Raw genomic sequence first — 121,896 nt, forward strand, 5'->3', positions numbered from 1 at the left:
GATTCTGCTTCCCTCCTGGAGCCTGATTGGTCTTTTCCTGCAAGCCAATCAGTTGTTGCATTCTAGGAACCTACTTGCCTATTGTTCTAGGATCCAAGCTTAGAACATAACATTCTCCTTCCTCCGTGTCCCCAATTCTTAAATAGGCTTTATTTCAAAAGAGGGTGGGGGGTAGAGAGGGCTTAGTCTTCCAAACAACCCTTTATCCATTAGTTAGTAGACAAGCTTCCCAGTGCAAGGAGAGGAAAGCAGACCTCTGAGCCCAGCCTGGCCCCCCACCAAATTCTGCCCTCATGCCTTGAGGCCCCAGATGGGCGGAGGAAGGCCTGGGGGGCAGCTGCTGGCTGGGACTTTGATTGGGGCAGGGTGGGGGCACAAGGAGAGGGAGACAGGAAGACCGGCCAGGGGGTGGCACTGGGGGGATTTATTCACATTGGTTATCTGCCAAAAAACCACCACCCCCGGCTGTGAGGAGGGTGGCGCCTCCTCCATGAATTCCTCTTCCACTCCCAGCCACTCCGCTGAAACCTTTGCTAAAATCCTGCTCTCCTCCCTCCTCTCCGTCTCAGAGGCTGGGCTTTCTGTCTCATCTCAAGAACCGCCAAAGCGCCCGCAGTTGCCTCTTATCTCCCACCCAAACCGTCCACATCAATCCTAAGTGTCTCCTGTTCTGATTTCCATTTTTTGTCTTCTTTTCCAGCTTTTCAGACTTCTCCCTTCCTTTCATGGAGACATCTAGTGCTTCTGTTTTCTTTGTCAGTGTCTCTGCTTTCGTGGGCAAATTTGTCACCATTTAATGATTTTTAGCGATTCGGGCTAATATCTTCTCCAAATTTAACACAGGCCTGGTGTTAACTGTTTTTGAACTGGCATATTCAAAATCTCCCTCTCCCTTGTTCTCAAAGCAGGCTATTTTCCAGCAGCAGCTTATCAGTTTGTCAAGGTCACAGAATAACTCTTTCCCAAGAGATCCTGTTTCCTGCATTTTTCCAGCCCTCCCTCTTCCTTCCAGCCTGATACCCAACACACATAAGATGTTTAAGATAAAATCCAATTTCTCAAATTAAGATTTGCATTAAACAAATAAACCAAATAATTACTTTAAGAGAGGAACCATAAAACAAAAAAAGAAATAATGTGTTCAAGAGGACCTAGCAATTTAGGTGTCCAGATAAGAATAGTTGTCTTGCAGGAATCCAATTCTCTTTAAGTGGCTCAGAGTAGAATAAATATTTTCCTTCAAAGAGAAACTTACTTGTCCAAACCTGTCTTGATTTTAGCTTTTCCAGCCAGCTCTAAGTACTTTTAAGAGCTCCAATTCTATTTTTTAAAAGAACTTTAAAAATGCGACCAGACTTTCATAAATCCCTCCGAACACACTCTTGGCACTGAAATAGTTTCTACCCTGTGTGAATTCTCTGATGGGAAATGAGATTGTTGCTTTGACTGAAGCTCTTTCCACATTCCAGGCACTGCTAGGGTTTCTCCCTTGTATGAATCCTTTGATGGGAAGTGAGTTCAAAGCTCGTCCTGAAGCTCTTTCCACATTCCACGCACTGATAGGGTTTCTCCCCTGTATGAATTCTTTGATGGGAAGTGAGATTGGAGCTGTTCCTGAAACTTTTTCCACATTCCAAGCACTGATATGGTTTCTCCCCTGTATGAATTCTACGATGGGAAGTGAGGTCGTAGCTTTGACGGAAGCTCTTTCCACACTCCAAGCAGTGATAGGGTTTCTCCCCTGTATGAATCCTTTGATGGGAAGTGAGTTGGGAGCTCTGACTGAAGCTCTTTCCACATTCCAAGCACCGATAGGGTTTTTCCCCTGTATGAATCCTTTGATGGAAAGTGAGATGGGAACTCTGATTGAAGCTCTTTCCACATTCCACGCAGTGATATGGTTTCTCTCCTGTATGAATTCTACGATGGGAAGTGAGATCGTGGCTGTGACTGAAGCTCTTTCCACACTCCAAGCAGTGATAAGGTTTCTCCCCTGTATGAATTCTACGATGGGAAGTGAAACCGCGGTTTTGACTGAAGCTCTTTCCACACTCCAAGCAGTGATAAGGTTTCTCCCCTGTATGACTTCTACGATGGGAAGCGAGACTTTCTTTCCAGGTGAAGCTCTTTCCACATTCCACGCACTGATAGGGTTTCTCCCCTGTATGAATTCTACGATGGGAGTTGAGAGAGGAGCTTTCAGTGAAGCTCTTTCCACATTCCACGCACTGAAAGGGTTTCTCCCCTGTATGAATCCTTTTATGGGAAGTGAGCTTGGCCCTCTGACTGAAGCTCTTTCCACATTCCACGCACTGATAGGGTTTCTCCCCTGTATGAATCCTTTGATGGGAGGTGAGAGAGGAGCTTTCAGTGAAGCTCTTTCCACATTCCATGCACTGAAAGGGTTTCTCCCCTGTATGAATCCTTTGATGGGAAGTGAGCTTGCCCCTCTGACTGAAGCTTTTTCCACATTCCAAGCACTGATAGGGTTTCTCCCCTGTATGAATTCTACGATGGGAAGTGAGATCATGGCTGTGACTGAAACTCTTTCCACACTCCAAGCAGTGATATTGTTTCTTCTCAAGGGGATTTCTTTGATGGGAAGTGGAATGGGAGCTCTGACTGACGCTCTCTCCACAGTCTGAATCCTGATATGGCTCCTCCACTGTGTGGATTTCGTTGCGGTCTCCCTTGTTCTTCATTTCCAATTCATCCCCACCTGAAACTAAGAGGCAAACGGATTAGAGTCTCGGGAAGAAGTGCAGCCCTAAATTATGAAACAATGCTAATTAATGCTTGGGACAGAGAAAGAACTGAAGGGATTTAGATGTTATAATATTCCTTTTGTTATGTATAGTTTCGTATACAAATCAAGTTGAATATTAGATGTTTTCTCTCTCAGGTTTTTAAAAGTACAGCTTAACCCAGTAACATCATTTTGTTCAAATTTAAATATGGATCTGTACTATCTTCATAAATAAAATAAAATAAAATAAAATTATTTTAAAGGTGGCCAAAGCGGGAAAATTCCCTGTTCAAAACTAAGATATATAGTAGTATCTCGGGTTACGTACGCTTCAGTTTACATACGCTTCAGATTACAGACTCTTCTAACCCAGAAATAATGCTTCAGTTTAAGAACTTTGCTTCAGGATAAGAACAGAAATCATGCCGCGGTGGCGCGGCGGCAGCAGCAGCAGGAGACCCCATTAGCTAAAGTGGTGCTTCAGGTTAAAAACAGTTTCATGTTAAGAAAGGACCTCCGGAACGAATTAAGTACTTAACCCGAGGTACCACTGTATTCAATATGCTAAGTTGTTCAATACGCAGTAATAAATCTAAACAAATTTTAAGAGCGGACATCCAGAAAGAATTAAGTTCTTAACCCGAAGTACCACTGTACTTAAATGTTACATTTTTGTGAGAAGTTACAGGGGACGAGGCAGGGGGCCTTCTCGGTAGGGGCACCCACCCTGTGGAACGCCCTCCCATCAGATGTCAAGGAAATAACTATGCAACTTTTAGAGGACTTCTGGAGGCACCTCTGTATCGGGAAGTTTTTAATGTTTGATTATGTCTTTCTATTTGTTGGCTGGGGCCACACCGTCAGATGGGCAGGGTAAAAATAATATTATCATTATCGTTACTACAGGGTTCATTGCCTGAGATTCAAAAAGCCTGGCTCTTTTCTGGGATGGAGTTTGTTTGGTTCAGTCGTGGAATCCGTGCCATCTCCAATGTCAAGTGACTCTTTGGTCAACCAGAGAGAGACAGAAGCAAGAACAAAAGCAGGAAACTTGACTGAAGCTACCTCAACATCCCAAATCACTCTGAATCCTACATTTAAGAAGGCCTGGGCAGTTCAGACAGCCTGATTGTGGTTTTAAATGGCAGAACTGGAGGAAGAATATGCACAGGGAAAACAATCAATAGCCATCCATCCAAGGTTTGCTGTGGGAGTGTTAACATCCCAGGTGCTGTGGGTGGCGCTGTTGAGCCCCATCGAAATATCAGAGGTTTGTCACATAGAGAGATGTCTTGAATTACAAAGCAGATAGGATGACCCAATAGGGAGCCTTACCGAGAGAGTCCAAGATCCCACGATTCTCCTCCATGACTTCCTGATGGAGAGCTCTCTGGTCAGGATCCAGCAACGCCCACTCCTCGTCCGTGAAATGGACAGCCACATCTTCAAAGAACACTGGACCCTAACAGAACAGGAAAAAGGCTGTCCTCTTAGAGAACATTCATGTGGCTCTGTTCTTTTCTACAGCGGCCAGACCCCTCTCTGCCTTCCTCATCCCTCTCTCCTGCTGCAGCTTCTGCCTCGGAGTCTGGGCTGCTCTCTGCCACAGACTCCCTCTGCTCCCTGAGCCCTCTTCCCTCTCCAGCTTCAGACCCCTCCTCCTCCTCCTCCTCCTCCCAGTCGGCTCCCTCTTCTCTGGCTCCTCCCACCATTCCTCTGCATCCAAGCAGTCCTTCCCCACAAGGCTCCTTCCCCCTACCTGATCTGGGTCCACAGCCGCTGCCTCCCCTCCACCACCATGAAAAGATGAAGGAGCAGGTCTTGGTGGCATCATTCCGTCACCTGGGAGAGACCAAGGTAAGTGGAAACCGTGAGCGCCTGCTTCTCTCAGAGGTGAAACAGTGCATCTCTAAGTACAGATGGGGCTTGTCCAAGTCTCTGCTCTGCTTTAATGGAGGCAGCGGGAGATCGTTGGCAAAGGAAAAACAAGGATGACTGAGGGTAATTCTCCTTGCAAGTTTCCCCCAGGGAAGGGGGGAACGGGCTTCACTCCCAGTTTGTCTCGGTACCAGGTTCCGGCTCCGGCATGGATTGCGTGAGGCAGGGAGGCGCTGAGTGCAAAAGCCCTTCGCCTGCCAAAAACCCTCCTTCACTGCCATTAAGAAGCAGAGGTTCTCCTGTCAATCAGAGCTCAATTTGGACTAATGTACAGGTTTTGCTGGAAGACATGAGATCATAAACTGCGGAATTGAACCAGCTGCAAGGTCTTTAAGGTTTGAATTTGAGAGAAGACTTCATTTGGTGCCAAAGATGGTGGGGGAGGGGAGCCTATGGCTTCTTTACACGAAGTTTTCTTTTCTACATTAATGACTTGGCAGCCCGCCATTGAATACTAGTTCAAAATATATATGGACAGGTGAGCAGGGATGAAACTGGATTGCAGATATGGAATATAACATCAAATGGAACTGTGTGTGTAAAACCAAAAAGGAAAAAGGGAGGGAAGCTCTATTTTGCAAAAGGTTTACGATGGAAAATTAGAGCTGACTCTTCCCCATCCTTTATTATATACAGACTGAACTGATTAATGCTAAAAGGACTTGGAATTTAATTTAATTGGATAAATGCACATTTATCTTTGGCCAGACAGAGGGATGTAAGGAATCTGAAAGGTGTGTAGGAGCTGATAAGGTTCATTACTGAGTCATTTGCAGTTTGACCGATCCCTTTCCTTCCCAGGCAGAGAAGAAAAATGGCGAAAACTGATTATTTATTGGGACAGTGTGATTTTTGCAGCTGCTGTTACAGTTGCCAAACAACGAAGCACAGGACAGAGCGATGGAGAATTTCTGAAACCTCAATGGGATATTAGCTCCGTCCAAGGAATGATGGAGAACAGCAACAACCAGGAAACGATAGACAGAACATTTTACAAGGACGGGGAAAAACATCACGAACAGAAAGATTGCCACACATGGGAAGAGTAAGGATATCGCTGGAGTGCCTCACTTGTAGTTTTATATATTATTTGATGTTTCAATACGAATGGAAGTCATTAATATTGCAGTTGTTGTATAAAGGATTGTTATCTTGACAGGAGTGTAATTGAAATTAATAAGATTTTGGAATGCAGCAATCAAGAAAATCATCAAACCATCGGTTTTAGCATGCGGGGGCCACCTATATTATATAATTTGATATCTTAAACTTTGGTATTACTAATTGTATTGTAATTTCGCATTGTTAGAATGAGGCTATTATTGGACTGTAAACTAATCAAATTACTATCGTAAACGTCTCCCCTGCTGAGTACATTTGGACATTTGTACCCATTTCATATAATAGTTGTGCAAAAATACATCTCCCCCCGCCCCTGAGCTCCAGGTGTCTTCCCCCAAAAGAAAGAAATCACCTACAGGTTTCAAAACCAAGAGAATGTGACAAAACGGGGGCGAAAACACTCCTTTCTCCTTACCCAGAGGCCTCACTCTGGCGTCCAACGGAGTCTTCTCTGCCTCAGAAGAATCAAGACCCATTTCTGCCAAAAGATCCTTCCTCTGAAAGAGCAACAAGGATTCAAAACAGAGAATGGGGAGAAGGGTTAGAGAAGGAATGGCAGAGGAAAGCGCCTTCGGGGACAGAGGTGAAAGCTGCTTCCTGCTTCTGCTAGACTGGTGTCTGGGACTGGCTGCCAGGACCATGAAACATTGGTCCTCAAGGATCTTCACTGGCTCCCAGAACGTTTCCCAGCACAATTCAAAGGGTTGGCCTCAAAGGCCCAGTATACGCAGAGGAGCGTCTCCATGAACTGAGGTCCAGTTCCGAGGGTCTTCTGCTGATTCCCTCCCTGTGATAAGTGAAGTTACAGGGAACCAGGCAGAAGACCTTCTCCACAGTGGCCCCCACCCTGGGGAATGCCCTCCCATCAGGTGATAAGGAGATAAGAAAATGCATAACTTTTAGAAGACATCTGATGTCTTCTTATGCTTTTATATGTTCCAAAAAAGGATGGGCCTTTAGGAAATGATTTGGGAATACTCTCCCTCCTCTTTGGAGCCCCTTGGGAGTATCCAGAGGAAAGTCTCTCTCACCTGCTGCTCTGCCTGCTTCCTCTCCTCTGCCTGACTCAGGAGGAAACCTTCGGCCAGGGCCACCGCCTGGGAACTGGTCTCCGCTCCACATTCCCTCACCCAGCTCTCCATCTCCGCTGGAAGGACAGCCAGGAACTGCTCCAAGATCACCAGGTCCAGCATCTCCGCTTTTGTGTTCTTTTCTGGCTTCAACCATTGATGGCAAAGGTGGTAGAGTCGGCTGCAAACCTCTCGGGGTCCTTTGGCCTCCTGGTAGCAGAACTGCCTGAGCTGCTGGCTCTGCACCTCTGAGCAAAGGGTGTCCTCCTCACCTGGGTTCTTCTGCACGGAGTTTTCCCAGAATTCCCCACCGCTCCCCGTTTCCATGGCATGGCCTCTTCCTGCTTCAGGGCCAGCTGAGTCTTGCTCATCCATCTGGGCTCTCCGGAAGTCTCCAAGAGATCGGAAGGAGCCGCTTGTTCCTCTGCCAAGTTCTGTGTGTCCTAATGCAAGCTGCAGAAAATCCTACGAATCAAACACACGATTCTATTATAAGATCAATACACAGCCTAGAGAAGAAGAATGTTCCCTGAGGAAGCGTGGGGAGAGGAGGAGGAAGAAGAAGTCATAACTGTGAATGACAAGTGAGTGTAATCTGGAGCCAAGGTAACAGTGGGGGTCCCTCCCAACCCCACTTCATAGTCCAGAGCTTCGCCCCAAGCCAGCCATATCTGCTTGGGTGGCTTGGTGAGCAGCAGGGCCCATGTCTAGCTCCAGCCACCGTCCCTTGGGGACTTCCTGCTCTGGATCCGAGGGGACGGTGGCCAGGCCCTCTGGGTGGAACTGCCCTGGAAGACGCCTCGGAAACTGGACTTTCCGTCAAATAAAGAATTAGGAAGGGGAAATGGCCGACATACAGAGATTTATGAATAGAGAGGGAAGGGAAGCTTCCTGGTGTTTCCCTCCTAATATACTTCTCTCTCATAATAATGCCCCTCCTAATATACTTCTGCCTCACAATTATGTCCCTCTTAATTCACTTCTCCCTCATAATAATGTCCCTCTTAATATCCTTCTCCCTCATAATAATGTCCCTCTTAATCTCCTTCTTCCTCATAATAATGTCCCTCTTAATCTCCTTCTCCCTCATGTCCCTCTTAATATACTTCTCCCTTATAATAATGTCCCTCTTAATCTCCTTCTCCCTCATAATAATGTCCCTCTTAATATACTTCTCCCTCATAATAATATCCCTCTTAATATACTTCTCCCCCATGTCCCTCTTAATATACTTCTCCCTCATAATTATGTCCCTCTTAATATACTTCTTCCTCATAATAATGTCCCTCTTAATACACTTCTCCCTCATGTCCCTCTTAATCTCCTTCTCCCTCATAATAATGTCCCTCTTAATATACTTCTCCCTCATAATAATGTCCCTCCTAATATACTTCTCCCTCATGTCCCTCTTAATTCACTTCTCCCTCACAATCATGTCCCTCTTAATTCACTTCTCCCTCACAATAATGTCCCCCTTAATATCCTTCTCCCTCATAATAATGTCCCTCTTAATACACTTCTCCCTCTTAATAATGTCCCTCTTAATCTCCTTCTCCCTCATGTCCCTCCGAATGTCCTTCTCCCTCCTCACTGTCTTCCCGTCCCGCCTCCCTGGCCTGAGGTCCCTCTGCCTCCCTCCCGGACCCCCCAGCCTCTCTTCCCTCCCCTTCCCGCCTCCCGGGGCAGGGAGTTCCCCAGGCTTCCCCCGAGAGGAGACCCACCACACTCCGGCAGGCGAAGGCCAGGCCGGAAGGGACGTCAGAGGGGAGGAGGAGGAGGAGGAGGAGGGGGAGCGGCCCGCCTTCCTTTCCTGTCCTCTCTAGGAAGCCAGCTCGGCGCCCCTTAACCCTTCTCTCTCCCTGCCGAGGAGCTGCTCCTCCCGGGGGGGGGGGCAGGGAGGAACCCGGGCCTGGGCGCGTGTGCGTGTGAAGGGGGAACCCGTGTCCGGGAGGAGGAGCACGTCTCTCTGCCCGGGGCTGCGAAGGGGCGTCTGGGCGGGGGGAGGGGGTCTTGGGGGGGCAGATGGGGGACCCGGGGGTGTCTCTTCTGGGGGGGGCGAGTCTCTCTTGGGGGCTGCGCGGCAGAGAGCCCTGTCCCAGCAAGAGGGGGTCCTTCCTTGCCTGGTTGAAGGAGCTGTGAAGACACGCTGATTCCAGAGGATGAGGAGCGTCAAACACACCGTTTAATCCACACGCGTCTGGCACCCGGGGTTGGCAACCCAAGTCTAAATCCAATTCCCACATTTATGAAACGGAGGTATTTTGCGGGGGTTGGGCACCCACAAACCTATAACAATGTCACCGGAGGGGGAATAAAAGGCTTCCCAGGAAAATCCCCTCGGCTGCTCCTGTGCTGCTTCCAAGGCGACGTCACTAACAGAGAAGAACAGGGGATATTTATGGCTGAAATACAGACCCCAAGCAGCAGGTGGGACAACACAGAGTGGCCCCCCCAGCCACGTCTCCCCCCCCCCCCCGGATCCCCTCTTGCTGGGACAGGGCTCTCTGCCCCGCAGCCCCCAAGAGAGACTCGCCCCCCCCGAGAAGAGACACCCCGGGTCCCCCATCTGCCCCCCCAAGACCCCCCTCTCCCCCGCCCAGACGCCCCTTCCCAGCCCCGGGCAGAGAGGCGGGCTCCTCCTCCCGGACACGGGTTCCCCCTTCACACTCTCCGCAGGGAGAGGGAAGGGTTAAGGGGCGCCGAGCTGGCTTCCTAGAGAGGACAGGAAAGGAAGGTGTGCCGCTCCTCCTCCTCCCCTCTGACGTCCCTTCCGGCCTGGCCTTCGCCTGCCGGGCTGTGGTGGGTCTCCTCTCGGGGGAAGCCTGGGGAACTCCCTGCCCCGGGATATTAGCAGGGAAATACCACGAAGCTTCCCTTCTCTCCCTATTCATAAATCTCTGTATGTCGGCCATTTCCCCTTCCTAATTCTTTATTTGACGGAAAGTCCAGTTTCCGAGGCGTCTTCCAGGGCAGTTCCACCCAGAGGGCCTGGCCAGCGTCCCCTCGGATCCAGAGCAGGAAGTCCCCAAGGGACGGTGGCTGGAGCTAGACATGGGCCCTGCTGCTCACCAAGCCACCCAAGGAGATATGGCTGGCTTGGGGCGAAGCTCTGGACTATGAAGTGGGGTGGGGAGGGACCCCCACTGTTACCTTGGCTACAGATTACACTCACTTGTCATTCACAGTTATGACTTCTTCTTCCTCCTCCTCTCCCCACGCTTCCTCAGGGAACATTCTTCTTCTCTAGGCTGTGCTTTGATATTATAATAGAAGTATGTGTTTGATTCATAGGATTTTCTGCACCTCGCATTAGGACACACAGAACTTGGCAGAGGACCAAGGGGCTCCTTCCGATCTCTTGGAGACTTCCCGGGAGCCCAGATGGATGAGCAAGACTCAGCTGGCCCTGAAGCAGGAAGAGGCCATGCCATGGAAACGGGGAGCGGTGGGGAATTCTGGGAAAACTCCGTGCAGAAGAACCCAGGTGAGGAGGACACCCTTTGCTCAGAGGTGCAGAGCCAGCAGCTCAGGCAGTTCTGCTACCAGGAGGCCAAAGGACCCCGAGAGGTTTGCAGCCGACTCTACCACCTTTGCCATCAATGGTTGAAGCCAGAAAAGAACACAAAAGCGGAGATGCTGGACCTGGTGATCTTGGAGCAGTTCCTGGCTGTCCTTCCAGCGGAGATGGAGAGCTGGGTGAGGGAATGTGGAGCGGAGACCAGTTCCCAGGCGGTGGCCCTGGCCGAAGGTTTCCTCCTGAGTCAGGCAGAGGAGAGGAAGCAGGCAGAGCAGCAGGTGAGAGAGACTTTCCTCTGGATACTTTTTTGGAAAGCATTTTATTATTATTATTATTATTATTATTAATGACACCCATGTGGCTGGGTGCCTTCCAGCACATATAAAAGCATAAGTTGACATCAGATGTCTTCTAAAAGTTATGCATTTTCTTATTTCCTTATCACCTGATGGGAGGGCATTCCCCAGGGTGGGGGCCACTGTGGAGAAGGTCTTCTGCCTGGTTCCCTGTAACTTCACTTATCACAGGGAGGGAATCAGCAGAAGACCCTCGGAACTGGACCTCAGTTCATGGAGACGCTCCTCTGCGTATACTGGGCCTTTGAGGCCGTTTAGGGCTTTGAATTGTGCTGGGAAACGTTCTGGGAGCCAGTGAAGATCCCTGAGGACCAATGTTTCATGGTCCTGGCAGCCAGTCCCAGACACCAGTCTAGCAGAAGCAGGAAGCAGCTTTCACCTCTGTCCCCGAAGGCGCTTTCCTCTGCCATTCCTTTTCTAACCCTTCTCCCCATTCTCTGTTTTGAATCCTTGTTGCTCTTTCAGAGGAAGGATCTTTTGGCAGAAATGGGTCTTGATTCTTCTGAGGCAGAGAAGACTCCGTTGGACGCCAGAGTGAGGCCTCTGGGTAAGGAGGAAGGAGTGTTTTCGCCCCCGTTTTGTCACATTCTCTTGGTTTTGAAACTAATCTCTGAGTTCTTTACATCTTTTGGGGGAGGAGACCTGGAGCCCAGAGCTCAGAGGGGGGGAGATGTATTTTTGCACAACTATTATATGAAAAGGGTACAAATGCCCAAATGTACTCAGCAGGGGAGACGTTTATGATAGTAATTTGATTAGTTTACAATTACAGTCCAATGATAGCCTCATTATAACAATGCGAAATTACAATACAATTACTAATACCAATCTTTAAGATACCAAATTATATAATATAGGTGCCCCTCCCCGCATGCTAAAACCGATGGTTTGATGATTTTCTTGATTTCTGCATTCCAAAATCTTATTAATTTCAATTACACTCCTGTCAAGATAACAATCCTTTATACAACAACTGCAATATTAATGACTTCCATTCGTATTGAAACATCAAATAATATATAAAACTACAAGTGAGGCACTCCAGCGATATCCTTATTCTTCCCGTGTGTGGCAATCTTCCTGTTCGGGATGTTTTTCCCCGTCCTTGTAAAATATTCTGTCTATCTTTTCCTGGTTGTTGCTGTTCTCCATTATTCCTTGGACGCAGCCAATATCCCATTGTGTTTTTTTATTTTTTATAATAATATTTATTAGATTTTCCACAAATACAGAAATTACAACAACAAAAGAATCGAACACAACAAAATAAAAAGAGGAAAAAAAGGGGAAAAGACAAAAACCCAAAAATGCATAAAAAAGAAAACAGAGAAAAAACCAACACCCTCCCTCCCCCCTCCCACCAACAGAAAAAAACAAACAAAAAAACCCCCCAAAAACATTCAAAAAGAATAAATTTCCATTTTCTAAATTCCATTTTTCAATAACTTATTTCCTCGGCCTCCTCCCACCTCCCTTTTTGTATTCCTGTTGTTAATCAGGTCAGCAAATTCTTTCCATCTTTCACTGCTTACTCGCTTATTTACCTTAATCCATTTAAACCTTATTCTCTTGTCAGCATCACACTATAAGTAAGCATCTAAAAAAAAAATATAAAAAAAATTATCCAATCTCCAATTCACTAGATAAGGAGAAAAAAAAGAAAAGAAAAACCTTAAATCTTATATTCTTAAATCCTAATATCATATACCCTTATATCCTAATATCTTAAATCTTTATGTTATTTCCACTAAAGCCAAATAAAACCATTTCATCATCTCCCAAAGGTTCTTAATCATTCCATATTATTCCAAATACTATTTTTTTATAGGTTCCCAATTTTTCCCACCATCTCCTCCCGCTGGTTTCGGAATCTGCCAGTCTTTTTTACAGGTTTTATCAGTCTTTCCTGTCAACGAATCAATTCCCTCAACCCGGTTCCCTTATGTCCGAGGCTCTCAAGTCATCTCCCTGGACTGCCTGCAAGTTTCTTTTCCGGCCTGAAATTGAATCCCAAAGAGCTTCTTTCCCGACGTCTCCTTTAATCCTCTTTAGCACGCTTGCCCAAACTTCATATTTCAGTTCATAAACCAAAAAGTATTCCACAGCGTACTCCACAGTCTCTTTGGGGTTGCAAAGATCCATCCCTCCAAACTTTCCTGCAGTGCCTCCCTCCGACATATTTATCATCCATCCTGCATCACTCAGCCCACAGGTGACACTGCCTTTCCAAGTCTGTTCTTCAGCCTAAGTGACCTCAATCTTAATTTTATCTCCATCAATTTGAGGCTCTGTTACTGAGGCTTCCACATAAAATTCCTCTTGCAGAAACAGAACCGGTTTTGGTTGCTTCATCCTTTTCTCCAATGCTTGACTTTGTGAAGTTAATTCCATTTCTCGAACCACACCTGTTAAATTGTTCCCATTCTGTACCAAAGTCAATACATTTTCCTTCAGATCAGAGATGCCTTGTTCAAGAATGCTAACTTTGTTTATAACTTGATCCAACAGAGCTGTTATTCTTTCAGCCATATTCCCAGGCTTATTTTTCCCAGTATTGTCTACTGCCCTTTAAGGTCACTTCACAGTCTCTTATCTGCAGTCACGGAATTTTCCATCCAATGTAACAGTCCCAATTTCCAAACATGCAACAGTTAGCAACAGTTAGCAACAAATTACTTTAGTTATTTTCCATTCACTTCAGTTACAAAAATTGCCATTCAGCTCCGTTTTTCTTTCAAAAACCACAAAAACCACAAATCCATGCCTAAAAATGTATTTCTCTGATCCTCCTTCCATAAAAGTATAGTCCATTCCTCCGTTGTTGTTATTTTTAAGTTATAAAAACTTTTTTTTGTTTGTTTGACAGCCCGATCCCAAGGCTTGAGACGGCAATAGATTGTCAACTTTTACTGTCCTGCAGGGCTCAATAATCCATCAAAAGCATCTCCCCCTCTTCCCCTGCTTCCGAGGGGGGGGGTTCAGGAAACTTAAATGATAAAAATTTATACTTTACGAAACACTTTTCAAAGACTCCAGCTTGTAGCGGCTTTGCTTTGATCTTGCTACAGAACGGAAGGTGGGCTTCTTGTTTATACCTTCACATTCAAGTGCCAAATTCAGATAATTTTATAGTTCAATTCTGTTTACTTACGAAGTTTATTTGAGTCCAAATATCCACAGGAAAAGTTGGCGCTTCCTGGCAACAGCTGTGCGGCTTCACTCCCTGAAAACAGCGATCGATTCGATGTGCCGCGCCACTCACCCCACGTCGCTCTGGAGCCCCGAAACCGGGGTCTCCCTGCGAGTAGGGGAGGCACTAAAGGCATGTGCCGAACCCCAATCCCACGGTCTTCCTCTGACCGTGGTTTTTAACGGGTCTCCGCCTCGCCGTGGCGGTCAGACCCTTCTTTCCAGGGAGCGGTCTCCTCCGAGAGAGAGGAAATCCGCCATTAGCCAGGTGCGCCAACCCGGAAGCCCGGAGCCAATATCCCATTCTGGTTTCAGAAATTCTCCATCACTCTGTCCTGTGCTTCGTTGTTTGGCAACTTTAACAGCAGCTGCAAAAATCACACTGTCCCAATAAATAATCAGTTTTCGCCATTTTTCTTCTCTGCCTGGGAAGGAGAGGGATCTGTCAGAATTGCAAATGACTCAGTAATGAACCTTATCAGCTCCTACACACCTTTCAGATTCCTTACATCCCTCTGTCTGGCCTAAGATAAATGCGCTTTTATCCAATTAAATTAAATTCCAAGTCCTTTTAGCATTATTCAGTTCAGTCTGTATATAATAAAGGATGGGGAAGAGTCAGCTCTAATTTTCCATCGTAAACCTTTTGCAAAATAGAGCTTCCCTCCCTTTTTCCTTTTTGGTTTTACACACACAGTTCCATTTGATGTTATATTCCATATCTGCAATCCAGTTTCATCCCTGCTCACCTGTCCATATATATTTTGAACTAGTATTCAATGGCGGACTGCCAAATCATTAGTGTAGAGAAGAAAACTTCGTATAAAGAAGCCATAGGCTCCCCTCCCCCACCATCTTTTGCACCAAATGAAGTCTTCTCTCAAATTCAAACCTTAAAGACCTTGCACCTGTTTCAATTCCGCAGTTTATGATCTCCTCTCTTCCAGCAATGCCTGTACATTAGTCCAAATTGAGCTCTGATTGACAGGAGAACCTCTGCTTCTTAATGGCGGTGAAGGAGGGTTTTTGGCAGGCGAAGGGCTTTTGCACTCAGCGCCTCCCTGCCTCCCGCAATCCATGCCGGAGCCGGAACCTGGTACCGAGACAAACTTGGGAGTGAAGCCCGTTCCCCCCTTCCCTGGGGGAAACTTGCAAGGAGAATTACCCTCAGTCATCCTTGTTTTTCCTTTGCCAACGATCTCCCGCTGCCTCCATTAAAGCAGAGCGGAACCGGAAGCTAGCAGGGGAGCCTTGGACAAGCCCCATCCGTACTTAGAGATGCACTGTTTCACCTCTGAGAGAAGCAGGCGCTCACGGTTTCCACTTGGTCTCTCCCAGGTGACGGAATGATGCCACCAAGACCTGCTCCTTCATCTTTTCATGGTGGTGGAGGGGAGGCAGCGGCTGTGGACCCAGATCAGGTAGGGGGAAGGAGCCTTGTGGGGAAGGACTGCTTGGATGCAGACTGGCTGGATGCAGAGGAATGGTGGGAGGAGCCAAAGAAGAGGGAGCCGACTGGGAGGAGGTGGAGGGGTCTGAAGCTGGAGAGGGAAGAGGGCCCAGGCAGCAGAGGGAGTCTGTGGCAGAGAGCAGCCCAGACTCCGAGGCAGAAGCTGCAGCAGGAGAGAGGGATGAGGAAGGCAGAGAGGGGTCTGGCCGCTGTAGAAAAGAACAGAGCCACCTGAATGTTCTCTAAGAGGACAGCCTTTTTCCTGTTCTGTTAGGGTCCAGTGTTCTTTGAAGATGTGGCTGTCCATTTCACGGACGAGGAGTGGGCGTTGCTGGATCCTGACCAGAGAGCTCTCCATCAGGAAGTCATGGAGGAGAATCGTGGGATCTTGGACTCTCTCGGTAAGGCTCCCTATTGGATCATCCTATCTGTTTTGTAATTCAAGACATCTCTCTGTGACGAACCTCTGATATTTCGATGGGGCTTAACAGCGCCACCCACAGCACCTGGGACGTTAACACTCCCACAGGAAACCTTGGATGGATGGCTATTTTCCCTGTGAATATTCTTCCTCCAGTTCTGCCGTTTAAAACCATGATCAGGCTGTCTGAACTGCCCAGGCCTTCTTAAATGTAGGATTCAGAGTGATTTGGGATGTTGAAGTAGCTTCAGTCAAGTTCCCTGCTTTTGTTCTTGCTTCTGTCTCTCTCTGGTTGACCAAAGAGTCGCTTGACATTGGAGATGGCACAGATTCCACGACTGAACCAAACAAACTCCATCCCAAAACAGAGCCAGGCTTTTTGAATCTCAGGCAGTGAACCCTGTAGTAACAATAATGATAATTTTATTATTTTTACCCTGCCCATCTGACTGGGTGGCCCCAGCCACTCTGGGCAACTTCCAACAAACAGAAAAACATAATAAAACATCAAACATTAAAAACTTCCCAATACAGAGGTGCCTCCAGAAGTCCTCTAAAAGTTGCATAGTTATTTCCTTGACATCTGATGGGAGGGCGTTCCACAGGGTGGGTGCCCCTACCGAGAAGGCCCCCTGCCTCGTCCCCTGTAACTTGTCACAAAAATGTAACATTTAAGTGCAGTGGTACTTCGGGTTAAGAACTTATTTCTTTCTGGATGTCCGCTCTTAAAATTTGTTTAGATTTATTACTGCATATTGTACAACTTAGCATATTGAATACAGTGGTTCCTCGGGTGAAGTACTTAATTTATTCCTGAGGTCCGTTCTTAACCTGAAACTGTTTTTAACCTGAAGCACCACTTTAGCTAATGGGGTCTCCTGCTGCTGCCGCCGCGCCGCCGGGGCATGATTTCTGTTCTTATTTCTGGGTTAGAAGAGTCTGTAACCTGAAGCGTATGTAACCCGAGTTACCACTGTATATCTTAATTTTGAACAGGGAACTTTCCTACTTTGGCCACCTTTAAAATATTAATGAAAGCACATTTTATTTATGAAGATAGTACAGATCCATATTTAAATTTGAACAAAATGACGTTACCGGGTTAAGCTGTACTTTTAAAAACTAGAGAGAGAAAACATCTAATATTCAACTTGATTTGTATACGAAACTATACATAACAAAAGGAATATTATAACATCTAAATCCCATCAGTTCTTTCTCTGTCACAAGCATTAATTAGCATTGTTTCATAATTTGGGGCTGCACTTCTTCCCGAGACTCTAATCCGTTTGCCTCTTAGTTTCAGGTGGGGATGAATTGGAAATGAAGAACAAGGGAGACCGCAACGAAATCCACACAGTGGAGGAGCCATATCAGGATTCAGTCTGTGGAGAGAGCTTCAGTCAGAGCTCCCATTCCACTTCCCATCAAAGAAATCCCCTTGAGAAGAAACAATATGACTGCTTGGAGTGTGGAAAGAGTTTCAGTCACAGCCACGATCTCACTTCCCATCGTAGAATTCATACAGGGGAGAAACCCTATCAGTGCGTGGAATGTGGAAAGAGCTTCAGTCAGAGCTCCCAACTCACTTCCCATCAAAGGATTCATACAGGGGAGAAACCCTATCACTGCTTAGAGTGTGGAAAGAGCTTCCGTCAGAGCTCCCAACTCACTTCCCATCAAAGGATTCATACAGGGGAGAAACCCTATCACTGCTTGGAGTGTGGAAAGAGCTTCCGTCAAAGCTACGACCTCACTTCCCATCGTAGAATTCATACAGGGGAGAAACCATATCAGTGCTTGGAATGTGGAAAAAGTTTCAGGAAGAGCTCTGATCTCACTTCCCATCGTAGAATTCATACAGGGGAGAAACCCTATCAGTGCGTGAAATGTGGAAAGAGCTTCAATCAAAGGGCCATGCTCACTTCCCATCAAAGGATTCATACAGGGGAGAAACCCTATCAGTGCGTGGAATGTGGAAAGAGCTTCATTGACAGACGCTATCTCATTGCCCACCAGAGAATTCATACAGGGGAGAAACCCTATCAGTGTGTGGAATGTGGAAAGAGCTTTACTCGGAGTGCCAATCTCACTTCCCATCAAAGAATTCATACAGGGGAGAAACCCTATCAGTGCCTGGAATGTGGAAAGAGATTCAGTAATTGCTCAGATCTCACTTCCCATCAAAGGATTCATACAGGGGAGAAACCCTATCAGTGCGTGGAATGCGGAAAGAGCTTCAGTCAGAGGGCCAAGCTCACTTCCCATCAAAGGATTCATACAGGGGAGAAACCCTATCAGTGCGTGGAATGCGGAAAGAGCTTCAATCAGAGGGACAAGCTCACTTCCCATCAAAGGATTCATACAGGGGAGAAACCCTTTCAGTGCATAGAATGTGGAAAGAGCTTCACTGAAAGCTCCTCTCTCACCTCCCATCAAAGAATTCATACAGGGGAGAAACCCTTTCAGTGCATGGAATGTGGAAAGAGCTTCACCTGGAAAGAAAGTCTCACTTCCCATCGTAGAATTCATACAGGGGAGAAACCATATCACTGCTTGGAGTGTGGAAAGAGCTTCAGTCAAAACCGCGGTTTCACTTCCCATCGTAGAATTCATACAGGGGAGAAACCTTATCACTGCTTGGAGTGTGGAAAGAGCTTCAGTCACAGCCACGATCTCACTTCCCATCGTAGAATTCATACAGGGGAGAAACCTTATCAGTGCGTGGAATGTGGAAAGAGTTTCAATCGGAGTTCCCATCTCACTTCCCATCAAAGGATTCATACAGGGGAGAAACCCTATCAGTGCATGGAATGTGGAAAGAGCTTCAGTCAAAGCAACAATCTCATTTCCCATCAGAGAATTCACACAGGGTAGAAACTATTTCAGTGCCAAGGGTGTGATCGGAGGGATTTATGAAAGTCTGGTCTCATTTTTAAAGTTCTTTTAAAAAAATAGAATTGGAGCTCTTAAAAGGACTGGCTGGAAAAGCTAAAATCAAGACAGGTTTGGACAAGTTCGTTTCTCTTTGAAGGAAAATATTTATTCTACTCTGAGCCCCTTAAAGAGAATTGGATTCCTGCAAGACAACCACTCTTATCTGGACACCTAGATTGCTATGTCCTCTTGGACACATTATTTCTTTTTTCTGTTTTATGGTTCCTCTCTTAAAGTAATTATTTGGTTTATTTGTTTAATTCGAATCTTAATTTAAGAAATTGGATTTTATGTTAAACATCTTATGTGTGTTGGGTATCAGACTGGAAGGAAGAGGGAGGGCTGGAAAAATACAGGAAACAGGATCTCTTGGGAAAGAGTTATTCTGTGACCTTGACAAACTGATAAGGTTCTGTTGGAAAATAGGCTGCTTTGAGAACAAGGGAGAGGGAGATTTAGAATATGCCAGTTCAAAAACAGTTAACACCAGGCCTGTGTTAAATTTGGAGAAGATAGTAGTCCCAATTGCTAAAAATCATTAAATGGTGACAAATTTGACCACTAAAGCAGAGACACTGACAAAGAAAACAGAAGCACTAGATATCTCCATGAAAGGAAGGGAAGAGAAGTCTGAAAAGCTGGAAAAGAAGACAAAAAATGAAAATCAGAACAGGAGACGCTTAGGATTGATGTGGACGGTTTAGGTGGGAGATAAGAGGCAACTGCGGGCGCTTTGGCGGTTCTTGAGATGAGACAGAAAGCCCAGCCTCTGAGACGGAGAGGAGGGAGGAGAGAAGGATTTTAGCAAAGGTTTGAGCGGAGTGCCTGGGAGTGGAAGAGGAATTCATGGAGGAGGTGCCACCCTCCTCACAGCCGGGGGTGGTGGTTTTGGGGTAGAAAACCAATGTGAATAAATCCCCCCAGTGCCACCCCCTGGCCGGTCTTCCTGTCTCCCTCTCCTTGTGCCCCCACCCTGCCCCAATCAAAGTCCCAGCCAGCAGCTGCCCCCCAGGCCTTCCTCCGCCCATCTTGGGGCCTCAAGGCAGGCGGGCAGAATTTGGTGGGGTGGCTGAGCCAGGCTGGGCTCAGAGGTCTGCTTTCCTCTCCTTACACTGGGAAGCTTGTCTACTAACTAATGGATAAAGGGTTGTTTGGAAGACTAAGCCCTCTCTACCCCCCCACCCTGTTTTGAAATAAAGCCTATTTAAGAATTGAGGACACGGAGGAAGGAGAATGTTATGTTCTAAGCTTGGATCCTAGAACAATAGGCAAGTAGGTTCCTAGAATGCAACAACTGATTGGCTTGCAGGATATGACCAATCAGGCTCCAGGAGGGAAGCAGAATCTGTTCAGATATTTCCGTTCCTCCTTAAAAAAGGGAACAGGCTGTTGTGCGTCACATGCCTGTTTACTTCCTGCTCACTGGGAGTTTCCGTTTTGTATATAGCTTTTGTTCTGGCTGTTTTCCTCGCCATGGATGCAAGCAGTCATGTTTTCCTTTGTTCTGACCAACGTTGAATAAAGCTGTAAATATGCTCTCCTGGGTGAATCCTCCGTTGCGGAAACTCTGCGAGAAGGGCGTGCATGAGTCTTGGAATGCGTCTGAGGCTCGTGCCGCTAATTGACTGATGCGGATACAACGGGAGACCGGAGGTCATCCGGAGAAAACGTAGAGGCCTGATGCGTCTGTCTCCCTGGCAGTATCCCAACAGAATCAGCCAATCAGACGGGACTCATTGTGTAAATAATGTATATAAAAGCCTGAGGTTTGGGGGGCAATTAAATCACTGTTTTACAAACTGCAATAAAGAGCATGAAATCACTACAGGGCTCCGAATATATTTCAATGGCAATGAAGGTGGGATCCTGTTGAGCTGTCTGCCGCACAACATACACAGCCGCCACAGGCAACACAGAATTGCACCGGTCATCCTGGCTACATCTCCAGGACCCAAGGACCCAGAATGGCGACAGACAACCGCTTCATGCCGTTCAGCCCAGCCTCAGGAGACTGGGAAGGATGCGCCACCTGCTTCTAGTTCCTCCTGGAGGCAAAGGACATCATGAGACACAGTGCGCTGGTCCCGGGGGGGTTACCGTGAGGCGTGGTCAAAGTCCGGTCCTGGGCTGAGGGTCTGGAGACTGCCCACCAAGGGGGAAGCAGGGTCCAAAGCAAGAAGCCGGGCGTGGTTGGGAACTCCGGAGAAACAGGTCTGGGTGCTGGCAGAAACAGGTTTCCAACGTCGTTGCTCTCGCAACCTGGGCTGACTGGCCTTTATCTCCTCTGAGGCTGAAGGGGCACTTCTCGCAACAACCCTCGGTTGTAGCGTGTTGAAATGCCTTCTAGGCAAAGCGGCAGGTCTCCGGAGAAACCATAACCGGGAATGTGACCTCCCTCTGCCAGGCTGCCCGGCTCTGCAATGTCACAGAGCTGGAGAACATGCTCCACGACTGTCTCATGAGCGGCCTGAGGGACGAGAAGCTGCAGTGGTGCCTCTACGCCAAGAAGGACCTGACGTTACAGGCTGCCCTAGAGGAGGCTTTAGCAACTGAAGCTGCTGAAAGGTTAGCGCAAGGATTCCAGTCAAACATGTCGTCCCAACCCGGGATCCACCACGAGGACCTCACCGACGACTCAGAATCCGACCGGGAGGACGTGCACTGAGTGGAACAGCGCACATAAGCTGCACGCCCACCATGACAGCCTCGTCCGGAAGACGGGAACTGTGCAAGTTGTGGGGAGAGCCACGAGCAGAGGACTTGCCAACGCAGAATGCCGACAATGCAGAAAAGTGGGACACATCGCCTGGGTGTGCCATGGCTGCCGTACCCAAAGCCTCGAACCAGATGGCCGACCCAAGAGTCCCAAGGTAACTCGACGAAGATCACAGACTGGCAGGTATACCAGTTGCCTCATTCTAAGGCGGAAAAAATTTACATCAAGGCACAGATAGAGGCAGCCCTGTGCCGCCTGGAGCTTGATACAGGCTCACTCCTGTCCATAATTTTGGCATGGACATTAAGGAATTGTGTCTCAGTGGCGGCTCCAAGTTTGACCAGCCCCTTTCACCCTCGGATGTGTGTCGGGAGGGTGTCTTTTCAGTGCACACACTTTTTCAGGACACACACGCCTGTTTGTTGGCATCAGGCTGCAAGAAGCTCAGGGGAAGTGGCAGGTTGGGGCACCTAGGAGAACATCCTACACCCAAAGACGCCCCATGTGGTTATCGGACAGACTAAGAGCCCTGGAGCTGGAGGAAGGAGACCTGGGCCCAGTTCCCCCCATGGCTAGGAGCTTTGGAGGGAGGTGGGGAAGATGGGGAGTGAGAGGAGCTGGTTCTGGGTGGAAACATCCACTCTGAGGAAAAGATCACCAGCTAGAGAAAGGAGGCTCTGAGCTTAGTGGGAAGGACAGTGTGTGGTGTCCTGGGAGAGTAAATCAGGCCAGGAATGAACTGGGAGGCTGAGCCAGGAGGAGGAGGAGCTGGAAAGAGACCGGCTGCTGAGGTCTCATCCCAGTCAGGAGGGGAGAGATCCTTCTAGAAAGAGAAGACTCCCAAACCAGAGATCCCTTGGGTCTTTTGCTTGGAGTACCTCGGGAGTAGGGTAACTGGCAGAAAGTGCCACCTTGTTAAGAGCCAAAGTCTTAACTGTGAAACAACTGAGAAAACCTTGAAGGGAAATAACGTTGTAAACTGAAATATCCTACGTTTTATCCACTCGTGTCATAAACGTCCTTGTTAAATAAAATCGTTAATGTTTATTTGAAGAAATCCTGCCTGAGACTCCCAATTAGTAAGTTTTACCTCACGCAAGTCCCCCACAAGATTGTTGGTTTGCAAGCCCCCTCCACAGAGGCTGGCCCCTCTCCCTGTCCTCGGAGCTTGCATACCAGTAACCTCCTCTGGCTGACGTCCAGACAGACCAGGGAGATTTTGATAGGCGACATTTTCCCAAGCGTGGGTAAATGCACACCCCCTCCTCCTGCTTCTTCCCTAGCAGGGAAAAGGAGACAGACAGAAACGTCTCTTTTACATTCTTTTTATTTCTGTCTACAGCACTAGAGAAAAACACGTCCTTTCAGTTCAGTTCTTCCAGCAAGTCTGACAATCTTCCTGTACAAACGCAAACGGAAGGTTCCAAATGACACTCTTCTCAGAGCTCTGAGAAGGCTGTGAACTTCCTGGGAAATTCTTTCCCACAGATAGCCGCATCATGTGATGTCAACAATCTGGCTTTCGGCAGCTGCAATGATCTCATATTCCCCCACAAGATAATCTGAGGTAGTTGGAGGGCATTTGTGGGAATTGTGTTCTGTGAGGTGGGTGCACTATATTTAAGAGAGAGAACGGGCCCAAGGCTGCCAGGGGGAAAAGAGCCCTTGCGTCGTCGCATATTAATTGAGGGCAGAGGTGGGATAGGAAGTTAAAACCCACACAGATCCTATTTAGTTCTGAGCGGACTGGCAGACTCAAACATTCATGAGGAAAACTGGATGCTGCACTTACGCCCACAAATATGTGGAATTTTGAGTGAAATATTCTCAGATCTCAGAGAGGATGAAACCTCTGATTCCCTCAGATTTAAAGAGAGAGTGAAAGTGCGCTTTGGACTGACTGCAGAACAAAGCCAAAAAGCCTTTCGTGAAATTAAAAGGAAACCAGGAGAGACTTATGCCCAACTGGGCAGCCGAATTGACAAAGCTCTGGACAGATGGGAGGAAAGTTAGATGAGCTCAAACAGCTGATCAGTTAGAGCAATGTTTTCAAGAGGTTCCTGCTCATTTAGGCTGAAAACAGTAACTGAAGTCTCTACCTTGGGAGATGAAATCAAAGGAGACTTAGGGGGAGCAGCAATACTCTGTCCCTTCAAGAAAGGGTAATAATTGGAAACCCAGGGAGGAAGTGGGGTCTCAAAACGACCACCCTGAAGGGCGGGCCCAAGGGTGCCGGGGGGAAAGAGCCGCGATACGAAGTAAAAACCCACAGAGAAACGTACCCAGAGACACAGAACAACCAGTTTAATAAAGGAGTGAAGTTCTTTGATTAAAAAGAGAAAAAATTCCTGTCAGAAAATGGCCAGCAAGCGCCAAGCCAAAGAGACTCAGGATGACCCAGCTGCTGCGTCTGAGGAGAATCCTAATATATTGAATTAGAGATGATGAGGCTAAGATTGGAATTGTCTAAGGTGGAAGCAGAGAAAGAAAGAGAACAGGCCAGAATGGCAGCTGCCCTTCATCCAGCAGAGATACAGGCAGAGAGAGAGATGAGCCCAAGAAGAAAGAGACAGGGAGGCCAAGATGGCCCATGAAAAAGACTTGATTCCTTTAAAAATGGAGGAGATTAAGGCGAGGGCAGAACTGCCGCAAGCAATGTTGGGGGGTGGAGATTTTGCCTCAGAAAATGTAAAGTATGTACAGTGGTACCTCGGGTTACAGACTCCGCTAACCCAGAAATAGTACCTCAGTTAAGAACTTTGCTTCAGGATGAGAACAGAAATTGATCTCCAGCAGCAGCGGGAGGCCCCATTAGCTAAAGTGGTACCTCCGGTTAAGAACAGTTTCAGGTTACGAACGGACCTCCAGAACGAATTAAGTACTTAACCCGAGGTACCACTGTAAAAGCTGATGGTGTGCAGGCCTAATTCTGGATCCAGGCGTCCTTCCTGGCCTGGTTGAAGGAGCTGTGAAGACACGCTGATTCCAGAGGATGAGGAGCGTCAAACACACCGTTTAATCCACACGCGTCTGGCACCCGGGGTTGGCAACCCAAGTCTAAATCCAATTCCCACATTTATGAAACGGAGGTATTTTGCGGGGGTTGGGCACCCACAAACCTATAACAATGTCACCGGAGGGGGAATAAAAGGCTTCCCGGGAAAATCCCCTCGGCTGCTCCTGTGCTGCTTCCAAGGCGACGTCACTAACAGAGAAGAACATGGGATATTTATGGCTGAAATACAGACCCCAAGCAGCAGGTGGGACAACACAGAGTGGCCCCCCCAGCCACGTCTCCCCCCCCCGGACCCCCTCTTGCTGGGACAGGGCTCTCTGCCCCGCAGCCCCCAAGAGAGACTCGCCCCCCCCGAGAAGAGACACCCCGGGTCCCCCATCTGCCCCCCCAAGACCCCCCTCTCCCCCGCCCAGACGCCCCTTCCCAGCCCCGGGCAGAGAGACGGGCTCCTCCTCCCGGACACGGGTTCCCCCTTCACACGCACACGCGCCCAGTCCCGGGCTCCTCGGCAGGGAGAGAGAAGGGTTAAGGGGCGCCGAGCTGGCTTCCTAGAGAGGACAGGAAAGGAAGGCGGGCCGCTCCGCCTCCTCCTCCCTCTGACGTCCCTTCCGGCCTGGCCTTCGCCTGCCGGGCTGTGGTGGGTCTCCTCTCGGGGGAAGCCTGGGGAACTCCCTGCCCCGGGAGGCGGGAAGGGGAGGGAAGAGAGGCTGGGGGGTCCGGGAGGGAGGCAGAGGGACCTCAGGCCAGGGAGGCGGGACTGGAAGACAGTGAGGAGGGAGAAGGACATTCGGAGGGACATGAGGGGAGAAGGAGATTAAGAGGGACATGAGGGAGAAGGAGATTAAGAGGGACATGAGGGAGAAGGAGATTAAGAGGGACATTATTATGAGGGAGAAGTGAATTAAGAGGGACATTATTAAGAGGGAGAATGCTATTAAGAGGGACATTATTAAGAGGGAGAAGGAGATTAAGAGGGACATGAGGGAGAAGGAGATTAAGAGGGACATGAGGGAGAAGTATATTAGGAGGGAAACACCAGGAAGCTTCCCTTCTCTCTCTATTCATAAATCTCTGTATGTTGGGCGTTTTCCCTCCATAATTCTGTTTTTGATGGAAAGTCCAGTTTCCGAGGCGTCTTCCAGGGCAGTTCCACCCAGATCCAGAGCAGGAAGCCCCAAGGGACGGTGCCTGGAGCTAGACATGGGCCCTGCTGCTCAGCAAGCCACCCAAGGAGATATGGCTGGGTTGGGGCGAAGCTCTGGACTATGAAGTGGGGTTGGGAGGGACCCCCACTACTGCCCTGGCTCCAGATTACACTCTCTTGTCATTCACCGTTATGACTTCTCACTCCCCCTCCCCGCCCCCGACAGCTTGGAGTCTGAGCTGTGGTGCAATCCAGCCCTGGTTCCTAGCAAGACTCAGCCACGCTTCCTCAGGAAACATTCTTCTCCTCTTCATCTTACAATAGAATAGTGTGTTTGATTCATACGATTTTCTGCACCTCGCATTAGGACACACAGAACTAGGCAGAGGAACAAGCGGCTCCTTCCGATCTCTTGGAGACTTCCGGAGAGCCCAGATGGATGAGCAAGACTCAGCTGGCCCTGAAGCAGGAAGAGGCCATGCCATGGAAACGGGGAGCAGTGGGGGATTCTGGGAAAACTCTGTGAGGAAGAACCCAAGTCAGGAGGACACCCCTTGCTCAGAGGTGCAGAGCCAGCAGCTCAGGCAGTTCTGCTACCAGGAGGCCAAAGGACCCCGAGAGGTTTGCAGCCAATTCTACCACCTTGACCATCAGTGGCTGAAGCCAGAAAGGCACACAAAAGCTCAGATGTTGGACCTGGTGATCTTGGAGCAGTTCCTGGCTGTCCTTCCTCTGGAGATGGAGAGCTGGGTGAGGGAATGCAGAGCGGAGACCAGTTCCCAGGCGGTGGCCCTGGCCGAAGGTTTCCTCCTGAGTCAGGCAGAGGAGAGGAAGCAGCCAGAGCAGCAGGTGAGAGAGACTTTCCTCTGGATACTCCCAAGGGGCTCCAAAGAGGAGGGAGAGGATTCCCAAATCATTTCCTAATGGCCCATCCTTTTTTGGAAAGGATATTATTATTATTATTATTATTATTATTATTATTATTATGTGTATGTGAAGCCGGTCTTTGGGTGGGTGTTTGATTTTCGTTGTTGTGTATACTGTGTATATACGGACAATGACAAATAAATTTCTATTCTATTCTATTCTATTATTATTATTATTAATGACACCCATGTGGTTGGGTGCCATCCAGCACATATAAAAGCATAAGAAGACATCAGATGTCTTCTAAAGTTATGCATTTTCTTATCTCCTTATCAGCTGATGGGAGGGCATTCCCCAGGGTGGGGGCCACTGTGGAGAAGGTCTTCTTCCTGGTTCCCTGTAACTTCACTTATCACAGTGAGGGAATCAGCAGAAGACCCTCGGAACTGGACCTCAGTTCATGGAGACGCTCCTCTGGGTATAGTGGGCCTTTGAGGCCGTTTAGGGCTTTGAATTGTGCTGGGAAACGTTCTGGGAGCCAGTGAAAATCCTAGAGGACCAATGTTTCATGGTCCTGGCAGCCAACCCCAGACACCAGTCTAGCAGAAGCAGGAAGCAGCTTTCACCTCTGTCCCCGAAGGCGCTTTCCTCTGCCATCCCTTTTCTAACCCTTCTCCCCATTCTCTGTTTTGAATCCTTGTTGCTCTTTCAGAGGAAGGATCTTTTGGCAGAAATGGGTCTTGATTCTTCTGAGGCAGAGAAGACTCCGCTGGACGCCAGAGTGAGGCCTCTGGGTAAGGAGGAAGGAGTGTTTTCTCCCCCGTTTTGTCACATTCTCTTGGTTTTGAAACTAATCTGTGAGTTCTTTACATCTTTTGGGGGAGGACACCTGGAGCTCAGAGGCGTGGAACTCTATTTTTGCACAACTAATTGGTACAAATGTCCAAATATACTCAGCAGGGGAGACGTTTACTGCAGTTGGTTTAATTCCGCAGTTTATGATCTCCTCTCTTCCAGCAACGCGTGTACATTAGTCCAAATACAGCTCTGATTGACAGGAGAACCTCTGCTTCTTAATGGCGGCAAAGGAGGGTTTTCGGCAGGCGAAGGGCTTTTGCACTGAGCGCCTCCCTGCCTCTCGCAATCCATGCCGGAGCCGGAACCTGGTACCGAGACAAACTGGGAGTGAAGCCCCCCCCCCCCCGTCCCTGGGGGAAACTTGCAAGGAGAATTACCCTCAGTCATCCTTGTTTTTCCTTTGCCAACGATCTCCCGCTGCCTCCATTAAAGCAGAGCAGAGACTTGGACAAGCCCCATCTGTACTTAGAGATGCACTGTTTCACCTCTGAGAGAAGCAGGCGCTCACGGTTTCCACTTACCTTGGTCTCTCCCAGGTGACGGAATGATGCCACCAAGACCTGCTCCTTCATCTTTTCATGGTGGTGGAGGGGAGGCAGCGGCTGTGGACCCAGATCAGGTAGGGGGAAGGAGCCTTGTGGGGAAGGACTGCTTGGATGCAGAGGAATGGTGGGAGGAGCCAGAGAAGAGGGAGCCGACTGGGAGGAGGAGGGGTCTGAAGCTGGAGAGGGAAGAGGGCTCAGGGAGCAGAGGGAGTCTGTGGCAGAGAGCAGCTCAGACTCCGAGGCAGAAGCTGCAGCAGGAGAGAGGGATGAGGAAGGCAGAGAGGGGTCTGGCCGCTGTAGAAAAGAACAGAGCCACCTGAATGTTCTCTAAGAGGACAGCCTTTTTCCTGTTCTGTTAGGGTCCAGTCTGCTTTGAGGATGTGGCTGTCCATTTCACAGACGAGGAGTGGGCGTTGCTGGATCCTGACCAGAGAGCTCTCCATAAGGAAGTCATGGAGGAGAATCGTGGGATCTTGGACTCTCTCGGTAAGGCTTCCTATTGGATCATCCTATCTGTTTTGTAATTCAAGACATCTCTCTATGTGACGAACCTCTGATATTTCGATGGGGCTCAACAGCGCCACCCACAGCACCTGGGATGTTAACACTCCCACAGCAAACCTTGGATGGATGGCTCTTGATTGTTTTCCCTGTGAATATTCTTCCTCCAGTTCTGCCGTTTAAAACCACGATCAGGCTGTCTGAACTGCCCAGGCCTTCTTAAATGTAGGATTCAGAGTGATTTGGGATGTTGAAGTAGCTTCAGTCAAGTTCCCTGCTTTTGTTCTTGCTTCTGTCTCTCTCTGGTTGACCAAAGAGTCACTTGACATTGGAGATGGCACAGATTCCACGACTGAACCAAACAAACTCCATCCCAAAACAGAGCCAGGCTTTTTGAGTCTCAGGCAGTGAACCCTGTAGTAACAATAATGATAATTTTATGATTTTTACCCTGCCCATCTGACTGGGTGGCCCCAGCCACTCTGGGCAACTTCCAACAAACAGAAAACATAATAAAACATCAAACATTAAAAACGTCCCAATACAGAGGTGCCTCCAGAAGTCCTCTAAAAGTTGCATAGTTATTTCCTTGACATCTGATGGGAGGGCGTTCCACAGGGTGGGTGCCCCTACCGAGAAGGCCCCCTGCCTCGCCCCCTGTAACTTCTCATAATAATGTAATATTGAAGTACAGTGGTACTTCGGGTTAAGAACTTAATTCGTCCTGGAGGTCTGTTCTTAACCTGAAACTGTTCTTAACCTGAAGCACCACTTTAGCTCATGGGGCCTCCTGCTGCCGCTGTTAGTGGAGTCTGTAACCTGAAGCGTATGTAGCCTGAAGCGTATGTAACCCGAGGTAACACTGTATATCTTAATTTTGGACAGGGAACTTTCCCGCTTTGGCCACCTTTTAAATACCGTATTTTTTGCTCCATAGGACACACTTTTCCCGTCTTAAAAACGAAGGGGGAAAGTCTGTGCATCCTATGGAGCGAATACAGGGGGGGAGGCAAGCAGGAAAAGCCCCCAAGAGCCACACATAAGCTTCGCACGGCTCTTGGGGGCTTTTCCCCAGGAGGGAGAAGGGCTTTTTCCTCCCTTCTGGGGAAAAGCCTTGCGCAACCTCTCCAGCCGGGGGGAGGCTGCGCAAGGCTATAGAGGAAGCCAGGGCAGCGAGTGTGATCCATTCCGCTCGCTGCCCTGGCTTCCTCTTTAGCCTTGCGCGCCTCTCCAGCTGTGGGAGGCTGTGCGAGGCTAAAGAAGCCAACTTTTTAAAAATCTCTCTATCTCTACCTCTTTTTCTTTTTCCATCCTTTCTCCACCCCCTTCTTTTCCTCTGGATCAGTGTTTTTATCTAACGGTTTAGTTTGAAGGGGGGGGGGATATTATAAAAAAGGAAACTTTGCAGCTTTTATTTTAGTATACAATAAAAACAGATTAAACAAAACAAAAAAGAAGGAAATAGCATAGAAAAGGGAAAGAGGTACAAGGCCATTTACCAGAGGTAGATCTTAACCCTTGGCTCACCTGAGAGCTTCTCTGGGCAGGTATTCCCTCAACTTAAGTGGGGTGGGGGAAGAGTGGCAGGTAGGGGGGTACTTACCTAGACAGTGAAGCCACATGTCTCTCCAATGAAAATTGGGAGTGGGCATTGTGTGAAGTGGCTGTGGATCTCTGCCGCAGAATTGTAGGACTGTATAGAGTTGGGAGGGCCACCCGAGGGTCATCTAGCCCAGCCCCCTCACAATGTAGGAATCACAGCTAAAGAACGCCAGGCAGATGGTCCCCCAACGGCTGCTTAAAAGCCTCCAGTGGTGGAGACCCCCAACACCTTCCGTGGTCATAGAATTGCGGGGTTGGAAGGGAACCCCAGGAGTCATCTAGTCCAGCCCCGGTGGACAGCGGGCGCGATCCATCCCATTGCGCAAGGCTAAAGATGCTGCGCAAGGCTAAAGAGGAGGCCAAGGCAGTGAGCAGGATGGATCGCGTTTGCTGCCTTGTCTTCTTCTTTAGCCGCACTAGAGAGGTTTAGCTCCTTGCTGGAGAGGTTGCGCGGCTATGGATCCCGCTTGCTGTCTTGGTTTCTTTGCTCTTTTGGGCTGGGGGGGGGGCCGGGCTTCCCCCGCAGCCCTGAGAAGCTCTGGGAGAAGCGGACAGGCTGTGCGCATCCTGTCCGTGGCTCTTTGGGACGGGGGGGGAATATCTCCCCCCTTGATTTCCCCCTCTAAAAACTAGTTGTGTCCTGTGGTCCGGTGCGTCCAATTGAGCGAAAAATACGGTAATAATAAAAGCACATTTTGTTTATGAAGATAGTACAGATCCATATTTAAATTTGAACAAAATGGCATTACCAGGTTGTACTTTTAAAAACTGGAAAACATAATATTCAACTTGATTTGTATACGAAACTAGACATTTTTACATAACAAAAGGAACATTATAACATCTAACTCCCTTCAGTTCTTCCTCTGTCCCAAGCATTAATTAGCATTGTTCCATAATTTGGGGCTGCACTTCTTCCCGAGACTCTAATCCGTTTGCCTCCTTGTTACAGGTGGTGATGAATTGGAAATGATGAACGAGGGAGACCACAACGAAATCCACACAGTGGAGGAGCCATGTCAAGATTCAGACTGTGGAGAGAGCTTCAGTCAGAGCTCCCACTCCATTTCCCATCAAAGAAATCCGCTTGAGAAGAAACACTATCAGTGCTTGGAATGTGGAAAGAACTTCACTGCTAGCTCCTCTCTCACCTCCCATCAAAGAATTCATACAGGGGAGAAACCCTTTCAGTGTGTGGAATGTGGAAAGAGCTTCACTCGGAGTGCCAATCTCACTTCCCATCAAAAGATTCATACAGGGGAGAAACCCTATCAGTGCGTGGAATGTGGAAAAAGCTTCAGGACGAGCTTTGAACTCACTTCCCATAAAAGGATTCATACAGGGGAGAAACCCTATCACTGCTTGGAGTGTGGAAAGAGCTTCACTGATAGCTCCTCTCTCACTTCCCATCAAAGAATTCATACAGGGGAGAAACCCTTTCAGTGCGTAGAATGTGGAAAGAGCTTCACTCGGAGTGCCAATCTCACTTCCCATCAAAAGATTCATACAGGGGAGAAACCCTATCAGTGCGTGGAATGTGGAAAAAGCTTCAGGACGAGCTTTGAACTCACTTCCCATAAAAGGATTCATACAGGGGAGAAACCCTATCAGTGCGTGGAATGTGGAAAGAGCTTCAGCCACAGGTACAATCTCACTTCCCATCGTAGAATTCATACAGGGGAGAAACCATATCACTGCTTGGATTGTGGAAAGAGCATCAGTCGCAGCCACGATCTGACTTGCCATCGTAGAATTCATACAAGGGAAAAACCATATCACTGCTTGGAGTGTGGAAAAAGCTTCCGGATGCGCTCTGAACTCACTTCCCATCAAAGGATTCATACAGGGGAGAAACATTTTCAGTGCGTGGAATGTGGAAAGAGCTTCATTAGAAAGCACAGTTTCACTTTACATCAAAGAATTCATACAGGGGAGAAACCCTTTCAGTGCGTGGAATGTGGAAAGAGCTTCAGTCGGAGTGCCCATCTCACTTTACATCAAAGAATTCATACAGGGGAGAAACCCTTTCAGTGCTTGGAATGTGGAAAGAGCTTCAGTCAAAAAAGCAGTTTCACTTCCCATCAAAGAATTCATACAGGGGAGAAACCCTTTCAGTGTGTGGAATGTGGAAAGAGCTTCAGTCGGAGTGCCGAACTCACTTCGCATCAAAGGATTCATACAGGGGAAAAACCCTATCAGTGCGTGGAATGTGGAAAGAGCTTCACCTGGAAAATAAGCTTCACTTCCCATCAAAGAATTCATACAGGGGAAAATCCCTATCAGTGCCTGCAATGTGGAAAGAGTTTCACCAGGAAAGAAAGTCTCACAGCCCATCAAAAAATCCATACAGGGGAGAAACCCTATCAGTGCCTGGAATGTGGAAAGAGCTTCAGTCAAAGCAACAATCTCATTTCCCATCAGAGAATTCACACAGGGTAGAAGCTATTTCAGTGCCAAGGGTGTGATCGGAGGGATTTATGAAAGTCTGGTCTCATTTTTAAAGTTCTTTTAAAAAAATAGAATTGGAGCTCTTAAAAGGACTGGCTGGAAAAGCTAAAATCAAGACAGGTTTGGACAAGTTCGTTCCTCTTTGAAGGAAACTATTTCTTCTACTCTGAGCCCCTTAAAGAGAATTGGATTCCTGCAAGACAACCACTCTTATCTGGACACCTAAATTGCTATGTCTTCTTGGACACATTCTTTTTTTCTGTTTTATGGTTCCTCTCTTAAAGTAATTATTTGGTTTATTTGTTTAATTCGAATCTTAATTTGAGAAATTGGATTTTATGTTAGACATCTTCTGTGTGTTGGGTATCAGGCTGGAAGGAAGAGGGAGGGCTGGAAAAATGCAGGAAACAGGATCTCTTGGGAAAGAGTTATTCTGTGACCTTGACAAACTGATAAGGTGCTGCTGGAAAATAGGCTGCTTTGAGAACAAGGGAGAGGGAGATTTTGAATATGGCCGTTCAAAAACAGTTTACACCAGGCCTGTGTTAAATTTGGAGAAGCTATTAGCCCAACTTGATAAAAATCATTAAATGGTGACAAATTTGACCACTAAAGTAGAGACACTGACAAAGAAAACAGAAGCACTAGATATCTCCATGAAAGGAAGGGAGAAGTCTGAAAAGCTGGAAGACAAAAAATGAAAATCAGAACAGGAGACGCTTAGGATTGATGTGGACGGTTTGGGTGGAAGATAAGAGGAATTGCGGGCGCTTTGGCGGTTCTTGAGATGAGACAGAAAGCCCTGCCTCACAATATGGTTCTTGAATGCCCTGTGGACCTTGGCCTTATCATACCAGAGATAAGCATGCCAACCAAATACATTGTTAAAACCTTCCAAATCCAGAACATTGGTGTTTTCAAGAAGCATCCATTCTTTCAGCCAGCAAAATGTGGCTGATTCATAATAGCGTTTAAGGTCTGGCAGGGCAAATCCACCTCTTTCTTTAGCATCTATTAATAACTTAAATTTTATTCGAGGCTTCTTGCTCTGCCAGACGAATTTAGAGATATCTCTCTGCCACTTCTTGAAACTATCCATTTTATCCACGATTTGCAATGTTTGGAATAAGAAAAGCATCCTTGGCAATAGTTTCATCTTTATAACAGCAATTCGGCCTAGCAATGATAATTTCAAATTTGACCATATTTCTAAATCCTTTTTCACTTCAGACCAGCATTTTTCATAATTATCTCTAAATAAGTTGACATTCTTAGAGGTCATGTTAACCCCTAAATATTTCACTTTCTTAACCAATAATAGTCCTGTCTCCTTCTGGAACTTATCTCTCTCCGTTGCAGTTAAGTTTTTTTCCAATACTTTTGTTTTCATTTTATTTAACTTAAAACCTGCTACCTGACCAAAATCTTGGATTAATTCCAATGCTCTTTTGGTACTAGTCTCCGGCTCCTGTAAAGTTAATACCAAGTCATCAGCAAATGCTTTTAATTTGTACTGTTTAGCCCCCACCTGTATCCCTTCAATCTGCTGGTCCCTTCTTATCATATTTAGCAAAATCTCCAGGACCGATATAAAGAGCAATGGAGAGATTGGGCACCCTTCTCGCGTTCCTTTCTCAATCTTAAATTCCTCCGTCACCACATTGTTCACAATTAATTTGGCCTTCTGTTCTGTATAAATTGCACCTATACCATTTCCAAATCTTTCACCAACCCCCATCCCCTGTAAATTCTTTTTCATAAAACTCCAAGAAATGTTGTCAAAGGCTTTCTCCGCATCCACAAATATCAGAACTGCTTTAGTATTTATGTTCTCCTGTAATTTTTCAATAATATTAATTATGTTCCTCGTGTTGTCCTTCAAATGTCTGCCTGGGAGAAAGCCCGCTTGATCTTTATGAATTACTTCTGCTAGTACCTTTTTTAGTCTTTTAGCCAATATATCTGCAAAAATTTTGTAATCCACATTAAGCAGTGATATGGGGCGGTAATTCTTAAGTTGTGTCATAAGTGTAATATAAGTCTCTTTCCACGACTCCGGTGCCTTTTCCCCCTCCAATATTTCATTATAGACTTCTTTTAAAGGTTGTATTAACCATTCTTTCAAAGTTCTGTAGTATCTTGAAGTCAGTCCATCCGGTCCTGGAGATTTGCCCAACTGCATATTCTGTGTGGCCCCTTCTACTTCCTGCTCTGTAATTTTATGATTCAACATTAACTTGTTTTCCTGAGAGATTTTTTGTAGTCCATTTACTTCCAAAAATCTATCAATGTCCATTCCTTTCTGTTTCTCCTGTGTATACAATTGCTTGAAATACTTCTGGAAAGCATCTTCTGATTTCCACCGGATTCTGTATATTCTTTCCATCCACTTCCAAATTCGTGACTGTGTTTAATTTCTGTCTTTTTTTCAACTGCCATGCCAAGAGTTTCCCACACTTATTTGCCGATTCAAATGTCTTTTGTCTCATCTGTCTAATCTTCCACTGTATTTCCTCGTTCATCAATTTCATATATTGTACTTGGTATAACTTTATCTCTTTCAGAATCTCTTGCAACTTTGGTTTCACTCTCAATTTTTTCTCTCCTTCCTTTATTTTTTCCAGGATTTTATCTTTTTTCTCATTTTGTGTTCTTTTCTTAATTACATTCTGTTGTATCAAAAAACCTCTCATAACCGCCTTGCTTGCATCCCAAATAACTCTTTTTTCCACTGTAGTATTCATATTTATCTCAAAGTAGTCTCTCAGAGTTTTTTGGGCCTTCTTGGTGAATTCCTCACTTCGAAACAGGGCATCATTCATTCTCCATCTGAAGGAACCAGCTGGCGTCAGTTTCATTTCCATCTTAACCGCATTGTGATCAGAACAGGTTTTGGGGCTGATTTCTACCTTGTTTGTCTTAGGTACCAGACTTCTGGTTGCCCAGATTTGGTCAATTCTCGTCCATGTCATCTTAGCCTCAGAAAAGAAAGTTCCCTCTCTTCCTAAAGGATTCTTAGTTCTCCAAATGTCCACTAAATCCATATTTTCAGTCATGTCAAAAAAAGTTTTTGGTAGTCTGCCGTCATTAGTAACTACCTGTCTCTGTGCCTTGTCCATATTTGTAGACACTACTCCGTTCATATCTCCCATCAAGATCATATTATATTCCATATAGTCCATAAGAGTCTCATGTAACTTCTTAAAAAATTCCGATTTTCCTTCATTTGGCGCATAAATACCTATTATCAAAAATTTCTCTCCTTGTGAGTTTATTTCAATTGCAACAATTCTTCCTTGTTCATCTTTAAACATAAATTTTGGTGATAGGCTCTCTTTTGCGATAAATTCTTGGCCCAATCTTTTATTAATTAGTAACTTCCTGTGTAGCCTTGTCACGTGTGTTTCTTGTAAACAAATCAAGTCCAAATGTTCCTTTTTAAGTAAATGAAAAATCCTTTTCTCAGGAGAATTTGCGCCATTAATGTTCCAACTCAATATTAGTAGTGCCATTATGTAGTTTTTTTCTCCTTGCCTCTGACTGCCCCAAGTGCTTGCTCTTCTTCCGTCGGTGTTGTGTTCGCCGGGCCTACTTTTTCAAGTTCTTTCTGCAGATCTTCCTCGTGTTTATTCAAAAATTTATCTGTCTTCTGATCTTATTTTTATCTTCCTTTAAAGGTAAAGGAGAGACCTTGGGGGAATCCCCACCTAAAAATGATTTGATTCCTTCTCAACAAGGCAGCCAATCCAACGTAGTTGGACCTAAGGTCCAGAAGATGTTTCAGAATGTCTTTAAAAATTTCCACTCTTGACTGCTCTGTCACCAAAGATTTCTTGTAATGCTGACTCAAAATTATGTCTCTTTCCTCTTTGGTTCTTAGGGTAATCAGACAATCTCTTATTCTGTTCTTCTCTTTCCTCCCTCCTCTTCTAAGCCTGAAGGCTCTCATGATTCTGAAATCCTCTTGGTTTCAGTTCCCAAAATTCTACAAATTGTTGCGTGAGAAAGTCTGCCAAGTTATCTTTCTCGACCTCGGGTATCACTCTGATCCTTAAATTAACCTGTTTGTCCTTGAGCTCTAACATAGAAAATTTTAATTTATGGTCCTCCAGTTGTCTCGCCAGGTCTGGGACACTTTCTGCCTCCAATTGGTCCAGTTTAGCTTCCACAACTGCAACTTTTTCCCTTGCCTCGTCTGCCGTTTGCCGTGTCAAATTAGATTCTTTAATCAGCTGTACAATAGATTCTGCGTTACTATTGGCTTTCTGTTCCAAACTGATCAATCTTTCTGTATTCTCATCAATTTTCTTAATTGTGTTGTCCACCTTTTGATAGGTAGCATCAACTTTCTTGCTAAGTTGTTCCAAAGAGTCATTAATTTTTTTAAAAGCATTAGCCACACCTTCATCTGAAGCCATTTCTTTTACTTTGGGTTGAGGCAAGGCAGATGGAGTTGTTGATCCAGATACTGAAGCTCCCAGACCTTGTCGTTGATGTGCTTATTTTCCCTTTCCCATCTGCCATAACAATTCCCCAGCTCAAGGTTAGATCTCACAGTCCCAAAGTCATAACATAGAATGGGGAATTTCCACTTTAGACACTTGTCAGTTGTAGCCATTTCAAAAGTTTCCTCTAGAGGGACAAAGTTGCTGGCTGAATTTAACTTGGTCTTTTTCCCCTTTATATCACTTAACTGCAACAGTAAAATTAATTTATAACTGTTCCCAGTCTCTTTAGCCCCTTTGTAGCAAGGGCAGACAGTCCAAAACAATGTTGCGTCTTTTAAGTAACGTTTCCAATACAACCGGTATATATTCCACTGGCAGTCTGATCGCAGGGTCTGGACGATGGGGTTTTAAGACCTTCTCTACCACTTCGCAGGTCTATTCAGTATCAAATAAAAACTCCCTCCTCTTCTCCTGCCTTCAGGGGGGGGGGGGTTTAGTTAATTTCAATATTAGAACTTAGCTGTTAATTAAGTATTTTCAGGGGTTTTAGCTCAGTCTCTTTGTTTCCGCTTGTTTACAAAAAGGGGAAGGCGGACTTCCTGTTTCTGACCTCCCCCGATCGTAGCCCGATTCATCAATTTATCCTTTTTTAAAAAAAATTTCCAAATTCCGCTTTACTCACGGGTTGTTGCTGTCAAATGTTCCAAATTACCAGGATAACGTTGACGCTCTCTGACGAAAGATTAGCAGCTTCACTCCACAGAAGTAGCGATCGATCCTCAGCACCGCGCCACACACCCCCTCTCCGACAGGGAAATCCCTAAGAAAAAAATGGGTTTCCCTTGCTTCTGGGGGGAGCACAATGGTGCCCGCCGGATCCCAAGCTCACAGGCTTCTCCCGCCTGTGATTTCTAGAGGGTCTCTGCCTTCGCCATGGCAGCCAGACCCGATTTCTCATTCCCCTGCGCAACTTGGAGATGTTTATAGGGCTTCAGGAGGGTCCTCCCTGTCGCGAAATCTTTGCGGCGCTTTAGCAGAAATGCTAAAGTTCCAGGTTCTTCAGCAGTATATTTCTTGTGATCTCTATGAAGACAAATATCTACAGGCTATAATACAGGAGCAGTTCATACAGTCAAACCGAGTACCTGGCTGCACCTTAAGGCAAAGAGGAAGACTCTCTCTCTCTGACCACACTCCTCTGCACCCCCACCTTTACTGCTCGACAGGTTTCCCTTTTAAGCCAAGGTCAGCCAATCAACTGACAGCACATTATTCTGACCCTGCACTTGCATAGAAAGTATTGCAGGCCGATTGCATCAGCCAGTTGCATCAGCTAGCAGACTCAAGCCTGCAGACTTACTATCTCACACAGCATTCTGGGATCCCCACACTCCCCACCCGGCAAGAACAGCACAGAGGGACAGAAGAAAGGGGATCCTTCCATGTGGCAAACAGGAATGTTTGTGCACATGATCTGAAGAATGATTTGAAGAACACCAGTTTCTTAATGCTCCTCATTAAAATACACAACGAATAATTCCATTAACACATCAAAATATGCATCCATAAAATGTGCAGAAAAAGAGTCCAATTGATACAGAACATCAATTAAGAGGCAGAAAACAACAAAGTGTAACAGTTCACCTTTATGTTGTCTAAGAGGACAACCTTTTTCTTTTAGGGTCCAGTGTGCTTTGAAGATGTAGCTGTCCATTTCACAAACGTGGAATGGGCATTGCTGGATCCTGACCAGAGAGCCCTCCATAAGGAAGTACTGGAGGAGAATCGGGGGATCTCGGACTCTCTCAGTAAGGCTTAATATTATGCCTACCCCCCTCCAAGATGGCCCCCTTTTGCTCTTGAAGGGCTGGCCTGTCTGCAGCCCCCACAGCCTCCCATCAGGGCCCCTTCATGGGGGCAGAAGCAGAGGAAGGGCCTCAGGAAAGCAGCCATGGCTCTGGCCAGATGCACAGGAGGAGGAGGAGGGCTGACCCAAATTATGATTTATTCCTTCAATGCCTCCTTCACGTCATGACTGGTCAAAGTCTTGTCTCCTCTTCTCTCCCTCAGTTACCTTACAGCTCTGGTGCAGTCCCTTCCCAGATACAGAGAGTGATCTGGGGTGTCGTAGAATCCTAGAACTGGAGAATTCTGCAGGTCTGCCCAGAACTCATTGCACCAAGTTCAAGGGAACTTCTTCCCTGTTAGTTCCTCTTGGGATCTCTGTTCGCCTTCTCAGTGGTAGAACACCCTCCCAGCAGATGTCAAAGGACAGCCAATCAACTGACAGCACGTCATTCTGACCCTGCACTTGCATAGAAAGTATTGCAGGCCGATTGCATCAGCCAGTTGCATCAGCTAGCAGACTCAAGTCTGCAGACTTACTATCTCACACAGCATTCTGGGATCCAAACACTCCCCACCCGGCAAGAACAGCACAGAGGGACAGAAGAAAGGGGATCCTTCCATGTGGCAAACAGGAATGTTTGTGCACATGATTTATTCCTTCAATGCCTCCTTCACGTCATGACTGGTCAAAGTCTTGTCTCCTCTTCTCTCCCTCAGTTACCTTACAGCTCTGGTGCAGTCCCTTCCCAGATACAGAGAGTGATCTGGGGTGTCGTAGAATCCTAGAACTGGAGAATTCTGCAGGTCTGCCCAGAACTCATTGCACCAAGTTCAAGGGAACTTCTTCCCTGTTAGTTCCTCTCGGGATCTCCGTTCACCTTCTCAGTGGTAGAACACCCTCCCAGCAGATGTCAAAGAGAACAACAACTACCAGACTTTTAGAAGACATCTGAAGGCAGCCCTGTTTAGGGAAGCTTTAAATATTTGATGTATTATAGTATTTTAATATTTTTTTGGAAGCCGCCCAGAGTGGCTGGGGAGGCCCAGCCAGATGGGCGAGGTATAAATAATAAATTATTATTATTATTACACCCAAAGACACCCCATGTGGTTTAGTGGACAGACTAAGAGCCCTGGAGCTGGAGGAGGGAGACCTGGGCCCAGTTCCCCCCATGGCTAGGAGCTTTGGAGGAAGGCGGGGAAGATGGGGAGTGAGAGGAGCTGGTTCTGGGTGGAAACATCCACTCTGAGGAAAAGATCACCAGCTAGAGAAAGGAGTCTTAGTGGGAAGGACAGTGTGTGGTGTCCTGGGAGAGTAAATCAGGCCAGGAATGAACTGGGAGGCTGAGCCAGGAGGAGGAGGAGGAGCTGGAAAGAGACCGGCTGCTGAGGTCTCATCCCAGTCAGGAGGGGAGAGATCCTTCTAGAAAGAGAAGACTCCCAAACCAGAGATCCCGAGGATTAAGACCTTCTGGGAGATGATCTATAATGAAATGAAAAAAGTGTTTAAATACACCTTTCTAAAGAAACCAGAGGCCTTTCTCCTGGGCATGGTCGGCCAACAGGTGCCAAAGAAGGATAGGACTTTCTTTATGTATGCAACAACAGCAGCAAGAATACTTATCGCACAGTATTGGAAGACACAAGAACTACCCACTCTGGAAGAATGGCAGATGAAAGTAATGGACTACATGGAACTGGCTGAAATGACTGGCAGAATCAGAGACCAGGGAGAAGAGACGGTGAAAGATTGGAGGAAGTTTAAAGATTACTTACAGAAATACCATAAGATTAATGAATGTTAGATGACATCTGATTGAATGTAAAAGGTTATTAGTAAAAAGTTTAAAAATTTAAAAAGATCCAATATTTTAAGATACAAGAAAATTAAGTCATATTAAGACACTAAAATTGTTCAGTTTCTGTTAATTGATTCTCATGGAAACTTACAGATTCTGGCTTCACACAATTAACTCAAGGCAGTGTCAATTTACTCTTGGCAGAAGGCCAAGGTCTGCTTGACCTAGAAACTACTTACTCTGATTGGTTAACGACCAGCACTCAACTCTGTTATCTGGGAATGCTAGCACAGTGTGTGTTAGGTGTGTTAGGAGTAGGAGTGCTGTGTATGGTTAAGAGAGAGAGAGAGAGAGAGAGAAAGGATTTATTTTGCTTTGTTTTGTATGCAGAAACTCTGCTGGTTTCTTTTCCCTTTTTAATAAATCCTGTAAATAGTTATTCTGAGTCTAGCTGACTAGTCATTTCCACCTCAACTAGCTTCTTCGCTGTGCAGGAAAACTCTGCTACGTTTGGGCTAAAGCCATTAGAGCTATGCCTGACACTTCAAAGTTCCATGAGGTTATGGGTATTGTGCTGCCAGCCTGAGTTGTGGTGGTGTCAGCATCAACGGTGTTGGTTCCAGTAGTTCCAGAAGTTGTTCCTGTTGGTGACACTGGCTGGTTCCTGACTATTGTGAGCTGGTGACTCAGTGGACACAAGGACAACAGACGCAGCGTGTGAATGCTGGTTGCTGTGGTTCCTGTTTTCTCTCTCGGTGGTCGTGAGTAGCTGGTTCCGGGTTCCAGGGACATCGCTCTCAAGATGGCCTCACAACCAGTTCAGATGGCTTTTGAGCGTCTGAATGACTCCAATTACTTGCTGTGGTCGGAACGCATGCAGGCAGTGCTGCAGAGGGATCGTCTCTGGCAAGTGGTGAGTAAGTTTCCTGCGAAGCCTGATGATGAAGACCTCGATAAAGATCAAAGAGCAAGGGCCACAATTGTCTTGGGGCTGGAAGATTCCCAGTTGCCGTATGTGAGGGGAATCAAGACAGCTAGAGGTGTGTGGCAAGCACTTAAAGAACTCCATGTGCGAGAGACAGCGGTTTCCAAGCTGTTCATTCGCAAGGCATTGTACAAGGCAATGTTACAGCCTGGGGTTACAATGCAGGAACACCTACACAGTTTACAGTTAAAGTTTACTGCGCTACAGGAAAGAGACTGTGCGTTAGACCAGCAGGAGAAGGTGGCTATTATTTTGAGTTCTCTCCCGGAAAGCTGGGATAATTTAGTTTTGTCTCTAGAAGGTTTACAGGAGCGTGATTTATCAGTCAGTTATGTCACTGGGCGTTTGATTGAAGAATGGCAGAAGAGGCAAGAAAGGTCATTTGCTGCAGAGGCTTCTACAGGCGGGCGGTTTGGAAGGAGTTCTCATGCCGTGCCAGAGGTGACGCAAAAGCAGCGTACCGGTGAGGAGTCAGAGTTTGCTGTTAGGCGTTGTTTCCGATGTGGGTCTTCAGCGCATCTAAAACGACAATGTCCGGAGTTGGTCAAGTCTCAGTGGCCAGTGCAGGAGCAGAGACGAGATCAGCAGCAGCAGCAGCAGCAGCGTAAAAAGAAATTCTTCAAACGAAAACAGTCAGCTCAGCTGGTGACCGCAGAGGTCAAGATTGCTGATGAGAAACAAGCTGCCTGGGTGGTCGATTCGGGCGCGTCTCGTCACATCGTAAATTCAGACGAATTGTTTGTTTCCAAGAACTCAGCACAGCGCAGCCAGGTGGCTCTAGCAGACGGAAGTACTTCCGAAGTGATTTCGGGGGGTGCAGTTTTTGTTCCTTGTCTTCGTGAATGCCTGCAAAATGTACTTTGTGTACCTTCATTAAGGAGCAATCTGATGTCTGTAGATTGTTTGCTAAAAGCTGGGTTTAAAGTGTATTTTGAAGGAGACAGTTGCATTATTAAGAAGGCTGGTGAGATTTTAGGCACTGCTAAGTCAGAGGGAGGCTTGTTTTGGCTTAAAGCAGGATCTCAAGTTGCAGCAGTAGTCAGTAAATCTCAGCCTGCAGTGAATAACAAAGCTATACATGACAACTGTGTGCACTTATTGCATAGGAAACTGGGGCATGCTGGCTGGAAGAGTGTACTAAAAATGTCTGAATTGGCTGATGGGGGTGATTTAAAGAGTTGTAACAAGTACCTTGATTGTAATGTTTGTAAAAAGGTTAAAACCCACAGAGTCTCTTACCCCAGAAGTGACAGAGTTAGTGAGTCACCGCTACAGCTGGTTCACATGGACGTAATTGGTCCATTTCCTGTAAGCAGGGGTGGATCGCGTTTTTCATTAACAATTGTGGATGACGCCACGCGTTACTCTTGGGTGTTTCCCATGAAGAATAAGGGTGATGTATTCACTAAGTTTAAAGGCTGGGTGGCATCTGTGGAAAGATTTCTGTCCACTAAACTCAAAAGGATTCAGACGGACAGAGGTGGCGAATTTATGTCAAATGCTTTTAGAGATTGGTTACAAAAGCGTGGCATTGGGCATAGAAAAACGAACGCTTTTTCCCCAGAGGAGAATGGCGTTGCAGAGCGAAAACATAGATCTTTACAAGATATGATGTTTGCCATGCTTGATGATGCTGATTTGCCCATGTCTTATTGGGGGGAGAGCATGCTCACCGCATGTTATCTCCAAAATAGGCTCTTCCATCAAACAATAGGTACAACTCCGTACTTTAAATTGTTTCACAAAAAACCCAAAATTGACCATTTGCATGTGTTTGGATCAAAAGCCTGGGTACTAATTCCAAAACAAATGAGAAAGAAGGGAGATCCTAAGACCAAACAGTTAGTGTTTGTGGGTTACCAGGAGCTGGGAAAAGGTTTCCGCTTTGCTGAAGGGACAAATGGCATTGTGATCTCCAGGAATGCCAATTTTTGTGAACACAGTGGCTGGGAGAGACTACATGCCAATACTGAGGTTTGGTTTGAACCTTCTCAGGAGCTTCATGACTCTGAAGGTAAACATAGAGAATCAGAGTCTGAGGGGGAGGAAAGTTCAGATAAGAGCTCTCAAGAAAGTGGAATTAGCCAGAGACCAGTTGCTAAGCAACAAAAGAGAGGTCATAGTTCTGAGGAGGAAAGTGGGTCAGAAGAAAAATTTTCTCCCAGAAGATCTAAAAGACAAAACAAAGGAGTGCCTCCGGTGCGTTTTTCTCCGGATACTGCAAATGTGTTTAGTGTAATTGCAGAGCCCAAGAGTTTTCAGGAGGTGTTAAAGTTACCAAAAGAGGAGGCAGAGCTCTGGAAACAGGCAATGGAGGAAGAGATGTCCTCTCTGAATGAGCACAAGGTCTTTACACCAGTAGCAGCGCCTGAGGGGGCAAAGATTGTAGGCTGCAGGTGGGTGTACAAACTTAAACCTCTGGTGACAGGAAAGTACAAATACAAAGCTCGTTTAGTGGCTCAAGGATACTCTCAGAGGCCTGGAAAAGATTATGACGAGATTTTTTCCCCTACTGCTAAGGCGGAAAGTGTAAGGCTGATTCTAACGCTTGGAGCAAAGAGAAAACTCCTATTAAACCATTTTGATATCCAGACTGCATATTTACATGCACCAATATCAGAAGACCTGTATCTAGCCGAACCGCCTGGTTATGAGACAGGTTCCAATAGAGTGTTGAAATTAAACAAAGCTCTATATGGTCTCAAACAGGCTGCAAGATCTTGGAACAAATGTTTCCATGAGGCCTTAGTGTCATTTGGTTTCAAGCAGAGTACAGCTGACAATTGCGTTTATGTACGTGGTACAGGCAGTGATCAAGAGTTTTGTCTGATTTATGTAGATGATGTATTGTATGCTTGCAAAACTGATAAACAAACTAAAAGGTTTGCCAAGCAATTGTCCAGTAAGTTCAAAATGAAAGACTTAGGCCCGGTTAGGACATATCTAGGGTTGGAAGTGTGCTGGGCCCAAGATGGCAGCTGCCTAATTAGTCAGCAGAACAAAGTTAAACAACTACTGACTACATACAGGATGCAGGATTGCAAAGGGGCAGTGGTGCCTATGGATCCAGGTTTCATAAAAACACTTCATATAGATGAGAGTCCTGAATTTGAACATCCTGATGTATATCATTCTGTAATTGGAAGTTTATTGTATCTAGCACAGTGGTCCAGACCTGATATTAGCTACGCAGTAGGCATATTAAGTAGATTGGTTTCAAAACCCACGCTAAATGCCTGGAAAGGGGTAAAACAAGTTCTGAGATACCTCAAACAGACAATTGGCTATATGTTACAATTAAATTCTTCAGAGGATGAAATGTTGAAATGCTATTGTGATAGTGACTGGGGAAATTTGCCAGATAGAAAATCTGTCACAGGACTAGTCATAATGGTCGGTGGAGCTTTAATCGGCTGGCGGTCACGCAAGCAAGACATTGTAAGTGTGTCATCAACGGAATCTGAGTACGCCGCATTGAGTGAATTGTGCAACGAGGTGATTTATTTCAAGCAGTTGTTAGCAGATTTAAATGTAAATTGTGGAGTACCAGTACGAGTTTACATTGATAATCAGGCTTGTATAACCTTAAGTAAAACAGAGGGTTTCAAATCACGTTCCAAACATATCTCTGTAAAATACCAAAATGTACGTTGCTGTGTACAAGACAATATAATCACATGTACTTATGTATCAAGTGAAGAAAATGTAGCAGATGTATTAACTAAACCATTGGCAAAGATAAAGAACAAGCAAATGTGCAAGAGTTTAGGTTTGCTGGAAAAATAATCTCCTACATAGGTGTTGTTTGATGTTAATTGTCCAGCAGAATCTGTGAGGGGGTGTTCAGTTTCTGTTAATTGATTCTCATGGAAACTTACAGATTCTGGCTTCACACAATTAACTCAAGGCAGTGTCAATTTACTCTTGGCAGAAGGCCAAGGTCTGCTTGACCTAGAAACTACTTACTCTGATTGGTTAACGACCAGCACTCAACTCTGTTATCTGGGAATGCTAGCACAGTGTGTGTTAGGTGTGTTAGGAGTAGGAGTGCTGTGTATGGTTAAGAGAGAGAGAGAGAGAGAGAGAAAGGATTTATTTTGCTTTGTTTTGTATGCAGAAACTCTGCTGGTTTCTTTTCCCTTTTTAATAAATCCTGTAAATAGTTATTCTGAGTCTAGCTGACTAGTCATTTCCACCTCAACTAGCTTCTTCGCTGTGCAGGAAAACTCTGCTACGTTTGGGCTAAAGCCATTAGAGCTATGCCTGACACTTCAAAGTTCCATGAAAAATTAAGACAAAAACTAATTAAGACAGAGGGAAGGGATTTGTTGTCTGAATATATGATTTGGAATACAGAGAATGAGGTCTGGGGATGTCGGAGAAATAAGTTAATGCAAGGAATATAATGAAGATAAAATTGTTTTCTAATTTTGTTTTTCTTTTTTCTGATACTTTTTGCTGTTTTGTGCTTGTGTTATATTGTATTTCTTTTTTTCTTCTGTGTCATTGTTTATTTTTTTGTTGTTTCATTTCTTATGTAAAATCTTATAAAAAATATTCTTAAAAAAAAAAATGAACTGGGAGGCTGAGCCAGGAGAAGGAGGAGCTGGAAAGAGACCTGCTGCTGAGGTCCCATCCCAGTCAGGAGGGGAGAGATCCTTCTAGAAAGAGAAGACTCCCAAACCAGAGATCCCTTGCTTGGAGTACCTCGGGAGTAGGGTAACTGGCAGAAAGTGCCACCTTGTTAAGAGCCAAAGTCTTAAGTGTGAAACAACTGAGAAAACCTTGAAGGGAAATAACATTGTAAACTGAAATATCCTAAGTTTTATCCACTCGTGTCATAAACTTCCTTGTTAAATAAAATTGTTAATGTTTATTTGAACAAATCTTGCCTGAGACTCCCAATTAGTAAGTTTTACCTCATGCGAAGGACAGATCGTGAAGCTGAGGCTCCAAGACTTTGGCCACCTCATGAGAAGAGAAGACTCCCTGGAAAAGACCCTGATGTTGGGAAAGATGGAGGGCACAAGGAGAAGGGGACGACAGAGGACCAGATGGTTGGACAGTGTCCTCGAAGCTACAGTTATGAGTCTGACCAAACTGCGGGAGGCAGTGGAGGACAGGAGGGCCTGGCGTGCTCTGGTCCAGGGGTCACGAAGAGTCGGACACGACTAAACAACGACGACCTCACGTGAGTCCCCCACAAGATAATCTGGGGTAGTTGGAGGGCATTTGTGGGAATTGTGTTCTGTGAGGTGGGTGCACTATATTTAAGAGAGAGAACGGGCCCAAGGCTGCCAGGGGGAAAAGAGCCCCTGCGTCATCGCATATTAATTGCTGGCAGGGGTGGGATAGGAAGTTAAAACCCACACGGAAACGAACCCAGAGACACAGAGCAACCAGTTTAATAAAGTAGTGAAGTTATTTGATTAAAAAGAGAAAAAAATCCTGTCAGAAAATGACCAGCCAGCGCCAAGCCAAAGAGACTCAGGATGACCCAGCTGCTGCGTCTGAGGAGAATCCTAATATATTGAATTAGAGATGATGAGGCTTCCTTTAAAAATGGAGAAGATTAAGGCGAGGGCAGAACTGCCACAAGGAATGTTGGGGGTTGGAGATTTTGCCTCAGAAAATGTAAAGTATGTACAGTGGTACCTCGGGTTACAGACTCCGCTAACCCAGAAATAGTACCTCAGCTTAAGAACTTTGCTTCAGGATGAGAAGAGAAATCATGTTCCGGCGGCAGCAGGAGGCCCCAGAACAGTTTCAGGTTACGAACGGACCTCCAGAGCAAATTAAGTACTTAACCCGAGGTACCGCTGTAAAAGGTGATGGTGTGCAGGCCTAATGGTCCAAGCTTCAAAATGCCAGTTTGCTATGAGGCAAGTAAACTATTTGGGTCCCGTCCCAAGGGGTGGAAATATACAACCTGATTGGAGCAAGGCAAAGGTCCTTCAAGAGGGGCCTAGACCCTCCACAAAAAGAGAAAGAAGAGCTTTTCTGGGGGGACAGGGATCTTGTCCTCCATTTGTTCCTCCTTTTAGCCCCCCTGCTGCTCCTTGACATGACTGGGTGAAGAAAGACCAGCCAGACAAGATCATTTGGAGGGACCAGGGCCAGGCAGCGTTGGGACATTGAAAAACAGCCCTAGATCCGGGGCCAGAGACATTTTGACCCAAAAATCCACCTGGACAGAATTTTTACCCCTGAAAAGGAGGACGTGTCCTGGGGAAAGAGGACACATGGCAAGCCTTCTTCTCTGGCGTCCCTCCAGTTTCAACCATGAGGCCCTCAGTGACTGGGGGGCCAATTCTGGATCCAGGCGTCCTTCCTGGCCTGGTTGAAGGAGCTGTGAAGACACGCTGATTCCAGAGGATGAAGAGCCTCAAACACACCGTTTAATCCACACGCGTCTGGCACCCGGGGTTGGCAACCCAAGTCTAAATCCAATTCCCACATTTATGAAACGGAGGTATTTTGCGGGGGTTGGGCACCCACAAACCTATAACAATGTCACCGGAGGGGGAATAAAAGGCTTCCCGGGAAAATCCCCTCGGCTGCTCCTGTGCTGCTTCCAACACAGAGTGGCCCCCCCAGCCACGTCTGGCAATGTCTCCCCCCTCCAGCTGCTCCCTCAGCCCCCCCCCCGGACCCCCTCTTGCTGGGACAGGGCTCTCTGCCCGCAGCCCCCAAGAGAGACTCGCCCCCCCCCAGAAGAGACACCCCCGGGTCCCCCACCTGCCCCCCCCAAAGACCCCCCTCTCCCCCGCCCAGACGCCCCTTCCCAGCCCCGGGCAGAGAGGCGGGCTCCTCCTCCCGGACACGGGTTCCCCCTTCCCACGCACACGCGCCCAGTCCCGGGCTCCTCGGCAGGGAGAGAGAAGGGTTAAGGGGCGCCTAGCTGGCTTCCTAGAGAGGACAGGAAAGGAAGGCGGGCCGCTCCCCCTCCTCCTCCCCTCTGACGTCCCTTCCGGCCTGGCCTTCGCCTGCCGGGCTGTGGTGGGTCTCCTCTCGGGGGAAGCCTGGGGAACTCCCTGCCCCGGGAGGCGGGAAGGGGAGGGAAGAGAGGCTGGGGGGTCCGGGAGGGAGGCAGAGGGACCTCAGGCCAGGGAGGCGGGACTGGAAGACGGTGAGGAGGGAGAAGGACATGCGGAGGGACATGAGGGAGAAGGAGATTAAGAGGGACATTATTGTGAGGGAAAAGTGTATTAAGAGGGACATGAGGGAGAAGGACATTAAGAGGGACATTATTATGAGAGAGAAGTATATTAAGAGGGACATGAGGGAGAAGGACATTAAGAGGGACATTATTATGAGAGAGAAGTATATTAAGAGGGACATTATTATGAGAGAGAAGTATATTAAGAGGGACATTATTATGAGAGAGAAGTATATTAAGAGGGACATTATTATGAGAGAGAAGTATATTAAGAGGGACATTATTATGAGAGAGAAGTATATTAAGAGGGACATTATTATGAGAGAGAAGTATATTAAGAGGGACATTATTATGAGGGAGAAGGATATTAAGAGGGACATGAGGGAGAAGGAGATTAAGAGGGACATGAAGGAGAAGGAGATTAAGAGGGACATTATTATGAGGGAGAAGTATATTAAGAGGGACATTATTATGAGGGAGAAGTATATTAAGAGGGACATTATTATGAGGGAGAAGTATATTAAGAGGGACATTATTATGAGGGAGAAGGATATTAAGAGGGACATGAGGGAGAAGGAGATTAAGAGGCGCATTATTATGAGGGAGAAAGAGATTAAGAGGGAAATTATTGTGAGGGAGAAGTGTATTAAGAGGGACATAATTGTGAGGGAGAAGTGCATTAAGAGGGACATTATTGTGAGGGAGAAGGATATTAAGAGGGACATTATTGTGAGGGAGAAGTGAATTAAGAGGGAAATTATTATGAGGGAGAAGTGCATTAAGAGGGACATTATTGTGAGGGAGAAGGATATTAAGAGGGACATTATTGTGAGGGAGAAGGAGATTAAGAGGGACATTATTATGAGGGAGAAGGAGATTAAGAGGGACATTATTGTGAGGGAGAAGTGAATTAAGAGGGACATTATTGTGAGGGAGAAGTGTATTAAGAGGGACATTATTATGAGGGAAAAGTGTATTAAGAGGGACATTATTATGAGAAAGAAGTATATTAAGAGGGACATGAGGGAGAAGGACATTCGGAGGGACATGAGGGAGATTAAGAGGGACATTATTGTGAGGGAGAAGTGAATTAGGAGGGACATTATTGTGAGGGAGAAGGAGATTAAGAGGGACATGAGGGAGAAGGAGATTAAGAGGGACATTATTATGAGGGAGAAGTATATTAAGAGGGACATTATTATGAGGGAGAAGTATATTAGGAGGGAAAGACCATGAAGGAGAAGTACAGTAATACCTCTGCTTACAAACCGTCCTCCTTGCAAACACTTTAGCTTCCCTTCTCTCCCTATTCATAAATCTCTGTATGTCGGCCATTTTCCCTCCCTAATTCTTTATTTGACGGAAAGTCCAGTTTCCGAGGCGTCTTCCAGGGCAGTTCCACCCAGAGGGCCTGGCCACCGTCCCCTCGGATCCAGAGCAGGAAGTCCCCAAGGGACGGTGGCTGGAGCTAGACATGGGCCCTGTTGCTCACCAAGCCACCCAAGGAGATATGGCTGGGTTGGGGCTAAGCTCTGGACTATGAAGTGGGGTGGGGAGGGACCCCCACTGTTGCCTTGGCTCCAGATTACACTCACTTGTCATTCACAGTTATGACTTCTCTCTCCCCCTTTTCCCCCCCCGACAGCTTGGAGTCTGAGCTGTGGTGCAATCCAGCCCCGGTTCCTAGCAAGACTCAGCCACGCTTCCTCAGGAAACATTCTTCTCCTCTTCATCTTATAAGAGAAGAATGTGTTTGATTCATACGATTTTCTGCACCTTGCATTAGTACCCACAGAACTTGGCAGAGGACCAAGGGGCTCCTTCCGATCTCTTGGAGACTTCCTGGGAGCCCAGATGGATGAGCAAGACGCAGCTGGCCCTGAAGCAGGAAGAGGCCATGCCATGGAAATGGGGAGCAGTGGGGAATTCTGGGAAAACTCCGTGCAGAAGAACCCAGGTGAGGAGGACACCCTTTGCTCAGAGGTGCAGAGCCAGCAGCTCAGGCAGTTCTGCTACCAGGAGGCCAAAGGACCCCGAGAGGTTTGCAGCCAATTCTACCACCTTGACCATCAGTGGCTGAAGCCAGAAAGACACACGAAAGCTGAGATGCTGGACCTGGTGATCTTGGAGCAGTTCCTGGCTGTCCTTCCTGTGGAGATGGAAGGCTGGGTGAGGGAATGTGGAGCGGAGACCAGTTCCCAGGCGGTGGCCCTGGCCGAAGGTTTCCTCCTGAGTCAGGCAGAGGAGAGGAAGCAGGCAGAGCAGCAGGTGAGAGAGACTTTCCTCTGGATACTCCCAAGGGGCTCCAAAGAGGAGGGAGAGGATTCCCAAATCATTTCCTAATGGCCCATCCTTTTTTGGAAAGCATCTAGGAACAGATCTTCTCCTTCTTCCTCTTCTTCTTCTTCTTATTAATACCACACTCATGTGGCTGGGTGCCTTCCAGCACATATAAAAGCATAAGAAGACATCAGATGTCTTCTAAAAGTTATGCATTTTCTTATCTCCTTATCACCTGATGGGAGGGCATTCCCCAGGGTGGGGGCCACTGTGGAGAAGGTCTTCTGCCTGGTTCCCTGTAACTTCACTTATCACAGGGAGGGAATCAGCAGAAGACCCTCGGAACTGGACCTCAGTTCATGGAGACGCTCCTCTGGGTATACTGGGCCTTTGAGGCCGTTTAGGGCTTTAAGGTTCAGCACCAACCCTTTGAATTGTGCTGGGAAACGTTCTGGGAGCCAGTGAAGATCCTTGAGGACCAATGTTTCATGGTCCTGGCAGCCAGTCCCAGACACCAGTCTAGCAGAAGCAGGAAGCAGCTTTCACCTCTGTCCCCGAAGGCGCTTTCCTCTGCCATTCCTTCTCTAACCCTTCTCCCCATTCTCTGTTTTGAATCCTTGTTGCTCTTTCAGAGGAAGGATCTTTTGGCAGAAATGGGTCTTGATTCTTCTGAGGCAGAGAAGACTCCGCTGGACGCCAGAGTGAGGCCTCTGGGTAAGGAGGAAGGAGTGTTTTCTCCCCCGTTTTGTCACATTCTCTTGGTTTTGAAAGTAATCTTGGGGTTCTTTGCATCTTTTGGGGGAGGACACCTGGAGCCCAGAGCTCAGAGGGGGGGAGATGTATTTTTGCACAACTATTATATGAAATGGGTACAAGTGTCCAAATGTACTCAGCAGGGGAGACGTTTACGATAGTAATTTGATTAGTTTACAGTCCAATAATAGCCTCATTCTAACAATGCGAAATTACAATACAATTAGTAATACCAATCTTTAAGATACCAAATTATATAATATAGGTGCCCCTCCCCGCATGCTAAAACCGATGGTTTGATGATTTTCTTGATTTCTGCATTCCAAAAATCTTATTAATTTCAATTACACTCCTGTCAAGATAACAATCCTTTATACAACAACTGCAATATTAATGACTTCCATTCGTATTGAAACATCAAATAATATATAAAACTACAAGTGAGGCACTCCAGCGATATCCTTACTCTTCCCGTGTGTGGCAATTTTTCTGTTCGTGATGTTTTTCCCCGTCCTTGTAAAATGTTCTGTCTATCTTTTCCTGATTGTAGCTGTTCTCCATCATTCCTTGGACGGAGCTAATATCCCATTGAGGTTTCAGAAATTCTCCATCGCTCTGTCCTGTGCTTCGTTGTTTGGCAACTTTTAACAGCAGCTGCAAAAATCACATTATCCCAATAAATAATCAGTTTTCCCCATTTTTCTTCTACGCCTGGGAAAGAGAGGGATCTGTCAGAACTGCAAATGACTCAGTAATGAACCTTATCAGCTCCTACACACCTTTCAGATTCCTTACATCCCTCTGTCTGGCCTAAGATAAATGCGCCTTTATCCAATTAAATTAAATTCCAATTCCTTTTAGCATTAATCAGTTCAGTCTGTATATAATAAAGGATGGGGAAGAGTCAGCTCAAATTTTCCATCGTAAACATTTTGTAAAATAGAGCTTCCCTCCCTTTTTCCTTTTTGGTTTTACACACACAGTTCCATTTGATGTTATATTCCATATCTGCAATCCAGTTTCATCCCTGCTCACCTGTCCATATATATTTTGAACTAGTATCCAATGGCGGACTGCCAAACCATTAGTGTAGAGAAGAAAACTTTATATAAAGAAGTCATAGGCTCCCCTCCCCCACCATCTTTTGCACGAAATGAAGTCTTCTCTCAAATTCAAACCTTAAAGACCTTGCAGCTGGTTCATTTCCACAGTTTATTATCTCTTCCAGCAATGCCTGTACATTAGTCCAAGTTGAGCTCTGATTGACAGGAGAACCTCTGCTTCTTAATGGCGGCAAAGGAGGGTTTTTGGCAGGCGAAGGGCTTTTGCACTCAGCGCCTCCCTGCCTCCCGCAATCCATGCCGGAGCCAGAGCCAGGTACAGAGACAAACTTGGGAGTGAAGCCCGTTCCCCCCTTCCCTGGGGGAAACTTGCAAGGAGAATTACCCTCAGTCATCCTTGTTTTTCCTTTGCCAACGATCTCCCGCTGCCTCGATTAAAGCAGAGCGGAACGGGAAGCTAGCAGGGGAGACTTGGACAAGCCCCATCTGTACTTCGAGATGCACTGTTTCACCTCTGAGAGAAGCAGGCGCTCACGGTTTCCACTTACCTTGGTCTCTCCCAGGTGACGGAATGATGCCACCAAGACCTGCTCCTTCATCTTTTCATGGTGGTGGAGGGGAGGCAGCGGCTGTGGACCCAGATCAGGTAGGGGGAAGGAGCCTTGTGGGGAAGGACTGCTTGGATGCAGAGGAATGGTGGGAGGAGCCAGAGAAGAGGGAGCCGACTGGGAGGAGGAGGAGGAGGAGGAGGGGTCTGCAGCTGGAGAGGGAAGAGGGCTCGGGGGCAGAGGGAGTCTGTGGCAGAGAGCAGCCCAGACTCCGAGGCAGAAGCTGCAGCAGGAGAGAGGGATGAGGAAGGCAGAGAGGGGTCTGGCCGCTGTAGAAAACAACAGAGCCACCTGAATGTTCTCTAAGAGGACAGCCTTATTCCTGTTCTGTTAGGGTCCAGTGTGCTTTGAAGATGTGGCTGTCCATTTCACAGACGAGGAGTGGGCGTTGCTGGATCCTGACCAGAGAGCTCTGCATAAGGAAGTCATGGAGGAGAATCGTGGGATCTTGGACTCTCTCGGTAAGGCTCCCTATTGGATCATCCTATCTGTTTTGTAATTCAAGACATCTCTCTAGGTGACGAACCTCTGATATTTCGATGGGGCTCAACAGCGCCACCCACAGCACCTGGGATGTTAACACTCCCACAGCAAACCTTGGAGGGATGGCTATTGATTGTTTTCCCTGTGAATATTCTTCTTTCAGTTCTGCCGTTTAAAACCACAATCAGGCTGTCTGAACTGCCCAGGCCTTCTTTAATGTAGGATTCACAGTGATTTGGGATGTTGAAGTAGCTTCAGTCACGTTTCCTGCTTTTGTTCTTGCTTCTGTCTCTCTCTGGTTGACCAAAGAGTCGCTTGACCTTGGAGATGGCACAGATTCCAAGACTGAACCAAACAAACTCCATCCCAAAACAGAGCCAGGCTTTTTGAGTCTCAGGCAATGAGCCCTGTAGTAACAATAATGATAATTTTATTATTTTTACCCTGCCCATCTGAATGGGTGGCCCCAGCCACTCTGGGCAACTTCCAACAAATAGAAAAACATAATAAAACATCAAACATGAAAAACTTCCCAATACAGAGGTGCCTCCAGAAGTCCTCTAAAAGTTGCATAGTTATTTCCTTGACATCTGATGGGAAGGCGTTCCACAGGGTGGGTGCCCCTACCGAGAAGGCCCCCTGCCTCGTCCCCGGTAACTTCTCACAAAAATGTAACATTTAAGTACAGTGGTACTTCGGGTTAAGAACTTAATTCGTTCTGGAGGTCCGTTCTTAACCTGAAACTGTTCTTAACCTAAAGCACCACTTTTGCTAATGGGGCCTCCTGCTGCCGCTGCGCTGCCAGAGCATGATTTCTGTTCTCATCCTGAAGCAAAGTTCTTCACCCAAGGTACCATTTCTAGGTTAGCGGAGTCTGTAACCTGAAGTGTATGTAACCTGAGGTACCACTGTATGGAAACTTGAATAATAATAATACTGATATGACAAGTTTCTGCTGCATTCTGTGATGTTGAGAATTTAAGAAAACATGCAAATAGGTTTAAGGTGATGCACATCATCATTAAATTTTTAGCCACTAAAGAAATTTAAATTTGGTAGCTGATACATACATTTGTTCAATATACAAAATGTGTTTTTCAGCACACAGAAGTTCATTCCCCTACCACAAGGTAGCTGACTATGACCAAGTCAGTCCAGAGTCAATGTTCCCAAATATTTCTCGAGCTCTTAAAATTTGTTTAGATTTATTATTGCATATTTAACAACGTAGCATATTAGATACAGTTGTACCTCGGGTTAAGTACTTAATTCGTTCCGGTTGTCCGCTCTTAACCTGAAACTGTTTTTAAGCTGAAGCACCACTTTAGCTAATAGGGTATCCTGCTGCTGCCGCTGCGCCACCGGGACATGATTTCTGTTCTTATCCTGAAGCAAAGTTCTTAAACTGAAGCATTATTTCTGGGTTAGCAGAGTCTGTAACCTGAAGCGTATGTAACCTGAAGCGTATGTAACCCGAGGTACCACTGTATATCTTAATTTTGGACAGGGAACTTTCCCGCTTTGGCCACCTTTAAATAATAATAAAAGCACATTTTATTTATGAATATAGTACAGATATAGTACTATATTTATGAATATAGTACAGATCCATATTTAAATTTGAACAAAATGACGTTACCAGGTTAAGCTGTACTTTTCAAAACTAGAGAGAGAAAACATATAATATTCGACTTGATTTGTATATGAAACTAGACAATTTTACAGAAGAACAGGAACATTATAACATCTAACTCCCTTCAGTTCTTCCTCTGTCCCAAGCATTAATTAGCATTGTTCCGTAATTTGGGAATGCACTTCTTCCTGAGACTCTAATCCGTTTGCCTCTTAGTTTCAGGTGGGGATGAATTGGAAATGATGAACGAGGGAGACCACAACGAAATCCACACAGTGGAGGAGCCATATCAGGATTCAGTCTGTGGAGAGAGCTTCAGTCAGAGCTCCCATTCCACTTCTCATCAAAGAAATCCCCTTGAGAAGAAACACTATCAGTGCTTGGAATGTGGAAAGAGCTTCAGGAAGAGCTCCGATTTCACTTCCCATCGTAGAATTCATACAGGGGAGAAACCCTATCAGTGTGTGGAATGTGGAAAGCGCTTCAGTCAGGGCTCCCATCTCACTGCCCATCAAAGGATTCATACAGGGGAGAAACCATATCACTGTTTGGAGTGTGGAAAGAGCTTCAGTCAAAGCCACAATCTCACTGCCCATCAAAGGATTCATACAGGGGAGAAACCATATCACTGTTTGGAGTGTGGAAAGAGCTTCAGTCAAAGCCACGATCTCACTTCCCATCGTAGAATTCATACAGGGGAACAACCGTATCAGTGCATGGAATGTGGAAAGAGCTTCACTCGGAGTGCCCATCTCACTTACCATCAAAGAATTCATACAGGGGAGAAACCCTTTCAGTGCGTGGAATGTGGAAAGAGCTTCATTCGCAGTGCCGATCTCACTGCCCATCAAAGGATTCATACAGGGGAGAAACCCTATCAGTGCGTGGAATGTGGAAAGAGCTTCAGTCAGAGCTCCCATCTCACTTCCCATCAAAGGATTCATACTGGGGAGAAACCATATCGCTGCTTGGAGTGTGGAAGGAGCTTCAGTCACAGCCACGATCTCACTTCCCATCGTCGAATTCATACAGGGGAAAAACCATATCAGTGCGTGGAATGTGGAAAGAGCTTCAATCGGAGTGCCCATCTCACTTTCCATCAAAGGATTCATACAGGGGAGAAACCCTATCAGTGCCTGGAATGTGGAAAGAGCTTCAGTCAGAGCTCCCATCTCAATTCTCATCAAAGGATTCATACAGGCGAGAAACCATATCAGTGCCTGGAATGTGGAAAGAGCTTCAGTCAAAGCCACAATCTCACTTGCCATCGTAGAATTCATACAGGGGAGAAACCATATCACTGCTTCAGTAACAGCCACGATCTCACTTCCCATCGTAGAATTCATATAGTTGAAAAACCCTATCAGTGCGTAGAATGTGGAAAGAGCTTCAGTCGGAGTGCCCATCTCACTTCCCATCAAAGAATTCATACAGGGGAGAAACCCTATCAGTGCGTAGAATGTGGAAAGAGCTTCAATCAGAGGGCCCATCTCACTTCCCATCAAAGGATTCATACAGGGGAGAAACCCTGTCAGTGCCTGGAATGTGGAAAGAGCTTCAGGACAAGGTCCGAACTCACTTCCCATCAAAGGATTCATACAGGGGAGAAACCGTATCAGTGCGTGGAATGTGGAAAGACCTTTAGGAAGAGCTCCGATCTCACTTCCCACCGTAGAATTCATACAGGGGAGAAACCATATCACTGCTTGGAGTGTGGAAAGAACTTCAGTCACAGCCATGATCTCACTTCCCATCAAAAAATTCATACAGGGGGAAAACCCTATCAGTGCGTAGAATGTAGAAAGAGCTTCAATCGGAGGGACCATCTCACTTCCCATCAAAGGATTCATACAGGAGAGAAACCCTATCAGTGCGTGGAATGTGGAAAGAGCTTCATTCAGAGGGCCCATCTCACTTCCCATGAAAGGATTCATACAGGAGAGAAACCCTATCAGTGCGTGGAATGTGGAAAGAGCTTCAGTCAGGGCTCCCATCTCACTTCCCATCAAAGGATTCATAAAGGGGAGAACCCGATCCGTGCGTGGAATGTGGAAAGAGCTTCACCTGGAAAATAAGCTTCACATCCCATCAAAGAATTCATACAGGGGAAACCTTATCAACGTCTGGAATGTGGAAAGAGCTTTAACAGGAAGGAAAGTCTCACAGCCCATCACAAAATACATACAGGGGAGAAACCCTCAGACTACTCAGAATCTGACCGGGAGGATGTGCACGCCCACCACGACAGCCTCGTCCGGAAGATGGGAACTGCGCAAGTTGCGGGGAGAGCCACGAGCAGAGGACTTGCCATTTCCGCAACGCAGAATGCCGACAATGCAGAAAAGCGGGACACATCGCCCGGGTGTGCCGTGCCTGCCCTACCCAAAGCCTCGAACCAGATGGCCAACCCAAGAGTCCCAAGGTAACTCGACGAAGATCACAGACTGTCAGCTATACCAGTTGCCTCATTCTAATGCGGAAACAATTTACATTGAGCACAGATAGAGGCAGCCCGTGCCACATGGAGCTTGTTACAGGCTCAACCCTGTCCATAATTTTGGCATGGACATTAAGGAAATTGTGTCCTAGTGGCGGCTCCAAGTTAGGCCAGCCCCATACATCCTCCGGGAGACTTCCAAAAATGCAAGGTCCCCATGATGGGGATTGGAACCTTCAATGTACAATATTGAGGGCGGAAGTGGCGGTTGGACTTGATTGTGGTCAAGGGGCGCTACATTAGCTTACTGGGGTTGGCGTGGTTTGGGCCACTGGGGCTAACCATCACCGGGGTGAACCGCACCAGCTCCCACGTGGACACCATGTGCAAAGTTTCCAGAGGTTTTCCATGGGGCATTGGGGTGATATACTGCCCCCCCCCCCGTTGGCCTACAACTAGACGCAGCCATATGACCCATCAAGTTCAAGGCCCACCAGGTCCCGTTCGCCCTCAAAACCCTGCATCGGCAAGGAATTAGACTGGCTTGTGGAGCAAGGAGTGCTCTAGCCCGTGCCTAACGCCCCCGAGAAACCCCAATCATCACACCTGTCAAGCCCAATGGCTCAGTCCGCATCTGTGCAGACTACAAATGTACCATAAAGAAGGCCCTTATGGCTCATGCATACCCGGTGCCAATGGTCAGCCATGTCCTCGCCACCCTGGTGGGTTCTAAGAGTCCACCTGATCGGGGACAAGGTGAGGGCTATTTGCGACGCCCCTGCACCTAAGGGTAAGGTGGAACTCCAAGCCTTCTTGGGACTATTGAACTTCCGGATGATTCCTGGGGAGGAACTGCAAGGAGGGCTGGACAGAGGAATCCCAAGGGGATAGCAGAAGGGTGAGGCCCATAGAGCAGGAGGAGCGGGTAAGGGAGGCAGAACTAGGAAGTCCAGAAGTGACCGAGGCCGAGCAGCCACAGGAACCAGAACCACAACTGAGTGGACCAGCGGCGTCCAACCCAATGACTCCGTCACAGCCGGCAGCCCTGGAACAAGAGCCAGAACCAGGAACCCCTACCGAGAGACACCGAAGACCACAAGGCATACATAGGTGACCGGCATATCTCAACGACTACGAATGCTAACCTTCTGGGCGCAACAGGAACATAGAGGGGAGGGGGGTTATGTACTAAGCTTGGAGCCTAGAACAATGGGCAAGTAGGATCCTAGAATGCAACAACTCATTAGCCTGCAGGAACGGTTAATCAGGCTCCAGGAGGGAAGCAGAATCAGCCAGTCAGACGGGACTAATTGTGTAAATAATGTATACAAAAGCCTGAGGTTTGGGGTGCAATCAAATCAATGTTTTACAAGCTGCAATAAAGAGCATTAAATCACTACAGGACTCCTGAGTAGATGCATCTTTAGTTGGGATTGTCCAGCACGGAGATTGGAGATGGTTGCCAGTCAAAGGGTAGTTTAAGACGCAGGGGGGGAAAGAGCTCCTTGTGAAGGGGGGGGCAATGTTGGGAGACATTCCAGCCCTGGCATTGGCAGCCAGATGAGGAATCCTGGAAGAGGACACTCCAGGCTCATCTAGTCCAACCCCTGCAATTCAGGAACCTCGGTTCTTAGTCCCGCCAGCTCCCTTTGTTAAGTTGTGGGTGACACAGCGATTCTTCAAACAGCTCTTCTTTATTCAGATGCCAGAACAGAACTAACTGAGGAGCTCAGTCAGCCTGCTTATATAGAGCTCCAGAACAATTGCAACTGTTGCAACTTTCTAAAACTATCCAATCACAGAACGTCACTTTTTGATCCTTCCTTTGCATATAAACTATCCAATCACTGAACGTCACTTTTCAATCCTTCATTTGCATAACTATCTACAGTATCCCCCTGCTGGCCCAGGGTGGGAACATCAGTACATAACACCCTTGAGCTGGGCAACTCAGATGCCTGGAGCAGCGCCCCGTTGGAGAGCAGCCTTGGGTCGCCTCTGGAGCTGGCCGGACCTTTTGGACGGCTGTTTCCATCCCGCCTGCCTCCAGTTGGGAGTTAAAGCGCAAAGCCCATTGAGGGTGCCTGGTCCTGGAGGTGGTTTTCAAGTTGGAACTATGTTTTGATCCTTTGCCAAAAGAAGATGCCACAAAGTGTGTGTGTGGGGGGGGGTGTCTTTTCAGTGCCAGGATACAAGGTGCTCTCTTGACCCGGGAGCCTGATCCCTCTCCCCCACCCCTAGAAAAGGGGGTCTTCCCCTCATCCTCTCCTTGCAGGACCCCCTTTTCCTTCCTCTTTGCTCAGGGAGTCGGAACCAACTCTCTCTCAAGGGACCCTGGAGCCAAACACTTGCAGAGTTTTTCTCTTGCTTCTCAAGCAAAGGGTGGGAAGGAATACATTCTTGTTGCTCTTGAGATGCACAGAACTCTGTTCCCTGCGGAGGGAGAAGCTTGCCAGGCCCCCAAAGTCTCCCAATGGAGCAGCTCTGCGCCTGTGCCACGCCTGGGGCTCCTCCGCAGGGAAAGAGGGACCAGCAAAAGGGTTAAGTGGCACCGAGTTGGCTTCCTAGAGAGGAATAAAGGGAGGAGGCTCCCCAGAGCAAAAGCTCCGCCCCCATCGGGGCTTTTGTCTCTTTGCTCCACAAGTGCTGCCTGGGGGCGCCTTCTGGGATCCGGTGAGTCGCCTTGGGGAGATGGGGGGTCCCAGGGCTGCAGGGGAGGGTCCCCCAAAGAAGACCCCTCTGGGGCCCTGGCTCCTGAGAGAGAGAGAGAGAAGGGAGCAACGCGAGCTCCGCTTTGCAAGGGCTCAGAAGAACAGCCAGGAGGGCCAGGGAGTCATGATGAGGGACACCCAAAGTCATCTAGCCCACCCCCGGCCAGGCAGAAATCTTCTGCCCAGCCTGGGGCTTGAACCCAGGGGTCTGAGATCAAAGAGACTCGTGCTCTACCCACTGAGCTCTCCTGCCTTGTTTGGGTTCATTTCTGGAAGAGTCAGAGAGAGAGAATGTGAGCTTGGTTTGCTCCACCTTGCAAGGGTTAAAAGGAACTGAGCTGCATTACTAGAGAGGACAGGGACTAAGGGGGGGGGTGAGGTCCTCCCAAGCAAATGCCCCTCCCTCCTTCCCAGGTTCCTCCCTGCAAGAGGGGTAGGGGGCTTTCATTTCCTCTGCAGGAGCTGCCTTCTGGCACCTGGCGAGTTTCCTCTCTTTTCTGCCCTAGGGTGCATTGGGGAGATGTGGGGCAGGGGTGTCCCAGGGCTGCAGGGGACGGATCCGTGGGGATTCTGCTCAGCTCCTGCAAGGGGATCCCCAAGCCAGGGCTAAGAGGTTCTGCCCCCTTCTTCTCTGCAAAGCCAGGGAGGCTGCAAGTAGCAGGAGGTCTGCAACTCTTGTCTTGCTCCTTCGGGGAGGGGTCACGGAGTCAGGAAGAAAAGGGCCTGCAAAGGAACTCTGATAGGATTTCTGTGAGGTGGGTGCACTATATTTAAGAGAGAGAACGGGCCCAAGGCTGCCAGGGGGAAAAGAGCCCCTGCGTCGTCGCATATTAATTGGGGGCAGAGGTGGGATAGGAAGTTAAAACCCACACAGATCCTATTTAGTTTTGAGCGGACTGGCAGACTCAAACATTCATGAGGAAAACTGGATGCTGCACTTACGCTCACAGATATGTGGAGTTTTGAGTGAAATATACTCAGATCTCAGAGAGGATGAAACCTCTGATTCCCTCACATTTAAGGAGAGAGTGAAAGTGCGCTTTGGACTGACTGCAGAACACAGTCAAAAAGCCTTTCGTGAAATTAAAAGGAAACCAGGAGAGACTTATGCCCAACTGGGCAGCCGAATTGACAAAGCTCTGGACAGATGGGAGGAAAGTGAGATGAGCTCAAACAGCTGATCAGTTTAGAGCAATGTTTTCAAGAGGTTCCTGCTCATTTAGGCTGAAAACAGTAACTGAAGTCTCTACCTTGGGAGATGAAATCAAAGGAGACTTAGGAGGAGCAGCAATACTCTGTCCCTTCAAGAAAGGGTAATAATTGGAAACCCAGGGAGGAAGTGGGGTCTCAAAACAAGAACTCTGAAGGGCGGGCCCAAGGGTGCCGGGGGGGAAAGAGCCGTGATACGAAGTAAAAACCCACAGAGAAACGTACCCAGAGACACAGAACAACCAGTTTAATGAAGGAGTGAAGTTCTTTGATTAAAAAGAGAAAAAAATCCTGTCAGAAAATCACCAGCCAGCGCCAAGCCAAAGAGACTCAGGATGACTCAGCTGCTGCGTCTGAGGAGAATCCTAATATATTGAATTAGAGATGATGAGGCTTCCTTTAAAAATGGAGGAGATTAAGGCGAGGGCAGAACTGCCGCAAGCAATGTTGGGGGGTGGAGATTTTGCCTCAGAAAATGTAAAGTATGTACAGTGGTACCTCGGGTTACAGACTCCGCTAACCCAGAAATAGTACCTCAGCTTAAGAACTTTGCTTCAGGATGAGAAGAGAAATCATGTTCCGGCGGCAGCAGGAGGCCCCAGAACAGTTTCAGGTTACGAACGGACCTCCAGAGCGAATTAAGTACTTAACCCGAGGTACCACTGTAAAAGCTGATGGTGTGCAGGCCTAATGGTCAAAGCTTCAAAATGCCAGTTTTCAAAATGAGGCAAGTCAACTATTTGGGTCCCGTCCCAAGGGGTGGAAATATACAACCTGATTGGAGCAAGGCAAAGGTCCTTCAAGAGGGGCCTAGACCCTCCACAAAAAGAGAAAGAAGAGCTTTTCTGAGCAGGACCCCCTTTTCCTTCCTCTTTGCTCAGGGAGTCGGAACCAACTCTCTCTCAAGGGACCCTGAGCAAAGGGTGGGAAGGAAGACATTCTTGTTGCTCTTGAGATGTACAGAAATCTCTTCTCCTGATTTTGAACAAGGCAGGCCTGCTGTGATGGGCTTCCTTTCCCCCCCTTGCCTCTGAAAAATTCCATTAAACTGCCTCTTTGCCGACTGTTAGGTTTAATTCCTTTTTCTAAGGTAAAGATGTTCCGCTGCATCTTGGAGACACTGCACTTCCTGCTGCTTTTTTCTGTTCTGGGTTTGAATAAAACTGAATCTGTGGACGAACGTTGTTGCATTTTGTGTGGTCCTTTCCTGTTGCTTGATCTCCAACGGACTCTTCTTCATTTAGTTGTCCCTGGCATTTCCACCCCCCTTTTTTTCTCCAGGGGCTACATGCATGGTTCTCCCCCTTCGCAGCCCCAGGCAGAGACACGGGTTCCCCCTTCCCACGCACCCAGTTCGGCTTCTTCCCGGCCAGGCGCCCCCCTCCTCTCGGCCCGGAGGCCCCGCACCCCCCAGGCCCCCCCCTTGCTGGGACAGGGCTCTCTGCCCCCCCAAGAGAGACACCCCCGGGTCCCCCATCTGGCCCCCCTGGAAGGCTCCCCGCTCCCCCGCCCAGACGCCCCTTCGCAGCCCCAGGCAGAGAGATGGGCTCCTCCTCCTCCGGGACACGGTTTCCCCCTTCCCACGCACCCTCCCAGGCCCCCCTCTTGCTGGGACAGGGCTCTCTGCCCCACAGCCCCCCAGGAGAGACACCCAGGGTCCCCCATCTGGCCCCTGCGCCCCCCCTGGAAGGCTCCCCGCCCCTTCGCAGCCCCAGGCAGAAAGACACGGGTTCCCCCTTCCCACGCCCACGCGCCCAGCCCGGCTTCTTCCCGGCCAGGCGCCCCCTCCTCTCGGCCCGGGGGCCCCGCACCCTCCCAGCCCCCCCCCCCTTGCTGGGACAGGGCTCTCTGCCCCGCAGCCCCCCCAAGAGAGACACCCCCGGGTCCCCCCAAAGACCCCCCTGGAAGGCTCCCCCGCCCAGACGCCCCTTCGCAGCCCCGCAGCCCCGGACAGAGAGACACGGGTTCCCCCTTCCCACGCACACGCGCCCAGCCCGGCCTCTTCCCCTCAGAGGGAGCAGCTGGCCAGGCCCCGGATGGAGCAGCTCTGCGCCTGCGCGACGCCCCGGAGGGAGAGAGGAGGAGGAGGGGCGGGGCGAGCGCGGTCCGCCAAGGGTTAAGGGGGACCGAGCCGGCTTCCTAGAGAGGACAGGAAAGGGAGGCGGGCCGCTCCCTTCCGGGCTCTGGGGGTCTCCTCTCGGGGGAAGCCTGCGGAACTCCCTGCCCCGGGAGGCGGGCGAGGAGAAGCTGCGCCGCTCGTCCTGAGGTAAAATCCTGGCCTCGGCTCCTCTTCCTCCTCCCCCGGACCAGGCTCGGCCTGGCTTCTCCTCCCGGAGGAAGGCCGCTTGGCCCGGGAGGAGGGAGGGGGTGGGGGGCTTCCCAGGAGTTTGGAGGCTCCAGGGGGCAGCTGGACTCTCGGCCTCCTTCACAAACGGGGAGTCTGGCTTGGCAGATGCAGCCCGGATGGGGCGGGGGGGGGGCTCTCTTTCTTTTCTTTCCCCTTAGTTTTCTTTCTTTCAATAGATGCTGTTCATGTTTGAAAGGAGATAGACCAAAGTGGGCATCCAATACCCCATATCGTTTTATCAAAGAGAAAATCAAGTAATCTAAATAAGCGCACAAACGGAAAGGAGGATTACTTCCGACTTTGCTTTCCTTGGCATCTTGCAATAACCTTAATTTTAACTTGGCCTTTTCCCTGCCATAAAAAATGAGATAAATATTTTTGCATCTCCCATCTTGACATATGCTTTAATTTCAGCACATAATTATTTTGAAACAACATAAATTCGTATTTGTCACAGTAACACACAAATATTTTGTTTTCAATTTGAAACCTTGTTTCCTCCACCGAAACCTTCTGGTCTTCTCCTCTCATATTCTTTGATAACCTTTTCGTTTTCTCTTCTCGGGAAGGTTCAGGAGGAGGGAAGGGGGTCTCCACCATTCCTCTTGGGTCCAGTCCCTGACACCACCTGGAGCCTGTTGGAGACGAAGGTGGGATAGAAATGCCATTAGTAAAAGAGGGAACCCAGTTGAGAACCCATCCGCTGCATTTGGGGCCAGTTTCCAAGGCGTCATCCAGGGCAGTTCCACCCAGAGGGCCTGGCCACCGTCCCCTCGGATCCAGAGCAGGAAGTCACATGGCCACATCCTGTCTGTGCCAAAGGGACGGTGGCTGGAGCTAGACATGAGCCCTGCTGCTCACCAAGCCACCCAAGCAGATATGGCTGGGTTGGGGTGAAGCTCTGGACTATGAAGTGGGGTTGGGAGGGACCCCCACTGTTGCCTTGACTCCAGATTACACTCACTTGTCATTCACAGTTATGACTTCTTCCTCCTCCTCCTCCTCTCCCTACACTTGCTCAGGGAACATTCTTCTTCTCTTGGCTGTGCTTTGATATTATAATAGAAGAATGTGTTTGATTCATAGGATTTGCTGCAGCTTGCATTAGGACACACAGAACTTGGCAGAGGACCAAGGGGCTCCTTCCAATCTCTTGGAGACTTCCGGATAGCCCAGATGGAGGAGCAAGACTCAGCTGGCCCTGAAGCAGGAAGAGGCTATGCCATGGAAACGGGGAGCGGTGGGGAATTCTGGGAAAACTCCGTGCAGAAGAACCCAGGTGAGGAGGACACCCTTTGCTCAGAGGTGCAGAGCCAGCAGCTCAGGCAGTTCTGCTACCAGGAGGCCAAAGGACCCCGAGAGGTTTGCAGCCAATTCTACCACCTTGACCATCAGTGGCTGAAGCCAGAAAGGCACACGAAAGCTGAGATGCTGGACCTGGTGATCTTGGAGCAGTTCCTGGCTGTCCTTCCTGTGGAGATGGAAGGCTGGGTGAGGGAATGTGGAGCGGAGACCAGTTCCCAGGCGGTGGCCCTGGCCGAAGGTTTCCTCCTGAGTCAGGCAGAGGAGAGGAAGCAGGCAGAGCAGCAGGTGAGAGAGACTTTCCTCTGGATACTCCCAAGGGGCTCCAAAGAGGAGGGAGAGTATTCCCAAATCATTGCCTAATGGCCCATCCTTTTTTGGAAAGCATCTAGGAACAGATTTTCTCCTTCTCCTTCTTCTTATTCTTCCTCTCCTCCTCCTCCTCCTCCTCCTCCTTCTTCTTCTTCTTCTTCTTACCACACCCATGTGCCTGGGTGCCTTCCAGCACATATAAAAGCATAAGAAGACATGAGATGTCTTCTAAAAGATATGCAGTTTTTTATCCCCTTATCACCTGATGGGAGGGCATTCCCCAGGGTGGGGGCCACTGTGGAGAAGGTCTTCTGCCTGGTTCCCTGTAACTTCACTTATCACAGGGAGGGAATCAGCAGAAGACCCTCGGAACTGGACCTCAGTTCATGGAGACGCTCCTCTGGGTATACTGGGCCTTTGAGGCCGTTTAGGGCTTTGAATTGTGCTGGGAAACGTTCTGGGAGCCAGTGAAGATCCTTGAGGACCAATGTTTCATGGTCCTGGCAGCCAACCCCAGACACCAGTCTAGAAGAAGCAGGAAACAGCTTTCACCTCTGTCCCCGAAGGCGCTTTCCTCTGCCATTCCTTCTCTAACCCTTCTCCCCATTCTCTGTTTTGAATCCTTGTTGCTCTTTCAGAGGAAGGATCTTTGGGCAGAAATGGGTCTTGATTCTTCTGAGGCAGAGAAGACTCCGTTGGACGCCAGAGTGAGGCCTCTGGGTAAGGAGGAAGGAGCGTTTTCGCCCCCGTTTTGTCACATTCTCTTGGTTTTGAAAGTAATCTTGGGGTTCTTTGCATCTTTTGGGGGAGGACACCTGGAGCTCAGAGCTCAGAGGGGGGGAGATGTATTTTTGCACAACTATTATATGAAATTGGTACAAATGTCCAAATGTACTCAGCAGGGGAGACGTTTATGATACTCATTTGATTAGCTTACAATTACAGTTCAATAATAGCCTCCTTATAACAATGCGAAAGTACAATACAATTACTAATACCAATCTTTAAGATACAAAATTATATAATATAGGTGGCCCCCGCATGCTAAAACTGATTGTTTGATGATTTTCTTGATTTCTGCATTCCAAAATCTTATTAATTTCAATTATACTCCTGTCAAGATAACAATCCTTTATACAGCAACTGCAATATTAATGACTTCCATTCGTATTGAAACATCAAATAATATATAAAACTACAAGTGAGGCACTCCAGCTGTATCCTTATTCTTCCCGTGTGTGGCAATCTTTCTGTTCATGATGTTTTTCTCTGTCCTTGTAAAATATTCTGTCTATCTTTTCCTGGTTGTTGCTGTTCTCCATTATTCCTTGGACAGAGCTAATATCCCATTGTGGTTTCAGAAATTCTCCATCGCTTTGTCCTGTGCTTCGTTGTTTGGCAACTTTAACAGCAGGTGCAAAAATCACACTGTCCCAATAAATAATCAGTTTTCGCCATTTTTCTTCTCTGCCTGGGAAGGAGAGGGATCTGTCAGAACTGCAAATGACTCAGTAATGAACCTCATCTTTTTAAAAAAATAATAATAATATTTATTACTTTTCCAACAATTTAAACACTACATAGAAGAAATAAAAATGGACAATACAATACAATACAGAAACACTACATAACACTAACAATAACACCTAACACTAACACATTAAACTAACAGAACAAAACAAAAACAATTTAAAACACCTCAAACAATTTCAATATCTTATCTTCCATTCACTTATTTCACCGACCTCCTCACACCTCCCTTTTTGTATTCCACTTCTATTAATTATTTCAGCAATTCCTTTCCATCTTCCTATGTTTTCTATCCTATAGTTATCTTAAGACATTCTAACCTTATTTTTTCCTTTAACACTCTATTAATCTATTTATACTTAATTCCTTAAACATTTCTAGTAAAGCCATATAACTTCATTCCAACTTTGTTCTATTTTTTTTTAATTATATTTATTACTTTTCCAACAGTTTAAACATTACAGAAAAGATTAAAAAAGAACAATACAATACAATACAAAAACACTACATACCACTAACAAAACAAAACAAAAACAATTTAAAACACATCAAACACATCCAACAGTTTCAATATCTTATCTTTCATTCGCTTATTTCAACGACCTCCTCACACCTCCCTTTTTGTATTCCACTTCTGTTAATTGTTTCAGCAATTCCTTTCCATCTTCCTCTGTTTTCTATCCTATAATCATCTTAACACATTCTAATCTTATTTTTCCCTTTAATACTCTATTAATCTATTTTTACTTAATTCCTTATAACATTTCTAATAAAGCATATAACTTCATTCCAACATTTTTCTAACATTCATAATTTTACAATATTTCTATAAATAGTCTTTAAACTTTTTCCAATCTTCTTCCACCGACTCTTCTTCCTGGTCTCGGATTCTGCCAGTCCTTTCCGCCAATTCCATATAGTCCATCAACCTTCTTCGTATTTAAAGAAAAACTTTACTTTGTCCTCTACTGATCTTATTTTTATTTTCCTTCCTTTAAAACTGAAAGATAGTCCTTGGGGAAACTCCCACCTAAAGATGATTTTATTCCTTCTCAGCAGGGCAACAATATCTCCATAGTTAGGCCTAAGATCCAAAAGATATTTCGAAAATTTCCACTCTTGACTGTTGTACTTCCAGGTTCTTCTGGTAATGCCAACCCAAGATTCTATCTATCTCTTCTTTAGTTCGAAGGGTGATCAAACAGTTTCTTAGTCTATTCTTCTCTTTTTCCCCTCCTCTTCCACGTCTAAAGGCCCTCAAAATTCGAAACTCTCCTTGAGCCAAGTCCAAGTCCCAAAAGTCAGCAAATTCCTGTGTGGGAAAATCTATCAAACTTTCCCCCTCCAATTCAGGTAGGGCTCCAATCCTCAAATTCGTCTGATTTTCTTTAAGTTCAATCTTAGCAAGCGTCAACTTATGTTTATCAAAATGCCTCTGCAGGGCTGGGACTCTCTCTTTCTCCGATTGTACTACTTCGCATTCAGCAGCAACGTCTTTCTCCCTGGCTTCCTCCGCAATTTGCCGTATCAACGTAGATTCCTGTATCAATTTCTGGATGGTTTCTGTATTAGTATTCACCTTTTGTCCCAGACTATTTATACTTTCTGTATTTAAGTCGATTTTAATAGTCGTAGCATCTACTTTCGCATTTATCACATCTGTTTTCCTGTTAAGCTGTTCCAATAAATCATTTATCTTATTTAGTACAACCGCTAAAACCTCTTCTGTCGACATTCCTCTTGGTTTTGATTGTACTGATGGAGAAGCAGCAGCAAGAGAAGCAGGAAGGCCTGATATTGAGCCTCTCCTGGGCCTTAATGTTTTTTCAGCAGTTGACTGATCAGTTTTTTCCTTTCCATTTGCCATAACACTTAAAAGATTCAAGGTCAGTCCCAGAGTCTCACAGTTTTTTATCTTGCAGCTGGAAATTCCCCTAGCCCCAGCTCTTGTAAAACAACCAGTTTCAAAGGCTTCCACTAGGGGGGAAATTTTCTTTTTATATTAGTCAATAATGTCTTCTTTTAGACACAGTTCAAACAGTCCAAAGTTAGTTTCAGTTTTCAGTTACTTTTACTCCTTTTTAGAAGCAGACAAAGACAGTAGAAACAATGTATCTCTCTTATTTAGCTAGCTGTCAATGAACGTTCTAAGCGCTGTCAATGAACATTCCAAAAGACGTCAGTCCTGCTAGCAGCCCGTTTCCAGGGTCAGAGCGGCGGTATTTTAACTCTCCTCACTCTCCTGCAGGCATACTCAGTCCACAACTTCCCCCCCTCTTCTTCTGCCTCCAAGGGGGGGTTAATGTTCTTTACCGGTGGAAATTTAATCTTTTACAAAGGTTCAGCTTGCAGCCTCATTGCTTCAGTCTATTTACAAAAGGGGAAGGCGGACTTCCTGTGTTGAACCTCCCCGTTTCGATGCCAAATTAAACTTTTAGAAATCCAATTCTCCCGCTTCAGCTCTACTCACGGGTAATTGCTTTGAAGTCAAATTGTCCACAGGAAAAGGTCAGTGCTCTCCGGCAACAGCTATGCGGCTTCGCTCCGTGGAAGAAGCAGACGATTCGAAGCACCGCACCACTCACCCCACGGCGCTCCAGATCCCCGAAACTGGGTTTCCCCGCGAGTAGGGGAGGCGCAAAAGCTGCCCGCCGAATCCCACGTTCACAGGCTTCTCCCGCCTGTGATTTTTTGCAGGTCTCCGCCTTCGCCGTGGCGGCCAGACCCAAATTCCCACGGGACAAATTCCTCCCGATCAGAGGAATTCCGCCATTACCGGAGGCACCAACCCGGAAGTCATTCCGACTTTGTTATAACATTCATTAATTTTACAGTATTTCAGTAGATAGTCTTTAAACTTTTTCCAGTCTTCTTCCACCAACTCTTCTCCCTGGTCTCGGATTCTGCCAGTCATGTCCGCCAGTTCCATATAGTCCATCAACTTCATCTGCCATTCTTCCCGGGTGGGTAAATCTTGTGTCTTCCAATACTTCGCGATGAGTATTCTTGCTGCTGTTGTTGCATACATAAAAAAAGTTCTATCCTTCTTTGGCACCAATTGGCTGACCATGCCCAGGAGAAAGGCCTCTGGTTTCTTCAGGAAGGTATATTTAAATACCTTTTTCATTTCATTATGTATCATCTCCCAGAAAGTCTTAATCCTTGGGCATGTCCACCAGAGGTGAAAGAATGTACCTTCAGTCTCATTACATTTCCAACATTTATTACCGGGCAAATGGTAAATTTTTGCAAGCTTGACTGGTGTCATGTACCACCTATAAATCATTTTCATTAGATTTTCTCTTAGGGCATTACATGCCGTGAATTTCATACTTGTGGTCCATAACTGTTCCCAGTCAGCCATCATTATGTTATGTCCAACATCTTGTGCCCATTTAATCATAGCTGATTTCACCATTTCATCCTGAGTATTCCATTTCAACAGCAAGTTATACATTCTTGACAGATTCTTGATTTTTGGCTCGAACAATTCTGTTTCCAATTTTCATTTTTCCACCTGGAAACCAACTTTTTTGTCCAAATTGTATGCCTCCATTATTTGATAATAATGGAGCCAATCTCGCACTTTATTTTTCAATTTTTCAAAGCTCTGCAAATTTATTCTGTCTCCATCTTGTTCCAGAATTTCCCAATATTTCGGCCATTTGGCCTCCATATTGAGTTTTTTCTATGCCTTCGCTTCCATTGGTGACAGCCATCTTGGGGTTTTCTTTTCTAACAAATCCTTATATCTTATCCAAACGTTAAACAATGCTTTTCTAACAATATGATTTTTAAACGCCTCCCTTTTTCCTTTTTGTTTTTACACACACAGTTCCATTTGATGTTATATTCCAGTTTCATCCATGCTCACCTGCAGTCCAGTTTCATCCCTGCTCACCTGTACATAGATATTTTCAACTAGTATTTCAACTTTATATAAAGAAGCCATAGGCTCCCCTCCCCCCCATCTTTTGCACCAACTGAAGTCTACTCTCAAATTCAAACCTTAAAGACCTTGCAGCTGGTTCAATTCCGCAGTTTATTATCTCCTCTCTTCCAGCAAAACCTGTACATTAGTCCAAATTGAGCTCTAATTCACAGGAGAACCTCTGCTTCTTAATGGTGGCAAAGGAGGGTTTTTGGCAGACGAAGGGCTTCTGCACTCAGCGCCTCCCTGCCTCCTGCAATCTATGCCAGAGCCGGAACCTGGTACCAAGACAAACTGGGAGTGAAGCCCGTTCCCCCCTGTCCCTGGGGGAAACTTGCAAGGAGAATTACCCTCAGTCATCCTTGTTTTTCCTTTGCCAACGATCTCCCGCTGCCTCCATTAAAGCAGAGCGGAACCGGAAGCTAGCAGGGGAGACTTGGACAAGCCCCATCTGTACTTAGAGATGCACTGTTTCACCTCTGAGAGAAGCAGGCGCTCACGGTTTCCACTTACCTTTGTCTCTCCCAGGTGACGGAATGATGCCACCAAGACCTGCTCCTTCATCTTTTCATGGTGGTGGAGGGGAGGCAGCGGCTGTGGACCCAGATCAGGTAGGGGGAAGGAGCCTTGTGGGGAAGGACTGCTTGGATGCAGACTGGCTGGATGCAGAGGAATGGTGGGAGGAGCCAGAGAAGAGGGAGCCGACTGGGAGGAGGAGGAGGGGTCTGAAGCTGGAGAGGGAAGAGGGCTCAGGGAGCAGAGGGAGTCTGTGGCAGAGAGCAGCCCAGACTCCGAGGCAGAAGCTGCAGCAGGAGAGAGGGATGAGGAAGGCAGAGAGGGGTCTGGCCGCTGTAGACAACAACAGAGGCACCTGAATGTTCTCTAAGAGGACAGCCTTTTTCCTGTTCTGTTAGGGTCCAGTGTGCTTTGAAGATGTGGCTGTCCATTTCACAGACGAGGAGTGGGCGTTGCTGGATCCTGACCAGAGAGCTCTCCATAAGGAAGTCATGGAGGAGAATCGTGGGATCTTGGACTCTCTCGGTAAGGCTCCCTATTGGATCATCCTATCTGTTTTGTAATTCAAGACATCTCTCTATGTGACGAACCTCTGATATTTCGATGGGGCTCAACAGCGCCACCCACAGCACCTGGGATGTTAACACTCCCACAGCAAACCTTGGATGGATGGCTATTGATTGTTTTCCCTGTGAAAATTCTTCTTTCAGTTCTGCCGTTTAAAACCACAATCAGGCTGTCTGAACTGCCCAGGCCTTCTTAAATGTAGGATTCAGAGTGATTTGGGATGTTGAAGTAGCTTCAGTCACGTTTCCTGCTTTTGTTCTTGCTTCTGTCTCTCTCTGGTTGACCAAAGAGTCGCTTGACACTGGAGATGGCACAGATTCCAAGACTGAACCAAACAAACTCCATCCCAGAAAAGAGCCAGTCTTTTTGAGTCTCAGGCAGTGAACCCTGTAGTAACAATAATGATAATTTTATTATTTTTACCCAGTCCATCTGACTGGGTGGCCCCAGCCAACAAATAGAAAAACATAATAAAACATCAAACATTAAAAGCGTCCCAATACAGAGGTGCCTTCAGAAGTCCTCTAAAAGTTGCATAGTTATTTCCTTGACATCTGATGGGAGGGCGTTCCACAGGGTGGGTGCCCCTACTGAGAAGGCCCCCTGCCTCGTCCCCTGTAACTTCTCACAGTAATGTAACATTTAAATACAGTGGTACTTCGGGTTAAGAACTTAATTCGTTCTGGAGGTCTGTTCTTGACCTGAAACTGTTTTTAACCTGAAGCACCACTTTCGCTCATGGGGCCTCCTGCTGCCGCTGCGCTGCTGCTGCAAGATTTATGTTCTCATCCTAAAGCAAAGTTCTTAACCCGAGGTACTATTTCTCGGTTAGCGGAGTCTGTAACCTGAAGCTTATGTAAACCGAGGTGCCACTGTAACGAAACTTTAATAATGATAATAATGCTGATATAAGAAGTTTGTGCTGCACTCTGTGATGTCGAGAATTTAAGAAAACATCCAAATTGGTTTAAGGTGATGCACATCATCATTAAAGTTTTAGCCACTAAAGAAATTTAAATTTGGCAGCTGCCACACACATTTGTTCAATATACGAAAAGTGTTTTTCAGCACATAGAAGTGACGCTTTACTGAGTTAAAATAAACTTATTGATAAACAACATGGTTCCAAACAGGTTGACTGAGATTCCATACTGACTCTGCTCACAACTGAGGCAGAGTGACTCTGACTGAAATCTTTCAGAGAACACACAGAGAAAATGGCTGCTAAGTCACATGTCAGAGTGACTCAACAGTTAGCAGTTAGGCCTGAATAACTTTAGTAGGCCCAAATGATTGTGCAGTCCCAGCACTTCCCAGCCTACTTTGCTGCTTCTGCTCTCATGTGTCTTCGTCACATGACAAGAAGTTCACGTTTGCCATTTTTATTCCCCTACTCTTACATCACCCACCACAAGGCAGCTGACTATGACCAAGTCAGTCCAGAGTCAATGTACCCAAATATTTCTCCAGCTCTTAAAATTTGTTTAGATTTATTACTGCATACTGAGCAACTTAGCATATTGAATATATCTTAATTTTAACAGGGAACTTTGCCACATTGGCCACCTTTTTCAATAAAAGCATATTTCAGATGTCAAAGCGCTAAACTACCTGACATTCAGAAGACATATGAAGGCAGCCCTGTTCAGGGAAGTTTTTAATATGTGACATTTTAGTGTATTTTTCATCTTTGTTGGAAGCCGCCCAGAGTGGCTGGGGAAACCCAGCCAGATGGGCGGGGTACAAGTAAATTATTATTATTATTATTATTATTATTATTATTATTTTAGAAGATAGTACAGATGCATATTTGAACAACATGACATTACCCGGTTAAGCTGTACTTTTAAAAACCTGAGAGAAAACATCTAATATTCAACTTGATTTGTATACGAAACTAGACATTTTTACAGAACAAAAGGAACGTTATAATATCTAACTCCCTTCAGGTCTTCCTCTGTCCCGAGCATTAATGATCATTGTTTCATAATTTGAGACTGCACTTCTTCCCGAGACTCTAATCCGTTTGCCTCTTAGTTTCAGGTGGTGATGAATTGGAAATGAAGGACAAGGGAGACCACAATGAAATCCACACAATGGAGGAGCCATATCAAGATTCAGACTGTGGAGAGAGCTTCAGTCAGAGCTCCCATTCCACTTCCCATCAAAGAAATATCCTTGAGAAGAAACCCCATCAGTGCTTGGAATGTGGAAAGAACTTCAATCAGAGGGCCAAGCTCACTTCCCATCAAAGAATTCATACAGGGGAGAAACCTTATCATTGCTTGCAATGTGGAAAGAGCTTCATTCACAAAGGCCAGTTCATGGACCATCAAAGAATTCATACGGGAGAGAAACCTTATCAGTGCTTGGAATGTGGAAGAAGCTTCACCTGGAAACACAGTTTCACTGCCCATCAAAGAATTCATACAAAAGAGAAACCCTATCATTGCTTGGAGTGTGGAAAGAGCTTCAGTCACAGCCACAATCTCACTATCCATCGTAGAATTCATACAGGAGAGAAACCATATCACTGCGTGGAATGTGGAAAGAGCTTCAGTCACGGCCCCCATCTCACTGCACATCAAAGAATTCATACAGGGGAAAAGCCCTATCACTGCTTAGAGTGTGGAAGGAGCTTCAGTCAGAGGGCCAAGCTCACTTCCCATCAAAGAATTCATACAGGGGAGAAACCCTTTCAGTGCGTGGAATGTGGAAAGAGCTTCAATCAAAGGGCCATGCTCACTTCCCATCAAAGGATTCATACAGGGGAGAAACCCTATCAGTGCGTGGAATGTGGAAAGAGCTTCATTGACAGACGCTATCTCATTGCCCACCAGAGAATTCATACAGGGGAGAAACCCTATCAGTGCGTGGAATGTGGAAAGAGCTTCATTTCGAGTGCCGTTCTCAGTTCCCATCAAAGGATTCATACAGGGGAAAAACCGTATCAGTGCGTGGAATGTGGAAAGAGCTTCAGTCACAAAAGCAGTTTAACTTCCCATCAAAGAATTCATACAGGGGAGAAACCCTATCAGTGTGTGGAATGTGGAAAGAGCTTCAATCAGAGGACCAAGCTCACTTCCCATCAAAGGATTCATACAGGGGAGAAACCCTATCAGTGCTTGGAATGTGGAAAGAGCTTCACCCGGAAAGAAAGTCTCACTGTCCATCAAAGAATTCATAAAGGGGAGGAACCATATCACTGCTTTGCGTGTGGAAAGACCTTCAGTCACAAAAGCAGTTTAACTTCCCATCAAAGGATTCATACAGGGGAGAAACCCTATCAGTGCTTGGAATGTGGAAAGAGCTTCACCGGGAAAGGAAGTCTAACTGTTCATCAAAGAATTCATACAGGGGAAAAACCCTATCAGTGCTTGGAATGTGGAAAGAGCTTCACCTGGAAAGAAAGTCTCACTTCCCATCAAAGAATTCATACAAAAGAGAAACCCTATCACTGCTTGGCGTGTGGAAAGAGCTTCAGTCACAGCTATACTCTCACTTCCCATCGTAGAATTCATACAAGGGCGAAACACTATCAGTGTGTGGAATGTGGAAAGAGCTTCAATCTGAGGGCCCATCTCACTTCCCATCAAAGGATTCATACTGGGGAGAAACCCTATCAGTGCGTGGAATGTGGAAAGAGCTTCAGTCACAGCTATAGTCTGACTTCCCATCGTAGAATTCATACAGGGGAGAAACCCTTTAAGTGCCTGGAATGTGGAAAGAGCTTCACCAGGAAAGTAGGTCTCACTGCCCATCAAAAATTACACATAGTCGAGGAATCATATCAGTGTTAGGAATGTGGAAAGAGCTTCAGTCAAAAAGGAAATCTCATTTCATCTAAGAATACATACAGGGGAGGAATCATATCAATGCCAAGAGTGTGATCGGAGGGATTTATGAAAGTCTCATTTTTAAAGTTCTCTAAAAAAATATAGTTGTAGCTCTTAAAAGGACTTAGAGCTGGCTAAAAAAGCTAAAATCAAGACAGGCTTCGACAACTTCATTTCTCTTTGTTTTTCCCCCCAATATAATTTTTATTCAGTTTACAAATAAAACAAATTCATACAATTCATACAATTTTTTAAATCCATTCTCTTTTTTTGACTTCCCTCAACTTGGCTGGTACTCCTTCCCTTCTTAATTTCTTACACATTTCTGAAATCTCATCTAATTTATAAATTAAATCTTGTTTCACTCCAATTCTAATCTTTCTTTTTTACAAAGCTTCATTAAAAGTTACAAGCATTATTTGTTTTTCACTTAAATTATGCATATATTCTGAAAACTTTTTGCATTCTTCAGTAAATCTCTGATCTCGTCGATTTCGGATTCTTCCTGTCAGTCTATCAAGTTCTGCAAAGTCCATCATCTTCATTCTCCATTCTTCCAATGTTGGTAATTCTTCTTGCTTCCATTTCTGAGCTATCAGTATTCTCGCTGCTGTTACTGCATATAAAAATAGTTTCCTATCTTTCTTATTTATCTCATTCCCTACAATACCAAGTAGGAGTGCTTCTGGTTTCTTAGCAAAAGTATATTTAAACATTTTTTTCAATTCATTATATATCATTTCCCAGTAGCTTTTTACTTTCTTGCACTCCCACCACATGTGGTAAAATGTACCTTCTTTATCTTTACATTTCCAACATTTGTTACATCCCTTGTACATCTTTGCTAATTTCACAGGTGTTAAATACCATCGGTACATCATTTTCATCACATTTTCTTTTAAAGTTGTACATGCAGTAAATCTTAAACCTTCTTTCCACAGTTTCTCCCAATCCTCCATTTGTATGTTATATCCAAAATCTTTAGCCCAGTCAATCATAACTGATTTTATCTCTTCATCTTTCGTGTGCCATTCTAACAATATCTTATACATTTTAGCTAAAATTTTAAAATCACTGTTTATTATTTCTTTCTGGAATTTCGACTCTTTCTCCTCAAAACCTCTTAACTTTAGGTCTTTTTTAAACATTTCATTAATTTGATAATAGTGCAGCCAGTCATTAACATAGCTCTTAACTTCTTTGTATGGCTTCAACATCCATTTGCCATCTATTTTTCTTATTAAGTCTCGATATGTTACCCAATCCCCCTTAATATTAGTTTTTTTCACACATAATACCTCTGATGGTGACAACCAAAATGCCGTTTTTGCCTCCAACAAGTTTTTATACTTTTCCCAAACTTCTATCAATGAGCCTCTTATGGTGGTGGTTTCCAAACCCTTTATGTACTCGCTTTTTGTCATACCATAGATACGCATGCCACCCAAATCTATTGTCAAATCCTTCCAGATCCAACAAATCAGTATTTTCCAATTTTATCCATTCCTTCAACCAGCAGAGGCAGGATGCTTCATAATATAATTTCAGGTCCGGCAGGGCGAAGCCTCCTCTTTCTTTCGCATCAGTCAATATCTTAAACTTTATTCTCGGCTTCTTACCCTGCCATATGAACCTTGAAATTTCTCTTTGCCAATTTTTAAAAATCGCTGCCCCTCTGATTACTGGAACGGTTTGAAACAAAAACAACATCTTTGGTAGCACGTTCATTTTTATTATTGCGATTCTACCCCAAAATGAAAATTTCATTCTTCCCCACACCTCTAAGTCTTTTTTGATCCTATTCCATGTTGGAATATACTTATTTTGATATAGATCAATACTTCTTGGGGTTAACCAAACTCCCAAGTATTTAATTTTCTTTACCACTTCTATTTCTAACTGTTGCTGCACTTTATCAATAGTTTCTCGGTCCATATTTCTACACATCATTTTTGTCTTTTTCCTATTTAAAATAAATCCCGCCAGTTGGCCAAACTGTTCTATTTCCTTCCAAACTTATGGTGTCTGTTGAATTTTCCAGAGTTAAAACCAAGTCATCAAAAAAGGCTTTGATCTTGTATTGCTTGCTTCCTACCATTATCCCATTTATTTGTTGATTATTTCTTATCGCTCTTAAAAGAACTTCCAGGGGAGGAATCATATCAATGCCAAGAGTGTGATCGGAGGGATTTATGAAAGTCTCATTTTTAAAGTTCTCAAAAAGAATATACTTGTAGCTCTTAAAAGGACTTAGAGCTGGCTGAAAAAGCTAAGATCAAGACAGGCTTCGACAAGTTCATTTCTCTTTGAAGGAAAATATTTCTTCTACTTTGAGCCCCTTAAAGAGAATTGGATTCCTGCAAGACAACCACTCTTATCTGGACACCTAAATTGCTAGGTCCTCTTGGACACATTCTTTTTTTCTTTTTTGTTCATCTCTTAAAGCAATTGTTTGGTTTATTTGTTTAATGCAAATCTTAATTTGAGAAATTGGATTTTATGTTAGACATCTTATGTGTTCTGGGTATCAGGCTGGAAGGAAGAGGGAGGGCTGGAAAAATGCAGGAAACAGGATCTCTTGGGAAAGAGTTATTCTGTGACTTTGACAAACTGATAAGGTGCTGCTGGAAAATAGGCTGCTTTGAGAACAAGGGAGAGGGAGATTTTGAATATGGCCGTTCAAAAACAGTTAACACCAGGCCTGTGTTAAATTTGGAGAAGCTATTAGCCCGAATTGATAAAAATCATTAAATGGTGACAAATTTGACCACTAAAGCAGAGACACTGACAAAGAAAACAGAAGCACTAGATGTCTCCATGAAAGGAAGGGAGAAGTCTGAAAAGCTGGAAAAGAAGACAAAAAATGGAAATCAGGAGACGCTTAGGATTGATGTGGATGGTTTGGGTGGAAGATAAGAGGCAACTGCGGGCGCTTTGGCGGTTCTTGAGATGAGACAGAAAGCCCAGCCTCTGAGACGGAGAGGAGGGAGGAGAGCAGGATTTTAGCCAAGGTTTGAGTGGAGTGGCTGGGAGTGGAAGAGGAATTCATGGAGGAGGCGCCACCCTCCTCACAGCCGGGGGTGGTGGTTTTTGGGTAGAAAATGAATGTGAATAAATCCCCCCAGTGCCACCCCCTGGCCGGTCTTCCTGTCTCCCTCTCCTTGTGCCCCCACCCTGCCCCAATCAAAGTCCCAGCCAGCAGCTGCCCCCCAGGCCTTCCTCCACCCATCTTGGGGCCTCAAGGCAGGCGGGCAGAATTTGGTGGGGTGGCTGAGCCAGGCTGGGCTCAGAGGTCTGCTTTCCTCTCCTTACACTGGGTAGCTTGTCTACTAACTAATGGATAAAGAGTTGTTTGGAAGACTAAGCCCTCTCTACCCCCCACCCTATTTTGAAATAAAGCCTATTTAAGAATTGGGGACATGGAGGAAGGAGAAGGTTATGTACTAAGCTTGGATCCTAGAACAACAGGCAAGTAGGTTCCTAGAATGCAACAACTGATTGGCTTGCAGGAAAAGACTAATCAGGCTCCAGGAGGGAAGCAGAATCAGCCAGTTAGACTGGACTCGTTGTGTAAATAATGTATTTAAAAACCTGAGGTTTGGGGGGCAATTGAATCACTGTTTTACAAACTGCAATAAAGAGCATGAAATCACTACAGGACTCTGAATATATTTCACTGGTGATGAAGGTGTGATCCTGCTGAGCTGTCCGCCATGCACCGCACACAGCCGCCACAGGCAGCATTGCACTGCACATCCAGGCTACAGCTCCAGGACCCAAGGACCCAGAATGGCGACAGACAACCACTTCATACCATTCAGCCCAGCCTCAGGAGACTGGGAAGGATACGCCACCCGCTTCTAGTTCCTCCTGGAGGCAAAGGACATCATGAGACACAGCCAAGAAGAGGGCAACCTCCTTCAGCATCTGTGGAGAAGAAACGTTCAAGATCGCCCAAGCCCTCCTCACTCCCACAAATATTGCGACCGTTCCCTATGACACGAAAATAGAACGGCTGAAGGGGCACTTCTCGCAACAACCCTCAGTGGTAGCGTGACGCAGTGCCTTCTAGGCAAAGCGGCAGGTCTCCGGAGAAACCATAACCGGGAATGTGACCTCCCTCTGCCAGGCTGCCCGGCTCTGCAACGTCACAGAACTGGAGAACATGCTCCGCGACTGTCTCGTGGGCTGCCTGAGGGACGAGAAGCTGCAGTGGTGGCTCTATGCCAAGAAGGACCTGACGTTCCAGGCTGCCCTAGAGGAGGCTGCCTCCCACTGGGCTGCCCTTAGCAATTGAAGCTGCTGAAAGATCAGCGCAAGGATTCCAGTCAAACATGTCGTCCCAACCTGGGATCCACCACGAGGACCTCACCGACGACTCAGAATCCGACCGGGAGGACGTGCACTGAGTGCAGCAGCGCACATAAGCTGCACGCCCACCACGACAGCCTCGTCCGGAAGACGGGAACTGTGCAAGTTGCGGGGAGAGCCACGAGCAGAGGACTTCCCAACGCAGAATGCCGACAATGCAGAAAAGTGGGACACATCGCCCGGGTGTGCCGTGCCTGCCCTGCCCGACGCCTCGAACCAGAGGGCCGACCCAAGAGTCCCAAGGTAACTCGACGAAGATCACAGACTGTCAGGTATACCAGTTGCCTCATTCTAATGTGGAAAAAAATTACATCAAGGCACAGCTAGAGGCAGCCCCGTGCCGCCTGGAGCTTGTTACAGGCTCAACCCTGTCCATAATTTTGGCATGGACATTAAGGAATTGTGTCTCAGTGGCGGCTCCAAGTTTGGCCAGCCCCATTCACCCTCCGCAAGACTTCCACAAACGCAAGGTCCCCACGATGGGGGTGGGAACCTTCAATGTACAATATCGAGGGCGGAAGTGGCAGTTGGACTTGATCGTGGTCAAGGGGCGCTACGTTAGCTTACTGGGGTTGGCGTGGTTTGGGCCACTGGGACTAGCCATCACTGGGGTAAACCGCACCACCTCCCACGTGGACGCCACGTGCAAAGAGTTTCCAGAGGTTTTCGATAGGGCATTGGGATGATATACTGCCCACCACATTGGCCTACAACTAGACCCTGCCATACGACCCATCATGTTCAAGGCCCACCAGGTCCCGTTCACCATTAAAACCCCGCATTGACAAGGAATTAGACCGGCTCATGGAGCAAGGAGTGCTCTAGCCTAATGCCCCCGAGAAACCCCAATCATCACACCCGTCAAGCCCAATGGCTCAGTCCACATCTGCACAGCCTACAAATGTACCATAAAGAAAGCCCTTACGGCTCATGCATCCCCGGTGCCAATGGTCAGCCATGTCCTTGCCACCCTGGCGGGGTCTAAGATTTTTGGCAAGCTGGCCCTGGCCCAGGCCTATCAGCAGTTGCCAGTAGACGAGGCCACTGCGGAGGCACATACAATTGTAACGCACAGGAGTGTGTTCCATGTCAAGGGGCTGAAATGTAGCGTCAGTGTGGCCCCAGGCATATTCCGAAATCCAATGGACTCTCTCCTCAAAGGAATTCCCGGCGTCACACTCTTCTTCGATGATGTGTTGATCACCGGGGCCACGCTGGGGGGGGGGAGTTTGGGGACACACTCCGCACCGTCCTGCACTGTTTCCAGATGGCCACCCTCAAGGTGAAGCAGGAAAAGTGTCTGCTAGGAGTTCAATAGGTGGTTTTTCTAGGATTTACATTAGATGCAGACGGAGTCCACCTGACCGGGGACAAGATGAGGGCTATTTGCGACGCCCCTGCACCTAAGGGTAAGGCGGAACTCCAAGCCTTCTTGGGACTATTGAACTTTTACCATGCCTTCTTACCCCACAAAGCAGCAGTAGCAGAGCTCCTAGACAGACTGTTAGATAAGCGGGGCCCGTGGGTGTGGGGGCAGTGCCATGAGGCTGCGTTCCAAGCAGTCAAAGATCTGCTCGTCTTGAACCCAGTCCTGGCGCACTTTGACGAGAGGTTGCCGGTGGTGCTGGCATGCGACACCTCGCCCTATGGTGTCGGTGCCGTACTAGGGCACCAACTTCCGGATGGAAGAGAGGTGCCGGTGGCTTACTTTTCCCAGACCCTCTCCACAGCCGAGAGGAACTATTCGCAAATAGACAAAGAGGGCCTGGCAATTGTGAAGGGAGTAAAGAAATTTCACGATTTCTCTTATGGGCGCCCCTTTACCGTCGTGACTGACCACAAGTTGCTGCTTGGCCTATTCACACCCGAGAAGCAGACCCCTCAAGTACTGTCACCCTGCATCCTCAGGTGGTTGATTTTCCTCACCGGCTACCAGTATACACAGTCCACCAGCCTGGGAAGGCAATGGGCCACGCGGACGCCCTCAGCAGACTGCCACTACCTGAGACCGGACCAGACCCAGCACAAGAGGTCATGAGCCTGGAACAGCTTCCTGACCGCCCCATTCAGGTGCTGGAAGTAGCACGCCACTCCATGAAGGACAGGGTCATCTCCCGAGTCCTGGACTGGGTGTGTCGGGGATGGCCCAGTAGCAACCCTGGGCCGGAATTTGCGGGCTATACAACCCGCAAACACAAGTGGTCAGCCCACAAGGGATGCCTGTTACGGGGAAGCAGGGTGGTTGTTCCCCAGCCTCTGTGCCAAAAGTTCCTCACAGCCCTACATGAAACGCACCCGGGGTAGTGAGGCCCTTAAGCTAAGTGTGATGGCCAGGAATTGACGGGGAGATAGAGGCCTGGGTTAAATACTGCCAGAGCTGAAAGGAGTCCTGCCCAGATCCCCCAAGGGCCCCCATCCAACCCGGGGAGTCCACCCGAGCACTGTGGTCCCACCTGCATGTGGACTTCGCTGGCCCCTTCCAGGGAAGGACATTCTTTGTAGTGGTGGACTCATACTCCAAATGGCTGGAGGTCGCCCAGGTACTGTCAACTTCCACGGCTGCAGTCATCCAAGTACTATGCAGGCTGTTCACAACCCACAGACTCCCTGACACCCTCGTCTCCGACAACGGAACAGCATTCACATCACAGGAGTTCCAGACTTTCGCAACAGAAAATGCCATCCGCCATGCACGATCAATGCTGTTCCACCCCGCCACCAATGGCCAAGCAGAGCGCATGATGTGGACCACCAAGGACACCCTCCGCCGTACAACGCAAGGGGACTGGGAGTATCGCCTAGCTGCATTTGTCCTAGCCCAGCATAGCACCCACAGCACAATGATGGCCGGAGCCCAGCGGAACTACTCATGGGCTGGGGCCTCACAACAAGACTGGACCGCCTTCACCCCAACAGGGCCCATGACAAGGCAGCAGTGGGGGAAGGTAGGAACCCCCGGACCTTCCAGCCCTGCGACCCAGTGTACGCAAAGAACTTCGGGGAGGGCCTGGCATGGGTACCCGCCACAGTCACCAGGGCGACTGGCCCCGTGTCATACGAGGTGCTAACGAAGGGGGGAAAGCTTGGCGCCGCCACTGCGATCAACTGCTGTGATGGTTCCTGGGGGGGAACTGCAAGGAGGGCTGGACAGAGGAATCCCAAGGGGATAGCAGAAAGGTGAGGCCCATAGAGCAGGAGGAGCGGGTAAGGGAGGCAGAACTAGGAAGTCCAGAAGTGACCGAGGCCGAGCAGCCACAGGAAACAGAACCACAACCGAGTGGACCAGCGGCGTCCAACCCAATGACTCCGTCACAGCCGGCAGCCCTGGAACAAGAGCCAGAACCAGGAACCCCTACCGAGAGACACCCAAGACCACAAGGAATACATAGTTGACCGGCATATCTCAACGACTAGGAATGCTAACCTTCTGGGTGCAACGGGAACGTAGAGGGGAGGGGGGTTATGTACTAAGCCTGGAGCGTAGAACAAAAGGCAAGTAGGATCCTAGAATGCAACAACTGATTGGCTTGCAGGAAAAGAGGAATCAGGCTCCAGGAGGGAAGCAGAATCAGCCTGTCAGACGGGACTAATTGTGTAAATAATGTATATAACAGCCTGAGGTTTGGGGGCCATTAAATCACTGCTTTACAAGCTGCAATAAAGAGCATAAAATCACTACAGGACTCCTGAGTAGATTTCAGAGCATCTAATGCATCTTTGGTTGGGATTGTCCACCAAGGAGATTGGAGATGGTTGCCAGTCAAAGGGTAGTTTAAGACACGGGGGGGGGGGAGCTCCTTGTGAAAGGGGGGGCAGTTTTGGGAGACATTCCAGCCGTGGCATTGGCAGCCAGATGAGGAATCCTGGAAGAGGACACTCCAGGCTCATCTAGTCCAACCCCTGCAATTCAGGAACCCCGGTTCTTGGTCCCGCCAGCTCCCTTGAGCTGGGCAACTCAGATGCCTGGAGCAGCGCCCCATTGGAGAGCAGCCTTGGGTCGCCTCTGGAGCTGGCTGGACCTTTTGGACGGCTGTTTCCATCCCACCTGCCTCCGGTTGGGAGTTATAGCGCAAAGCCCATTGAGGGTGCCTGGTCCTGGAGGGGGTTGCAACTATGTTTTGACCCTTTGCCAAAAGGAGATGCCACAAAGTGTGTGTCATAGAATCCTAGAGTTGGAAGAGAACACAAGGGCCATCGAGTCCAACCCCCTGCCAAGCAGGAAACACCATCAGAGCACTCCTGACATATGGTTGTCAAGCCTCTGCTTAAAGACCTCCAAAGAAGGAGACTCCACCACACTCCTTGGCAGCAAATTCCACTGTCAAACAGCTCTTACTGTCAGGAAGTTCTTCCTAATGTTGAGGTGGAATCTTCTTTCTTGTAGTTTGGATCCATTGCTCCGTGTCCGCTTCTCTGGAGCAGCAGAAAACAACCTTTCTTCCTCCTCTATGTGACATCCTTTTATATATTTGAACATGGCTATCATATCACCCCTTAACCTCCTCTTCTCCAGGCTAAACATGCCCAGCTCCCTTAGCCGTTCCTCATAAGGCATCGTTTCCAGGCCTTTGACCATTTTGGTTGCCCTCCTCTGGACACGTTCCAGTTTGTCAGTGTCCTTCTTGGACTGTGGTGCCCAGAACTGGACACAGTACTCCAGGTGAGGTCTGACCAGAGCAGAATACAGTGGCACTATTACCTCCCTTGAAGTAATCGGGAGGGTGTCTTTTCAGTGCCAGGATACAAGGTGCTCTCTTGACCCGGGAGCCCAATCCCTCTCCCCCACCCCTAGAAAAGGGGGTCTTCCCCTCATCCTCTCCTTGCAGGACCCCCTTTTCCTTCCTCTTTGCTCAGAGTCGGAACCAACTCTCTCTCAAGGGATCCTGGAGCCAAACACTTGCAGAGTTTTCCTCTGGCTTCTCAAGCAAAGGGTGGGAAGGAATACATTCTTGTTGCACATGAGATGTACAGAAATCTCTTCTCCTGATTTTGAACAACGCAGGCCTGCTGTGATGGGCTTCCTTTTCCCCCCTTGCCTCTGAAAAATTCCATTAAACTGCCTCTTTGCCGATTGATAGGTTTAATTCCTTTTTCTAAGGTAAAGATGTTACGTTGCATCTTGGAGACACTGCACTTCCTGCTGCTTTGTTCTGGGTTTGAATAAAACTGAATCTGTGGACGAACGTTGTTGCATTTTGTGTGGTCCTTTCCTGTTGCTTGATCTCCAACGGACTCTTCTTTATTTAGTTGTCCCTGGCATTTCCACCCCCCTTTTTTTCTCCAGGGGCTCCAGGCTCCATATGCATGTTCTCCCCCTTCGCAGCCCCAGGCAGAGACACGGGTTCCCCCTTCCCACGCACACGCGCCCAGTCCGGCTTCTTCCCGGCCAGGCGCCCCCCTCCTCTCGGCCCGGGGGCCCCGCACCCTCCCAGGCCCCCCTCTTGCTGGGACAGGACTCTCTGCCCCGCAGCCCCTCCAGGAGAGACACCCCCGGGTCCCCCATCTGCCCCTGAGCCCCCCCTGGAAGGCTCCCCTCTCCCCCGCCCAGACGCCCCTTGGCAGCCCCAGGCAGAGAGACACGGGTTCCCCCTTCCCACGCCCACGCGCCCAGCCCGGCCTCTTCCCCTCAGAGGGAGCAGCTGGCCAGGCCCCGGATGGAGCAGCTCTGCGCCTGCGCGACGCCCCGGAGGGAGAGAGGAGGGGCTTGACAACCATATGTCAGGAGTGCTCTGATGGTGTTTCCTGCTTGGCAGGGGGTTGGACTTGATGGCCCTGGTGGTCTCTTCCAACTCTATGATTCTATGATTCTAGGAGGAGGGGCGGGGCGAGCGCGGTCCGCCAAGGGGGAAGGGGCGCCGAGCTGGCTTCCTAGAGAGGAATAAAGGGAGGAGGCTCCCCAGAGCAAAAGCTCCGCCCCCATCGGGGCTTTTGTCTCTCTGCTCCACAAGTGCTGCCTGGGGGTGCCTTCTGGGATCTGGTGAGTCGCCTTGGGGAGATGGGGGGTCCCCCAAAGAAGACCCCTCTGGGGCCCTGGCTCCTGAGAGAGAGAAGGGAGCAGGGCGAGCTCTGCTTTGCAAGGGCTCAGAAGAACAGCCACGAGGGCCAGGGAGTCATGATGAGGGACCCCCAGCCAGGCAGAAATCTTCTGCCCAGCCTGGGGCTTGAACCCAGGGGTCTGAGATCAAAGAGACTCGTGCTCTGTCCACTGATCTCTCCTGCCTTGTTCGGGTTCGTTTCTGGATGTCCGCGATGCACATGGCTCCTCCTGGAACAGCCTCAGAGAGAATGTGAGCTTGGTTTGCTCCACCTTGCAAGGTTTAAAAAGAGCTGGGCTGCAGGGGGGCAGAAACAGGTCCTCCCTGCAAGAGGGGGAGGGGGCTTTGGTCTCCTGCTGGAGCTGCCTCAGTTTCCCTTCTGGCATCTGGTGAGTTTCCTCTTTTCTGCCCTAGGGTGCATTGGGGAGAAGTGGGGCAGAGGTGTCCCAGGGCTGCAGGGGACGGATCCCTGGGGATTCTGCTCAGCTCCTGCAAGGGGAACCCCAAGCCAGGGCTAAGAGGTTCTGCCCCCCCTTCTCTCTGCAAAGCCAGGGAGGCTGCAAGTAACACGAGGTCTGCAACTCTTGCTCCTTTGGGGAGGGGTCATTGAGTCAGGAAGAAAAGGGCCTGCAGAGGAACCCTGATGGGATTGAGGAATCAGCCAAGTTCCTTAGCCCAGGTGGCAGCCAGATGGAAGCATTTGGAGGCAGAAATAGCAACTTGGCCTCTGTGCTAAAGAAAGTCCTTCCATCTGGCAGTGCGCAGTTAGACCCATGGAACTCCCTGCCACAGGAGGAAGAGATGGCTTGAGAAGAGGATGAGGCCAATTCAGGGAGGAGCAGAGGGCTAGCGATGGCTCCAGGCCCCCCAGTGGGAGGCAGCCATGCTTCTGAAGGGGGAGAGAGTTGCCCTCAGAACAAAGACAGAAGTCTGTCTTCAGAATATGGGAATATAGTGCTTGAACTCCGAGTCTGGGCTGTGATTCAGACTCATCCATGCTGGCCCAGGGAACATTTCTCTTCTCCTGACTGTGTATCAATCTGGTAGTAGAAGAATGCATTTGCTTTTGCTTTTGTTGCAGGAATTTATGTATAGGTTGGGGGGGGGGTTGCCCCTCCAGCAGATATCATGCATATGCAACTCATTACCAAAATCAGCACAATCACTTTTGTGATTTGTCCCCACAAAACACTTCATCACAGTTTCTTCGTATCTATTCAAAGGGCCTTTGCTGCACGATACCAAATGTAAGAATTCCCTGATAAATATATGTACTGGCTCACTGGGAAAACTTCAGAAATTCCTGTAGACATGTGAGCTCAGCTACTCAGCAGCCCCTCTGCCTGAGTGATACTTCCTGGCATCCTGATACCTGAGTGCCAGACAGGTAGCCATTCCAGAAACAATAAACCCAGATGAAGACAAAAGGGTCGGATGAACTTGGCTGAGAAACAGGGAAATGTAAAGATCTCTTTTGTTCCACTTGATGGGTGTTTGGTGGAGGGCAAGGGGAACCATGGGGCAGGGTCCAGGATGTTCAGATTCCTGCCACAAGACCTCCCCTTTCATGATGTAACCATGATGTATGAGTGATGTAGTTTGGGGGGGTGTAACATGAGGATTAGCAGCTAATAAAAGTTTGGGGGCTCTTTTGTTGGGGGCTTCCATCTTGTTCCACCTGGTGGCAGGTGGGAGTCCTGTCGCGACAGTCTTCAATCAAGACCAAGCCTACTGGCTGCTGTTTTGCTCTGGTATTCCTGGCTTCTGTCCTTGTTTTTTGTCCAAGGGAGCCCTCAGATTTCTCCGTTAACACTTTAAAGGATTCTCTGGCACCTCTCCTTAGGATGGACAGAACTTGGCAGAAGACCTAGGGACTCCTTCCAATCTCCCGAGAACAGAGATGGATGAGCAAGACTCAGCTGGCCCTGAAGCAGGAAGAGGCCATGCCCTGGAAACTGGGAACAGTGGGGGATTCTGGGAAAACTCTGTGAAGAAGGAACTGGGTGAGGAGGACACCCCTTGCTCAGAGGTGCAGAGCCAGCAGCTCAGTCAGTTCTGCTACCGGGAGGCCAAAGGACCCCGAGAGGTTTGCAGCCAACTCTACCACCTTTGCTATGAATGGCTGAAGCCAGAAAGACACACGAAAGCTGAGATGCTGGACCTGGTGATCTTGGAGCAGTTCCTGGCTGTCCTTCCTCTGGAGATGGAGAGCTGGGTGAGGGAATGCGGAGCGGAGACCAGTTCCCAGGCGGTGGCCCTGGCCGAAGGTTTCCTCCTGAGTCAGGCAGAGGAGAGGAAGCAGGCAGAGCAGCAGGTGAGAGAGACTTTCCTCTGGATACTCCCAAGGGGCTCCAAAGAGGAGGGAGAGTATTCCCAAATCATTGCCTAATGGCCCATCCTTTTTTGGAATGCATCCAATGAATGATATCAGACAGCCCTAAATTGTTTGTGTCCTAAGCCATTCCATTTCTAATCTACTTTTTTTGAATCCTTGTTGCTCTTTCAGGGGAAGGATCTGTTAGCAGAAATGGGTCTGGATTCCTCTGAGGCAGAGAAGACTCCCTTGGACGCCAGAGTGAGGCCTCTGGGTAAGGAGGAAGGAGTTCTTTCTCTTTTTCGTCACATTTTGTGGATTTTGAAGCTAATCCGTGAATTCTTCTCATCTTTGGGGGGAGGTCACAGGGGACCAAGAGCCCAGGGTTTGTGTATTTTTGCACTCTAGTATGTGAAATGGGTACAAACGTCCACGTTTACATGGCAACTCCTACTTGTCTGAAGGCGCACCTGTAGTTTTGAAGCATGCGCTCTTGGCTTCCCACTTACCTTCTTCTCTCGCAGGAGACGGAACGATGCCAGCCAGACCTGCTTGTCCATCTTTTCTTGGTGCCCCTGTGGACCCAGAGCAGGTAGGAGGAAGGGGCCATGTGGGGAGAGAGGATGTCATGGACTGGGGGACACAGAGGAATGGTGGGAGGAACCGCCAAGGAAGGAAGGTTGAAGGCTCAAATAGCCTTCTAAGCAGTTCACACACCATACCAAAGAGTGGCCAGGATTCACCCCATCAGTCCCACAGTGGGGCTTTCCCCCTCTCGTTCCCCTGAGCAACTTGAAAGTGTCTATAGGGCTTCAGGAGGGTCCTCCCCACCCGGCCAGAACAGCACAGAGGGACAGAAGGAAGGGGATCCTTCCATGGGGAAAATGGTAATGTTTGTGCACATGATCTGAAGAATGATTTGAAGAACACCATGTCCTTTTTTTCATAACCCCCCCCCCCCCATTTTCTAATTAAAAAGCATTCATATTAGTAACAAATCAAACCAAATCTTTCCACGTTCAAAAACAAAAAACAATATAGCCAATTATATAATCCAAATTAATTAATTTCAATGGCACTTCCCATGTTCTGGATTTCAAAAGCCAAATATCGATCCTTCATCTTTCTGCTAGCTCCTCTATTACTTCACAGTTTTCCAATCCTGATATTAACAATCTCCGTTCTCTATCCGTCAGTCGTTGGTATAACTCACTATCTTGGTTTTTTTGACCATTCCTTATTTCTGTAGTCACGCAGGGGGCTTTTCCCACATTGTTCTTAGTTTTAATATTTTGAAGCACAGTCCACTTGGATGGCCCCTCCTGTTTCTGCCGATTGTTGTTCTAATAGGCTCTGGGCTTCCATCCAAGGTTGAAATTAATTAGTGACCTCTCACTGTCTTTGATCTTTCATGTTTCAAATGTACTGTCAAGGTGTACTTGGCAATCAGTAAGTCACACAAAGATTGTTTCGGTTTCCTTATAAAAACCCATTCCAGCTCTCGTATAGCTGGCGGGCATACAGAGTTCACCACCACTCTTTTCTCAAACTCTAATATTCCATGCAAACAAATGCATCCTCTGTAAAGTACACCCCTTTTGCAATTCCAATAAAAAAAAAATCTTTAATTACAAACGATATTCCCGAAAATCAAAGGAAAGTATTCCTTTATGCAACAACAGCTGCCAGGATGCTTATAGCAAAAAACTGGAAAGGGAGGAAAATTCCATCAGTGAGAGATTGGCAAATTAAATTTTGTGAATACATAAATCTGGCAAGACTCACAGCATTTATAAGGGGACAATCGGACCAGAAATTATTAAAAGAATGGAGTTGTGCAAAAGAGTATATGAAAAAACATTGTTCTGGAGTAAGTATATTGGTATGTAATGAATGATGCTTTACAGGGTTAAAGGAATAAAAATGGTGTGTGTATATATATATATATATATTAAAAAAAAAAAGTACAAAGATGAAAGTAATCTAACCAGACACAACAATACAGTAAGAGTAAATTTATTGAGGTTTTAGAACAAAGGAAGGAAGTCAATATGTGTAAATGTACGTAATGATATGGGTTTTTTTCTTCCTGTAAATGTGTGCTTTTTCGTTTTCGTTTGGTTCTGTTTTGTTCCCCTTTTTTCTCTTTTTTTCTTTTCTGTTTTTTTGGTATGTTCCGTTTTGTTTGTTTGTATAGTATTTTTTTGGATTCAATGTTTGTAATTTTTGTTATGATTTTGCATTGAAAAAAATAAATTTTTTTTTTTAAAAAAATCTCCAATCTGCCCCCGTTGAAGGAGGCTTTTTCTGATCATATCCTTTTCCTTAATGCATCAGAGCTTGTTCCGTTCCCATCTTCCTCCTTAGCCTGTTATGATCATATCTGATCTTCTTCTGCCAGTTTTGATCAGGGCTCTCCGCCAAGGACTGCGATGAGTCAATAAGTCCAATTATTTTACTCTTCCTGCGTTTCCTCTGGGTAATTAATTCTTTCTTGGTGGGGTTCACCAATTCATGAAATAGCAAATATAAGAAATGCAAAAGTACGGCAGCCACTCACCTCATTCATCAAAATGGCAAGAAAGGAGTCTTTTTGAAGTCTGTAACTCCAACGACCGTGTAGTTTAGCAGATTTTTCTTTTAACTCTTTCCTTCCAGAACAGGACTGTTTTTTTGCCAAATCTTTTAATTTTAGGGAAACGGGACTCCCAGCTGACAAGACTGACTTTGGAGAGTTGCCAAATTTGTGCCTTGGACATCACCCAGAGTCCCTGCCTCCATAGCTGCTCTGGGCGCAAACGCCATTCAGTGATGTTTATGTGCTGAGAATAAGGAAGTGCCGCCTCACCTTCTGAATGTCACTAATTTTATTTATCAACCGTTGCAGTTTTATTTCTTGATTGAATGCTAAAATAGACTTCTAAGCAGTTTGCGCACTATACCAAAGAGTGGCCAGGCTTCACATCCTCATTCACACAATGGGGCTTCCCCCCCCCTCTCCTCACATGCCCCCATGTGACCTTGAAGTTGGCTTGGGGGCACCTGGAGGTCTCTCTCTCCCCCCACCCCCCCAGAACCAAAAACAGGGAGAGGGGAGAAGGGGTCCTTCAATGTGGCAAACAGGAAAACCGTGATCTGGAGAAGACCAGGTTCTTTATGTTCATCATTAAAATAAACAAGAAAAGGGTTCCATTAAGACATTAAAATATGCACCAATAATCAAAATGTGCAGCAAAACAAACCCATTAAAACAGAACAGCAATTAAGAGGCAGAAAACAACAGAGTAAACTGTAACAGAACACCTTTATCTTGTCTAAGAGGACAGCCTTTTTCTTTTTCTGTTAGGGTCCACTGTGCTTTGAAGATGTGGCTGTCCATTTCACAGACAAGGAGTCCATGTTGCTGGATCCTGACCAGAGAGCTCTTCACAAGGAAGTCATGGAGGAGAATCGTGCAATCTTGGACTCTCTTGGTAAGGCTCCCTGTTAGATCATGTTATCTGTTTGTAATTTAAGACATCTCTCCATGTGACGAACCTCTGATATTTTGATGGGGCTCAACAGCGCCACCCACAGCACCTGGGATGTTAACACTCCCACAGCAAACATTGGAGGGATGGCTAATGATGGTTTCCCCTGTGAATATTCTTCCTTCTGTTCTGCCTTTGTGAAACATGGACAGGCTCCTCTGAACTGCCCAGGTCTTCTTAAATGTAGGCTTCAGATTGGTTTGGGAAGTAGAACTGGGTTCTGTCAGGGTTTTTGTTTCTGTTCTTGCTTCTTTCTGTCTTTGGTTGACCAAAGATAGGATTGGCATTGGAGTTGGCAAAATTTCCGTGATTGGGCCTAATAAAATCCATCCCAAAAAGGAGCCAGGCTTTTTGAATCTCAGGCAGTGAACCTGTAGGAAGACCTCCCATCTTCTCAGTCATGGCAGCTAAAAGTAAAGGAAAATGACTCCTGGACTGTTAAGTCCAGTCAAAGGCGACTATGGGGTGTGGCGCTCATCTCACTTTCAGGCCGAGGGAACTGGCATTTGTCCACAGACAGCTTTCCGGGTCTTGTGGTCAGCAGGACAAAACGGCTTCTGGTGCAACAGAATCTGGAATAATTTATTGCTCAGAGACATCGGGTCCGGCAGGCTTCTGCTGCGCACACATTCCAAAGCTCTGAGCAAAAGCAGAGTCACACAGAGGTCAGGAGTAGAGCCTTCTGTTTTCTGTGCATCGGTCTGCATAAACCAGGTTCTCATACAGTTACTAAAACTAAAAGCAGTTTATTTACAGCATTCTAGGCATTATCACGGAACATTGTACAAAGGTGTCTGTCCCGGACGAAAACGAAACTAGAACAGAACAAAGAACTTGAGACTCTTGGAAGTGATGCAGAGTCTCTCCCCGCCCCGCAGGACGCACACTCTGAGCTGCTTAACCCTGTGATGTCAAGGACACAAATATTAGAAGACTGAAGGCAGCCCTGTATCAGGACGTTTTTGATTCTTGATGTTTTACTATGCTCTTATATATGCTCTAAGCCGCCCAGAGTGACTGGGGAAAGCCAGCCAGGTGGGTGGGGTGTAAATAATAATGTTACTATTACTGCTATTATTATATAATTCCCTTCAGTTCTTTCTTTGTCACAAGCATTAATTGGCATTACTCCGTTAGTTGGGGCTGCATTTATTCCTGAGGCTCTAATCTGTTTGTCTCTTAGTTGCAGGTAGTGATGAATTGGAGGAGCCATATCCATATTCAGAGTGCGGCGAGAGCTTCAGTCAGTGCTTGGAATGTGGAAAGAACTTCAGTTGGAACGCCCGTCTCTTTGTGCATCACAGAATTCACACTGGGGAGAAACCATATCAGTGCCAAGAGTGCTTCAAAAAAAAGGTCAGTGTCACTTCTCATCAGAGAATTCATTCAGGGGGAAAATCCTGTCAGTGCCTGGAATGTGGAAGGAGCTTCAGTCACAGCCACCAGCTACTGTATTTTCCGCTCCATAAGATGCACTTTTTTCCTCTTAAGAATGAAGGGGAAATGTCTGTGTGTCTTGTGGAGCGATTGTGTGGTCCCTGGCAGAGGCAGAGCTGGGGACTTTGGTTCCCGCAGGGGCGTGGGTGTGGCGCGCTGCCTTTGTGAGCATCCTAATGGCAGTGCCCGTGCAAGGGGGTGGGGAGAGACGAGGTGGGGGAAGAGGGCTGGAGAACACTCTTTAGAGTTCCCTCCGTCCGAGGGGCTCTGTGACTTGCATGGGAGCAGCCAGGAGCCAGTGCAGAGGGCAATCTTTCTCCCTCGCGCGCTCTGTCAAATTGGGACGGGGAGCTCCCGCCAGGCAGTATATTTGCCTCTTCCCCCGAGGCTTAGCTGCCAGATGCCCATGTGTGTCTGAAGGCTCTGAGGGAGACGTTGCCCCGAAGTAGAGGAAACGGGTCTCTTTATCCCTTGGATGAGCAAGCATGGCTGGCCGGCAACACTTTTGGGTTTTGCTTGCAAGGCGAGGCGGTAACCTTCACTTTTGTTCTGTTTTTGTTTTGCATTTTTATGTTGTGATCTTCGGACGGAGGGCAGTATACAAATTAACAACCACAACGCCTGATCTAGACAAGCGCTCTCTCGCTCTCTCTCTCCACCCTGCTCCCCCGGCGTCCACTCTTCCAGGGGGCGGATGTACCGTAGTTGCAGCAGGAGTTTGCTGTGGCTTAATGCCAGGCCAGAGAGAGAGAGAGAGAGGTACTACCGCCAGAGCCGAGTAATGATTGAGCAAGCATTGCCCAGGGAGATAGATGTTGCGGCTGCAGAATGAGGCTCGTTGAAAAGAGCAGCGGCAGCTGTTGGTGCAGCGGCTGGGAAAGCTGATGAGTTCAGTTTCGTCTCTGCTGCTGTCTTTGGAGGCAGGCTGACTGAGCTGCAGGCGGTGGGAACGAGCCTGCAAGCACGGGCTCTCGCACGAGCGTCATCCCAATGGGGCGGCGTATCGGGTCTGTCCGGCGGCATGTTGCTTTCCCACTCGTCGCCTAGCAACTGGTCTCGCCAGGACAGCAGAGCCTTCCTTTACCTTACCGATACTCCTTCAAGATAAAAAAATGCTATCTCACGATGTACATAGCTGAGCCTGCCGATTAGTGGGGTGGGCTGAGCATGCTTTCCTGCTGTCCCCTGGCCCACGCACTGAATCCCTCCTGAGTTAAGTGGACACCCTTAAGTGGACAGCCAGTGTGGTGTAGTGGTTAAGAGCGGTCGTCTCGTAATCTGGGGAACCGGGTTCGCGTCTCCGCTCCTCCACATGCAGCTGCTGGGTGACCTTGGGCCAGTCACACTTCTTTGAAGTCTCTCAGCCCCACTCACCCCACAGAGTGTTTGTTGTGGGGCAGGAAGGGAAAGGAGAATGTGAGCCGCTTTGAGACTCCTGAAGGGGAGTGAAAGGCAGGATATAAAATCCAACTCTTCTTCTTCTTCTTTGCCATGCCTGACATGGTAAGTCTCTCAGCCAACATGTTCAGACCAACTACATGCCAGTTGTTTAACCTCAAACCTATTTTAATATGGGTTTTACTGAGAAGAGGTTTCTTAATATAAGGAAAATGAGAAAATATTCATTCTATTTAAATATATTTCACAATATGAATGTGATATATCAATCTCCATTTCAGATTTAATTTGAATTGGCAATTTTCTACATGAAAATTTATTCTTTTGGCGATACAAATTACAAATAAGCTCATATTTCAGAAAAAAGTTTTAAATGTTTGCCATTTTTACTAACACATTTTAATAAGCTAGTTGCTTTATATTTCTGAAGTCTCTTACAAGTGATGACTTTCTTATTTTACAATTTAAAAATAAAACGCTCATAAATAGTGAAAATGATATAGTATTTTATCAAAGAAAAATATATAAAGGAATAATTTAGTAAATAATATATAATTAATCATATGGATTTATGCTATAATATCAATAAACTTTTAGGGTGATAACTTTTTTTTCCAGACGGTATGTCAGCTATGTTTAATATGGGCAGCGCTCAGTGGTAAACATTGGAGATACATTACTGACAGTTCCTTCATCTCTGTGTTTTCTTGCAGAAAACCTCCCCCTTTCTACATACAAGCATGATAAAGCAGAAAAGACTAGCATATAGGATTCCTTTTAAACTAGAGGTAGTGAAATATGCTAAGGAGCATGGAAACAGAGCAGCGGAGAGACATTTTGGGCCTCCTCCAACCGAAAAAATGATAAGAGATTGGAGGAAACAGGAGGATCAGCTGCAAAAAGCAGATAAAAGCAAGCACTCTTTTCGTGGACATGCTGCAAAGTGGCCACAGATGGACGTGGCCATGAAAGAATGGATCACATATCACCAGAATAACGGCTTCCCGGTCTCTACAAAAATGATAATATGTGAAGCCAAACGCATTGCGGTAGAGAAAGGCATTCACGATTTTACTGGATCACCATCATGGTGCCACAGATTTATGAAGCGATGTGGCCTTGCTAAGCGCACCAAAACTAGAATTGCACAAAAAATGCCAGAAGAATATCAATCTAAGATTCTATCTTTTCATAAATTTGTAATTGATGCTAGGAAGAAAAATGGGTTTGAAAATGGCCAGATTGGGAATATGGATGAAGTCCCGTTAACCTTTGATGTGCCATCTAATAGGGCTGTTAATCTGAAAGGTGCCAAAACTATCGCTGTGAAAACCTCCGGACAGGAGAAAACCCATTACACAGTTGTGTTGTCTTGCTGTGCAGACGGCACCAAATTGCCACCCATGCTAATTTTCAAAAGGAAAACATTTCCAAAAGAAGTGATTCGAAGAGGAGTTGTTGTACATGTTCATGAGAAAGGATTGATGGATGAAAATGGAATGAGAGTATGGGTTGAAAAAGTGTGGTCCAAATGTCCTGGAGAGCTTTTGAAAAAACCTGCCTTATTAGTACTTGACCAGTTTAGAGCCCATATTAGCAAAACAAAAAAGTGCTTTGAAGAAGTGAAGACCCATCTAGCTGTAATTCCTGGAGGTCTTACCAGCCAGTTGCAACCTCTTAACGTTTCCATCAACAAGCCATTTAAGGTCTTTATGCGAGAAGAGTGGAACAAATGGATGGCTGCTGGTAATCATGATCTGAAACCTACTGGACGAATGAAGAGGCCCACTATCACTCAAGTTTGTGAATGGGTGAAAACATCGTGGCACTCCGTGAAGGAGGAAATCATTGTCCAGTCATTCAAAAAATGTGGCATTAGCAATGCTTTGGATGGAAGAGAAGATGGTATTTTATATGAAGATAGCGTGAAAGTGATGTCGGTGGTTATGAGCAACTGAGCTTCCTAAATTCTGACTCTAGCAATGATGAGTTCTTGGGGTTCACAGAAGACTAAAAGAGTAAAGGTAAAGGTACCCCTGCCCGTACGGGCCAGTCTTGACAGACTCTAGGGTTGTGCGCCCATCTCACTCAAGAGACCGGGGGCCAGCGCTGTCCGGAGACACTTCCGGGTCACGTGGCCAGTGTGACATTGCTGCTCTGGCGAGCCAGAGCCGCACACGGAAACGCCGTTTACCTTCTCGCTAGTAAGCGGTCCCTATTTATCTACTTGCACCCGGGAGTGCTTTCGAACTGCTAGGTTGGCAGACGCTGGGACCGAACAGCGGGAGCGCACCCCGCCGCCGGGGATTCGAACCGCCGACCTTTTGATCAGCAAGCCCTAGGCACTGAGGCTTTTACCCACAGCGCCACCCGCATCCCCACTAAAAGAGTACTCAAACCTTAAAGTCTCTCTTCATTTTTTAATGACAGTGATGATAGTTCTTAATGCCACTGTTGACCGCTGTTCACTTTACATGGCTGAAATATTATTCTAATATACTGGTAGTTTATTAAATAGTTTAGTACAACATTTGATTCAGAATATTATTTTTTTTTCTTGCTTTCCTCCTCTAAAAACTAGGTACATCTTATGGAGTGAAAAATACGGTAAGTGTCCATCAAAGAATTCATACAGGGGGAGAAGCCATATCAGTGTTTGGAATGTGGAAAGAGCTTCAGTAAGAGTGGCAATCTCATGGCCCATCAAATAATTTATACAGGATAGAAACCCTATCAGTGCCAAGAGTGTGGAAAGAGTTTCTGTCAAAAGGGCAGTTTCACTTCTCAGCAAATTCATTCAGGAGAAAAACCCTATCGGTGCTTGGAATGTGGAAAGAGTCACAGTCACAGTCACAGCCACCAGCTAAGTGTTCCATCAAATAGTTCATACAGGGGAGAAGCCATATCAGTGCTTGGAATGTGGAAAGAGATTCACTGAGAAGCCTAAACCTGTTATCCATCAAAGAATTCACAGTGGGGGGAAACGATTTTAGTGCGGAAAGAGCTTCGGTTCGGTCACAGGCACTGGCGGAGGAACGGGCTTGCGGAGGGAGCGGGCTGCCCCCGGCACCACTATTCTGGCAGGGTGCCATCGCAGCAGCCCCCCCCCCCCCGAATGCAGGAAGCAGGGAGAGCAGTCTCTCTCTAAGCAGCCAGGATGATGTCTAAAAGAAATGCCGCCGCCGCCGCCCCCATTCATATGCTCCCCTCTTGCGCGTTCGTCTGTCGTGGGGCCCCGGGGACGGGAGCTATGAATGGGGCGGTGGCAGCGGCAGAATTTCTTTTCGCCGTCATCCTGGCCGGTTAGAGAGAGACTGCTCTGCCTGCCTCCTGCTCCTTCCCCTTTCGGATGAGAAACAGAGAGAGAAAGGCACAGGCTCAACGTGCTAGCCATCATTTCCCTTTTCCCCTACAACATGCGCTTAAAAACAACAGCCGCCAAACCTAGAAGCAGTTTGCACAAGGCGTTCTGCTGGGGTCTCCTGGTTTGTTTCATTAAAAAAACAAAGCGCTCACTTTAAGAAACTGAGTATCCGTCTGTCCGTAGTCCTGGATAATCCTTGGGACGGGAAGGTATTTCTGGCCATTGAGAATTGCCGCCAGCCACCCCTGCCTTCTCTGTCTGCTCCTCAAGGTGACAACCGGCCAGTAATTTCTTTCAGCTGGTGGGGTTACAGGAAGCCCCCCCGGAGGAAGGGGCGCACATTCCTGGAAACAACCAGCAGCTGCAGCATGAAAAGAGCAGCAAATAAACACTACTTTTTATAAATAATGATAATATCTACAACAGCTTCCCTACAGGATCCTGTCCCCAACTCGCTGGTGCCGAATGAGCCTCGGTTCTCCTCCCACCACTGACCTGAGCGGATTGCAGCCTATGGCTTCCATTTCCAGCCAATTTACGTGGGAGGCAGTCCCAATCCACACAGGTTTTACTTCAGAATAAACATGCTTGGGCTCAGGCCAAAAGTATTCATATTAAGGGCTTTACACACTAGTGGGACGCGGGTGGCACTGTGGATTAAACCACAGAGCCTAGGACTTGCCGATCAGGAAGTCGGCAGTTTGAATCCCCGCGACGGGGTGAGCTCCTGTTGCTTGGTCCCTGCTCCTGCCAACCTGGCAGTTCAAAAGCACGTCAAAGTGCAAGTAGATAAATAGGTACCGCTCCGGCGGGAAGGTAAACGGCGTTTCCGTGCGCTGCTCTAGACATGTGGTTTATATACATAATGTATGTGTGTTTGCCTTCTGCAATTATTAATGCAGGTGGCGCTGTGGGTTAAACCACTGAGCCTAGGGCTTGCGGATTGGAAGGTCGGTGGTTCGAATCCCTGCAACGTTGCTCGGTCCCTGCTCCTGCCCACCTAGCAGTTTGAAAGCACGTCAAAGTGCAAGTAGATCAATAGGTACCGCTCTGGCGGGAAGGTAAGCAGCGTTTCCATGCGCTGTTCTGGTTCGCCATAAGCGGCTTAGTCCTTCTGTCCACATGACCAGGAAGCTGTACGCTGGCTCCCTCGGCCAATAAAGCGAGATGAGAGCCACAACCCCTGAGTCAGCCACGACTGGACCTAATGGTCAGGGGTCCCTTTACCTTTACTAACCCGCCCTCTCCCATACTCAAACCTTACTTAGAGGCAAGCCCCATTCAAATGACCACAATCCCCAGCCTCTCTCCAAGGAAGGAAATCCCATTGAGTTCAGTTGCTTTTTATAATAACAATAACAATAACTTTTGAGTAATAATGTCTGGTTCGAAGTCCTGACTTCTTGTTTTAGCATGAGGGTTTCAATCGTACTTAAGATTTAGGGGAGGGGTGCTGCTATTCCCCCACACTCTGTTCCCCCTCCAAAGCCCCACAAGACCGGTTCACAGGTCCAAAAATTTATTTTGCAAGTTTTCCTCAAGTTAAAAAAGTATGGCTTCTCTTTCTCCCCCCTCCCCCGCCAACCCACCATTGTTTCCTGAGCCTGTTTTCTCTAAGAGCTGGAAGTGGCTGGAAGGGACTGTCTTAGGGGGACCCCCTCCCCCGCTCTTCCTTTGACAGCTGATCAAAATAAAATAGTCCAAGGGGGCTGGCGCAGAATATGCGAGGGACGGATGTGTACTAGGAACGAAGGGGGCGGGCAGGAAAGGGCGCTGGGAGGACCCCAAAGCTGCAATCCTAAGCAAGCATCATGACTGGGGAATAAATCCCATAGCACTGAATGGGGCTTCATTGGTGGATCAACGTGCATGGGATGTGGCTGCAAGCAGCCTTGCTAGGGAGTAACCCCCGCCATGCTCAGTGTGGGAGGAAACATGCCAAGGATCCCACTGCGAGGATGCTTGCTAGCCGAGCTGAATAGGGCTTACTTCCGAGTAAGCACGCTTAGCGCTGCACCCTCTCAGGTCCAGAATTGGCCCAACCCAATTCAACGGAAGCCCTCAATTTCTGAATTTTGTGGGAAATGCAGGGGGGGTGTGATTTGGGGATGGCATCTGGGCCGCATCTAGTGCCACTGTATTCTGCTCTGGTCAGACCTCACCTGGAGTACTGTGTCCAGTTCTGGGCACCACAGTTCAAGAAGGACACTGACAAACTGGAACGTGTCCAGAGGAGGGCAACCAAAATGGTCAAAGGCCTGGAAACGATGCCTTATGAGGAACGGCTAAGGGAGCTGGGCATGTTTAGCCTGGAGAAGAGGAGGTTAAGGGGTGATAGGATAGCCATGTTCAAATATATAAAAGGATGTCACATAGGGGAGGGAGAAAGGTTGTTTTCTGCTGCTCCAGAGAAGCGGACACGGAGCAATGGATGCAAACTAGAAGAAAGAAGATTCCACCTCAACATTAGGAAGAACTTCCTGACAGTAAGAGCTGTTCGACAGTGGAATTTGCTGCCAAGGAGTGTGGTGGAGTCTCCTTCTTTGGAGGTCTTTAAGCAGAGGCTTGACAACCATATGTCAGGAGTGCTCTGATGGTGTTTCCTGCTTGGCAGGGGGTTGGACTCGATGGCCCTTGTGGTCTCTTCCAACTCTAGGATTCTATGACACACACTTTGTGGCATCTCCTTTTGGGAAAGGGTCAAAACATAGTTCAAACCACCTCCAGGACCCGGCACCCTCAATGGGCTTTGCGCTTTAACTCCCAACCGGAGGCAGGCGGGATGGAAACAGCCGTCCAAAAGGTCCAGCCAGCTCCAGAGGAGACCCAGCTGCTCTCCAACGGGGCGCTGCTCCAGGCATCTGAGTTGTCCAGTTCAAGGGAGCTGGCGGGACTAAGAACCGGGGTTCCTGAATTGCAGGGGTTGGACTAGATGAGCCTGGAGTGTCCTCTTCCAGGATTCCTGACAGTAAGAGCTGTTTGACAGGGGAATTGGCTGCCAAGGAGTGTGGTGGAGTCTCCTCCTTTGGAGGTCTTTAAGCAGAGGCTTGACAACCATATGTCAGGAGTGCTGTGATGGTGTTTCCTGCTTGGCAGGGGGTTGGACTCGATGGCCCTTGTGGTCTCTTCCAACTCTATGATTCTATGGTTCTATGATTCTATGATTCTATGATTCAAGATTGACTCCTTACTCGGGAGTAAGTTCCTTAGACATCAATTTTTCTTGATGTGGGTGATCTACAGGAACGCATCCCTTCGGTCAGCTTGCAGTCGCCATCCTATATGTTTACTCAGAAGTAAGTCATACTGCATCCAATGGGTCTCACAGTCAGGGGCATAGGGAGGGCTAGGAAGGGGGCAGGCGTGGAGGTAGACTGCCCTGGGTGTCAGCGCTGACTCCCAAGCCTACCTTGAGCAATGGATCGGGGGGGGGGGGGGAGAGAGAAAAAGAATTCTGCACCAGGTACCACCTGACCTCCCTACACCTCTGGTCCCAGGGCCCGTCTCTCTTCCCATCAAATAACTCACAGTGGGGCAAACTACAGTAGTGGCTGTACACAGATTTAATTGGAGGAGACTTTAGTTCATATGAGGTAATGGTTGCAGCTGGGTTCTTTGCCACATCTGGTGCCCCATATTAATACCTACTACGTACCCAGAGCTGTGACTTTCAAGTCCTTGGCCAAGGTGTTGAATTCCTTCTTCAGGTCATGCCTGGGGAGGGGGACAACAGTGATTGGGCGACACTGATGAGGTAGCTGTCCATGCTGAACTTTCCTAGGAGGGACTTGGTGTAAAAAATGTGATAGTTGATTGAATATTAGATATTATAGATTTTGATCAAAGTGTCCTAGTATTAATTGCATCCAGCCTTTTAGATAGGATGCATTAGGCTTGACTTTTGTATGCCTGCATTTTGTAACCCTCATTCCACCCTCCTGTAAAGTTGTCCTGTGCAATTTTCCTACCGCTTCCAGCCTTATCTGACCCTAGAAGGGCAGATGATGTTTTGGGAAAGAGATCTGTGTTGAGCTAGCATCCGTGTGAGAACTCACATCTCACTTCAGAGGTCCTTGACATGTTTGGGTACCAGGGAAGTAAGATAGGAGATAGAAATGTCAAGAGTCCCATGGAAGTCCTGGTTGCCATGGGCATGGTGTCAAAGTGAGACACAGGAGACCCGAATGACCTGGGCACTCTGGGACACCTCAAGGTACCGTATTTTTATTGTTCTTTAATTGGCGGGTACTTAAGGTGTTAGGAACACCCAGATCTGCTAACTGGGGCAAGTTGATGAACTTGGGTAACCTCACAACTCCCCTCCCTCTTTGTGACATGATGATGATGTATCAGTGATGTATAAATTATGGTTCTGGAAATGTATTCTGGGTAGGGAGGGAAGGTCTTCACAGAGCTTTTAACCCATGTTTGGGACTTACTCTGTGTGGAGACCTGTTGTGCAACAACAACAATTTATTATTTATACCCCACCCATCTGGCTGGGCTTCCCCAGCCACTCTGGGCAGCTTCCAACAAAATATTAAAATACAGTAATGCATCAAACATTAAAAGCTTCCCTAAACAGGGCTGCCTTCAGATGTCTTCTAAAAGTCTGGTAGTTGTTGTTCTCTTTGACATCTGGTGGGAGGGCGTTCCACAGGGCGGGCACCACTACTGAGAAGGCCCTCTGCCTGTAACCTCACTTCTCACAGGGAGGGAACCACCAGAAGGCCCTCGGCCCTGGACCTCAGTGTCCGGGCAGAATGATGGGGGTGGAGACGCTCCTTCAGACATACTGGACTGAGGCCATTTAGGGCTTTAAAGGTCAACACCAACACTTTGAATTGTGTTTGGAAACGTACTGAGAGCCAATGTAGGTCTTTCAAGTGGCCGCTCCCAGTCCCCAGTCTAGCTGCCACATTCTGGATTTGTTGTAGTTTCCGGGTCACCTTCAAAGGTAGCCCCACGTAGAGCGCATTGCAGTAGCCCAAGCGACAGATAATTAGATAATGCACCACTCTGGCGAGGCAGTCTGCGGGAAGGGAGGGTCTCAGCCTGTGGAGCTGGTCAACAGCTGCCTTGGACACAGAATAAAGATTGTGGTCTATAGACTGCTGTTTTGCTCCTGTATTTGGCTAGAACTTCCTTCTGCTAACCGCAGAGACCTGCAGGGACTTTTGCCCTGACAAGCTGGGCTGTTGAGTATCCTCACACAGTGGCGTAGCGTGGGGGTGCGGGGGGGCCGGCCGCACCGGGCGCAACATCTGGGGGGGGGGCGCTCGCACTCGCAGCTCTCTGCCCCTACCTAGCTCACTCACTCTCTCTCAGCGCTGTCACAGATTTCCCAAAAAATTCGCTATTGTCACACGGATCCTCCTCCTAGCCAATCAGGAAGTGGGATCCACTTCCTCATTGGCCGAAAGGCGAATGCATGCAATTGGCTGAGCTGCCTAGCAGGAGGCGAGGAGACGCGGGGAACTGAGTAGAAGCCACCGCTGCAGGTAAGTCTCTCTGCATTGAAAGGGGGCACACTGGTCATTCTGCATTGAAAGGGGACACACTAGTCATTCTGCATGTTGAGCTGACCAGATGGATTTAAGTTTGATTGGTTCAACAGTGACGAGACAGATTTCGATCCATATGTAGCTGCTCCAGCTCAACATAAGCTGATGTAAGCCAGTGGGTCTAGCAACCTTTAATTTATTTTTATTTATTTTTTGCTGAAAGAGTAAGGCAATAGGCATGAAGGTGACTAAACATTATGTTAAGAGTAAAGAAATGGTTATACAATGAAGGGGTGCTAAAAGTGCAGCAAGGCAAGAAAGTGGTTTTCTTTTTTTTTTTCTTTTTTAAGAATTTTAGCTCACCAAAATAACTCGACTTTGGCACCACATTATCTTGTATTAGGAGGTCAATCCTGATGAGCAGGTTGCAAACTGGTCAGCTTTAGATTTGCTTCGCTGGGTGTATAAGTGGAAGCTGCAAGAAAGTTTAACTAACTTTGTTGTCACATTAAGAATCTTTCTTACTATCACTGTTTCTACAGCGAGTTGTGAAAGAAGTTTCTCAAAACTTAAACTAATTAAAACATATCAGAGATCTACAATGAGCCAAGAAAGACTGAGTAATCTAGCAATACTGTCCATTGAGAGAGACTTTAATGTAGATTTCAATTCCGTTGAAAAATTTGCGCTAATTAAAAGCAGGCGAATTTAAATTAATCTGTATATACAGATTGATATCTTGCACTTCTATTAAAGAATTACAATTAGAGGTACAGGATTGATGAAGTTGGCTCCATCTAGCCCAGTCTTGGATCATCTCCAGGGTATGATTCCATTTTGACGTTTAGTTTTTGTTCTTGATATTTTTTGTCGTTTACGATGGTTGTGAGACGACATATAATAGCATGGCCCATGCTAGGTTACTACATTTGTGGATTTGTATTCATAGACCTGCTGAAAATGTGGAGAACGTGTAATGCATCTTCGCACTCAATAAAGTGTTTGAAAATAAACTTGTATTTAGATGCATTTTACTTTAATTACATCAGTATTTTCATAACAAACCATACATGTGCTTAGGGGGTAAGGGTTTATTTAACTAATCTAGTGGAAGAGACTCGAGTGCTAAAATCCATGGGTTAGGGGGCACAAATTACTTGCCTTGCCCCAGGTGCTGACAACCCACGCTACGCCACTGTCCTCACACCCCAGAATTTTCCATCTCAATCCAGAGCCAGCAGGCCCAGAGAGTCAACAACCAGCTGCACAGCCTTCCTCAGCCCAAGGGTCAGGTCAGTAGTGGCACGTGCTGCACTTTAATCAGTGGAAGGCTGCATGGAGCAGATAAGACTACGCAAGCAAGCTCTCCCAAGTCTCTTCCATTCCTTCCCTCCTTCTTGGCTTGAGCAGAAAGAGCAAGGCAAGCACATGTGACTGGCACTGGCCTCACCCCTCCCAGGCAGAGAAGTCTCTCTTTCACACTTCGCAGAGCCCTGTTGGTGCCTGCAGCATGCACTGCAGATTGCCCACAGGCAGAGAGAGGCCTTGGGGATCTGGGAAGGGATCCTCGGAGGGATCCAGAACTACCTGCAGAAGGCAGGAGGCCAGGCTGCAGGTTGGTAACTGGACCTCATCCTGACTCTGACGTTCAAGGGAAGGGGGAGACCAGGCTCCAAGCGAACAAACTTTTGCAGAAAATGGAAGAACTGGAATCTGTGTTTATGCTGCGTTTTTGGACCTGTGTCCTAGGTCATTTTCACAAGGTCAGCAAAGCCCTTAAAAAAGCAGACCGGTTATTGAGCTCTTGTGCAAGTTTGTACAGTTCACTTCTGGATTTTTAAAGGAAAATTAGAGATGATTTTGATGAGCTTGAGAAACAAGCAAAAGCCACCTTGCCAAATGTCCACTACAAAACAAGGAGACAAAGAGTGAGGGAATGGCAAAGAAATGGCAGAAGTGCACCTGATGACTTAGATGCACTATCTTCCAAGAGATATGGTAGGTTTAGAATAAAATCCTTTATTCCTATATTAGATGCACTTGAAGCCAATTTAAAAAGAAGTACTGCGTATAGTGATATCGCACAATTGTTTGCCATTCTTGCTAATTTGAAGCATCAAAGCAAGAAATTAAGCAAGGTGTTGAACTGTTGATGGAAGCATCCCCAGAAGATATTGACCTGAAACTCATTGATGAACTTTTGCACTTTCACCTGTATGTGACACAAAGCCAGCAGAGCACTCTCTGTCTCACACAGACCTTTATCAAATTATATACAAGGAAAAATTTCAGATGGCCTTTCCTAATGTGGAAGCAATCTTGTGGCCATTTCTTTGCCTTTTGGTCACTGACTGCTCAGGAGAGAGGAGTTTTTCAAGACTCAAAAGAATTAAAAATGAATTAAGGGCCACAATGTCTCAAGAGAGGTTGTCCACACTGAGCATTCTGTACATTGAAAGTGACAAACTTAGACAAACAAATTTTGATGAAGTTTTGGATGATTTTGCTATGTGAGGAAGGCTAGGAAAAAAACATTTTAGCCTTACTGTATCTGATGGTTGTAGTTTACTTCTTAATATGCATTTTAAAACTGACTTTTTAATGACAACATAAAGTAGATTCTAAAAGTGCCACACTGTCAGGTAATCATGGTCATATTATTTACACTTCCCAGGCAATATAATTTGTAAACTCAAGGATTGACCAATCGGCATCGTCCAAAGTGACAGGCAGCCAATCCGAAGTCAGGAAGCAGCAGCCCCGTGTCTGGAGCGCGCGATCCGCCAGGAGAGCTCGGCTCTTTTGCGCGACTCCTTGAGCGCAAGAAACCGAGAGCAGAAAGCGGGGAAGAAGCGCGCTACAAAATGTAGCAACAGCGGATACAATGTTTCCTCCATTTCCTTGTTTCTTGCAAGACAGAAACAGAGGGGAATCCAGGGCTCCCCTCCCTCCCTCAAGCAGAAGGTCCTTTGCCCTTAGGGGGGAATCCAGCTTCGCCCCAGGAGGCAGCCCATACCCCAGACAGGAATCCGGATCCTTCCAGAGGAGAAGCGCAGGAAGGCCTCGCGACTGGGGGGAGGTGTGAATCCCGTTCTTGCTCTTTGGGGAAGCAGCTCCTTCCAAGGCGGTGGGAGCTGGGATGACGGGGGGGGGGCACTTTCTCCTTTATGCATGACAACCACTCCTCTTTTGTGACCATGGCCGGACGCTTTGGTGATGGTGGGAGGGATGCATTGTGGGAAAATCCCTTTCACCCTTGCTGGGGGTTCTTTCTCTTTGTCACCTTTGACCCTTCCTTGCAACAAACAAAGATCAGGTCTGCTGACCGCTATTTCCCTTCTTCAGCTTGGCTGGAGTCTCCTCCTTTTGCTGCCCCTAGATAACGGGGGGGGGGGCGGTGTGAGGCCCGTAAACCCGATTATTTTCTTTAACCCTGTTGCTCCTGCTTCCCTTTCCAAGGGAGGGAACAGCTCAGGAGCCAGCCCAGAGGGTTGTCAAAATAAGTCCCTCCTGGAGGCTGCGATGCCCGGGGCTCCTGCTTTGCAGGGGGGGGGGGAGCGCGGCTCGCCAAGGGTTAAAAGGAACTGAGCTGCATTCCTAGAGAGGACAGGAAATAAGGGGGGGCGAGGTCCTCCCGAGGAAATTCCCTCCCGCCCGCCCCCCCCCATTTCCTCTCTTCCCGGGGGAGGTTTTCGTCTCCTTCGCAGGAGCTGCGTCGGTGGCACCTTTGGGATCTTGTAAGTCTCCTCTCTCTTCCCCATGGGGCGCAGGGGGGAGAAGGGGCCAAGTCCCAGGGAGGGGCGGGGGGGGGAGATTAAATTAAGTCTGCTGCAACTTTGTTGTTGTTTAGTCGTTTAGTCGTGTCTGCCTCTTTGTGACCCCCTGGACCAGAGCACGCCAGGCACTCCTGTCTTCCACTGCCTCCCGCAGTTTGGTCAAACTCAGGCTGGTAGCTTCGAGAACACTGTCCCACCATCTCGTCCTCCGTCATCCCCTTCTCCTTGCGCCCTCCATCTTTCCCAACATCAGGGTCTTTTCCAGGGAGTCTTCTCTTCTCCTGAGGTGGCCAAAGTCTTGGAGCCTCAGCTTCACGATCTGTCCTTCCAGTGAGCACTCAGGGCTGATTTCCTTCAGAATGGAGAGGTTTGATCTTCTTGCAGTCCATGGGACTCTCAAGAGTCTCCTCCAGCACCAGAATTAAAAAGCATCAATTCTTTGGCGATCAGCCTTCTTTATGGTCCAGCTCTCACTTCCATACATCACTACAGGGAAAACCATAGCTTGAACTATACGGACCTTTGTCGGCAAAGTGATGTCTCTGCTTCTTAAGATGCTGTCTAGGTTTGTCAATGCGTTTCTCCCAAGAAGCAGGCATCTTTTAATTTCGTGACTGCTGTCACCATCTGCAGTGATCATGGAGCCCAAGAAAGTAAAATCTCTCACTGCCTCCATTTCTTCTACTTCTATTTGCCAGGAGGTGATGGGACCAGTGGCCATGATCTTCGTTTTTTTGATGTTGAGCTTCAGACCATATTTTGTGCTTTCCTCTTGCCATAGTTTGCTGTGGTCGACACAGTCAAAGGCTTTTGCATAGTCAATGAAGCAGAAGTAGATGTCTTTCTGGAACTCTCTAGCTTTCTCCATAATCCAGCGCATGTTTGCAATTTGGTCTCTGGTTCCTCTGCCTCTTCTAAATCCAGCTTGCACTTCTGGGAGTTCTCAGTCCACATACTGCTTGAGCCTTCCTTGTAGAATTTTAAGGGATTTGTGACCATTATGCTCATTTCCCTTGGCAAGCAGTAAAGCTCTGGTGGATGAAATATATAATTGCCACTGATCTATTTTTTTTTTTTTTTTAATCCTGCAACGTGTTTGAGTTTTTAGTCTGCTAACTATATGTGAGAGTTCTGCTCTGGATCAATATTTAAATGACATAAATGTGTTCCCAAGGATATTTGTGGGGATTCAATGAGGAGGGGCAGACCCATGGATTGGAGAAAAAGGTGGGATGAATATCCCACAAATAAAAAGGGGAATCCAGCCTTTAGGGGCCAGTTTCGGAGCCGTCTTCCAGGGCAGTTCCACACAGAGGACCTTGCAACCATCCCATGGGATCCGGAGCAGGAAGCCCCGTGGCCACATCCTCTCTGTGCCAAAGGGACGGTGGCTGGAGCTTCAAGTGGGCACTGCCAGTCCCCGAGGCCACCTGAGGGACCATGCTGGATGCCAAAGAACCTCCAAGCAAGTGGGGCTGGGGGGGGGGGTTAAGCTATGTAACACCTTCACCATCATCATCATCCCCATCCCATTTTCACCCTCCGTTCCCAAGGCAGATTACAAGATTAAAACACAATACTGAAAAGAACTTAAAGCCACTTACAATCACAGAATGAAGGGCAGTCCTACTTTTCTTGCTTTCGAGAGCTGTCCTTTGGTCAGGTCAGGATCTGGCCCTCAGAACAAAGGAAAAAGGGACCCCACCCCAGTAGTCTGTCTTGAGAACAGGGGAGATTCCAAGTCCTGGAAAAGGAGACAGGCGCTGGAAAGAAATGTGCCCTGGCATTTGGGGGGGGGAGGGACCCCCACTCTTGCCTTGAGTCCAAATTACACTTGGTACAAATGACTCACTTGTCAATTCTGACTTCATTCTTTCTCTTTTAAAAAAGAAACTCTGAGTCTGGGCTGTGATTCCTGCCAATACTTCTCCATGCTTGCTCAGGGAACCCTTTTCTCCTCCTTACTGTGTATCAATTTTATATCAGAAAAATGTATTTGCTTTTTAGGATTTGCCAAAACCTCTCATTAGGACAGGCAGAACTTGGCAGAAGACCTAGGGACTCCTTCCAATCTCTTGGAGACTTCCTGGGAGCCCAGATGGATGAGCAAGACTCAGCTGGCCCTGAAGCAGGAAGAGGCCTTGGAACCCACCATGGGAGCAGTGGGGGATTCTGGGAAAACTCTGTGAAGAAGGAACTGGGTGAGGAGGACACCCTTTGCTCAGAGGTGCAGAGCCAGCAGCTCAGTCAGTTCTGCTTCCAGGAGGCCAAAGGACCCCGAGAGGTTTGCAACCAACTCTACCACCTTTGCTGTCAATGGCTGAAGCCAGAAAGGCACACGAAAGCTGAGATGCTGGACCTGGTGATCTTGGAGCAGTTCCTGGCTGTCCTTCCCCCGGAGATGGAGAGCTGGGTGAGGGAATGCGGAGCGGAGACCAGTTCCCAGGCGGTGGCCCTGGCCGAAGGTTTCCTCCTGAGTCAGGCAGAGGAGAGGAAGCAGGCAGAGCAGCAGGTGAGAGAGACTTTCCTCTGGATCCTCCCAAGGGGCTCCAAAGAGGAGGGAGAGTATTCCCAAATCATTTCCTAATGGCCCATCCTTTTTTGGAATGCATCCAATGAATGATATCGGACAGCCCTAAATTTTGTGTGTCCTAAGCCACACGGGTGGTGCTGTGGGTTAAACCACAGAGCCTAGGACTTGCTGATTGAAAGGTCGGTGGTTCGAATCCCTGCGGCGGGGTGAGCTCCCATCTTTCGGTCCCAGCTCCTGCCCACCTAGCAGTTTGAAAGCACCCCTAAGTGCAAGTAGATAAATAGGTACCGCTTTATAGCGGGAAGGTAAACGGCGTTTCCGTGTGCGGCTCTGGCTCCCCAGAGCAGCTTCATCACGCTGGCCACGTGACCCAGAAGTGTCTTCGGACAGCGCCGGCTCCCGGCCTCTTGAGCAAGATGAGCGCGCAACCCTAGAGTCGATCACGACAGGCCCTGACGGGCAGGGGTACCTTTACCTTTACCTTTAAGTCATTCCATTTCTAATCTACTTTTTTGAATCCTTGTTGCTCTTTCAGGGGAAGGATCTGTTAGCAGAAATGGGTCTGGATTCCTCTGAGGCAGAGAAGACTCCGCTGGACGCCAGAGTGAGGCCTCTGGGTAAGGAGGAAGGAGTTCTTTCTCTGTTTTGTCACATTTTGTGGATTTTGAAGCTAATCTGTGAATTCTTCTCATCTTTGGGGGGAGGTCACAGGGGACCAAGAGCCCAGGGTTTGTGTATTTTTGCACTCTAGTATGTGAAATGGGTACAAACGTCCACATTTAGGTGGCAACTCCTACTTGTCTGAAGGCGCACCTGTAGTTTTCCTTCGGAGTGAAGCATGCGCTCTTGGCCTCCCACTCACCTTCTTCTCTCGCAGGAGACGGAACGATGCCAGCCAGACCTGCTTGTCCATCTTTTCTTGGTGGCGGAGGGGAAGCTGCCCCTGTGGACCCAGAGCAGGTAGGAGGAAGGGGCCATGTGGGGAGAGAGGATGTCATGGACTCGGGGACACAGAGGAATGGTGGGAGGAACCGCCCAGGAACGAAGGCTCAGGGCCAGGGGAGGGGGGGGGACGATGATGAGAGGTTAGAGGAAGAAAAGGAGACTGGGAGGAGGAGGTGTCTGAAACTGAAGAAGCAACAAGTCTTAGTGAGCAGATGGAGTCTGTGGCAGAGAGCAGTCCAGACACAGAGGCAGAAGCGGAGGCAGGGGAGTGAGATGCGGGAGACCGAGAGGCAGAGAGGTATCCAGCTGGTGAAGAAGATTAAGGGTCTCCTCTTGTGACAAGCTCTCCTCCCTGCTGGTACTCCACAACCCAGAGAGCAATGAATACCATCATCTTTATTGTCATTGTCCCATACAGAACAACGAAATTGAAAAAATCTACATCAGTCATTCAGAAACCAACAAGCCTGCTATCCCAGCCTGATTAACCCCCTAAAAACTCTGATACCCCATAATTAAATACAATATACTCCCACAGAGACTACCTTACATTGTGTTTAAAACCAAAATTGCATTTGGATAGAAACTGTTTCTCAGGCGGCTGGTCCTAGTCTTTATAACCCTGTAACTTCTTCTAGAAGGCAGAAACTGAAAGAGATCATTTCTGGGGTGCGCACTATCCTGCGCTATCTCTGCATCTTTCTTGTGACACCTGGAAGCGTAGATTTGATCCAAGGTGGGAAGAGTGCACCCAATTATTCTCTCTGCAGTCTTTTCAACCCTGGACAGCATTGAAGCTGGAGGAGCAGCCTCAGAATGTCTGGGGAGAGCCCTGGAGAGGGGGGAACCCCATCAGTCGCACAATGGGGCTTTCCCCCTCTCATCCCCCTGTCATTGCCCCCCCCCTCACGCACTTTGAAGTTGTCTATAGGGCATCAGGAGGGTCCTCCCCACCCGGCAAGAACAGCACAGAGGGACAGAAGAAATGGGATCCTTCCATGTGGCAAACGGGAATGTATCCATAATGAAATGTGCAGAGAAAGAATCCCATTAAAACATAATATCAATTAAGAGGCAGAAGACAACAGATGAAAGTGTAACTCTTGACCTTGATATTGTCTAAGAGGACAACCTTTTTCTTTTAGGGTCCAGTCTGCTTTGAAGATGTGGCTGTCCATTTCACAGACGAGGAGTGGGCATTGCTGGATCCTGACCAGAGAGCTCTCCATAAGGAAGTCATGGAGGAGAATCGTGGGATCTTGGACTCTCTCGGTAAGGCTTCCTCTTGGATCATCTTATCTGTTTTGTAATTCAATCTCTCTAGGTGACAAACCTCTGATATTTTGATGGGGCTCAACAGCGCCACCCACAGCACCTGGGATGCTAACACTCCCACAGCAAACCTTGGATGGATGGCTATTGATTGTTTTCCATGTGTATATTCTTCCTCCAGTTCTGCCTTTTCAAAGCATGAAACTCAGCCAGATGGCTGGCATATAAATAATAAAATCATCATCATCCTCTTGCCCCCCCAATATTTTTTTCAGGCTCCTCTAAACTGCCCAGGCCTGAATCTTCAAAGTGATTCAGGAAGTTGAAGTGGCTTCTGTCAGATGTTTTGTTTCTGTTCTTCTTCTTCCTGTCCTTGGCTGACTAAAGAGACGAGTGACATTGGAGATGGCACAGTTCCCATGATGGGGCCAAACAAAATCCGTCCCAGAAAATAACCAGGCTTTTTGAACCCCAGGCAGTGAACCCTGGAGGAAGACCTCACATCTAGCTCCCTTCAGTCCTTTCCCTGTCACAAGCATTAATTAGCACTGCTCCCTAATTTGGGGCTCCATTGCTTCCTGAGGCTCTAATCTGTTTGTCACTTAGTTGCAGGTGATGATGAATTGGAGAAGGAGAATGAGGGAGACCACAACAAAAGCCAAACAGTGGGGAAGTCATATCCATATGCAGAGTACGGAGAGATCTTCAGCCAGAGCCCCCATTCCACTTCAAATCAAAGAAATCCCCTTGAGAATAAACGCCATCAGTGTTTGGAATGTGGAAAGAGCTTCATTCACAGAGGCCTTCTCAGTGTCCATCAGAGAATTCATACAGGGGAGAAGCCATATCAGTGCTCAGAATGTGGAAAAAGATTCACTCAGAGTGCCCATCTCACAACCCATCAGAGAATTCATACAGGGGAGAAACGCTATCAGTGCTTAGAATGTGGAAAGAGATTAATTGACAGACGCCAGCTCACTGTCCATCACAGAATTCATACTGGGGAGAAACCCTATCAGTGCTTGGAATGTGGAAAGAGGTTCATTGACAGACGCCAGCTCACGGTCCATTACAGAATTCATACTGGGGAGAAACCCTACCAGTGCTTGGAATGTGGAAAGAAATTCACTCAGAGAGCTAATCTCACAACCCACCACAGAATTCATACAGGGGAGAGACGTTATCAGTGCTCAGAATGTGGAAAGGGCTTCATTGACAGACGCCAGCTCACTGTCCATCAAAGAATTCATACAGGGGAGAAACCCTACCAGTGCTTGGAATGTGGAAGGAGCTTCACTGATAGACGCACGCTCACTGACCATCAGAGAATTCATTCGGGGGAGAAGCCATATCAATGCTTGGAATGTGGAAAGAAATTCACCCGGCGCACCCAACTCACAACCCATCACAGAATTCATCAGGGGATAAACCCTATCAGTGCTCAGAATGTGGAAAGAGCTTCATTGACAGAAGCCAGCTCACTGTCCATCAAAGAATTCATGCAGGAGACAAACCCTATCATTGCTTGGAATGTGGAAAGAGATTCGTTGCAAAGGCCAAACTCACAATCCATCAGAGAATTCACAGTGGGGGGACACGATTTCAGTGCTTGGAATGTGGAAGGAGCTTCAGTCACAGGGCCCGTCTCGCTTCCCATCGATGAACTCACATTGGGGGCAATCTATAGTAGTGGCTGTATACAGATTTAATTTTAGGAGACTTTAGATAATATGAGGGTGAAGTTTGCAGCCGGGTTCTTTGCCACATCTTGTGCCCAATAGGAATTCCTACTACGTACCCAGAACTGTGACTTGCAAGTCCTTGGCCAAGGTGTTTAATACCTTCTTCACAGTGTCCTTTCTCTTGGCAGATCAAGATGAGCAGGTGGCAGCAAAGGTTGCAAGGTTTTTAGCTCGGGCAACTAAATAAGATCCACCGTTTGACTATTGACTCAAAACCCTGAAATGTATTTTATATAACTGACTTTTTATTTTTATTCTTTGCATATCGTATTGTTTTATTGCTATGGCCGGTGGCTGACGCAAATTAAGATTTATTCGTTCCTTCAATAGCTTCTTCACGTCATGACTTGGGAGAGGGATAAGAGTGATTTGGTGACACTGATGAGGTTGCTGTCCATGCTGAGCTTTCAAAGGAAGGACTTGATGTAAAAATTGTGATAGTTGATTGAATATTATAGATTTTGATTCTGTTCAAAGTGTCCTAGCATGAATTGCATTTAGCCTTTTTGATAGAATGCATTCGGCTTGATTTTCGTATGCCTGCATTTTGTAGAGCTGTGATGTGTACCTTTCCTACCGCTTCCATCCTTATCAGACCCTAGAAGGGCAGGTGATGTTTTGGGAGAGAGATCTGTGTTGAGCTAGCATCCGTGTGAGAACTCACATCTCTCCTCAAAGGTCTTTGACATGTTTTGGTACCAGGGAAGTAAGATAGGGGATAGAAATGTCAACAGTCCCATGGAAGTCCTGGTTGCCATGGGCATGATGTCAAAGTGAGACATATGAGACCCAAATGACCTGGGCGCTCTGGGACACCCCAAGGTAATTTCAGAGGAGTCGATATCCACATTGAGCCATGCATCCCATGATCTGAGACCTTTCTTGATGCAAGTGGAAGAGTGTTGTGGCATTTTATGAGTCTTTGTGTGCTGTGTATATAAGCTTTTTTCTAATGTGCCTCCTGGCAGCCTTTTCGAATTATCTGTTCTGCTGAACAACTGGTTAGGAAGGCTGTTCTATTTGAATAAACTGGGTCCCTGCAAGACGTTGAGAATGCTCTCATTCTCTTGGTTCTGAGCTTGTTTCAGGTGTTCCCTTGCCTAGGTAATGAATGAACAGGTGATAGGGAAACAAATTCTGATCACACGAGCAATTCACATACTTTTTGTTTTTCTTTCCTCTGAGAGAAGCCGAAGTCAAGGATTCCCTTTCTGCTGTCCTCCTTTGATCATTCACAATGGGTGTCTGCCAAGAGGAAAGAATTGTCTCCACGAGGAATAATAATAATAATAATAATAATAATAATAATACAAAATTTTATTTATATCCCGCTCTCCCCAGCCGAAGCCGGGCTCAGAGCAGCTAACATCAAATGTATAACACATTAACATAAAATCAGACAATCAATTAAAATACATCCTCAAATCAGATCAGGATCAGAATAAAATCCAATCAGATGGCAGAGTTCTGGGTCCATCGTGCTCCAAAGGGTGTTGGGAGCAAGAGCAGGACAATTTTGTTGGCTTCAGGGTACTCCTCTTCTTCATTTACGAAGTTGAGCAGTTAAGCAAACACTCTACTCCTTGAACAAGTGTGTACATACAGACACACAGAGAGAAGCATATTCAAAGCAACAACTGATGTGAAGGGTTGAAATTGTTGTAAAAATGTGTTGGTGGTTCGCGAGACCTTACCAGGCTCCTCAATAGTCAGAAGCGAAGCAAAGGCACTTATACAATGGTCCTTTATTCTGTTGCAACCAGATACAAGCAGCAAGAGGAGCAGGGAGAGGAAGCCCTATGCAAGGCAAGTCTGGATTCCTTACACCCCTAGGATTGTGGGGGGGGGGCCTAAATGCCATGGATCCCTCATTTTGCAAGATTAGGGGAGTTGCGATGGTGTGGGGTGCAAGAAGGTGGAAGGGTTGCTAGTGAATTCCTTTCCCCAACCCCCAGAGATCCCGTGGAAAATTATCTTTAGTGACACGACCATCAATTTCTTAGAATAACAATAGGGCTGGAGATGGGATGGGAACTTCTCTGATCCGAGTTCGAGCTCTTTCTTCGCGGGAGGAAGCGGATCTGCCCCTTCTGGCGCCTTCAAAGGCAGAAGAAAGGAGAGAGAGGAAGAGCTAAAGGCAGGAAGGGGTTGAGAAAGGGAATAGCATCTCGCTGCATTTCTTCAATAATATGTTGCATCCCAGGTACAAAGTTCCCATTCTCATTTCCGTCGCTGATTGTAAATTGGGAGAAGCGAGGTTACATAGCGACATCTACAGGATAACAGAGAAATCAAGTTTCTACATAGGGAGACAAAGAGTTATACACAGATTTATTTAGAGGTTCTACGCGTCACAAGAAGAGTTACTTGGTTTTGGAAAGTAGCAAACACTAAAAGCAAGAGGCTTCATTAGGAAGGAAGCATAAGAGAGCAAGGCTGAATGAAATGGGGGCGGGGGGGGGAGCCTCCCTCTACCTCCGAGTAAAGGTCGCATTGCCTTGTTTCTTGCTTGAGGGTCCCAATCCTTTCAAGGTGCAGTTCACTCCCCATGGGCCTTTCGTGCTCCTCCTGCTTCTGTTTCCAGGGGAAGGAAGAGCTCAGAAGCCGGTCCGGGGGGTCTCCCAGAGGATGGGGTGCCGCGGGGGAGCGCGCGAAGCTCGGCCCCGATCCAGGCTCTCCGGAGCTTCCCAGCGCTTTGCCCGAGGCTGCTGCTGCTGCTGCTGCGAGGCTGGTGGGGCCGGCGGGCCTCCCCTGGCCGGGCTCCCTCCTGCTCCGAGGCCGGCGCGCTCTGCGTGTGCTCAGAGGCGCGCTCCGGGCAGAGGGAGTCCCCAGCCCGGCCTTGCGGGTGGCGGAGTCGGCTGGGGAGCCGCTGGCGAGGACGGAGCCCCAACACCCCCCTGGCTACCCCTCCTCCTGCTCGCTGGGCTCCGCTTTTCGAGAGGCCAGCCGGGAGGGTGCCCCAAAAAGACCCCGCTGGATGTATGCAATGCATGTGATTCCAGAGAGAGAGAATGCCAGCTTGGTTTGCTCCTCCTTGCAAGGGTTAAAAGGAACTGAGCTGCATTCCTAGAGAGGACAGGAAATAAGGGGGGGGGGACGAGCAAAAGCCCCTCCCACCTCCCAAGGTTCCTCCTTGCAAGGGGGTGACTTTTATTTCCTCTGCAAGAGCTGTCTAGGTGGCCCCTCCTGGCACCTGGTGAGTTTCCTCTCTTTTCTGCCCTAGGGTGCATTGGGGAGAAGTGGGGCGGGGGTGTCCCAGGGCTGCAGGGGGCGGATCCGTGGGGATTCTGCTCAGCTCCTGCAAGGGGATCCCCAAGCCAGGGCTAAGAGGTTCTGCCCCCCTTCTTCTCTGCAAAGCCAGGGAGGCTGCAAGTAGCAGGAGGTCTGCAAGAGGCAGGTGGTGTAATGGTCAAGAGCGGTGGCCTCCTAATCTGGGGAACCGGGTTCACGTCTCCGCTCCTCCCCCTGCAGCTGCTGGGTGACCTTGGGCCAGTCACACTTATTGGAAGTCTCTCAGCCCCACTCGCCTCACAGAGTGTTGGTTGTGGGGGAGGAAGGGAAAGGAGAATGTTAGCTGCTTTGAGACTCCTGAAGGGGAGTGAAAGGCGGGATATCAAATCCAAACTCCTCCTCCTCTTCTTCTCCTTCTCCTTCCTTCACATTCAAGAGGCTGCTTGCTCCTTTGGGGGGGGTCACTGAGTCAGGAAGAAAAGGGCCTGCAGAGGAACCCTGATGGGATTGAGGAATCAGCCACGTTCCTTAGCCCTGGAAATATCTGGAGGCAGAAATAAAAACTTGGCCTCTGTGCTAAACAAAGTCCTTCCATCTCGCAGTGCGCAGTTAGTGTTATGTACTGAAGTTCTCACCCTGGGCCAGCAGGGGGATACTGTAGATAGTTTTCACTCAGTTCCACATATGCAAATAAGGGATTGAAAGTGATGTTCACTGATTGGATAGTTACAGAAAGTGGTTACCGTTGCGTTGTAGTGGAGCTCTATATAAGCAGGCTGGCTGAACCCTTCAGTTCAGTTCTGGCCTGTGAATAAACAAGAGCTGTTTGACAAATTACTGTGTTGTCTGATATGTTCACCCACAACTTAACAGTTAGACCCATGGAACTCCCTGCCACAGGAGGAAGAGATGGCTTGAGAAGAGGATGAGGCCAATTCAGGGAGGAGCAGAGGGCTAGCGATGGCTCCAGGCCCCCCAGTGGGAGGCAGCCATGCTTCTGAAGGGGGAGAGAGTTGCCCTCAGAACAAAGACAGAAGTCTGTCTTCAGAATATGGGAATATAGTGCTTGAACTCCGAGTCTGGGCTGTGATTCAGACTCATCCATGCTTGCCCAGGGAACATTTCTCTTCTCCTGACTGTGTATCAATCTGGTAGTAGAAGAATGCATTTGCTTTACAGGATTCTCTGGCACCTCTCAGTAGGACAGGCAGAACTTGGCAGAAGACCTAAGGACTCCTTCCGATCTCCTGGGAACAGAGATGGATGAGCAAGACTCAGCTGGCCCTGAAGCAGGAAGAGGACTTGGAACCCACCATGGGAGCAGTGGGGGATTCTGGGAAAACTCCGTGCAGAAGATCCTGGGTGAGGAGGACACCCCTTGCTCAGAGGTACAGAGCCAGCAGCTCAGGCAGTTCTGCTACCAGGAGGCCAAAGGACTCCGAGAGGTTTGCAGCCAATTCTACCACCTTGACCATCAGTGGCTGAAGCCAGAAAGGCACACGAAAGCTGAGATGCTGGACCTGGTGATCTTGGAGCAGTTCCTGGCTGTCCTTCCAGTGGAGATGGAGAGCTGGGTGAGGGAATGTGGAGCGGAGACCAGTTCCCAGGCGGTGGCCCTGGCCGAAGGTTTCCTCCTGAGTCAGGCAGAGGAGAGGAAGCAGGCAGAGCAGCAGGTGAGAGAGACTTTCCTCTGGATACTCCCAAGGGTATGTGTTAGCAAACTAAGGCCCCGGGGCCAGATCAGGCCCAATCGCCTTCCCAGTCCGGCCCATGGATGGTCCAGGCATTGGCGTGTTTTTACATGAGTATAATGTTACCTTTTACTTAAAATGCATCTCTGGGTTATTTGTGGGGCAGAGGAATTCGTTCATTTCCCCCCCAAAAATATAGTCTGGCCCCCCCACAAGTTCAGAGGGACAGTGGACCAGCCCCCTGCTGACAAAGTTTGCTGATCCCTGCTCAAGGGGCTCCAAAGAGGAGGGAGAGTATCCCCCAATTCTCTACTAATTTGCCCATCCTTTTTTGGAAAGCATCTGAGGAATGATATTGGACAGCCCTAAAGTGTTTGCGTCTGCTGCTCCTTTTCTAATCCTTTTCCCCACTCTCTCTTGAATCCTTGTTGCTCTTTCAGGGGAAGGATCTGTTAGCAGAAATCAATCTTGATTCCTCTGAGGCAGAGAAGACTCCGCTGGACGCCAGAGAGAGGCCTCTGGGTAAGGAGGAAGGAGTTCTTTCTCCGTCTGCTCACAAGTTGTGGATTTTGAAACTAATCTGTGATTTCACAGGGGACCAAGAGCCCAGAGAAAGAGAGATGTGTTTTTGCACTCTAGTATGTGAAATGGGTACAAACGTCCACATTTAGGTGGCAACTCCTACTTGTCTGAAGGCGCACCTGTAGTTTTCCTTCGGAGTGAAGCATGCGCTCTTGGCTTCCCACTTACCTTCTTCTCTCGCAGGAGACGGAACGATGCCAGCAAGACCTGCTTGTCCATCTTTTCTTGGTGCCCCTGTGGACCCAGAGCAGGTAGGAGGAAGGGGCCATGTGGGGAGAGAGGATGTCATGGACTGGGGGACACAGAGGAATGGTGGGAGGAACCGCCAAGAAACGAAGGCTCAGGGCCAGGGGAGGGGTGGGGTGGGGGATAATGGTGAGAAAAGGAAGGAGACTGGGAGGAGAAGGTGTCTGAAGCTGAAGAGGCAACAGGGCCTGGTGACCCGGGGGAGTCTGTGGCAGAGAGCAGTCCAGACACAGAGGCAGAAGCGGAGGCAGGATATGGGAGGAGAGAGGCAGAGAGGGCTCTGGTTGTTGTAGAGGCATGGGAGTCTCCCTACCCTCCTGTGACAAGCTCTCTTCCCTGCTTGTCTCCCACAACTCGGAGAGCCAAGAAGCGGGAGGAGCAGTCTCAGATTGCAAGGGAAGAGCCCAGGAGAGGAGGGGAGTTTGGCAGTTGGGGGAAGGCCCTTCAGCCCCTAAAACACCTTCATGGAGGCAAGACCTACAAGAAGTGTTCCTGTGCTCATTAGGCTTCTTCTAGTAAAGAGTTAATTTCACCTACAGTGGGTGAGGCAGCGGGTTGGGGCAGCCAGAGTTGCTCCGGGTGCAAACGATGAAACACCATTCAGTGAGGTTTATGTGCTGAGAACAAGGAAGTGCCACCTCACCTTCTGAAGGTCACTAATTTTATTTATCAGCCACTGAGTTTTCAGTTCCAAATTGAAGGCTAAAATAGACTGTCAGAAGGCACGGGTGGTTGCTCACGAGAAATCAGGCAGGACTCTGACCTGTCTTTTACAGGTTTTATTTAGGTGCAAAACTATTTACAGTGCAGAGCCCCAAAGCTCATGTCTGCCTCAATCGCTGGCAGAATCCAGGAGTGCTTGTTTCCTGGGGGGCCCCCCCCAGCATAAAAGCCTCGTTACGCCCAGCCTTTTCCTCCCCTCTTTGCGCTTTAGACTTCTGCGCAGGGTGGGTGATGGAAGGGGCCTGCTTTCCTCCTGGCCGGCTTGGCCAGGAAGGGTGCTGAGGCTCCCACCAGCACCCTCTGGTCCTTTCACCTCTTCCCCACTGGAGGTGGGGCTTTCCTCATCACTGGAGGAGGATCTGCTTCGCAAGATTATCGGAGGTTCCCTGTAACACAACTGCCCACACTGAGAGCCAGTGTGGTGTAGTGGTTGAGAGCGGTAGACTCGTAATCTGGGGAAGCGGGTTCGCGTCTCCGCTCCTCCACGTGCAGCTGCTGGGTGACCTTGGGCCAGTCAGACTTCTGTGAAGTCTCTCAGCCCCACTCACCTCACAGAGTGTTTGTTGTGGGGGAGGAAGGGAAAGGAGAATGTGAGCCGCTTTGAGACTCCTTAAAGGGAGTGAAAGGCGGGATATCAAATCCAAACTCTTCTTCTTCCTGCCCCTGTTCCGATGGCAGTTCCCTGACATAGACTTCTAAGCAGTTTGCGCACTATACCAAAGAGTGGCCAGGCTTCACGTCCTCATTCACACAATGGGGCTCCCCCCCCCCCTCCTCACATGCCCCCATGTGACCTTGAAGTTGGCTTGGGGGCACCTGGAGGTCTCTCTCTCCCCCCACCCCCCAGAACCAAAAACAGGGAGAGGAGAGAAGGGATCCTTCCACGTGGCAAACAGGAAAACCATGATCTGGAGAAGACCAGGCTCTTTATGTTCATCATTAAAATAAACAAGAAAAGGGTTCCATTAATAATAAATTTAATAATAATAAATTTTATTTATATC

The 121,896-nt window shown here is 47.5% G+C and overlaps 7 protein-coding genes across 8 annotated transcripts in view; 6 read left to right on the forward strand and 1 right to left on the reverse strand.

The window, feature by feature from the left end:
- The window catches only part of LOC310684316 (uncharacterized protein), a 9,093-nt gene extending 477 nt beyond the window's left edge, over positions 1-8,616 (reverse strand). Inside the window, exons 1-6 of the mRNA XM_083455256.1 lie at positions 8,598-8,616; positions 6,838-7,341; positions 6,222-6,303; positions 4,506-4,588; positions 4,082-4,208; positions 1-2,725 (exon numbers count right to left, since the gene is read on the reverse strand). The exon at positions 1-2,725 is cut by the window's left edge and continues 477 nt beyond it. Of these exons, the coding sequence (XP_083311382.1) occupies positions 1,476-2,725; positions 4,082-4,208; positions 4,506-4,588; positions 6,222-6,303; positions 6,838-7,251 (1,956 nt within the window). The 5' untranslated portion in view covers positions 7,252-7,341; positions 8,598-8,616 and the 3' untranslated portion in view covers positions 1-1,475. The remainder of the gene's footprint in view (positions 2,726-4,081; positions 4,209-4,505; positions 4,589-6,221; positions 6,304-6,837; positions 7,342-8,597) is intronic.
- LOC310684215 (uncharacterized protein) overlaps positions 1-18,330 on the forward strand; it is a 43,967-nt gene extending 25,637 nt beyond the window's left edge. Inside the window, exon 7 of the mRNA XM_083454888.1 lies at positions 17,943-18,330. Within this exon, the coding sequence (XP_083311014.1) occupies positions 17,943-18,201 (259 nt within the window). The 3' untranslated portion in view covers positions 18,202-18,330. The remainder of the gene's footprint in view (positions 1-17,942) is intronic.
- Positions 10,136-16,510, forward strand: LOC310684635 (zinc finger protein 213-like). Its single transcript, XM_083456052.1, has 5 exons — positions 10,136-10,671; positions 11,215-11,296; positions 15,277-15,359; positions 15,663-15,789; positions 15,966-16,510. Exons 1-5 carry the CDS (start codon positions 10,258-10,260, stop codon positions 16,016-16,018), a joined length of 759 nt encoding a protein of 252 aa, XP_083312178.1. The 5' UTR covers positions 10,136-10,257; the 3' UTR covers positions 16,019-16,510.
- Positions 18,331-25,093: 6,763 nt separating the features above from the next.
- Positions 25,094-32,772, forward strand: LOC310684275 (uncharacterized protein). Its single transcript, XM_083455118.1, has 6 exons — positions 25,094-25,115; positions 25,990-26,471; positions 27,202-27,283; positions 27,884-27,966; positions 28,252-28,378; positions 30,948-32,772. Exons 2-6 carry the CDS (start codon positions 26,058-26,060, stop codon positions 32,432-32,434), a joined length of 2,193 nt encoding a protein of 730 aa, XP_083311244.1. The 5' UTR covers positions 25,094-25,115; positions 25,990-26,057; the 3' UTR covers positions 32,435-32,772.
- A 15,686-nt stretch (positions 32,773-48,458) lies between these two features.
- On the forward strand, positions 48,459-59,333 carry LOC310684238 (uncharacterized protein). 2 transcript variants are annotated; one of them, XM_083455014.1, is made up of 6 exons: positions 48,459-48,526; positions 50,328-50,950; positions 51,595-51,676; positions 53,340-53,422; positions 53,719-53,845; positions 55,717-59,333. In XM_083455014.1, exons 2-6 carry the CDS (start codon positions 50,537-50,539, stop codon positions 57,573-57,575), a joined length of 2,565 nt encoding a protein of 854 aa, XP_083311140.1. In that variant the 5' UTR covers positions 48,459-48,526; positions 50,328-50,536; the 3' UTR covers positions 57,576-59,333. The 2 variants fall into 2 exon arrangements, with proteins under 2 accessions (XP_083311140.1, XP_083311141.1); XM_083455015.1 differs by lacking the exon at positions 48,459-48,526 and having other exon boundaries at positions 49,799-50,950; positions 55,723-59,333.
- LOC310684244 (uncharacterized protein) lies at positions 48,472-121,516 on the forward strand. Its single transcript, XM_083455033.1, has 7 exons — positions 48,472-48,522; positions 65,291-65,794; positions 66,457-66,538; positions 71,808-71,890; positions 72,194-72,320; positions 74,400-76,380; positions 121,467-121,516. Exons 2-6 carry the CDS (start codon positions 65,381-65,383, stop codon positions 76,160-76,162), a joined length of 2,469 nt encoding a protein of 822 aa, XP_083311159.1. The 5' UTR covers positions 48,472-48,522; positions 65,291-65,380; the 3' UTR covers positions 76,163-76,380; positions 121,467-121,516.
- Positions 118,114-121,124, forward strand: LOC310683502 (zinc finger and SCAN domain-containing protein 32-like; the record flags this gene model as incomplete). Its single annotated transcript, XM_083453435.1, has 4 exons — positions 118,114-119,323; positions 119,782-119,863; positions 120,107-120,174; positions 121,104-121,124. The coding sequence occupies exons 1-4, from the start codon at positions 118,910-118,912 to the stop codon at positions 121,122-121,124; spliced, it is 585 nt and encodes a 194-aa protein (XP_083309561.1). The 5' UTR covers positions 118,114-118,909.
- Positions 121,517-121,896: the final 380 nt, after the last annotated feature.

This window comes from Podarcis tiliguerta, assembly GCF_965153285.1.
Source record: "Podarcis tiliguerta genome assembly, chromosome: 8".
Lineage (NCBI taxonomy): Eukaryota > Metazoa > Chordata > Lepidosauria > Squamata > Lacertidae > Podarcis > Podarcis tiliguerta.

What these genes read in the sequence shown, in the direction of transcription:
- LOC310684635 (XM_083456052.1), top strand. Translation starts at nt 10,258, where the DNA reads ATGGATGAGCAAGACTCAGCTGGCCCTGAAGCAGGAAGAGGCCATGCC. An exon ending in CGCCAGAGTGAGGCCTCTGG is followed by an intron (nt 11,297 to 15,276) that starts GTAAGGAGGAAG and finishes GGTCTCTCCCAG; the next exon opens with GTGACGGAATGATGCCACCA. An exon ending in TGGGATCTTGGACTCTCTCG is followed by an intron (nt 15,790 to 15,965) that starts GTAAGGCTCCCT and finishes TTCTTCCTCCAG; the next exon opens with TTCTGCCGTTTAAAACCATG.
- LOC310684275 (XM_083455118.1), top strand. Translation starts at nt 26,058, where the DNA reads ATGGATGAGCAAGACTCAGCTGGCCCTGAAGCAGGAAGAGGCCATGCC. An exon ending in CGCCAGAGTGAGGCCTCTGG is followed by an intron (nt 27,284 to 27,883) that starts GTAAGGAGGAAG and finishes GGTCTCTCCCAG; the next exon opens with GTGACGGAATGATGCCACCA. An exon ending in TGGGATCTTGGACTCTCTCG is followed by an intron (nt 28,379 to 30,947) that starts GTAAGGCTTCCT and finishes TCCTTGTTACAG; the next exon opens with GTGGTGATGAATTGGAAATG.
- LOC310684238 (XM_083455014.1), top strand. Translation starts at nt 50,537, where the DNA reads ATGGATGAGCAAGACGCAGCTGGCCCTGAAGCAGGAAGAGGCCATGCC. An exon ending in GGAAGCAGGCAGAGCAGCAG is followed by an intron (nt 50,951 to 51,594) that starts GTGAGAGAGACT and finishes TTGCTCTTTCAG; the next exon opens with AGGAAGGATCTTTTGGCAGA. An exon ending in CGCCAGAGTGAGGCCTCTGG is followed by an intron (nt 51,677 to 53,339) that starts GTAAGGAGGAAG and finishes GGTCTCTCCCAG; the next exon opens with GTGACGGAATGATGCCACCA.
- LOC310684244 (XM_083455033.1), top strand. Translation starts at nt 65,381, where the DNA reads ATGGAGGAGCAAGACTCAGCTGGCCCTGAAGCAGGAAGAGGCTATGCC. An exon ending in CGGCTGTGGACCCAGATCAG is followed by an intron (nt 71,891 to 72,193) that starts GTAGGGGGAAGG and finishes CTGTTCTGTTAG; the next exon opens with GGTCCAGTGTGCTTTGAAGA. An exon ending in TGGGATCTTGGACTCTCTCG is followed by an intron (nt 72,321 to 74,399) that starts GTAAGGCTCCCT and finishes TTTGCCTCTTAG; the next exon opens with TTTCAGGTGGTGATGAATTG.